This window comes from Centropristis striata, chromosome 21 (assembly GCF_030273125.1).
Source record: "Centropristis striata isolate RG_2023a ecotype Rhode Island chromosome 21, C.striata_1.0, whole genome shotgun sequence".
Taxonomy (NCBI): domain Eukaryota; kingdom Metazoa; phylum Chordata; class Actinopteri; order Perciformes; family Serranidae; genus Centropristis; species Centropristis striata.
In genome coordinates, this window is record NC_081537.1 from 4,801,678 (window position 1) to 4,945,856 (window position 144,179).

At 35.9% G+C, this 144,179-nt stretch overlaps 3 protein-coding genes across 4 annotated transcripts in view; 2 read left to right on the forward strand and 1 right to left on the reverse strand.

Annotated features, from left to right (window-relative positions):
- map2k4b (mitogen-activated protein kinase kinase 4b) overlaps positions 1–8,582 on the reverse strand; it is a 14,584-nt gene extending 6,002 nt beyond the window's left edge. The window contains exons 1-4 of one of the 2 annotated variants that reach the window (XM_059324781.1): positions 8,454–8,582; positions 5,697–5,732; positions 3,262–3,294; positions 527–629 (exon numbers count right to left, since the gene is read on the reverse strand). In XM_059324781.1, coding sequence (XP_059180764.1) covers positions 527–629; positions 3,262–3,294; positions 5,697–5,732; positions 8,454–8,565 — 284 coding nt within the window. In that variant the 5' untranslated portion in view covers positions 8,566–8,582. The remainder of the gene's footprint in view (positions 1–526; positions 630–3,261; positions 3,295–5,696; positions 5,733–8,453) is intronic. The other variant, XM_059324782.1, reaches the window with a different exon arrangement.
- Positions 8,583–24,018: 15,436 nt separating this feature from the next.
- On the forward strand, positions 24,019–47,640 carry LOC131959294 (ras-related protein Rab-37-like). Its single transcript, XM_059324447.1, has 9 exons — positions 24,019–24,259; positions 38,621–38,731; positions 41,624–41,665; positions 41,827–41,893; positions 42,967–43,019; positions 43,186–43,251; positions 45,583–45,639; positions 45,743–45,819; positions 47,148–47,640. Exons 1-9 carry the CDS (start codon positions 24,104–24,106, stop codon positions 47,251–47,253), a joined length of 735 nt encoding a protein of 244 aa, XP_059180430.1. The 5' UTR covers positions 24,019–24,103; the 3' UTR covers positions 47,254–47,640.
- Positions 47,641–55,671: 8,031 nt separating this feature from the next.
- LOC131959293 (Na(+)/H(+) exchange regulatory cofactor NHE-RF1-like) lies at positions 55,672–99,163 on the forward strand. The gene is made up of 6 exons (XM_059324446.1): positions 55,672–56,456; positions 85,042–85,212; positions 88,876–89,029; positions 89,789–89,841; positions 96,686–96,778; positions 98,359–99,163. Exons 1-6 carry the CDS (start codon positions 55,950–55,952, stop codon positions 98,500–98,502), a joined length of 1,122 nt encoding a protein of 373 aa, XP_059180429.1. The 5' UTR covers positions 55,672–55,949; the 3' UTR covers positions 98,503–99,163.
- The last annotated feature ends 45,016 nt before the right edge of the window (positions 99,164–144,179 follow it).

Genomic DNA, 144,179 nt, shown 5'->3' on the forward strand with positions numbered 1-144,179 from the left:
AAAATAGAAGATAAAGAATCGTATGATTTGGGGCTGGGCTACCTTTGATTGACAGGTCACTAACAAGGCGAGCCGTCATCAGGAGAGAAGCAGAACAATGCGTATCCACGGCAACGTGTCAATTAAGTTATATATAACATTATAAAAAAAGGACGTTTTAGCGGTTTGGTCTCATAACTTTGACCCTTTCACTGTATTTTCACTTAATGACAGTTTATTTGAACGTTTTGCTCAGTAAAACACACAAATTGTGTCAGTAGGAACTCATTGGTTGATGTTGCTACTCTTAATAGGAACAGACAAGTAACTTGGTTTAAGCATTGAGTTGCCTACATATATAAAATTCCATCAATACTATTTTTATCATGCTATTTCATTCTTTAGATTTTTCCTTTTCACACAGTTGTGCTGCTGCACTGGGACATTCTTTTGTTCATGTTTTGAGCTAGAATTGTACTTTCTGAGACAACTTGTTGAAACACAGAACAGAATGCGTCAAAGATTATCATCAGCTGTCTCTGCTCACATGTGAGGGTTCTGGAAAGAGGGAGGCGTTGGATGAAGCGGGAGCCTGGAGGCCGGTTTCACTGGAGGGTTGGCGAAATTCAGCTTCAGAGCTTTACGTTTACCTGCAGGAGAAAGAGAGACACACTGCCATATTCCCACAACATGCACAGCACACTGTGGGCGGAGCCAGCTGCTGCACAGCCCTTCCATGTGTGCAATAAGCTATATTAAAAAAAAATCATGCTACAAACACTTCATATGACCCAGGTACCAGCACAGTATTGTGCAGAATGAAACAAGTTGTGACATCCAGGTGACTTTATCTCACACATCAATGGAAGCACAAAATGCAAACTGAACACAAGCAAAGTGCCCAAGTGTACAGGGGTTCCCAATACTCAGATCCTGCACCACTTCCTGTCACTGCAAACACCAGTGGTTCCCAACCGTTTTCTTGAGGGACCCACATTTTTACCATTGTAAACTTTGGCGACCCCCCCATTGTCCATTGCCGAACTCAATGTGACTTTCATGGTACCCTCTCTTTTTCTTTTTGAGATATTCAGCATCTTGTCTCCCTGACGCTTCGCTATTTTTCCATTAGCTCTCTGTTTCTGTTGTTAGGTGAGGTCACCACTAGGTGAGGTTACCGCTAGGTGAGGTTACCGCTTGGTTAGGTTATCGCTAGGTGAGGTTGCCGCTAGGTGAGGTTACCGCTAGGTGAGGTTACCAGTAGGTAAAGTTACCGCTAGGTGAGGTTACCACTAGGTGAGGTTACAGCTAGGTGAGGTTACCGCTAGGTGAGGTTACCAGTAGGTAAAGTTACCGCTAGGTGAGGTTACCGCTAGGTGAGGTTACCACTAGGTGAGGTTACAGCTAGGTGAGGTTACCGCTAGGTGAGGTTACCGCTAGGTGAGGTTACCACTAGGTGAGGTTACAGCTAGGTGAGGTTACTGCTAGGTGAGGTTACCACTAGGTGAGGTTACCATTAGGTGAGGTTACCATTAGGTGAGGTTACCATTAGGTGAGGTTACCATTAGGTGAGGTTACCGCTAGGTGAGGTTACAGATAGGTGAGGTTACCGCTAGGTGAGGTTACCAGTAGGTAAAGTTACCGCTAGCTGAGGTTACCGCTCGGTGAGGTTACCTGTGTATACAGCGGGAGGGATGTTACACATGCCCTTATTCTCGCGATATAGCCTTTATTTCTAAACTTTTCTATAGTGATTTTTCTATTTAACCCTTTATCAGGCAAAGAACTATATTTGGTAACTTCAGGTAATATTTCGAGAAAAAAGTTGCAAATTTACTAGATTAAAGTGGCAAATCTACAAGAAAAAAAGTTGCAGATTTAAGAGATTTAAAGTGGCAAATCTGAGTGAAAAGTATGTAATATCCTCCAATATTCTCTAGGGTTGAATTTTGGAATTTGCAAGTATTTCAATGAGTGCCCTATTAAGGGTTAAATAAATGAAGCCAGATGTGGCTCTGGAGCAACAGGTTGCCGACCCCTCATTTAGCCAAAAGAGCCTCCTGCAGGATGCGGATATTGAAAATCCCCGTGCAAAACCTGAACACTTCCCTTGAGATTTCAAAGTGACCCAACACTTATGAAGCACTTGATTCCAATTAGTCCGTCACCGGAAAGGTAGGATGCATGTTCAGAATATAAACTAGCTTCTATGCAAAGTGCTGAGTTCAAGTGTTGAGTCTTCTTTGCCATGCCCTCTCCAACCAGCGCCTCAGTGCAAACAGATCCCTCAACCTTTAAGCCCCGCTGCAAATTCATCTTTCTGGGCCATTTTGTGACAGTTAAACCTCTGAAGTCCAGGAGATTTTGGCTGAAATTTGTCAACTTCCTATGCATTAATTTCTGTCTCTGTTTAGCATCTTTCAGTCTGTCCTTACATCACATGCATGGCTCCTTTTTCTCCACACAAACTTGGCTATAAGTCAGATTTTTTATTTTATTTTAAGTTTAAATCTGCCGAAAATACAAACAAAAGACACAAGTGTCTATGGAACGGAAGAAAAAATAATAAAACTACAAAATTTGTACATCTTTTTGCATGTAAATTAAAAAAAGTAGGGCCGGGACTCAATTAAAAAAAATAATCTAATTAATTAGAGGCTTTGTAATTAATTAATCGAAATTAATCGCATTTTAATCGCATATAAATATTTGACCTGAGAACAGTGAGAAATGTTCCGCGGTGCAAAAATAAGTGCGATTAAAATGCGTCAATTTTTTTAACGCATTCATTTTTGTGTAATTAATTAATCTTAATTAACGCGTTAAAGTCCCGGCCCTAAAAAATAGCAATAGTTTTCATTGTAGAAAGAAAATCCACATTTTAAAAATGGTCTAGAAACATAAATGGTACACTGTGAAAAAAGCTCCTATGATTGAACTTTCAACTGGCTTTCTCAGCTTGTCTACATATCATATATTAATAAAGTTATTTCTGTAAATAAAACGTGTATTTTCAATAAATACATGGACTCCAGAGGGTTAACAGCAGTGAACAGTGGACAGACTCCCCAGCTTCCAGAGCACCACACAGGCTGTTTCAATAGTATAAAGTGGCTTTCTTGCTCCTATTTTATCCAATTTAACACGAGCGTTATAAATAACAACACTGACCAATGACTGAATGGCTCATTGAAAGTCAGCGAGGACAGGAAACCACTTTAGACTACTGAGGTGAACCCACAAAGAGTAGAAGTCGGGGCTTTGTGCAGGTCTGTGGCTTACTTTGGGACACTCCAGACAGGCTTATCTGAAACCCTGAAGTAAAGAAAAAACACTTTACTACATGTTCTTCGGGCCTGTTGACGTGCGACTGGGTCAGTGCTTAATAGAGCCGATGCTGGAAGTGGAATAGAGGGCAGGTTGCTTTGAATCGTCTGCTTCAGTGCACTGCCATGCGACTCTACTGGAACTTGAAGTGGTTCTATTGTATCCACAGAACGAGGAACGGTTCCATTTGACCAGCTTTAGTCAATGTAGCCCAGTAGCAGAAAACATATTCACATGACTGTCATCTGATGTGTTAGCTCCTGTAGATCCACTCTACTCAACATTTAACAGTAAAGGTGAATAGCAGCTGATGGTTTTAGTGGGATGTGCTAATGCTGAGTGTTGTAGGTACCAGATTGGCTCAGGGTCCTTCATCTGCTGCTGATTACGTCACACAAAACGATATCTATAGCAACACGACTTGGACAAACTAAGCAGCATTAGACTTATAGATAAATAGATAGATGAGACAGACAGACAGATAGATATGTGTGTGTATATACACTACCGGTCAAAAGTTTTAGAACACCCCAATTGTTCCAGTTTTTTATTGAAATTCAAGCAGTTCACGTAAAATTAACAGCTTGAAAGGGTACAGAGGTAAGTGGTGAACTGCCAGAGGTAAATAAAAAAGGTAAGGTTAACCAAAACTGAAAAATAATGTACTTTTCAGAATTATACAAGTACCGGTAGGCCTTTTTCAGGGAACAAGAAATGGGTTAACAACTTAACTCTATGGAGTCTTGGGCTATTTTTGAATTCTTTTCATGTCTTTGTAAGTCATTTTGTGTCTTTCTTTGTCATTTTGTGTCTTTTTTTGGTCATTTTGTGTCTTTTTTTAGTCCTTTAGTCCAACATAAAATGTGATTTTGAATCGTTTTTTTTACTTTCAAAACACTATCATGCTCGATAAAGAATTTTAAATGTTGCAAATGTGCATTCATTTCAGAGTACACTGAGACATTAAACTGCATCATTTTCAATTAAATTCTGGAAAAGTTGGTGTGTTCTAAAACTTTTGACCAGTAGTGTATATATATATATATATATATATATATATAAAATAAAATAAAATATAAAATTATATATATATATATATATATAAGGGCCGGGATTAAAAAAAATAATCGAATTAATTAGGGGCTTTGTAATTAATTAATTAATCAAAATTAATCGCATTTTAATCGCATATAAATATTTGACCTGAGAACAGTGAGAAGTAATTTTTTTCACATGGATTTTTAGTATACCATTGAATAATGACTGATAACATAAGCTTAAGCAACAAAAATATTGTTTATTTTTGTTCAAGTCCAACAGACCAGTGCAATTTTTGCCATTAAGTGTAGCAATAGCAAGTCGGGCTAACGTCCACACTAGCCGCTAGCTGCTATATGTTTAGCATTGAGGTGATATTTGAGGCTGGATGTGCTGCTATGGTGATATGTGAATTCCTTGTTGCATAGCAACACAACCATGCTCTTATCGACGCTTCCATCCGTTGGTTTTTAGTAACTAAATGTCCCATCATCCACGGGGCCAACCAAAGGTCTCATCAGCTTCTTCCTTCATGTTCACTGTGGTTTGTTGTTGTCTCAACTCATCAACGCTAGTTGGTGCTCCAGTATAATCGGTCCGCCTGAAACTCATCCAGTGAGAAACGTTCCGCGGTGCAAATTAAAGTGTGATTAAAATGCGTAATTTTTTTTAACGCGTTCATTTTTGTGTAATAAATGAATCTTAATTAACATGTTAAAGTCCCGGCCCTAATATATGCACACATCTCTCTGTCTGTCTTATTTTATATATATATATATATATATATATATTGTTTGCTTGAACATTTTAAATTATTACCAGGCAGAACTTTGCAATTGTATTCTATTTTGTATTTTATTTTCATATTTGTGTAATGTCACTATAAACTGTTGGTTTGCAAGCAAAATATTTGTTGTTTATTATTTATAAGCACGCAAATAAAATCCATTCTGTACCGAAAATGAACCGAACCGTGATCTCAAAAACGAGGAACGTATTGATCCGTGATTTTCGTGTTCGTTACACCCCTATGACCTATCATAACCAGCTGTGACATAAGCCACTGAGGATTGGGTTTATGTCAACAGGAAGTGGTATTCTCATCCTGGGGTCTGTCTACTGTGTCTACATGGGCTCAGTCTAATACAGGGACTTCATTAAAACATGCAGATGAATGGGTACAAATACATCAATGACAGTTTGTAACAAAAAAAAAGTGATCAACAGAGAATGGAAAATGGATTGGGAACATTTCAAGAAATCACTTTTCAAGATTTGTCCTGATCAAACACAATGTGAACACATTAACCCCCACAGCAGACTAAGACCAAGTAATAATAGTAGTATAATACCTGTTTCATTTTGACATCTCCAGCAGGTGTTGGTTTCTGTAAGGTTTAGATAAAACATTTGATACTAGACATCTGCTACAGAGCAACAAATACAGCTCACACTGGATACACAACTAGCTTATTATGGCTGATTGTAGTCAGCCAATCAATTTTTTCATTACATATATTATAATGCGCTACCTAGAAGATACACATCTATTGTCGGACACCTTTTCCAGTTACATTTGGAGGTTCACCAATAACGAGAGCATGCAAACATTTACAAGTATCGTGTACCAACACTAGAGCTGCAACAATTACTCCATTAATCGAACAATAAGCGAATATTAAATTAATCGTCAACTATTTTGATAATCAAATAATTGGTTTAAATTGGTTTTAACCCTTTGATGCACAACATGTGCATCTAAAGTGACCCGACTAAGTTTTTATGTTCTATATCTTTGCACTTAATTAATTTCATCATTCAGTTTTTGCAGGTTTTCCTCAAATAACTTGTTTTTGATCATCATATATTTTTATTTTTTTTCATTTCTTACTTTTTAAATGACCCGCATTTATTTCCCATGTTATTTCATGCTGGCTGTGTGTTTGAATATCTTTTTTTTTTATTTTTTTATGACAACAGATCATTATATCCATTTTTCCTTTCATACTTTATGAAGAAACATAGTTTTTGTATAAACTATAAGTGTAAGTGATACACTGAATTAACAATGTGTGTATATGTGTAACTATGTTTGTCTTATTTTGAAGGTTTAACTTTAAAAGAGTTGTTAGAACCACCAGATTACATTTGAAAATCACATATTTTTTTACATCTGAGACTTATTAGAGCCACCAAATAATAATTTCCATTGGAAGAACACCAATTTAACAAAATAGGATAGTTAATATTTGTGTCTTCTTTGTCAGGTTTTAAATTGGTGACAACATATAAACACCTTCTAATGCACAACATGGGTCAAAAATTACATTGTGCATTAAAAGCGTAGTGATAAAAAAGGGGTTTTATTCAAAAAGTAAGAAATGAAAACAAAAAATTAGGATGTATAATGATCAAAAACAAGTTATTTGAGGAAAACCTGCAATACTGAATGATGAAATTAATTTATTGCAAAGATAAAAATATAAAAACTTAGTCGGGTCACTTTAGACCATGTTGTGCATTAAAGGGTTAACTGTAGTAACTACATTTTTAGTTAAAATTGAGTTATAACTAAAAAATGAACTCCTTGATGTCTGTTTTTTTTCTTGTGACAAAGTTTTAGACTTCAATTTTGCTTTATTTCAGAGAAATAATGACATAAAAATTGCAGAAACTACAAAATACAACTCAAAACCAAAGCACATGTTAAACAAATTTATAAGCAGCGTTAAAAACTTCATAATGTGATTTTAACTTGAACCATAATGTTTATTAATAATATTTATTAGCCACATTTAGCGGTGGCCTTCATGTTAACGGTAGCAGAGAGGCCTTGGTGCTACATGTAGCAGTTAGCCTGCTGCTAATGCTACCGCTGGGGGGACATTATTGAGGGCAGCTTTACAGTGTGACACAGGTTTTGTTTTTTGTTTTTAATATGAATCACTTAAAGAACAGACACGTCTGTAGGTTTAGCAGATATATTACTGTTTCTCTGCTAACCAGGTAGCCTGTATTTCAGGGTCCCGGAGACGCGTCAAGTTAGCTAAGAAAGCTAGCGAGTTAGCGGAAGAAGTGTGATTCAGCCTACAAAATAAAAGCTTCTAGTTTGACAACCAACAGTTTTTCTAGAGAGAGGAGTTTTATGAAGCATTTAATTGAAAAATGTCAAATGAGAGCATCAGGGACAGTTCATATTTTTAAGAGCAAATTGAAGACTTATCTTTTTAATTTGGCTATTACTTGAACCATTTTTAAAGATTTTTCTGCTTGTGCATCTTAGTGTTTCAACATCTTCTTTTATTTATTTATTTATTTATTTATATATTTGTTACTATTTATATATATATATATATATATATCATGCTCTACTTTTTAATTATTTATTTATTGTTTTTATCTTTTTTATCTGTTTTTTTAACTTGTTATTATTTACTTTATTTTTTATTTTATTTTATCTTACCTTACTTTATTTTTATTTTTTATTATATCTATCTATTTTATCTCTCTTGATTGATTGATTGATTGATTGATTGAAATACCAAACAATAATTAGTGTGGTGTGGATTTGCCATGATGCAAAGATATTTGCCATGATATTTGCTAAAAGACTAAAATCAATCAGAACAATCTGGTTTTATGCCTGGAGAAAAACACATGTAATAATATACTATTAATATTAGATAGGATTTATTCCAATGAATATGTATTGGATGATAGCTTTATTTTATTTGTTGATTTCTACAACGCATTTGACACAATAAGTCACCAAGTTATATTTAAAACTATGAAATGTTTTGGTTTTGGTTGTCATTTTATGCCCTAAACGTCCTTTCTTGTTCCTCCTTGTTACTCAATTTATGGCCGTGCATAATATTAGACATGAAGAACATTCTTTAAACACATTTCTAAAGAGTAAACTATTATGAAATAGTATGTCTTATGAACAGCAACGCGCATCTTATTTTGACAAATTTGACCGGAAGTTCTTCTGTCTCTGTTGTCAACGGTTTTTCTGCTTCTTGAAGCTACAAGCTATCTGTCCTCAGAACTCCAGGCTGTGTTAAAGTAGAGATAGAAAAATCTGAAATAAGGCCATCTCCGCCTACCTTGCATGCTGCTGCTCTGTGTCTGGTGGTGGAAATGGTGCGACGTGGATCCTACAATGTTGCAGCTGTTGCCGGAGCTTGTGGAGTTGCTGTCAGGACTGGGAGTCGCCATTGTTGTGTTGGATTCCGGCAGCAGCAGCTCAGGCTGCAATGCAGAGAGTGAAACTTCGCCCTCTCTGACGGGACACTGCGTCACCTGAACGCAGCAGTTCCACTAACGGCCACGTCTGTGCCGCTGCCGCCTTCAAGGCCCGTCGGAAATACAGAAATTACGACTAACCAAGGTAATTATAGTTAACGAAACAACGAAAACGAGAATTGAAAAAACATTGTCTTTAACTGAAATAAAAATAAAAACGATAACTAACTGAAATTGTATTGTGGATCATTTCGTCACCATGTTAAAATAATAATAAATAAATAATAACTCCTTTTTTTGTTTTTAAAGTTTTGCAGGAAACACAAAAAACTTCACCAAAAGTGAAACATGTGGCATTTATTGATCATTTCACTCAAAAAGGATGTAACAAAGGATGGCTATTGGCATAGTAATAACACTGTGTGTAAATTATGTAACTTAAGAGAAATAAATGACTTTTTTTGAACATGCCTTTGTGACTTAAGCAAGATATGGTAACACTTTATTTTGAAGGTGTCTACATAAGAGTGACACAAGCCTGTCAGAAACATGACATGACAAGTATCATAAGCATTAATGTTACTTCAGAGTGTCATTAATGTTCATGACACATCCCATGTCATGTTTATGACACGCTCATGTCACTCGAATAAAAATACTAAGATTTAATTATTGTCGAAGCATGAAGCTTCTAACTAAAGAATTTCCCTCCAGAAATCAGTCTGATTCTGATGAAGCCAGAACTCGCCCTAATAAGTTCTCAAGGTTTATTTACACCATCAATTCTAACATTTTAAAGGTTTATTTACACCATCAATTCTAACAGTTTCAAGGTTTATTTACACCATAATTTCTAACATTTTAAAGGTTTATTTACACGTTTAAAGGTTTATTTACAACATCGATTCTAACAGTTTATAGTTTTAGTACACCCCAATACTAAATAGTTGGAAGGGTGATTACACCAAAATACAATATATTAACAAATGATTAGAGGTTTGTTACCCCTATGTTTTCTTTACATTTAATCACACCCAAATATGCATTTTTGTATACATTTTTATAAATTACACATGTTGTTTGATCCAAGTATTCCAGTTCTTTATTTCTTAATATTCATCAGAGCACAAAACTTGCACTGCATTGATCAAACCTGCTTCTGTGCTTTGTTTTTTATTGTTGTTTTTATTTATGCTACCTCAGTATTTTATTCTATTGTATTTTATTGTACTTGAATACCGGACTGCTGTGACAACCGAATTTCCCTTCGGGGATGAAGAAAGTAATCTATCTATCTATCTATCTATCTATCTATCTATCTATCTATCTATCTATCTACAACATATAACAGGATATCATCAGACCACTTTTTAATGTGTTAAAATATTGTTTATTTATCACCTTGTAACGTGATTTTTTTTACTTTAACTTTGATCAATGCTCTTTAATTCACAGACATTTTACGACACAGAGAAGTAATTAGGATTTAAAACCAGGTTTACAAGTTCTATATGGAAAATAAATTGTTGGGGAGGTGCAATACCAAAACTGTCCACAAGATGTCATACAACCCCTCCTACTTTACTTCATGTGCTCTTCAGTTTGATTTTCCAGTGTTAGGGTCCACATTGACACATGTCAGAAGTTACATAAAACAAAACAAAACAAAAGACAGAAGTCATGATACAAATAAACCTGCTTGGGTAAAAGTAAACCTTTGTTGACTGCCAGTCACACTTTCAAACTGTGACCTTTGGTAACACTTTATATTAGGGTACACACATTCAACTTTAATTAGTTTCTTATTAGCATGCAAATAATTAGCATATTGGCTCTTAATTAGTCATTATTAAGTAGTTATTAATGCCTTATTCTGCATGGCCTTATTATACAACCAGTAAGACATTAACTAAGAGTTTTCCCTCAATAACCTCAGAATTATTGATTATTAGTAGTAAGTAAGGAAGTTATTGTATATGAATTATGATCTTATTATGCTTTACTTTGTATAGACTTTATAAGTCTGCATAGCGGTGAACAAAACCATCTAATGTAGCTATCTAGACTATGTAGAAGTTTTTTTTGGTGTGATTTTTGTGTGTTTTATGCCATTTTTTTTAGTTTTTACATGTTTTTTGTGTGTTTTTGTTTTGCTTTCTGTTTGTTTTCATTTGTTGTGTATTTTTTGTGTTTTTTATGTATGTTTTTTGCAATTTTTTGTGTGTTTTATGTTTTTTTGTGTGTGTGGTTTTTGTATTTCTTGTGTGTGTGTTTTTGTGTGTTTCAAAATGTTGATCCAGTAAGTCAAAATGACAAAATAATAATCAGGTGAGCTTGTGTTGAAAAAAAATGATACCAACATTTTTTAAGTGGTTTATACAGGCAGAATGAAAAATAGTCAAAACCCATCAAAATAGCCCCGAACTCCAAAGGGTTAATAAAGTGGGTTAAAGTGGAAAAAAATAATTGTCAGATCATGCTGAAGTTGTGCTAAGAAAATACCACTTACCAAACATGAGTATAATAAATATTATGTGGTATATCAGTATATCAATGAGGCGATAAACAGGACCAGTTGTGTTCCAGAGGTATGCAGGGGAGTGTGGGTAATGTTTGGTACACTTTATGGGAGTAAAACACTGTGATGAAGCAGAGCAAATGATGGATTTGAGGAGTTAACACACTTTCTATTTCTTACATGGTGGAGAGAAAATGTCTGTCTGACTAGATACTGTGCCAAAAATAAACTGCAATATTTCCATAAACCACAAGTTTAAGCAATTAACTCTGGGCTTACACCAAAAGATTTCCCCAGTCCCAGACTAAAAAGTGAAAGTCTTTAGTAAATCTGGGAGTTTTACTGGAGTCACGACGTAACACAACATGGTTTTATTCAAAATGATTTTGGTTATTATCAAGAATGTTTTCATGACTGTAGATGTAAAAAAAAAAAATTTTAAATAAACAAATTGACCAAAAATAGATGTTAAAATTACTAAAAAGTGTGTCTTTTTTTAATTAATTTTGTGTATGGGATTTTTTGGTCATTTTGTGTCTTTTTAAAAAAAATTAATTGTGTATCTTTTTAAAATAATTTTGTGTCTTTTTTTTATTAATTTTGTGTATTTTTTGGGTCATTTTGTGTCTTTTTTTCAAAAAAATTGTGGGGTTTTTTGGTCATTTTGTGTCTTTTTAAAAAATAATAATTTTGTATATTTTTAAAATAATTGTGTGTCTTTTTTATTAATTTTGTGTATTTTTTGGTTCATTTTGTGTCTTTTTAAAATAATTTTGTGTTTTTTTTTGGTCATTTTGTGTTTTTGCTTTTTTAAATTAATTTTGTATCTTTTTAAAATAATTTTGTGTCTTTTTTATTAATTTTGTGTATTTTTTGGGTCATTTTGTGTCTTTTTTAAATAATTTTGTGTCTTTTTTTGGTCATTTTGATACTGCCTCCAGCGGCCCCCAGGTAATTTGAGTTTGAGACCCCTGCTCTAAACACTTGTCTTTAGATGTGAGCAGGTGTGAGCTAATACTTTTCCAGGAGTCTTTTCCAAGTCTTTTCAGTCTTCTGACGTATATGTAGCATAATAGTCATTATTATCTGCTACTTTCTCTCTTTTTCTCTTAATAAATAACAGGGGTCATGAAGTTACTGAATAGCCGCTGGCTTATTGTTTGACATCCGCATTGTTGGTCTCTAGTCCAGGCCAGGATCAGATTTTGTGTGTTTAGTGTTTGATCTGAGTTAAAGAGTAACAGAGCTTCATACTTTACCACTCAAACTCACAGTCACTGTGATCGAATGCAGGACAAACTGTTTTTTTTGGCAGTGCTTGGTCTCTGTGAGAGCAAAACATTCAACAGTTTTTGTGTGAATCCACAAAAAAATCTAATAATTACCAAAAAAGTTACACAAAATTACAAAAAAATCACAGAATTACAAAAGACACACTAAATTACTTTAAAAAGATACAAAATGACAAAAAAGACACAAAATGACCAAAAATTCACAGAATTACCAAAAAACCCACAGAATTATTAAAAAAAGACACAAAATGACCCAAAAAAGACACAAAATGACAGAAAAATTCACAGAATTACCAAAAAAGACAAAATTATTTTAAAAAAGACACAAAACGACCCAAAAGACACAGAATTACCAAAAAAGACACAAAATTATTAAAAAAAGACACAAAATTATTAAAAAAGACGGAAAATTATTTTTAAAAAGACAGAAAATATTTTTTTTTTAAATACAAAAATTACTGAAAAAAGATACAAAATTAACAAAAACAAAGTAATTAAAGGGACCTTCCACACACAACACGATAAAGTGCCATTCATATAAAACTCACATTAAACTTTCATATCAAGGTGGGGGCCACAAAATATCATCACGAGGGCCACGAGTTTGAAACCCCTGGTCTAAATATTTTTTTAATATATTAATATATTATATATATATTTTTAATCCCATTCGTCAAACCTTTAAATAAGATGAACAACCTGCCAGTAACTGTATGGACAATGCAGAGATGTTTCACTGTCACCCTGCCAGAGTTATTAATATGAGAAACCTCCGAGCAGAATCACAGACGTCTAACAGCTTCTGACTCAAAGCTCAAACCTTCTCCTCCTGATGCTCTCCTCGTCCCTGATGGCGTCACTAGTTTGGCTCTAACACTTCCTCATGCTGCGGCTTGGCAACAAACTGTTGCACCATCAGATAGACAGAAACCCGCTGGGGTTGTGTGTGTGTTCACTGGGGCGTGATGGGTGATCCTGGTTGTTGATTGACAGATGAACGTCCACAGAGCGCAGGTTAGTGGGAGAAACGTCCAGGGACTGGCGAAGGGTTTCTTCATATGTTGGTGGAGGCTAGAAGAAAGAAATATTGTGATTTTATATTTCTAGGTAGCTCACTGGTTTTAGACAGAAAGATCAGTTTATAATCATGGGCCTATAAAACAACAATTATATAATAACTCTGAGTCTCGGGAGACAACTGACAAAATTGGACAACCTGGTCTCACAGGAATCCGTGAAATAGCCACGGATTTGCTTAACTCAAAATCCGTGGAATAGCCACAGAATCACTCAAATTTCCCTGAAACTGACACGGATTTCCCTACAATGCAAGTTAACATTTTTTCCTATTGGTTTGTTCCAAGTCACGTGACTTTCAAGGTTCCGGCGGTCAGAACAAAAAACATGGCGGACAGTTCTCTCATTTTTAATGAAAAAATCAATATTTTGACTTAGTTTCTGCATAATTTTGTGTATTTTTTGGGTCACTTTGTGTATTTTTTGGGTCATTTTGTGTCTTTTTTGGAACCTGGTCTCACAGGAATGAAATAGAAATAGCCACAGATTCGCTTAACTCAAAATCCGTGGAATAGCCACGGAATCACTCCGCAAACACACAAATTTCCGTGAAACTGACACGGATTTCGCTACAATGCAAGTTAATGACAGTCATATCCCGTGGCTATTCCATAGATATTTGTTCCTATTGGTTTGTTCCAAGTCACGTGACTTTCAAGGTTCCGGCGGTCAGAACAAAAAACATGGTGGACAGTTCTCTCATTTTTAGTGAAAAAAATCAATATTTCGACTTAGTTTCTGCATAAAAATGGATTTTGATCACATTTCTAGCAAGAAATATATGTTTTATTTTCTAAATATTCACTCAGTGAATGTACATAATCACTTTGTCGTGAAGATCTTGCCAGAAAAACACAATTCGCTGTGTTTTATTTTGAAATCTCCCTGATCCTCTGTGTATTTAACGGATCAAACCTTCGTCCATTACATGCCTTGTGTCTGAGGTTGATTTGCTGATCAACATAATATTCTGTTGCAGCGGGAGACACTCATGTTGACAAAGTGACGACTTACGATCAGATCAGAAAACTGTCCAAATATGACGCCTTAAATAAAACATAGAAGAACCCTTATTCTCCTTTACAATAATTCATTAAAATATGCAATGATTAAGATGGAATAGTGGCATTAAAATGTGCGAGAGGCACCAAATTTAGGCTTTTAGGGCAAAAATTTCGGACAAAAAAATCCTGTGGGAAACACTGGTTTGAAAAGCTTGACAGCCCAGCAGTATGTTATGTCGCTTTCAAAATAAGAGCACATGGATGTGTTAGCAGAATCCACCAGAGAATTTACAAGAAAACTGTCAAAATATGACGCCGTAAATAAAACAGAAGAACCTTTATTCTCCAAGAAATAGCCCAGCAGTATGTTCAGGGTAATAAAGGAGGAGAGATGTTTTTGGGTCCTTCATTGAGTCAGCTTCAAGTCAGTAAATTTGTTTTTCTGCACTGGGAATTTCATGTACAAACTTCTTTTGATTTATGTAAATATGTTGGTTGTTGTTTACACTACAGTTATCCCTTTATCGGGCGAAGAACCATATTTGGTATCTTCAGTGGATATAGGAGGTAATATTTTGAGAAAAAAGTTGCAAATTTACTAAACTAAAGTGGGAAATCTACAAGAAAAAAGTAGCAGATTTAAGAGATTTAAAGTGGCAAAGCTACGTGAAAAAAGTCACAGATTTACGAGAAATAAGTGGGGAAAAAAGCAACTTTTTATCGCAAATTCACCATTTTAAATCTCATAAATCTGCACAAATTGTTCTTGTAGATTTGCCACTTTAATAAACTTAAGTAAACTTTTTTCTCAAAATATTACCCCCTCTCCCTGGTCCGTATGTTTTTTTTTTTTTACACATGCTGGCTGTATGTAATAGTGCCTTATTAAGGGTTAATTTAAAAAATGTTTAAATAAAACAGATTTGGGTTAATGCATGTTCTCTTCTCACCTCACTCCTGGAAAGAAAGTGAATAAGTGTATTTTCCAAAATATTGAGCTAATTCTGTCTGGTTTTTTTGGGGGGTAATTCTGTGTGTTTTTTTGGTAATTGTGTCTTTCTTTAAAAATATTTTTTTCTTTTTAAAGTAATTTTGTGTCTTTTTTGGTAAATTTGTGTCTTTTTTTGGTCATTTTGTGTCTTTTTTTGGTCATTTTGTGTCTTTTTTTGGGTCATTTTGTGTCGTATTTTCCAAAATATTGAACTATTTGATTGCGCTGTTGTCATGACAACGTAAAGTGCTATAAAAGTGAAAAAAGGAAGCTCCAACAGGACCAAACAGAATCTGTAGCTCTGTGTGCTCACCTCATCATGGCGTCCAGTGAGGCCGAAGCGCTGTGAGATCAGACTGTGGATGTGTCTCTGCTGGTCCTTCTGACGGACGCTCTCATAGGACGGCAGCCTCGGCAGAGCACCGTTCAGGAAGTAGTCATTGGGCTTCCCTATTATAAACAGCCTGCCAGGAAGCTAGATCACATATGCACCAAGGTTATTATAGTTAACGAAAACTAACGAAATAACGAAAACTAGAATTGAAAAAAGATTTTCGTTAACTGAAAAAAAAAAAAAAAACCTAGAGTTTTTAAAAAAACGATAACTAACTGAAACTGTATTGCGTGATTACGAAACTAGCTAAAACTAACTAAAATTAAAGTGAAAATGTCCTTAGTTTTCGTTTTTTTATTCATAATCCAGTGTTTCTATTTGAACATGCAACACATGGTGAATATGTTTACTGAGACTGGGATGTCTAAACAAACAAAATTCAAAACACCCAGAACTGTAAGAGTTAATAACCTTATTGGGGCTGAGATGGATAAACCAAAGAAAATAAAGGAAACATTTATTATGACCTCTTTGAATCTGGCACCAACATATAGCCCATTACAAAAAAACTAACACTAAAACTAATAAAAACTAAACTAAAACTAAGCATTTTCAAAAAATAAAAACTAAACTAAAACTAGAAAACTCACTCTAAAAACTAACTAAAACTAACTGAATTTGAAAACAAAAATTCACAACGAAATTAAAACTAAAACTAATGAAAAATCCAAAACTATTATAACCTTGATATGCACACATGCACAAAAAAAATCTGACACAAAACTTTGGGCAGATCTGTGCAACAATCAGTTTTAATCCGTTGCAAAGTCACAATTTACCTGTGGTCCAATAGCTGCCTGGTTGACGGCAACACTGTTGTCATGGTGACCGATGCCAATCAGAGAGTGTCTGCTGTGGTAATGTGGATCAGTCTGAGAAGAGAGATCATCAAGGATTAGTTATTATTTTACAGAGCTAACCCATTTAATCCCAAATTTTTCCCAGACATGAAAATATCCAAATCATGCGTCATGAGTACTCCTTTGAAATAATAATAAAACTAATAATCAACCCTAGTAAAAAAAAATACACTGAACATGTTTTATTTACAGTAATAACTTTATTTATATATGATATGTTGACAAGCTGAGAAAGCCAGTTAAAGTTCAATCGTAGGAGCTTTCACATTGTGACATTTATGTTTCTAGACCATTTTTAAAATGTGAATTTTCCTTTCTACAATGAAAACTATTACTATTATTAATTTACATGCAAATGGACTGTTTTGTAGTTTTATTATTTATTACTTTTTCAGTTTTTGTGTGTATAAATGGTTAAAAAAATGGTACATTTCCCTAGAAACCTGTGTCTTTTGTTTGTATTTTCGGTATTTTCGGCAGCTTTATACTTTAATTAAAATAAAAATAAAATAAAATAAAAATAAAATTTTAATTAAAATAAAAAGAAAATTGTTTGTGCTGTTTTTGTGTGTATAAATAGTAAAAAAAAATAAAAATAATAATAATAATAAATTGGTACATTTCCATAGAAACCTGTGTCTTTTGTTTGTACTTGGGTTCCTGGCAGCTTTATACTTTTAAAAAAAAGAAGAAAAAGCCAAGTTTGTGATGAGAAAAAGGAGCCATGCATGTGATGTAAGGACAGACTGAAAGATGCTAAACAGAGACAGAAATTAATGCAGAGGAAGTTGACATATTTGAACCAAAATCTTCAATAGAATCTGGTACGACGAGGGAAACTCTGTACATTGTTGTTGAAGAGTTGTTGTGACTGAATCGTGAAGTCTTTGTGTGCTGAGTCCAGTAGTTATCTTTTTTTTTCCACAATATTTTTATTTTATTTTCAGTTCATAACACTTTGACATACAGCTTTTACATTCATGTATCGTCATTAAACTTCCATATTTTCAAATAGCTGCATTTAAATAGACAGAAAAATAAAAACAAACAAAACACAACACTTGGAACAGGTTTGCTCCTCCTGTTAAAGAAAATGGTAATCTATATACAATTGAGTATCGTTTGTAATTGGTGTGAATTAAAACACATATATAGAAAAGCAATATGAATCTGACAAGAGCGGAATCTGTATTGTCCACAAAGACTAGTTATCCACTTCTTCACCTGTTAAATCTAAGTCTTTAATGTAGCTGATGAAAGGGCTCCATATGTCCTCAAATACATGCTGTTTATCCTTTAATATGTCAGTTATTCTCTCTAAAGGAAGGCTTGCTTTTTAAAGGAAGGCTTGCTCCAGTAGTTCTCTTACTGTGTGGTGTTCGGTCCCGTAGGGTCTGAATCTGCAGCAGAGAGGATCTTTTCTGTACAGAACCACCACCAGCAGCAGGATCAGTAGACAGAACACAACACAGGACACTGAGGACCAGAAGAGCAGCACACTGTCAGGAGACATGTTAACTACTGTCTTCATGGTGAGGCTCATTTTAACTAGCTAACAAAGCACATAAAGGTTTATGTGCTTTAATTTATAAACATGCATTTTAAATTGATACTTTTTTTCTCATGTTAAATCTCGACCTGTAAAGTAACAAATGTAGTGGAGTAAAAAGTGCAATATTTGCCTCAAAATGTAGAAGTTAGGGTTGTCAAAAGTATCGATACTCAAAAAAGTATCAATACTAAAACAATGTATCCGGATACGATACTCATTTTCAAAAGTATCGATAGTTTATTGTTATGTGTGTAAAGCATAGCCAAGGAAGGAACACTTAAGTTAAGTTATTGTTATATTCAACCTCAAAATATTGTTCTAATTGTTATTGTTTATTGTATTTATTTATTTTTTGCACTAACTCAGACCTGAAGCTTGTTATCATAGCTGCAGTTTCTGTTTTTTTTATTATAAATATTTAACCAGTGGTTCTGTTCATTTCTACATGTTGCATTTTTCTTGTTAATAAAAATATTTCTGTTAAATTTTGGGGTCTTTGTTTTTATCCTTGTGGTATTGAAAATGGTATCGAGTATCGAATATTTTCCTGAGTATCGGTATCGAGTTGGAAATTTTAGTATCGTGACAACCCTAAAAGTATAAAGTTACATATGTGGAAATATCAGGAGCGCAAATGGGATTTTTGAATTTAATTTTTGAATTTGAATTTGCTGTCAGCAAATGATTTTAACTCAATGAGTTATTTTTCCTCTCCATGCCTTAACCAAAATATGTTTTATTGAAACATTTTTATATGAACTGTAGTGTAAACAACAACCAACATATTAACATGTATAAAAACATGAAATTTTCCAGAAAAACCATGACATTTTTATCTGGACGCATTACGGTAATGAATTTGTGAATCAAAAATATGTCAAAAAATAAAGAAAATATTATTTTAACACAAAACAATTAATTGTGTCATTATGGCTATATTGTTCATTCATATAAAAGTGAAATATATTTAGTTTAATAAAGTATGTCCTTATAATCTGGCTTCATGAGAATCACCCATAAGGACTTTACTTTATTAAACTCACTTTTATATGTATGAACAATATAGCCATAATGAGGCGCAATTCATTGTTTTGTGTTAAAATAATATTTTCTATATTTTTGAACATATTTTTGATTCACAAATTCATTACCGTGATGCGTCCAGATAAAAATAACAGGTGCTGTACTCACCTGCAGCCACAATGACAATCAGCAGCTCTGGGTCCATCGCAGGACTCACTGAAACTTGAATCTCTCTTAAATAAACATTATGGGGACTTCAGCTCTCACACACTGAGACTAACAAGTCAAAACTCCTGAACAACGATATATAGACAGTAGATGTGTGGGATTAACCGTTGGGTAAATATTAACACCACGAGGAGGAGAAATAACTCACCTCAAACTGTTCTTGCTCTGGGAAATTAAAAAGCAGAAATGTCTCTTGTGCAAACTCTAGTGGGAGTTAAAGGAGGCGCAAGTCAAAGTCAATATAGAATAATGTTTAATATTATTATGACACAACACTGTGAGATAAAGCAGGCACTACATATTACATTATATTATATTATATTATATTATTGTGATGTTAAACACACACGCACACACACACACACATTCTTGTACTTCTATCTTTGTGAGGACCCTCATTGGAACAGTGAATTCCCTTGCAAGGTTATAATAGTTTTGGATTTTTCATTAGTTTTAGTTTTCATTTTGTTGTGAATTTTTGTTTTCAAATTCAGTTAGTTTTAATGAGTTTTAAGAGTGAGTTTGGTAGTTTTAGTTCAGTATTTTTTTTTAATGCTTTAGTTTAAGTTTAGTTTGTATTAGTTTTAGTGTTAGTTTTAGTTAGTATAATATATATATATATATAAATATCTAATATTATTATGACACAACACTGTGAGATAAAACAGGCACTACATATTACATTATATTATATTATTGTGATGTTAAACACACACGCGCACACACACACACACACACACACACACACACACACATTCTCGTACTTCTATCTTTGTGAGGACCCTCATTGGAACAGTGAATTCCCTTGGAAGGTTATAATAGTTTGGGATTTTTCATTAGTTTTAGTTTTCATTTTGTTGTGAATTTTTGTTTTCAAAAAGTTTTTAGAGTGAGTTTGCTAGTTTTAGTTTATTTTTTATCTTTTGAAATGCTTTAGTTTTAGTTTAGTTTTTATTAGTTTTAGTTTTTTGTAATGGGGTATTTGTTGGGTGGGAGATTAAAAGAGGTCACAGTAAATTTTGCCTTTATTTTATTATTATTTTATGTCTGATCCATATTCATTATGTATGAAAAAAGTTGACAAAGATGAAAACGAAGGACATTTTCACTGTAATTTAACGATAAATTAGTTTTGGTTAGTTTTGTAACCACACAATACAGATACAGTTAATTATCGTCTTTTTTTAAAACTCTCATTTTTATTTTTATTTCAGTTAACAAAAATGTTTTTTCAATTACTAGTTTTCGTTATTTCGTTTCAAATTAATTAACTATAATAAACTTGTTCCCTGTAGCCCCTTAACCTAACCCTAATACATGGTTACCTTAACATAAACCTAATTGTAACCTTTAACCCTTAAAACAAAGTCTGAAATCTCAAAAAAGCCTTTAAAGAAGTAAGGACCGGCTGAAATGTCCTCACTTTGCAAAAATGTCCTCACTCTGTTGGTTAAAAACGTGTTCTGGTCCTCACTATGTAGGAAGTACAAGAACACACACACACACACACACACACACACACACAGGAGGACAATCTAAGTAACTGACAGGAGATAAGGCTGCAGTGATCTCCAGAGAGGAAATTCAGTTATTGTAGCTGCACAAGAACATAAATAAGTCAGATAAGTACTTACAGATAAATGGGGAAAGTTAAAATGAAGAGAAAGAAACATCAAATAGAATAGAAACGATACAAGAAATATTAAGGACAAAATAAGACAAATATACAGTAAACCGTATAGAGTCACCATCCACTGTAGTACCAGGTTGGACTTCTTTTGCTTTTAGAACTGCCTTAATTTGTGGCATAGATTCAACCAAGTGCTGGAAACATGTCATTATTTCTCTGAAATAAAGTAAAATTGAAATCTAAAACTTCGTCACAAGATAAAACAGACATCAAGGAGTTCATTTTTAGTTATAGAAATGTAACTGAAATATTATTTTTTATTATTATTACGATATAACTGCAAATTTTACTTATAATTTACTTAAAAAATGTGTTGTACTGACTGATTTACACTTATTATTACAAATATTTAAACCATGTAATCTGAGTCAAATATTAATTTATTTTGAAGAAGTAAACTTCATTTATACATGGATATTTTACACAAAGATTCCTGTTGGAGTTATTCTAATGAATTTTAATGAATTTTGATGTAGTCAACTCAAATACTCATCATGATGATATTCAGCATTTTTATTTAGTATTCATACCTTTATATTACTGTCACATTTACAAGCTCCTTGAATCATTTCTTAGAGTGTAATAGCCTAAGATTTCAGAGGGTTAACAATTCTAAAGAAATCTTTCAAAACAATGTTATAGCTACTCAATAAAATTGAGGCAACAGATTGCACGCAATATTATTTATTAAATCTAACTACGTTACAAGTTGAGTTAATAACAACTTCACAGAAAGTGCCTGTCAATTAAAAACACTAACCTCACCTAGCGGTAACCTCAACTAGCGGTAACCTCACCTAGCGGTAACCTCACCTAGTGGTAACCTCACCTAGTGGTAACCTCACCTAGCTGTAACCTCACCTAGCGGTAACCTCACCTAGTGGTAACCTCACCTAGTGGTAACCTCACCTAGCAGTAACCTCACCTAGCGGTAACCTCACCTAGCGGTAACCTCACCTAGCTGTAACCTCACCAAGTGGTAACCTCACCTAGCGGTAACCTCAACTAGCGGTAACCTCACCTAAGGGTAACCTCACCTAGCGGTAACCTCACCTAGCGGTAACCTCACCTAGTGGTAACCTCACCTAGTGGTAACCTCACCTAGCTGTAACCTCACCTAGCGGTAACCTCACCTAGCGGTAACCTCACCTAGCTGTAACCTCACCAAGTGGTAACCTCACCTAGTGGTAACCTCACCTAGTGGTAACCTCACCTAGCGGTAACCTCACCTAGCGATAACCTAACCTAGTGGTAACCTCAACTAGCAGAAACCTCACCTAGTGGTAGCCTCTCCAAGTGGTAACCTTACCTAGTGGTAACCTCACCTAGAGGTAACCTCACCTAGCGGTAACCCCACATATCGGTAATCTCACCTAGCGGTAACCTCACCTAGCAGTAACCTCACCTAAGGGTAACCTCACCTAGAGGTAACCTCACCTAGTGGTAACCTCAACTAGCGGTAACCTCACCTAGTGGTAACCTCACCAAGAGGTAACCTCACCTAGCGGTAACCTCACCTAGCGGTAACCTCACCTAGCGGTAACCTCACCTAGCGGTAACCTCACCTACTGGTAACCTCACCTAGAGGTAACCTCACCAAGCGGTAACGTCACCTAGCGGTAACCTCACCAAGTGGTAACCTCACCTAGCGGTAACCTCACCTAGCGGTAACTTCACCTACTGGTAACCTCACCTAGCGGTAACCTCACCTAGCGGTAACCTCACCTAGTGGTAACTTCACCTAGCGGTAACCTCACCTAGCGGTAACCTCACCTAGCGTTAACCTCACCTAGTGGTAACCTCACCTAGAGGAAACCTCACCTAGCGGTAACTTCACCTAGCGGTAACCTCACCTAGCGGTAACCTCACCTAGGGGCAACCTCACCTAGTGGTAACCTCACCTAGCGGTAACCTCACCTAGGGGTAACCTCACCTGGCGGTAACCTCACCTAGCGGTAACCTCACCTAGCGGTAACCTCACCTAGCGTTAACCTCACCTAGCGGTAACCTCACCTAGTGGTAACCTCACCTAGCGGTAACCTCACCTAGTGGTAACCTCACCTAGAGGTAACCTCACCTAGTGGTAACCTCAACTAGCGGTAACCTCACCTAGAGGTAACCTCACCTAGAGGTAACCTCACCTAGCGGTAACCTCACCTAACAACAGAAACACAGAGCTAATGGAAAAATGGCGAAGCGTCAGGGAGACGAGAATGCTGGATATCTCAAAAAGAAAAAGAGAGGGTACCATGAAAGTCACATTGAGTTCGGCTTCAATGGACAATGGGGGGGTCGCCAAAGTTTACAATGGTAAAAATGTGGGTCCCTCAAGAAAGAAGTGTAATAGCCCAAGAGTTCAGAGGGTTAATAATTCTACAGAAATCTTTCAAAACAATGTTTCCCCATCTCATACCATCCACACTCTACAAGTCCCAATCTACAAACTTCACATCGTATTCATCCTCTCTCTCTCTCTCTCTCTCTCTCTCTCTCTCTCTCTCTCTCTCTCTCTCCATCCATCCATCCATCCCCCCCTCCAGCTCCCATCATCCTCCCCTCCCCCTCCCATTGTGTCCTATACGGCTGTGGATGTGGGTGCGCATCACGACATGCCTTTTAAATGTTAAGTGATGTAGGCAGAAGCCCGCAGACCGTGATTCACTCCACGGGAGGAGCTTAGAAAGGAGCGTGGAGCGCCCAGAAGGCTGCGTGGGGAGGAGAGAGAGAGAGAGAGAGAGAGAGAGAGAGAGAGCGAGAGAGAGAGAGAGAGAGAGCGAGAGAGAGAGAGAGAGAGAGAGAGAGTTGCGCGCGGTTTGTCAGTTTTATTCTCTCCATCAGACTCCAGGCTTGTAGAAGCAAAGCGCGCGTCGGACACCGAGAGGATGGAGCGGATGGAGTCGATGGAGCCGATCTCAGCGCACTACACCACGGCTTACCCGGAGATCCAGCCCGACAGCGGGTACGAGTCCAGGGAGACCACCGACAGCCAGGCGAAGTCTCCACCAGCACCGGCATATGACGAGGAATTAGTGCACAAGGTATGTTTCATAGGTTATAATAGGTTTATAGGTTATTATTTTATTTATCATATTGTTACTATTTTTTATTACATATTATATTATATAGTATATACTGTACTACTACTACTACTATTGTTATTATTATTATTATTATTTTGTATCATATTATTTTATTTATTATATTATATTATTTTATTTATAATTATTTTATTTATTTTTATTTTATCATATTGTTACTATTTATTATTACATATTATATATTATATACTGTACTATTGTTATTATTATTATAATTATTATTATTTTGTCTCATATTTTATTTATAATTATTTATAATTATTTTATTTATTTTTATTTTATCATATTGTTACTATTTATTATTACATATTATATTATAAAGTATATACTGTACTATTATTATTCTTATTATTATTTTGTATCATATTATTTTATTTATTATATTATTTTATATTATTTATAATTATTTATCATTATTTTATTGTTCTATTCTGTGTTTTTTTCTATTGTTTTTTTTATTTATCTACCTTAGTATTTTATTCTATTGTATTTTTTATGTACTTGAATACCGGACTACTGTAACAACTGAATTTCCCTCCGGGGATGAATAGTGTAATCTATCTATCTATCTATCTATCTATCTATCTATTTATCTATCTATCTATCTATCTATCTATCTATCTATCTATCTATCTATCTATCTATCTATCTATCTATCTATCTATCTATAAGACAAAACAATGGCTTTTAAATGTGCCACAGATTGACAATTTAAACGTTGGTTTACTTTCTATTAATGCTTTTTTCCCCCTGTTACTTATCCATTTAATTACTGTAATCTCTGAAATGTTCCTCATCCTTAAAGTAGTCTATAAACCTAAAAAATGCCCCAGCCGGAAGGCCTCGTGGTGGGCTGCAGGTTTTGAGCTCTCCATGGTGCTGATCTTCACTTGGCTGTCGCTTCACTTGGTCCGTTTCCATGCTTGTTGCGTGTCAAATCTGCTCAAACCACATAATTCCCTCAGTAATGAACAGTCAGTGCTGATCTTCTCTCAGCTTCCGGCTTCTTGCTGGTTCAGATTTGATGAAAGAGGACAGTTTTTCTTTGTATTTTTAACCAAAATGTTGTTGTGAGCAAGACATTGAATTAAACCCTCACCTGCCCTCATCACTTCAAGCTGAACTTGCAATGTTTTGTTTTATTTTAATGTAAATACACTGTAAAAAATGTCTGTAGAGGGTAAAAAACTGCTAAACCATGACCGTAAAAGACCGTAAAATGATAAATGGGTTAATTCAGTTTCAGTAACAATGAAACATCGTAAATGTATATATCAGCCAAAACAATATTTAGTATTAAATTTTTTTTTAAATACAGTACTCCACTGTAAAATACACTGGCACCATGTTTGTCGTGCAAAAATATACTGTAATATATATACAAGCTGTAATTTTTGCATTGATTTTTTGTAAAAAATACTTTTTTTCACTGTTAAATGTACTAAACACCATATCTCCAACAGAAATATACTGTAATATTTAATGGTAAAATCTGGCATTTATAAAGTATTTCTTGTCAATTATATGGCAGAGCAGTGTTTCTTTTGATGGAAAAACTTTTTATTTTTACGCTAAAATATGGACTAAAATGGCATCTTAAACGGGAAATCATCAGTGGTAATACGATTTTACCGTAATATTACAAAACGTTGCACTGTATTTATTACGGTAAAGTTCTGGCAACCACAGCTGCCGGTTTTTTACCGTAAAAACAACAGGGTTTTTTTTTACAGTGTATTCTCTGTATACTAGGAGATTGTGTCTCCTTGTTATTATTTACTTCTATTCTTATATGAGCAATTATGGAGAAATAATGGTCTTCATTAGAGCTCCAGTATGGCAGGTTCAGGGTTCAGTAGGGTCACTGTGTAAGGGCTAATGTAGCATTACTCTCCACAGAGCCAACCATCTTTATTAATAATAATACACTGTAAAAAAAAATCTGTTTAATTTAGGGTAAAATACCGGCAGCTGTGGTTGCCAGAACTTAACTGTAAAAAATGCAGCGAATTGGTTTTTCTACCGTTAATTTAAATGTGAATATCAGCAAAAACTGTAATTTAGATGAATAAAATCCCTTTATTTTTAAAATAATAATAATAATAATAGTAATTTTACATGAAACCAGTGTGTTCTAAAGTTTAAAAATGTTGTACTATTCCTTGATTTACGGTAATTATAAGCATCTACTGCGGTGATATTACATTTTTTATTTTAATTTAATTTTAAATTACATTTTACTGTAATTTCTACAAACATTTTTTTACAGTGTATCACTAACATTTGGAACAAATAAAGCCTTACCTTTCTGATCTATGTTGCCTTTTGGAAAATTAAAGGGTTAAAGGTTGAATGATGTAGATGTTGATGTTGCTTAGCGTAATGCTATCTCACCATTAGCATGCTAAGCGGAGATTTAGCTTCATTCACTTCTTATGTTGCATTACTATGTAATTCAGGGATGACATTCATGTTGCTTAGCGTAATGCCCATAATCATTTGATATGAGATACTTACATGCAATATAGTATATCAGCTAATTGGGTTCATGTTAATGTACTTTTAGTGCAGCATACTGCATAATGTGCTATCTCACCATTAGCATGCTAAGCTAAGCTAAGATTTAAGCCCTTTCTTCTGCATCAGTTTGATCCATTGAAAACAGTAAAAACAAAACTTTATTAACAGACAGCTAATAATACGGACGGAAAGATAGTGTTTCTGTGTTATTTAAGGTTACACTAGCAAGAGACATTAGCATCCCACTTTAACACACAACCTCATTTGGCCATAATTGAAAAATCTACTTAATCTCACAATTCCAATACGGATACATACTTCCTACAGGCACTGCACTAGTATACAGTAATACAAGTTATTGTGAATTTCTGTGATGGAGATTCACACACATTGAGGAAAAACTCATTTTCAGTTTTGTTGAGGTACAGACAGTAAATGCTGCATACCTACAGGCTGTGTAGTGACTAAGGCTGGAACAAAATACTGATACAGGAATATATCATGTACACTGTTGATACACTGGCACCAAATATCAATATTTTGATCAAAACATGCAGGCGCTCTAGTCAGATTTAGTCAGGAATCAGGAATTTGACTTACCATAGTCTCCACTTCATGACTCTTCATGGTGGAGCTGTCACAATGAATGTGAGTAAATTTGAGGTGAGGAGGAAGAAACTCAAATGGCAGAAATGGAGGAAGATGGCAGACAGAGGAGGAAGCAAATTTCAAGAGGCGGCGTTTTTTTCTTTCTGTAAACGTGATTTACAGACATTTTAGTGAGCGATTGTTGAATCTTCCTTCAAGCATTTTTTAACGTCAGAACTGTTTCTGGATATTTTACAGTGGAGAGACACTAAGACTCTTTGCACTTGGTTGTGTATTGTTTTGTCTCAGCTTTCACCTTATGTTAAAGTGACACTACTTTGCATTGAATAAATCAGTCGCTGTAAGTGTTGGGAATTAAGGATGCCTCTTTTATGAATAAATTATACCTTGCACAGGGTGTCAAATATGTAAATTAAAGGGCGGATGAACCTGAGTGACACTTGTGTGGATCTCACGGTTCAAAAGTGTGGTTAGATGTCAGAATTATTAATAATTATCATAAATAATTATTAATTATAAGAAATGATATGACTTGATTTGCTCTAAGTCATAGCTCGTTGGGACACCATCTGTAAAACAGAGAAAAATATAGCCAATTCACCTAAATCAGTCTCATAAAGTTACTAAACTATCAATTTGGAACACTGATTAGTAATAAAGAATATAATTATTGTATTTAAGTCGACTTACCGTATACATATAATTACTTAATTTTAAAAAACATCAAATTATTATTTTTTTAGTATTTCTACATTTAAACATTTCATCAATATTGAGCAGAACATATTCTAAATACAACCATTTTTTTCAATTTTTTTTGACAAATTGTGTAAAAATGTGTTATATACCATAGTGTTGCAATGTAAATGTGGATTGTATTTTTTTCTCATTTTAGCTCACATTTATTTCCCTGTATATGATCTTATTTTTATGGGGAAAAAATTACTGGTTACACCAACTTACACTGCATTATATCAATCAATAACAAGTAAAGCAAATAAAAGCACACATCTATAAAATATAGAGTCTAATCTAGTGTAGGCTTATATATTTGGTATCCTTATGGGAGGGATAGCATTTATGATAACGCAAAAATGTATGACTTATTTTCATATTTGACAACCTGTGCAAGGTATCATTTATTCATAAAAGAGGCATCCTTAATTCCCAACATAAGAAATTAGTCCTCTAACACAGTAGCTCTCAACCTTTTTAAGTTGCGACCCCCAATTTAACATGCATGTTGTCCAGAATCTCACACGAACAGTTCAGATCATATAAACTCAGGTGATACGACGAATTTTGGACAAATAATGAAGCAGACAACAACTAAAACATCTCTCTGTCTGTGCATTTATATATATTTTTTATATTTTACGTTACTTTTGATCTGAGTCCTTTGCTATCAGTTTAAAGGTCCATTCTGACCTCCTGAGTGTGTAACAGTCAGCTTCAAGCCAGAGACTCCTTGGAAAGTAACAACTTGATACTTTGGGATTTGTCAGAAAAGACACAAAATGAACCGAAAAAGAATCAAATTGACCACAAAATGACAAAAAATGACCACAAAAAGACACAAATTGACCAAAAAAGACACAAAATGACCTAAAAAAGGAAACAAAAAGTCCCAAGAAGACACAAATTGACCACAAAATGATCTAAAAAAGACACAAAATTACCCAAAAAGACACAAAATTACCAAAAAAGACACAAAATTACCAAAAAAAGGAAACAAAATTACCAAAAAAGACACAAAATGACCACAAAATGACCAGAAAGGACATAAAATGACCCAAAAAAGACACAAAATAACCAAAAAAAGACATAAAATTAACAAAAAAGACACAAAATGAAAAAAAAAAAAACACAAAATGACAACAGAAAAAAATACATTAACTGACCAAAAAGACTAAAACACATGAACACTTTAACACAGTGGAGACAGAGCTGACTTCCAAAATGATTTGGTGACCCCCAGAAATCATCTCACGACCCCAATTGGGGTCGGGACCCCAAGGTTGAGAATAGCTGCTCTAACAGTCTGATACATTTCTTTCCAAAAGTAAGCATGATATTTACATCATAGTTAGGAGATTTCTCATCTGTTTGACTCATACGTTCACTGCTGTTGTAGCCTATACACACATCACAATGTGCCATCATGTCATTGCACTTAAAGTCATTATATAAAGAATGATTTTCTGCTGCTTAGTGACTTTCTGTGTGTCATTAGTGTGAGTTTACTGAGGACGGAGTTTCCCCGAAGGCTAATGGTCCAATGAGACACAAACTGGTTGTCCTAATGTAACCATTATGCACTCTGGCCAGCTGTCTTTAATTGCCTTCAAAGTGTGTGTGTGTGTGTGTGTGTGTGTGTGTGTGTGTGTGTTGTGAGGGGAGCAGGTGCTTTGCAAAGGGGCAGATTTGAACAATACAAGCAGTACTTTGTAAAATCCAAACAGAAACATTTGTTTCAGGTGAACCTTCTTCTCCTTTTGGTCCCTCTGAAGCACTTTTCTGTCTCCTTGCTGTGGGGGAGAGCAGATTTTTTTTTCTCCACTCTGTCTTTCCTCTGTTTCCCCTCAGAGATCATGTGTCCACAACAAAAAAGTAGCATCTTTGAGTGCTTTTTGGTTTGGTAGTGATTAGACAGAAATGACTCTGTCTCACCACGGTTAAACGCTATACAACATTTGTAATAATTAAATTAAGATTAAATATCTTCTGAGATTTGGTATATATATATATTTTATTGTTGTTTGCACTTAAAAAAACATACAATCATAAAGAAAGAACAGTACAAGAAAATGTGCAGGAAAGATCAAAGCCCAAAGGGCTTATACACTGTAAAAAATAATAATAATAAAAAAAAAAATCAGTTTAATTTAGGGTAAAATACTGGCAGCTGTGGTTGCCAGAACTTCACTGTAAAAAATACAGTGAATGGGTTTTCTACTGTAAATCTAAATGTAAATATCAGTAAAAACTGTAATTTAGACTGAAAAGTCCCTTTATTTTTTTTAGGGTAATTGTGTCCATGTGACAATATGGTATTTCTCCTTTAATTGTACATGCAACCAGTGTTTTCTAAAGTTTAAATTTTTTGTACTATTCCTTGATTTACGGTAATTATAAGCATGTACTGCGGTGATATTACATTTTTAATTTAACGCCCTATTTCTGGTGCAATTTGACAGCATTTTACTGTAATTTTCACAATGTAAGCAACCCTCCCTCTCAAACCTATAAATAACTATACTTATACAAAGCTAGATGTAAATGTTTTTGACACAGTGTGGCTATCTCTGACTGTTCTCGCAAGATTTTGGGTCGAGTTAAACCTTTCTGTCCCATAAAGGTTAGCCGCTGAGATAGAAACAGGTCTCAAACAAAGTTCATTATTTCCTGATTTGAAAAAAATGCATCTAAAACATGGCTGCAGTTTTTGGCTTGTGAAAATGGGTAAAAATCATATTTCCTTTGGTAACTCTGGGCCATAATCTGTGCTCACTTCATTTCTCCATTGGAATCAACAGACTCAGATCTGCTGCTAACACCATGTGACACAATAACTGACTTGTTGCCTTGTTGATAAACTCTGTTAATCTCTGGTTAACTTCCCCAGAAAACTTCATTACTGGACACTTGTTTCATTACTGCATGGGTCTCAAACTCGCGGCCCGCGGGCCAATTGCGGCACTCGTGATGATATTTTGTGGCCCCCACCTTGATATGAAAGTTTAATGTGAGTTTTATATGAATGGCACTTTACCGTGTCGTGTGTGAAACGTCCCTTTAATTACTCTTTTTGGTAACTCTGGGTCTTTTTTTTGGTAATTCTGTGTCTTTTTTGGGTAATTTTGTGTGTTTTTAAAATAATTTTGTGTGTTTTTAAAATAATTTTGTGTCTTTTTCAGAATTTTGTGTCTTTTTTTCAGAATTTTATGTCTTTTTTAGTAATTTAGGTTGTTTTTTCCTGCCATTTTGTGTGGGTTTTTTTTAGTAATTCTGTGTCTTTTTGGTCATTTTGTGTCTTTTTTTTTTTAGTAATTTTGTGTCTTTTTTTCAGAATTTTGTCTCTTTTTTTGGTCATTTTGATACTGCCTCCAGTGGCCCCCAGGTAATTTGAGTTTAAGACCCCTGCATTACTGGCTTTGCACAAGATCAATGGACAGAATTCACCCACCCTGGATATCACTAACTAACATGGTGTCACCATTACTAGTAATGTGTCCTGATAACTGCTTTTCTCACAGGGGCAGAGGTTCATTTCCAGTCAAAAAAGTGCGAACTAAAACTGCTTAACTTACAGCCTGCATAGCCTCTAATGACCCCATAGTTAAATGTAACAAAAGAGGAGTTATCACTGCCTAAGATACCCTGCATACCCTGTAGTTATCCTGTAGATTAATATAACAAGGGGGAACTAACACCTGTAATAATAGAATAGGGACCCAATAGTTAAAATAAGTACAATCAGGTGACTTATATGTCACATCACAGATCTTTGACATTTAGAGGTAGTATTTTTTTTTTTTAAAACATCATAAATGTGTTCCATGTGGTCCACTTGGTCTGTGGTATATCCCCTATAATGTTCCTTTAAGGATAAACAGGTCTGGGTTCTTATGGGTTAAAACGTAACTTCTTAACATGTTGTTGTTTGCAATGAAAACTGCAGTAACTAGCAAAGAGTAAAACTGAGAAAAACTGCTTTAAAGTTTTTTAACATTTTTTAACTGGCCAGCAAAATGGGTTATAGGTAGATCAGTGATATGACACTTATTTCTACATGTATTGATGATGTAATTTTTATGCTCAAAAATCATGATGATTTATTTGACCGTTTACCCCAGTAACTACGTTTACTGCACTCTGATTTTGCTGTAAAAGGTTCTAATAGTAATGATAAATGGAGTGCAGTAACTACAATGCTATTGTTTAATTTCAGCTTTTATATTTTGTTTTCAGTGAATAAACATTTTCAAATTAATTTTGTTAGAAGTGTATTTAAAAGTGTTTAACAACTCTATTCAAAGACAAGAATTTTAGACTTAATATTATAATGTAATGTTATATTTTAGTCTTAATATCATTTTATCTCGCTTTTTTACTTCATCACTATCTAGATAATAATTTCCCTATCAAATAAACGTATACTTTCTGTTATTTTTGTCTTCACTATTCAACACAATGAAGAAATACAAGGCTACATTGTATCACAGTTGAACTTACTGTTTGCTTTGGTTTTGAGTTGGATTTTGTAGTTACTGCAACTTTTAATATCATTATTTGTCCGAAATAAAGCAAAAATTTAAATCTAAAACTTTGTCACAAGATAAAACAGACATCAAGGAGTTCATTATTAGTTAAAACTCAATTTTGACCAAAAATGTAGTTGGGTCAATGACGTGATCTAACCCAGTGTCAGTTGGTGTAACCAGTCATTTTTTCCCCATAAAAATCAGATTATATACAGGAAAATAAATGTGAACTAAAATGAGGGGAAAAAAAACAATCCGCATTTACATTGCAACACTATGCTATGTTACAAATTTTACAAAATTTGTCAAAACTTTAGAAAAAAATGGCTGTTTTAAGAATATGTTCTGCTCAATATTGATGAAATGTGTAAATGTAGAAATACTCAAAAAACATTTTTTTTCCCGGATGAAGTAGTTTTATGTATAAGTCCACTTAAATACAATGTAGGTGGATGAAGTATTTATCAATTCTTTTAAATAATTTTTTTGTGGTTACACCATTTGACATCTTGCCAACCCTTATTTGTCACTGACCCAGTTCCTGCAGTTAGACTTTGTAGGGCGGTATATATTGCCACTAAAGTAAATCCGTCACACTTTTAATATTGGAAGTTACAGCATCGCCGTCTGTTCTGGGGATTCAAATCCCAGCTGTGTACCAAGATAAATTATATTCTAGTCTGTGAGACTTATCACTCTCCAGGAAGATAAAATTACTTCCCCATTCCTCAGGCAGCGGAGATCAGCCCAACCTCATGAATATAATCTTTATTATTATTTTTTCCTCTCAACACCACAGATATGAACAATATATATATCATCCACGTTATCCATGTCTAATTCCCAAACATCTGCGGCGTATCACCTAATTGCCTCCAGTCTCCAGGGGGTTTTATTACAAGGCCCACTTCCCTGTTAACCTCTGTTACCACGGAAACAGCATCATACCCCTCTCCCACCACAAACACACTCATCATCATTACAAATGCATGTGTACTTCTACACACATGGGTGTTTTTCTCCACTGGTTTTGTCCTCACAAACACACATTCAGGCATCGTGTTTCATGCTTTCAGTGATAAACAGGAAACAGATCCATTAAGTCGCAGGAGGATCAGATGATAATAATGTTGCTGCTGGCTCATAACACTCTACATGTGTTTAGCTTTCTGATAATTGTGTGTAAAACACCTTATGACAGATGATTTAGCACATTAGGCTGCAGTAAGAGTGATATTTGGCATTTAATGAGGACTCGTGCAGTGCCCGTAGGAAGTACACTCAAAAAAAAAAAAGCAATCTTCTCCTTAGTCTAACACGTAGCTTCTACTAAATACATTTTTTTGTGGTTGAACAGTTTTAAAACATGTAGTTTTAGGATAAAATGCAACACTTTAAAATTTACTAGAATATTTTATGTTAAAACAACCTAATTAAATTGCTGAATATAATACTCTGTTTAAAAATGATTTAATTATTTATTTTTATTTATTTTTTGGTAATTTTGTGTCTTTTTTTGGTCATTTTGTGTCTTTTTTTAGATCATTTTGTGGTCAATTTGTGTCTTTTGGGGACTTTTTGTTTCCTTTTTTTTGGTCATTTTGTGTCTTTTGTTGGGTCATTTTGTGTCTTTTTTGGTCAATTTGTGTCTTTTTGTGGCCATTTGTTGTCAATTTATGGTCAATTTGAGTCCTTTTTTGCTTAATTTTATGTACTTCACTATTTTAATAAAGTAGTTGTAACTAACCTATTAAATAAAGTAACTCTTCATAATGTCATAGAAGTTTAAATGGCCAAAGAAAATGACGTTAGTATGTTACCCTTACAAATCTAGTTGGACTGACCTGGTAATTAAGTAACAGTAACGCAAATTCATCATGTTGACCCAACATATTTACATTTTGTTCACTCAAGAAAACAGTTTCTCGCTAAATTAAAGCATTTTATTTAGGTGGAAATTATTTCCATAATTGTATTTTGTTCTGGGAACAAGTTATTTTTTTGAGTGTATGTATTCGTGCGATTTGCGGTGCAAATTGCCATTTGGCCAAACAAATCCACGCATCGATAGTGTTGGCTAATGCCTCCTGCTAGTTTAACCTTAAATAACACAGAAACGCTATCTTTCAGTCTGTATTATGCTTAGCTGTCAGTTAATAATAAAGTTTAGTTTTTACTGTTTTCAATGGATCAAACTGATGCAGAAAAAAGGGCTTAAATCTTAGCTTAGCTTAGCATGCTAATGGTAAGATAGCACATTACGCAGTATGCTGCACTAAAAGTACATTAACATGAACCCAATTAGCTGATATGTTATATTACATGTAAGTATCTCATATCAAATGATGATGGGCATTACGCTAAGCAACATGAATGTCATCCTTGAATTACATAGTAATGCAACATAAGAAGTGAATAAAGCTAAATCTCCGCTTAGCATGCTAATCGCTAATAACTGAATTTGCACATTACATGCAGACCGCTACAACGTCTGCAACTCCATAAAACACTTACTTTTCATAAGGTACCACACCATCCAGCACATACACATTGAACATTGATATTCGCTGGAAACTATTAGAATATTATTGGAAAATTGAACCTTGTAGCCACTTTAAAACTCTTAAAGATAGGTAGGCTAAATAGACTTACAGATGAGATGAGTCAGGGTGGAAATCCAGAGTAACTAAAAGAAAAACTATCCATAATCAAAGACTAATTTTATTTCAGATGGACAATTGAATAGAATCATAGAATCCTGACCACATGACCAATAAATTGCATAATGTAAATTTGCAAAATCAACATTTGGGCCCTTATTCTCATACTTGATATCCTGGTCCATGCATTGTGTTTTAAAAAAGAGAAACGTACGACTTTTGTATAATGTATCATGTAAATGAAAGGTTTTTTATTGAAAAAACAGGTCACTTTTCTCCATCCGTGTTTTGATTTCCAAACGGATATGGATTCAACGGAATAAATACAGATTTATTTAACACTCCAACATTTTGATTTGGAGAGTCAGTAGCCATGAATCCCCTCATATTTTTCACACAGGCTGATGCTTATTTTCTCTCAAATGAGAAAAGAACTACCTGAAGTTTCTGTTGATGTCTGAATGAAGTAGAAGTAAAAAAACAAACCCAGAGGATGCATGATTATTGGTGCAGTATCCTTATTTTATCCACAGCAGAGATGTGACACATTTCTGAGACTTTCTAAAATCCCTCTAAATGCTGAGATCAAACGGAGGCTGTAAAACCTGTAACTGCTGAGAAAAGCTGCTCCAGCTTCTCAACTCTAATCCTCTCAGCCGTTATCATCCTAACACCTGGAGACAAAACAGAGTTACAGCTCAACTACAGCCGAGTTTCACTTTTAAACTTCTGACTTTTTTTTACTTTGTCTTGCTTGTGCAGCAACAATAGACTGTATATAAATAATGGACGCTAATTCATGTTAGCATTAACTGCAGCATTAACTAGGATGTTAATTTTGCCAAAAAACAAAAACTAAATGTACGTTAATTACCTCAGAAAACTGAACAGCGACTCCTTGGAGTGTCTGTTAGTCCAACCAAACCTTTTTTATATCTATATAACGTTATATATAACTTTATTGACACGTTGCCGTGGATACGCATTGTTCTGCTTCTCTCCTGATGACGGCTCGACTTGTAAGTGACCTGTCAATCAAAGGTAGCCCCGCCCCAAATCATACGATTCTTTATCTTCTATTTTCTTCTAAATGGGGCCATTATTTACACTATTAACATCAGATTGTCTTGAAGAAGATTTTTTACTAGTGATTGAGACCATAGTGTTGTCCTGAAAAACATTTCTGAGGTAATAAATCAAGTGAGAAGTTTTCTCATTTTGCATTGAAATGAATGGACAAAAATGCTTTTGCAGTCAAACTTAGCGCCCCCTGCTGGAATTTTCTGTAGAATGCAGCTTAAGGCACTTCCTGGTTTGCCTCCCTGCTCAGACCAGGAGGTTGCCGCCTGGGACCAACACTCACCATCGCATAGACATACACATCAGTTTTATAGTTAGTGAGTTATTATGTGGACAGCCGTCCCAACCAGGACCACTTCAGACTTCCTGTAGATGTTCAAAACAGGGTCACCATTTCTAAACGTCAGAGTCTAAACCGAGTGGTTGGACCCCTTCTGAGTAAGAATGATTCATCACAACATAACGGACTATCAGGCTGCATTTTTAGCATCAAAACAAATAATTCTTCGGAAAAACAGAGAACAGCCTGACTATTTCTCATTCACTATATCTGTCACAGCTGGAGGGCACTGTGTGTGTGTGTGTGTGTGTGTGTGTGTGTGTGTGTGTGTGTGTTCTTGTACTTCCTACATAGTGAGGACCGGGACATGTTTTTAACCAACAGAGTGAGGACAATTTTTGCAAAGTGAGGACATTTCGGCCGGTCCTCTCTTCTTTAAAGGCTTTTTTGAGATTTCAGACAAAAAACTAAAACTAATAAAAACTAAACTAAAACTAAAGCATTTAAAAAAAAAAAAACGAAACTAAAACTAGCAAACTCACTCTAAAAACTAATTAAAACTAACTGAATTTGAAAACAAAAAATCACAACAAAATTAAAACTAAAACTAATGAAAAATTATTAAAAAACTATTATAACTTTGCAAGGGAATTCACTGTTACAATGAGGGTCCTCACAAAGATAGAAGTACAAGAATGTATGTGTGTGTGTGTGTGTGTGTGTGTGTGTGTGTGTTCTTGTACTTCCTTCATAGTGAGGACCGGAACACGTTTTTAACCAACAGAGTGAGGACATTTTTGCAAAAAACTAAAACTAATTAAAACTGAACTAAAACTAAAGCATTTCAAAAAAATAAAAACAAAACTAAAACTAGTAAACTCACTCTAAAAAACAATTAAAACTAACTGAATTTGAAAACAAAAATTCACAACAAAATTAAAACTAAAACTAATGAAAAATTCAAAACTATTATAACCTTAGCAGGGAATTCACTGTTCCAATGAGGGTCCTCACAAAGATAGAAGTACAAGAATGTGTGTGTCACAGAGTGAGGAAAAATTTTGCAAAGTGAGGACATTTCGGCTGGTCCTCACTTCTTTAAAGAGTTTTTTTTAGATTTCAATGAGGGTCCTCACAAAGATAGAAGTACAAGAATGTGTGTGTGTGTGTGTGTGTGTGTTCTTGTACTTCCTACATAGTGAGGACCGGAACATGTTTTTAACCAACAGAGTGAGGACAATTTTTGCAAAATGAGGACATTTCACTGGTCCTCACTTCTTTAAAGAGTTTTTTGAGATTTCAATGAGGGTCCTCACAAAGATAGAAGTACAAGAATGTGTGTGTGTGTGTGTGTGTGTGTGTGTGTGTTCTTGTACTTCCTACATAGTGAGGACCGGAACATGTTTTTAACCAACAGAGTGAGGAAAATTTTTGCAAAGTGAGGACATTTCGGCTGGTCCTCACTTCTTTAAAGAGTTTTTTGAGATTTCAATGAGGGTCCTCACAAAGATAGAAGTACAAGAACGTGTGTGTGTGTGTGTGTGTGTGTGTGTGTGTGTGTGTGTGGGTACCTCAGCATGACTCTTCTAAGTGGGCCACAAATGAAAAGACGGGCCTATAGGAGCTGAAGTATCGACTGCTGGCCCTGGTGACTAGCTTGGATGCTTGTGAATGCTTCCTTTCATTCACTTCATTGTCTTGAAGGTTATCTCCTCCAGCTTGTGACTCATTCTGTAATATTATTTGTGCTGCTTGGAAGCAGAAATGTCCACAGTGACGCAGATGCTGACTCACAACTCAAAAAAAAAAAAAAAAAAAAGAGGGTTCTGCCAGACAGTGGTGTTTGAGGCCCGTTCTGACACCATTTTTATTGACTGTTTTCCTGCAGACGATCCTGGTCGGGGACAGTGGAGTCGGGAAGACGTCTCTGTTGGTGCAGTTCGATCAGGGGAAGTTCATCCCTGGATCCTTCTCTGCTACAGTGGGCATCGGATTCACGGTGTGTGTGTGTGTGTGTGTGTGTGCATGCATGTATAATTATGTGTGTAGATCTCTTAAATATAGGATATTCAGGTTAAAAGGAAGTCAAACAACCCACATGTTGAAGTGTCATCTCACCAAAATCACACACACACATGCACGCACGCACACACACACACACACACACACACACACACACACATTCTTGTTCTTCTATCTTTGTGAGGGCCCTCATTGGAATAGTGGATTCCCTTGAAAGGTTATAATAGTTTTTTGTTTTCAAATTCGGTTAGTTTTAATTTAAAAGTTTTTAGAGTTTTTATTTTTTTTATTTTTTTAATGCTTTAGTTTTAGTTTAGTTTTTATTAGTTTTACATTTTTGTAATGGGGTTTTTGTTGGGCGGGAGATTAAAAGAGGTCACAGTAAAATTTTGCCTTTATTTCCTTTGCCTTATCCATCTTCATTATGTATGAAAAACAAGAAAAAAGTTGCAGATTTAAGAGATTTAAAGTGGCAAATCTGTGCGAAAAAGTCACAGATTTACAAGAAACAGGTGGGAAAAAAAGCAACTTTTTTCTCGCGGATTCACCACTTTAAATCTCATAAATCTGCGAATTTTTTTTCTCCTGGATTTGCCACTTTAATCTTTTTTTTTTTTTTTACACATTCCACAGTCCACATTAACTGTGGCTGTATGTAATATCCTCCAATATTCTCTAGGGTTGAAATTTGGAATTTGCAAGTATTTCAATGAGTGTCCTATTAAGGGTTAAAGAAAAATGGATTATACTTTGGTACCTGGTCCACTGTCACATCAACGACCAATGGAGATAAACTGCTTTGTTGTGCAGCATCACAGTGACTCTAGAGCATGGGTCTCAAACTCGCGGCCCGCGGGCCAATCGTGGCCCTCGTGATGATATTTTGTGGCCCCCACCTTGATATGAAAGTTTAATGTGAGTTTTATATGAATGGCACTTTACCGTGTTGTGTGATGAAGGTCCCTTTAATTACTTTTTTTGGTCATTTTGTGTCTTTTTTTGGTAAACGGTCATTTTTTGTAATTTTGTGTCTTTTTCTTAGTAATTTGTGTCTTTTTAAAATAATTTTGTGTCTTTTTTAAAAATATTTTTGTCTTTTTTTGGTCATTTTGTGTCTTTTTTGGGTCATTTTGTGTCTTTTTTTGCCATTTTGTGTCTTTTTTGAGTAATTTAGTGTTTTTTCAGTAATTTTGTGTCTTTTTTTGGTAATTTTGTGTCTTTTTGTGGTCATTTTGTGTCTTTTTCTTAGTAATGTTGTGTCTTTTTTAAATAATTTGTCTTTTTTGGTAATTCTGTGTCTTTTTTTTTGGTCATTGTGTTTCTTCTTCAAGTGATTTAGGGTTTTTTTGGTAATTTTGTGTATTTTTTTGGTCTTTTTGGGCCATTTTGTATCTTTTTTGCCATTTTGTGTCTTTTTAAAGTAATTTAGTGTTTTTTCAGTCATTTTGTGTCTTTTTTTTGTAATTTTGTGTCTTTTTTGGTCATTTTGTGTTTTTTTTTGTAATTTTGTGTCTTTTTTTTTGGTCATTTTGATACTGCCTCCAGCGGCCCCCAGGTAATTTGAGTTTGAGACCCCTGCTCTAGAGGGATCCTGCCACTTTAAGTCTGACTGTGTGACCACAGAATGAGCCCCCTGTTGTAATTCTGACTGGAGGATGTCCCCCTTTGGCCCCAGTGACTGTGTTCTTTCTCCCAGTTCAACAGTGGGAACAGGTTTGATAAACCAAAGCCTGTGGACTCTGTAACACAATGTCCTCCAACAAACCAGGTGGTGACAGCAGCTGACTCACTCTCCTCTTCATGGAGCCAGTTTAGTGTTAGTGTTGGTGGCAAAGTTCCATTTTTCTCTACAGAAAACAACAACAAATCATGACTAATAAGTAAATAAATTACTCAGTAGCACCCTTATGTACGTCAGAGTCACTTCCTGCTTTAAAGCTGCTACACCAGAAAGTAAAGTTCATCCATGTGTCCTTGTTAAATAGCTGATGTTAGAAACAAGAGCTGGAGAGCCAACTGCTAGTGTTGGGACAACGAAGCTTCATGAAGCATTTGCTTTATTTTTTGACCCCACTAGATGGAGGTCTTGGCTGAAAAAATAGGCTTTATCAATGGTGATTGAGTGTGTTTTCAGCCCTTTGTTGAACAAAGAGCGCCATCTCTTGGGCTCCGTAAATAAAGATAGATAGATGATAGTGGCCCCCACCTTGATATGAAAGTTTAATGTGAGTTTTATATGAATGGCACTTTACCGTGTTGTGTGTGGAAGGTCCCTTTAATTACTTTTTTGGTAATTTTGTGTCTTTTATTTAACAATTGTGTGTCTTTTTTAAAAATTTTGTCTTTTTTGGTAATTTTGTGTCTTTTTCAATAATTTTATGTCTTCTTTTGGTCATTTTGTGTCTTTTTTGGTTAATTTTTTGTTTTTTTCAATAATTTTGTGTCTTTTTTGTGTCTTTTTTGGGGGGAATTTGTGTCTTTTTGAATAATTTTGTGTCTTTTTTGTCATATTTGTCTTTTTTTGGGTAATTTTGTTTCTTTTTTTAAGTAATTTAGTTTTCTTTCCTGTCATTTTGTGTCTCTTTTGGTAATTTTGTGTCTTTTTTTTGGTAATTTTCTTGTTTTAATTGTCTTTTTTTGGGGGTCATTTTGTGTCGTTTTTTAACTCATTTAGTTTTTTTCTGTTATTTTGTGTCTTTTTTAAGTAATTTGTTTTTTTCTGTCATTTTGTTTCTTTTTTTTTTTAAAGTAATTTTGTGTCTTTTTTTGGTCATTTGATACTGCCTCCAGCGGCCCCCAGTTAATCTGAGTTTGAGACCCCTGATCTATGTCATTAACATGCATTAAAACCTTTTTCTGCTTCTCTCAGAATAAAGTGGTGACTGTTGATGGTGTAAAGGTCAAACTACAGGTCAGTAAGTAAATCAGTTCCAGTGAAAACTTGATGTGCTTTCACAATAGCAAACTATTTTAGAGCACAGGCTGGTTTCCTCTCTGGGACCAGTTTTGTAACAGAAAATTAAAGTTAGCCAAGTGGAACCAGGCTGAGCTTTGTGGTTTTTTCTGTTCCAGATTTGGGACACAGCGGGACAGGAACGCTTCAGAAGTGTGACACATGCGTATTACAGAGACGCACATGGTGAGAAATATCATCTGACTAATGTTACCGTTATAGAGATGTATTACCATAAACACTCCACTGCAAACACTGGAACATAGACTTCACATCACATGTGATATGTGTTAATATTAACCGTATTGATATTATATATCATATTTATACAATATTCTTGTCCTTTTGCACATTCTACTTATTTACATATCCGTATTCTCTTAGTATATTATCTATTGTATGTATATCTTGTATAATCAAGTATTTAAAATATATCATATTATATCATATCTTGTATATATATATATATATATAGGTGTGTGTGTGTGTGTGTTGCGTGTGTATATATATATATATATATATATACATATATATGATATAATATTATACCGGCATTATATATGCATATAGTCATTTAGACTGAATAATCCCGTTAATTGTGTCATTCATTCACACATGGTATTTCTCCATTAACTGAGATTATTACTAATATTAATTTCATGTGGATGTTATATTTTTACAGCAAAACTGTGTGTTTATGACAGTTTATGACAGTAAAAGTTTAAGTACTACTACTACTACTACTACTACTACTATTATTATATACATATACTGTTGCTGCCATTAATATTATTACTATATACTGTGATATACTACTATAATTGTACTGGCTTTATTATTATTATTATTATTATTATATGCATATACTGTTGCTGCCATTACTATTATTACTATATACTGTTATATACTACTATTATTTTACTGGCCTTATATATATATATATATATATATATATATATATATATATATATATATATATATATATATATATATAGTACTATTATTATATAGTGTCTAGTCACAATAACATTACGTCCATCATATCAGTATATAACCATCATCTTACCACTGTAACTTACTTACCAACTTATATTCTTTATAGTCTTTGTTCTATTCTGTGTTTTTTTTCTATTGTTATTTTTATTTCTTCTCCCTCAGTATTTTATTCTATTGTATTTTATTGTTCTTAAACAACCGAATTTCCCTTCAGGGATGAATAAAGTAATCTATCTATCTATTTATTCATCTTTTCTCTCAAGCTTTGCTCCTCCTGTATGACATCACCAGCAAAACTTCCTTTGACAACATCAGGGTAAGTCTACGGTTTGTCTACTGCTATGAAACATAATGAGAATGAGTGAGTCAGGAAGAGAAACAGCCTCAAATAGAAAATATAAAGCCCCAGAGCCTATAACTTCAGTGAATCAACTAACAATGTGTTTCTCGACTATCCGTGTCTATCTTTTTCTTGTTCTCAGGCCTGGTTAACAGAGATCCACGAGTATGCACAGACTGATGTCGTCATCATGTTGCTGGGCAACAAGGTGAGAGAGAATTGTTTGAGAAGCTCAGCAAGTGAAGGAAAAAAGTCTTGAGAAAACAGTAATTGATGTGATATTTAGTGACTGGAGAACTGTGTGTCCACAACCCAACAACAGCCCTGCAAGCAGCTTATTACATATATAGATTTATAGTCGCCATAGAGATACTTACTGACATAGTATAAAGATCAACAAAGTCCACAGAGAGAGGAGGTTGGGTGTTTGTGTTCTGTTCGCATAATATAAAAAAATAAAATCAAAAGTGTAAAATCAAATTTACTACTCTCCCGTAACCCTTGTGGCCAAAAAACTGCTAAAAAACTAAAACTGCTATTAAATCACCATACATCAATATTTTTTCTGATTTTTTCCCCCATAAATCTCTTAAATAACTTCAGACTTGTTCAAAACTACCAAACATTTTACACACTATCACATTTTAACCCTTTATATGCCAGTTTATATATTTGAATTTTACCATAATTTCTTCCAAAAAACAACAAGACAAAAATGAATTATTTTCCATATAATAAATAGTAGGGAGCTGGGGTTTTGGTGGAGATTAGAGTCTTGGATATGTCAAAGATTAGCAACAAAACTGATTTGATTGCATTAGTATTTTTTATGTAGTGCCAGATACTCCCTCTGGTGACCCAAAAAAGGCCATGCACACTAAAACTGCTATTAAATCACCATACATCAATATTTTTTTAAGATTTGTTTTTCATAGATCTCTGAAACAACTTCAGACTTGTTCAAAACTACCAAACATTAAATCATTTTCTGAATTTTAACCCTTTATATGACAGTTTATATATTTGAAATTTTCCATAATTTCTTCAACAACAAAAAAAAAACACAAAAAAATAATTATTTTCCATATAATAAATAGTAGGGAGCTGGGGTTTTGGTGGAGATTAGAGTCTTGGATATGTCAAAGATGAGCAACAAAATTGATTTGATTGCATTAGTATTTTTTATGTAGAGCCAGATACTCTCTCTGGTGACCCAAAAAAGGCCAAGCACACTAAAACTGCTATTAAATCACCATACATCAATATTTTTTAAAGATTTTTTTTCTATAAATCTCTTAAATAACTTCAGACTTGTTCAAAACTACCAAACATTAAATAATTTTCAGAATTTTAACCCTTTATATGCCAGTTTATATATTTGAAGTTTTCCATAATTTCTTCCAAAAGAACACAAAAATTGTATTATTTTCCCTATAATAAATAGTAGGGAGCTGGGGTTTTGGTGGAGATTAGAGTCTTGGATATGTCAAAGATTAGCAACAAAATTGATTTGATTGCATTAGTATTTTTTATGTAGAGCCAGATACTCCCTCTGGTGACCCAAAAAAGGCCATGCACACTAAAACTGCTATTAAATCACCATACATCAATATTTTTTTCAGATTTTTTTTCTATAAATCTCTTAAATAACTTCAGACTTGTTCAAAACTACCAAACATTAAATAATTTTCAGAATTTTAACCCTTTATATGCCAGTTTGTATATTTGAAGTTTTCCATAATTTCTTTATTTCATGGCTTGTTTACAATTTTTAAACATTGCAAAATTCCAGAAATGAAATGTCAGCATGCCGCAAAGTATACTGTTGCCACAATTTTCCAAGTCTCTTGACTACACTGTGAAGTAAAATAAAAATGGCTTGTGTATATAAACAACTTGGTATATGTAAAGTTTTATTGTGTCAGGCCGGGCTCAAGGCAGGACTCAGACGCAGAGCAGGTGTACTTAAAGTCACTTTATTCAGGATGCAGTGAGAGTAATCCTCAAACAGAGTGAAAAAATAAAAAGTGCTACAAAATCTCCTGGTGCTGTGCTGTGACATCTAACAGAGAAAATGTACTGTAGGATCTGGGATTTGTCAGACATTAGATGCAATGGAAGCAGAAATATAAACAATATAAGTTGTATCCTTTTGAGGTGAAAAGTAGACCTAGCAGTGTGCGCGTTCGCGAATACTTGCCCCATACGTTGAAGATGTGGGTTGTTACAATTATGGTTTACAGAATTGCTTAAAAACACCCTGACACAGACAGAAAAGTCAGAGAGATCTAAGGACTCCATTGGACTCGGGGACACCTTTTTTTCAGCAGCCTTAAAATTGACAAAGTTCTCCTCCGCTGTACCTAGGCAGTGTATTCTGATGATTGATAATAAAGAAAACTAAAAGGAACTTTGAAGTGATATTTGATTGAATTTCTCACTCAAGAGCGGGAGTAATTTCCACTATAACCTCACCGCGGTGTGTCATGTTGAATGCGATGCCCTTTTCTAAATATACTACACTGCATCTCTGTTTCAGGCCGACATGAACAGTGACAGGGCGATCAGGAGAGACGAAGGAGAGAGGCTGGCCAGAGTGAGTCTTTCTACATTTATTTCACTGTTATATCTGTTATAACCAGAACTGATGCTGTTTGCTGATCCTGTTCCCTGCTGTTTGCTCCTTTTCTTGTCTTCAGGAGTACTCAGTTCCTTTCATGGAGACAAGTGCCAAGACAGGAGTCAATGTAGACCTGGCCTTCAACGCTGTCTCCAGGTATGACAATAATGTACACTCCATCCACTGTGTCTTCAGTCTGTTGTGCACTGAGCTGGAACCTAATCTTTCCACTTAAAAGACTATTTTTTTTAATACTGATGATGAAACAGTACAATTGGCAATAAATATAATAACTGCAAACTGTATTAAGTGAATTTACATTCACATTTTATGTCTCAACCCATTTAGCAAACCATTTAAGTAAATAATGCAGTATTAAAATAAAAGTATTTCCAAAATGTTCAGCACTTCCTTGACCCAAAAACACTCCCCTGATATTTTACCCAATCATTAATGTCCCAAATAAGAGTAATGTAAGTTAAGTAATTATATGGGACGCGACAGATTAAACAGGGGAGACGCAACTGTGGCTGCCGTCGCTTACTGTGCACAATGTCAGCAGCTTATCATAAACAAAGCAGCATGGTTTATTATGTACAGCGTATCTGATCATAAACATTGTGATCGTGAATTAACCAGCATCGCTAACTGTGCACAGAGTGTCTGGTGCTTGTTGGTGCAAACAGAGATCGCTAAGTGAACACCTCCTGCAGCAGCAGCACATACATACTGTAATGCTACAGAGCTAACTGTTAGCAATTTGCAGACTGGACGCTAAGGGGTTAACATCCCCTCTGGCTCTGTGACTGCAACTGGAAGAGACTGCTGCAGGAGGACTGTGCTGCTTCGACTCGTTCTTACTAAAAACAAGTGAGAACAAGTCTCCAAAAGTCTCCAAGTCACTTTGTAGCTATATTTAGCGACTTTTCAGACCCCCCTAGCGACTATTTTTCAAAAAGCGACTGGCCGCGGGGGCTGGCATCTCATTGAGAAGAGTAAGAAAGAGTCTCCAAAAGTCTTCAATAACACCAGAAAAAGTCGCTGGATTTGTCGCCAGTCGCTTTTTAGAAAAATAGTCGCTAAGGGGGTCTGAAAAGTCTAAATATAGCAACAAAGTCGCTAAGTTGGCAACACTGCTTCGCTGACTTTTACAAATGGTGTTGTGGCGTTGAGTACTACGTCACATCCTGCTTAGCGTTCTATCCAATCAGCAAACAGGCTTTTTTCAGGGGAGAAAAACGGCCCCGCTCTTTGATAGGGACGAAAAAAGTAGACAAAAGTTCATATTCAAATAAGGGGCGTTTCGGCAAGTGAGACCTGCCTCATTCCGGGTATTGGGCTGTAGTGGAAACACCCTTCATACAACGATACTATCGTTTATCGTTGTAGTTTCTGGGAAAATATGTCATCCTAAAAATGTGTTATGGTGACAGGCCTACGTGGGTTCATTACTAAACTGTGTGATGTCTGGTTCTGTCCTTCAGGGAACTGAAGCACCGGGCCGCCGAACATCCCAATGAACCCAAGTTCCAGATCCATGAATACATCGAAGCACAGAAGGAGAAGTCAGGCTGCTGCAGCTACTTTTAGATGTCCTCTCCTCAGTCGTCCTCCCACCACGCTGCTACTGAGTGGGAGGAAGCCCTGATTGCTGCTCCCAAAATACGATGCTGCCATTCATTCAAGATCCAAAGCCAAAGGGATAAACCGAGCTGTAGAGCCACAAGTTCACAGTTTTCTTCTGCTGAGAACAGCTTATTCAACTATGTAAACTGACATTTATCATTACAAACAACTGAATATTTGTAGTAGAAATTGGATTTTTATGAGAAAATATCCTTATGCTATTTGCTTTTTTTTTCAGAGTTAGATGAACAGATTATAACTTCTCTTGCGTGTTAGTACTAGTGGCGGGAGGAAAAAGCTAGCCTGGTTCTGTTTGAAGTTTAACCCTCTGGGTCCATTTTAATTTACTACCCTTTGAGACCCTTCACGCTGAAAATGGCCACTTCCCAAAAAACATGATAAAAACTTTACAGATTAATATTTTTTTCTACTTTTTTCTGCATAAACCTCTTAAATAACTTCCGCCCTGCTCAAAACTACCAAACATTCAAAGATTTTGAGGATTTTAACCCTTTAAATGCCAGTTTGATTGCACAATGTCACTGATGTTTTTTATGAAAAAAAAAACAACACAAAATTGTAGTTATTTTCCACATAATAAATCATTTTTGGCTGGGGCATTGGTTTTTATCACAGCCTTGGATATGTCAAAGATGAGCAACAAAATTGATTGATTGAAATTATTTATTACATGGAAAATAAAAAAAAATATTTTTTTTCTTTGAAAAACAATGACATCGTGCAGTCAAACTGGCACTTAAAGGGTTGAAATCCTCATAATTTTTGAATGTTTGGTAGTTTTGAGCAGGGCGGAAGTTGTTTAAGAGGTTTATGCAGAAAAAAGTCTAAAAAAAATATTAATCTGTAAAGGTTTTATAGCATTTTTTTGGAGGTGGGCATTTCAGCCCGAAGGGTCTGAAAGGGTAGTAAATGTGTACACAGTGAATTATTATAGACCCGTTAGAAAAATTGAAATTTGAATTTCAAAATATATCAAGAAAAAAAAACCCTCTTACAAACACAGCTTAAATTATTGCCAAAACAAAAGTGAAAAATTACAAATATGGCTGAAAATGTCCCGAGTGGTCCCAGAGGGTTAAAAATACACCATTAGCTCTTAAATGCACACTGATCATCCTAGTGTGTATATTATGCAGATTAAGCCATGTACTAATATCACATTGCTTTTAAACTTTTCTGAGCAATAACACACAAAATATCTATTTTTGCCAATAATAGATTACCATAATTTATAGATGTAATTAAAAAAAAAAAAAAAGTTATTATATTTCAGGGCAGCCTTTTATATTTCATATTTATGTTGTACATGGGCTACTAAAACTAGATCTAGATATAGACTGACACCTAGCAAACCAAGATTATTCAGTAATATAAAGACGCATCTGCACTTTCTGAATCGCAAGTCGGTCTTCAGAAGCCTTTATTGTCATTGCACAGAGTAACAAGTACTAGTACAACGAAATTTTCCATCAACCCGTCCAAAACGTATAAAAACACACTTACAATATGACAGAGGTGAACAGGACAGGAAGACAGAGATGAAGAAAAAGAAATACAGCACAACTTGAGGAGAGGAAAGGAGGAAAAAACAATGAAAAATATTCGTTAACCACAAGGGAACATCCCCGTTTAATAGCATCAAATAACTTAAAAAAGATGAAGAGGATGAGCACTTGGTCATAAAGCAGTTTAATAAGAACTACCTATGATGGCAGAAGCTACTTTCGGATAAATTTATTTGATGCTGACTTCAAGTTCAGTTTGGTTCAGGTCACAACAGCTGACATCACAGGGGGCGGGGTTTATGACCTGTACTGCAGCCAAACAGTAGGGGGCGACCAAGATGTTTTGGCTTCAGCTTTGGGGAGCTTTCTATAATCAGCAGGGATGTGCACACAAACAGGCTCATAGGAATGCCATCTTCTGCAAGTATTGGTCATAAACCAAAGTACTCACAAGTTCAAATTCTGATGCTGGATGGAAAGTTAAGGGATCACAGAAGTGACTCCAGTTCACGCTAACGAAAAAATTCATCTCTCAAAGTTGTTGAGATATTTAAACCAGAAAGGTAAACCTCATGGTGACCCCGGAGTGGAAATTAGTGATTCACCAAAAGTTGTACCCCTTTTCGACCAAGGCAGTTCCAGGGCCGGTTCGGAGCCGATGCTGAGTCTTGAATCAGTTCTTCGCTTTTTCCGACAGCCAGAAATAAGGTTCCAAAGCGGCACCAACTCTTTGCAGGTCTCGAGCCGTGAACCAGTTACATCAGCAACTGAGGGTGGGATTATAGTGATCCACAAGACCAACGTTAACGTTAACAGGCTAGCTTTAACGAGCTAGCGTCAACGGGCTAGCATTAATGGGCCTTTGGTTGACAGGCTAGCATTAACAGGCTAGCATTAACGGCCCGCTAGTGTAAATGGGCTAGCGTTAACAGGCTAGCATTAACGGGCCGCTAGCGTTAACAGGCTAGCGTTAACGGGCCGCTAGCGTTAACAGGCTAGCGTTAACGGGCTGCTAGCGTTAATAAGCTAGCGTTAACGGGCTAGCATTAACAGGCTGCTAGCGTTAACGGGCCGTTCGCGTTAACAGGCTAGCATTAACGGGCTAGCGTCAATGGGCTAGCGTTAACAGGCTAGCATTAAAATTTAATCCTATGGTGACAGAGAGCATGTGGATAAAATTTGGTGCTTTTGTCCTGCATGTCCCCTTTATTAAACTAAGCCGCCTGACTAAATTTATGGCGTTAGGGGACATTGTTACATTCTCAGCTAGTCTAACCATATCACAACTGAAGCTCAGTGCTTGACGCCCATGTATGAGATTGTTATCAATCTTCTCATCTAACTTATTACATAATTCTTCTTTGAACAGTGTGTGGAAGAAACTAAAAACTACATGCACCCACACACCACCGGCAAAAAGCCAGAAGAGCACACACACACAGTCTCAAGGCAGACTTAGTTCGGATCCGCTTTGAAATATCAACGTTGCTACAACCTTATGTACCATGCAATCTGCAGAGAGATCCAGACAAAGGCCACACACTGTGTACTGGATGCACTTCAAAGTCAAGTACATGGACAAAAGCCCTGCAGTAGTCAGACTTCTTGACAAACTGTTCTTGAGGAGTGACAGCAAGAAAAGCTCAGGGACACAGCTGGAGGAGAAGCTAAATGTCCTCTGAGCACAAGAAGACGAGGAACACGGGAACATAACTCTGTTGTGAACATGCAGAGGAACCCAAACAACGGAGGATTGCTGCATAAGATTGAGCTACTTGACAATGATCTGTGGATGGATTTCCAGTTTGGTCCTTCATGTAGGAAACCTCTATGTACATATTATATTTGTGAGTGAGTGGGCAGATTTTTTAACCCTTTGATGCACAACATGGGTCAAAAACGACCCACATTCATTTCCCATGTTATTTCATGCTGGCTGTGTTTTTGAATATCTTTTTTTTATTGCAACAGATCATGATATCCACTTTTCTTTTCATACTTTATGAAGAAAAATCGTTTTTTGTATTACTACATCAAGTTTACACACATGGGTCAAAAATGACCTTGTGCATTAGAAGCACAGTGATACAAAAAGTATAGATGTGTAACTATGTTTGTCTTATTTTGAAGGTTTAACTTTAAAAAAGTTGTTAGAACCACCAGGTTACATTGGAAAATCACATATTTTAACATTTGAGACTTATTAGAGCCACCAAATAATAATTTCCATTGGAGAAAACACCTCTTTAACAAAATAGGATATTTAATATTTGTGTCTTCTTTTGTCAGGTTTTAAATTGGTGACAACATATAAACACCTTCTAATGCACAACATGGGTCAAAAATGACCTCGTGCATTAGAAGCGTAGTGATAAAAAAAGGGTTTTTATTCAAAAAGTAAGAAATGAAAACAAAAAATGAGCATGTATGATGATCAAAAACAAGTTATTTGAGGAAAACCTGGAATACTGAATGATGAAATTAATTTATTGCAAAGATGTAAAATATAAAAACAAAAAAATGGGTCACTTTAGACCCATGTTGTGCATCAAAGGGTTAAATGTTGCATTATTTCCCTCTCGATACAGTAACTTTGCTTTTATGGCTCGATTATGGACTTGAAAGTTCAGTTGCATGTTTGCTGGATTGCATGAACCAAATCTGTGCGCAGTGCCTCCAGAACATTTGAAACTCTGTTTATATTTCTATTAAGAGGAGCATAAAATATAGACAAATAATTCCCTTTTTTTTCAATTTTAACTCAACACTCAGGGTTAAAGTACGTTTTGAAATACATGCTAGTATATAGTATACACATTAACCCTTTGGAGTCTTGGGCTGTTTTGTCCATTTTTTAACTACTTTTCATTCAGTAATTAAAAAATGTTAACCATGCCATACTGATACCTTTTTTTTAATTATTTGAATTTAAAATCAACTTATACAGAGTGTTATACAGTACACAATTTTCTTTGGTTAAATCAGAAAAAAGAAAATAATCTAAAGAACAAGCATACTTATATACAATGTGTCATAATTTTAAGCAAAACCTCACCTATATGACCTGATAATTATTATTTCACTCACTGGATCAACATTTTTAAACCCAACAGAAAAAAACTGAAAAATAAGTAAAATATTTTTTTTTGTTTTTACTTTCAAAACAAACTTGCTCAATCAGTAATTTTAAATGTTACACATCGTCACTAAAATAATCACCAAACTAATTTTTTCAAGTTTTGCAGGAAACACAAAAAACTCCACCAAAAGTGTAACATATGACATTTATTGATCATTTCACTCAAAAAGGATGTAACAAAGGATGGATATTGGCATAGTAATAACACTGTGTGTAAATTATGTCACTTAAGATAAATAAATGACTTAGGCAATTTTTTGAACATGCCTTTGTGACTTAAGCAAGATATGGTAACACTTTATTTTGAAGGTGTCTACATAAGAGTCACACAAGCCTGTCATAAACATGACATGACAAGTATCATGAGCATTAATGTTACTTCAAAGTGTCATTAATGTTCATGACATATCCCATGTCATGTTTATGACACGCTCATGTCACTCTTATGTAGACACCTTCAAAATAAAGTGTTACTATATCTTGCTTAAGTCACAAAGGCATGTTCAAAAAATTGCCTACTTGACATAGGCCATTATCTTAAAGGGGTAAAATCACATGATCTGATCAACTGAGGATGTAGGAGATTTTCCCATTGGTGGCAATGAGGAGATGATTTAGGCAAAAAACAATTTTGACAAAAAATGACAGGTTGATGATATTTGAAGACAGGTTGCAAATATAACACGTAAACAGCAAAATGAGAATATAATCTAGTTATATATTTTTTATACTAAATATATTTGGCCATATCTCTGGCCTATCATCATCAAACAAAAGTTGTCATGGAGCTTCAAGCCAGAACTTTAGATGGAAGTTGACGGCAGAAAATTGACGTCGCTTTGTTTTTACATTGTAACATCATGAAGAAGTACATTTGTGGACTCCAGAGGGTTAAAGCTGCATTAATGCATTAAATTGCCTATTTACACACCTGGCATACTCAGATATGTGACACTTATTAGGTAGCCAGAAACTCATATCTAAAAAAAAAAAAGAAGCTTAATGCCTCTTTTGTCTGTTTGGCTCATTGCGCCAGTTCCTGAGAAGAAAAAAAACAGGCTTTTTAACTTTGAAATGCTCAACGATCACTGTCTGTCAGACATTTCTTGTGTCTCAGGCCAGAAAACAACAATGTCAGAAGAACAGCTCCATGTTCAGGTTTTTACTGCAACACAAGCAAGTTTATGATCTTCTGTTTGCAGTATGCAATGCTCTTCTGCAAATATTTTCATGTTGGTCTGTAATTGTAAGGATGCTCAGGTCTGACACAGTTTCTAATCTGAAATGATTCAAATGATTGCCTTGCACACACTGAACAGTGGTTTGATGTCAGACTATGCTGCCAAAAGTTGTCTTTGATGTGTTGTATGCTGCATAACAAATAAATAGTTTTTAACTGAGCATACTTTATATTAACATTAGTCTCCTGCCTGCAGTCACCCACCATGGTGTGTGTGTGTGTGTGTGTGTGCACTGCAAAAAAAGGGTGTCTAAAAACAAGATAAAACATTAAATCTGAGGGAAATGATCTTGCTGCATGGACAGATCATTTCACTTGACAAGATTTCTTAAATTAAGATTATTAAATCTAGAAATAAAAAGTTAGATTTAGAAGTGTTAGATAATTTATCTTGTTTTCAGAGTTAATTTCTTATTTTAAGATCTAGATTTAACATATTAATTTAAGAAATCTTGTCAAGTGAAATTATTTGTCCATGCAGCAAGATCATTTCCCTCAGATTTAGTGTTTTTATCTTGTTTTAAGACACCTTTTTTGTTGTGTGTGTGTGTGTGTGTGTGTGTGTGTGTGTGTGTATGCGCGCACGTGCATGTGCGCTGAAAAAAAGAAAAACAAATACTTGTGAATTATCTTTGCCTGGTTTTCCCTATGAGCTATATGGTTATAAAACTTACAGCAATGAATAGATACAAAACTTCCTATTTGCAGGTGTAGCTTTCAAAATAAAAGCCCAGTAGTTGCTGCTCTTAAGCTAACTTCAATTTTGTTCTCACTGTTGTGCACAGTTGTTTCTCAGAACTTTTATGGAGCACTTGCCTCACTTATTGGAGGTCATGTTAAATGTACAGTATCCCTTTTATTACCCCGGCCTACTATTTGATCTCTGCAATATGAAAGCTCTTAAAAACAAGAAAAAGAGTAGAAAAATTTGGTGTATTTTGCTTAAAAATAGCAAAATTATCTGCCAATGGAACAAGAAAATTTGGCTTGTTAAGATTTTCCAAAATAAGTAAAAATATCTAATCTTAATGAACCCAAAAATACCTCAGAATTAGTGTATTCTAACTAACAACACATGCATTTTTCTTGTTTCTAATGAAATACACGTGACCTATTTTCTCAATATGTTGAAAAGTATTCTTGAATTAATAATCAGTAAATGCTAGAGACATCATCTTGACATAATGATATGCATAGGCATTATATTTCTAGAAACCAGCAGTCATACTAAAAATGACTGTATTTTTCTTGATACAGCTACAAAGATTTTTATCTGTATGTAGAATATTTTTTTTTAATTCTTGAAATTAGGCAAAAGCTGTGAAATCTTTACATCAAACAAATGAAACAGTCTAAAATAAAAAATGCTTACTAAGAAGAACTATCTTATCAGACAAAAAATAAGCATCTAAGATATTTCATCTTACTTAGATGTCATCTTTTGCAGTGTAGCTGAAAGTAATTGAAAAGAGTGAAGATTGGTAACAGAGCTTTGCACTACGGGGGTTTAGAAAACGCGAGCCCGTAGAGGTTTAATTATTGTTTTCCTTAAAAATAGCATTGTTCAACAGATGCCATATATGCTTGGCAGACTGTCACACTGACACTAATCATACTGAAGACTTTGCCAGACTTTAAAACATGAAGAGTTTGGGGAACACACTCAGGAGATAAATGCCTACTTATGCTACCAAACTCATTAAAATCATTAATAACATCTCTCTTTTTGCTGTTATCACTGAGAGCTATTATTCACTTCCCATTATCCTATTTTGTGACCTGTCCAAATGTAGAGTAGCTTATATATATAGTCTTATTGGGAAAATAATGTAAGATTAGATCCCAAACATTACACAATTTTATTTAAAATTATATTAGTAACCCAAAATATTATATATGTATATATATATATATATATATATATATATATATATATATATATTCATGCTCTACTTAATTATGTATTATTTATTTATTGTTTTTATCTAGGTTTTTTTTACTTTACTTTTTTTAAGTCTGGATTTTTGTAAAACAATAATAAAAAAACAATAAATAAATAATTAAGAAGTAGAGCATGAATGTGTGTGTGTGTGTGTGTGTGTGTGTATATATATATATATATATATATATATATATCTCAATAAATAATAGCAAATAAATAAAAGATGTTGTAACACTAAGATGCAAGAGCAGAAAAAAATCTCTAAAAATGGTTAAAGTAAAAGCCAAATAAAAAAGAGAAGTCTTAAATTTGCTCTTAAAAATATAATACATAACAATGTTATCTTATGAAATCTGTATCTATCCTTTAAAACACATTACTTCTTTGTAATGTTCTCTGACCAAAAAAAAAAAAATGCAGGAAGTTGTGATGCAGTCTGACCAGAGGTAGCTTTTATTTTGAAAAGCTGTTAGTGACACGTGTTAATCTGACTCTGTGTGTGTGTGTGTGTGTGTGTGTGTGTGTGTGTGTTGACACTGGCACCTCCGGGACGGTGTCGGGTCGGAGGAGAAGAAGAAGAAGAAGAAGAAGAGGAGGATTGCATCACAGCAGCAGCAGATCAAAGGGGAGGATCTGTTGAGAGAAAGCTCCGCAGCAGTTCAGCGGAAAGTTTATGTGAGTCAGTTCAGCGGAAGTGGAGCTCAGAGTGCGCAACAGGTGTCAGGTCTGTATGCTTGTTGTGCGACTCGCTGTTTTTAAACTCTCTGAAGTGGTTCGGAGTTAAAAGTTTTCGTCGGTTAGAAGAACAACAACATGTCGAACCTCCGACCCAGACAGTGTGTTCTGGAGAAAGGCTCCGGCGGCTACGGGTTCCACCTGCACGGGGAGAAGGGCAAGACCGGGCAGTTTATCCGGCTCGTGGAGTCCGACACTCCCGCCTCGCACGCGGGGCTGCTCGCCGGAGACCGCCTGGTGTTCGTGAACGGGGAGCGCGTGGAGGGCGAGAGCCATCAGCAGGTGGTCGCTAGGATACGGGCCACCGTCGGGGCTCTCGAGCTCGTCGTGGTGGACTCCGAGACGACGGAGCTGCTGAAGAAACACAACCTGCAGTGCCGGAAAGAATACGTCACGGAGGGGATTCCCCTGCCTCAGCCGGCCGGGGACAGCGACTCTGACCGCGGGGACGCGCAGAGCAACGGCGGCACCCCGAGGGGCTCCACCCCGAGGAGGGGCTCCACCCCGGCCCCGCGGGAGAACGGGGATGCTTCCTCGGAGAGGTCGGACCGGTCGGGGAGGCTGAGTGTCAGCTCCAGCACCAAGGTACAAAACAACTGGAAAAAAAGATAAACAATAGCTTGAGGCAACAGATTGCACGCAATATTATGAATGAAATCTAACTACATTACAAGTTCAGTTAATAACAACTTAACAGGAAGTGCCTGTCAGTTAAAAATTCTATTGTGTTTGATTAATTCAAAATTCTCTTGATTTAGAATTCCATACACATAAATAGATGTAGATTCTATCTCAACCTTTTTTATATTAAAGTTACTCATAAAACTGCCTCAAAATCAAGGACGCATTTATATTTAATACATTTTATCAACTATGTTAAGTAAAATGAAATGACTACAGAATAATTTATTACAGTGTAAAGCACAGCAACTCACTCTCATAAAAGTTACTGCACATGTACTACACTCATCATTATGTTATAGTGTACTAAACTATATACTTTATTAACAACCAAACATACATTACAGGCCAAAAGTTTGGAAGCAACTTACATTTTCTGTTAGGGCTGGGCGACATGGACCAAAAGTCATATCCTGATATATATTTAGGCTGAATATCCATATCGTCACACTGTCAAAATTGTTTTTTTTGCCTAAATCATCTCCTCATTGCCACCTATGGTAAAATCTCCAACATCCTCAGTTGATCAGATCATGTGATTTTACCCCTTTAAGATAATGGCCTATGTCAAGTGTGTGACTTAAGCGGATTTATTATCTCAAAATAAAATGTGACTTAGGCAATTTTTTGAACATACCTTTGTGACTTAAGCAAGATATGGTAACACTTTATTTTGAAGGTGTCTACATAAGAAGCACACAAGCCTGTCAGAAACATGACATGACAAGTATCATGAGTATTAATGTTACTTCAAAGTGTCATTAATGTTCATGACACATCCCATGTCATGTTTATGACAGGCTTGTGTGACTCTTATGTAGACATCTTCAAAATAAAGTGTTACCATATCTTGCTTAAGTCACAAAGGCATGTTCAAAAAAGTCATTTATTTCTCTTAAGTTACATAATTTACACATATGATATAAACAATACATGTCATATGTTACACTTTTGGTGAAGTTTTTCGTGTTTCCTGCAAAACTTGAAAAAAATGACTTAGGTGATTATTTTAACAGGGTGACGACCTTTACCTTTATTGAATTGAACCATTTTCCTCAACTTTTTACCTTTAGGTAAACATTGATGTTAGCAGACCATTGCTGAATAAATGTTACCAGAAGAAAAGAAAGGCTTAGTTTTAGGGTTGAGAAGATTTGGAAGAGTCAAAAGTAAAAGTAAAAAACAAATCAGAGTTTGCATTATTCACTTTAGCTCTTTGGCTTTTGAGAGTTTGGATACAAAAATCCCAATAAATCTCAACTGTGTTCATATCTCTGACAAACTACCACAGAACTGGCTCAAACTGAAGCAGCTGAGTAAAGAAACAAGAGTTCAGATTTATACATTAAGGAAAGAAGGAAACACAAAGTTTAAGCCATAAAAACCCAAAGACCTGATCATTAGAGTAAAAATGTGTTCTAATAAGTGATTCTTTATATAATAATCATGTTTATTTTGCTGCAAAGTATAGCAATTAAACTATGATCTTTTTTGTACAAATTTGATCTTGCTTCCAAACTTTTGGCCTGTAGTGTACTTTATTAACGTCCAAACATATAAAGCAAACATTATGGGGCAAACGACTCAGAATGCTGACTAAATGGGGGTCATGCTTAATGCATTAATAGTGTATATTAATAGTGAGTTGGAGTGTTATGGATCAAAAGTTTTTATCATGTTGTCTTATATCAGCATATCACCAGTGTCATATTGTAATAACATTTCTGAAAATCAGTTGAGAAACTTTTCCATGGAAATGTATTGTTGACCTTTGGATCAGTGAATATTACAAAACACCATTAACTCAATGTGCACTTTATTTCATTATGGTATTTGATCCGCAAACAAAATCAATCAAATCAAAATGACTTTATTTATCCCCGAGGGGGAATTCAGTTAGTCTGTTAGCTCTTGAAGAATTACAATCAGTTTCATTGTATCCAAGTATCCAGACAGAAATGTCTTTTTAAAAAAAATATAATGATCAGGTCTTTTATTGCTTAGACTTTGTGTATCCTTCTTTCCTTAATGTATAAATCTGAACTCTGGTTTCTTTACTCAGCTGCTTCAGTTTGATCCATTTCTGTGGTAGTTTGTCAGAGATATGAACACAGTTGAGATTTATTGGGATTTTTGTATCCAAACTCTCAAAAGCCAAAGAGCTAAAGTGAATAATGCAAACTGTGATTTTTTAAAAACTTTATACGCTGAAGTTGTGACTCTTCCAAATCTTCTCAACCCTTAAACTAAGCCCTGCTTTTCTTTCGGTAACATTTATTCAGCAATGGTCTGCTAACATCAATATGTAACTAAAGGTAAATAGAGGAACATTTTTCAATTCAATAAAGGTAAAGTCTGATCCAAAGAATCCATACTGGTTTTTAAGAGAGCGTTGTGAACAGAAAATAGGGCTGGGTGATATATCGATATAAAAGATATATCGATATATTTTTAAATGTGGTTTTTGACCAAATTTGACCATATCGTATATATTGATATAGTTACAAAAAACCTATCTTTATGTATAAATGCTGCCTTTACTAGGGTTTGTCATATTTAGTTCTTTTGTAATGTTCGTTATTCTTTTCTCATATAAATATATTTACTTCAGAAAAAGATTGGCCCATTTTATTTCATAGGATATTTTCAATTTATTAATTTTTTTATTTAAATGTGCACTTTATTGAACTTTGATCTAAAAAAAAAAACTGGTACTCCTGTTGTTATACAGTATTTATGTTCACTTAAATAAACGGTTTTATTAAAACTACTTGTGACATGTTATATTTGGCTTTGACTTTGACTGAACATTTGCTCTCTCTTTGCAACAAAAATAGCGTGATATATATCGATATTCAGCCTAAATATATCGGGATATGACTTTTGGTCCATATTGCCCAGCCCTAACAGAAAATTTAAGTTGCTTCCAAACTATTGGCCTGTGGTGTATGTTTGGTCATTAATAAAGTACATTTGGGTATATTGCCCAGCTCTACCTGTCCGTGTATGCATAAGCACACACAGCAGTGATAGGTCTACAGGGTGATTGTTAACAAAATGAATTCCATATTATTGCATTGGCAGTAGCAGTGGCTTTCTATCTTCCTATCTGATCTGAGGCCCTGACACTGAGCTGCTGAGGTTTTATGGAATTAGATCCCCTATTAAGTAGCATTTGGAGTTCCAGAGAGGCTATAAGCCGAGACAAAGACGTGACACAGCACAGGCCTCTTACTCATTCCTCTTCAACAGACTCTTTGTCATATGAATGCCTGTCAGTCTGTCTGCTTCATGTCTTGAATTCCCCGTCAGGTTTGACTTGTCAGACCAGAGGCTTTGTCACTTTGATGCATGTCCCTGAGACAGAGCATCATATACTTTATCGCTTCTTGAGAGATGTGATTTGACATGATGGGATAAAAATAGTGCCCCTATTACACACACCCAAAGCGTTTAGAACATGGGTTTCAAACTCGCAGCCCGCGGGCCAATTACGGCCTCGTGACGATATTTTGTGGCCCTCACCTTGATATGAAAGTTTAATGTGAGTTTTATATGAATGGCACTTTACCGTGTTGTGTGTGGAAGGTCCCTTTAATTACCTTTTTTGGTAATTCTGTCTTTGGTAATTTTGTGTCTTTTTTAACAATTTTGTGTCTTTTTTTGGTAATTCAGTGATTTTTTAAAATATTTTTGTTTCTTTTTTGGTCATTTTGTGTCTTTTGGGTCATTTTGTGTCTTTTTTTTGGTCATTTTGTGTCTTTTTTCTGGTAATTATGTGTCTTTTTTAAATATATATTTTAAGTAATTTAGTTTTTTTCTGTCATTTTGTTTCTTTTTTGGTCATTTTGTGTCCATTTTTGGTCATTTTGATACTGCCTCCAGCGATTTGCAATTTGAGTTTGAGACCCCTGGTTTAGACTTGAGCGTTCAATGAAGTTGGACCACACTTTCAGATTTTATAAAAGCTTTATTGTTGGTTCACACAAAAAACAAAAATAGCAACAACACTAATGGTCTGAGGCCCTGTGTGGGGACCCTTGGGAGACCTTCAATTACATCAACATTTTAATTAATCCTACTTTGACATGTATTTCTCTCTTTGGCTTACCGTAATCCCAGCCTTTTTGAAAGACCAGGCTTTTGTTATCTGTTACGAAACCATTTAGTAAGGTTATTCTTTGAAGTGGTCATAAACAAGGCAAGATTTTGTAGACTATGGAACCGTTTTTAGCCAGTGCAAAGTCTGAGCCCTGATTTAAGCGTTGTGTAACAACAATGAAAAATAGCCTAACTGTTAAGACTTCTGTGTGATTCCCTGAGAGTGGGAGCTGATTTTCATTTGGGGCTGACAAAAATAATAGGATACTTGGTTATTTTTAGATGCAGCCCTGTCACTAAGTAGCAATTGACGTGCAGGTACAATTCAAATTCAGTTTAAAACACTTCTATCACTGAGGCCATTTGAAGAGGTGCGTAAAGTAGTACAGTGACACACTATGTGGACAATTACAAAAAGGGTGAGCAGAGGGACAGGGACCATTTGGGAGTTAAGGAGCTGAACAGCCTCGGAGAACTGTGTCATTGTTGTAATTGACCAAATTAGTTTGAATTAGCTTGTGTGCAGGCAATGTAGAGGATGAAGAGCAGGCGTGAGAGCACAAAGTTTTGTGGGAAGCTGGCTGAAGTGTGCAGGTCAGAGAAGGTTTTGTTGACTAGCAGTCTCTGTGAGAATCCATTCACCAGATCGGTCGGTCATCTTGGTGGAAGCAGCTGGGGAGTTTCTCAGGCCTCCAGGGTGGTGAATGAAATGTGCAAACACGAGTGTGACTGTGTTTTGTGTTTGGGGGTTTCCAAATGTTTGTGCATGGTGTCTATAATAAATGCTTTCATGCATTGCATTGCATTGCGTATGGCCTATATATTATGTTGCAATATTGTGATACATGATTTAAATGGTTAATGGTAAATGGACTGCACTTATATAGCGCTTATCTAATCGCTGTTGGACCACTCAAAGCGTTTTACACTGCAGACTGTGCTCATTCACCCGTTCACACACACATTCATACTGGTGGCAGAGGCTACCCTAAACGGTGCCATCTGCCACCATTGTGAATTCATTCACACACCGATGAAGGCAGCATCGGGAGCAATTTGGGTTTCAGTATCTTGCTCAAGGATACTTCAACATGTAGGCTGCCATGGTCAGGGATCGAACCACCAACGTTCAGTTCAATTACTTCATAAATAGCCTGGGTTTACCCATGCTGCCTTGCACGCTCGATTTCGTTTCAAACTGCAAGGCGGCATGGTGTCCATGGCCAATTCTTATCCTGCTTTTGGTATCCAATCACAGAACGGGGAGGGACGGCAAGACGATGACGCGTACTATTGGACAGACGGAAGTTTGTAGTTTGCTTACGGATCCAACATGGCTGCAGCAGACGCCAAGCTCTCTTTGGATCTAGCTGTAGACAGTGTTCTAGATAGTTTAGAGCCAAAGTTTATTTTAAAAGAAGAACAACGTTTGGCTTTACACTCCTTTATCACCACCAAAAAGGATGTTTTAGCTTTGCTGAGAAACAGGATTTGGCAAAAGCCTAATCTACCAACTAGCCCCGTTAGTGGCTAAGCTAATGGGGTTTAGTGAGACTTTTAGTTAGTTTTACTTAGTTTTGTAACCACACAATACAGTTTCAGTTAGTTATTGTTTTTTTAAAAACTCTCATTTTTATTTTCATTTCAGTTAACGAAAATGTTTATTCAATTCTAGTTTTCGTTATTTAATTCGTTAACTATATTAACCTTGGTTCAGACTTGTGCAGTTGGCTTGTACAGTGTTATGGTCATGAATGCAGACTTTTATTAAAATGTGCAGAAGATAAAATGTACATTACACAGACTATTACTGCTACGCAAATGGGAAAATTAAGGTTTGAAAGATATTTGTAATTTTCCATGTCTTTCCTGTTTCAAACGATCCTTCCAAGAGGAAGTTGGATCAACCATTAAGTGTGCACTTTGGCTGGTTACACCCCTCTGTGTGTTGATCAGTAATCATGTTAACATGTTATTTGGCAGAAGCATAACTCTAAACGTCCAGTCACAGCAGCATATAATACAGTGACATTCCTGTGTTGAATCAGTTGGTTTCAGTGGAGTCACTGGGGTCAGTAGGTCTGTGTGTATGGCAGAGGTAAATGAGAGCCAGTCTCTTTGTGGACTTCTGCCTTGGTGAAATTAAAAATAAATTCACTCACAGCCTTTTAGCGGAGTTGCACCATCCACCTTTATATAACCCTGCTCTGCTGGATTATAAACTGTGCCACAAAACATGAATGATTTACAGTTATGAGAGGATATGATGAAACAAATATGTTTCTTAAATTCACCATGTTCACTTTTTGCCAAGCTGTTATCGAGCTCTCAAGTTTTGCCAATTGTGACTCACTCCCTCCTTCTATCCTGATAGCTGGTAAATCAGAGCATTAGTCCGGTGGCTAATGGTGCGTTCAAGGTCTACACCAATGTCAGAATTTTTGACGTTGTTCTGAGCTCCAAGTTCAGACTTTCAGTGTAAAATAAACACACCATAAGGTGTTACGGTAAGAACGTGTTAGACCCGCCTTCAAAATACAAGCAAACACATGTAGCTTTCAAAATAAGAGCACATGGATGTGTTAGCAGAATCCACCACAGAATTTGCAAGACCACTGTCAAAATATGACGCCTTAAATAAAACATAGAAGAACCCTTATTCTCCTTTACAATAATTCATAAAAATATGCAATAATGAAGATGGAATAGTGGCATTAGAATGTGTGAGAGGCACCAAATTTAGGCTTTTAGGGCAAAAATGTTCTCCGGGGGAGCATGCCCCCAGACACCTGGACTTTGTTTGGGTCCCCCATCATAGAAAATCCTGACGGACAAGAAAATGCCCAACAGTATGTTCAGGGTAATGAGAGGCAGTCAGTAAATTTGTTTGGCTGCACTGGGAATTTCATGTACACACTTCCATTTATTTATGTTAGCATGTTGGTTGTCATTTACACTACAGTTTATTTAAAAATGCTTAAATAAAACATATTTGGGTTAAGGCATGGAGTGGAAAAATAACTCATTGAGTTGAAATCATTTGCTGACAGCTTCGTCCCCCCAGTTCAAACATCCAATCTGCGACCCTGGTCGTATCATAGCAACCAAACCTTGAATTAAAAAGGCATTTGCCTGTCTGTTTGTTTGTTTTTTAAATTCAGCCCTCTGATGCAGCACATTATACCCTTTAAAAAGCGATCAGCCATATACTAGGTCTGTCAATGGCATAAACTGTAACTGTGGGCACATTGAGAAACATGGCAGTAATCTTGATTGATAGCGGTCACTCCTGTCAAATCAATGAAGTGCTGGATTAATTGTTCTTTCCAAGACTTGTATGAGCTGGCAGATAAGAGATGTTGTGAAATAATGAAGAAGAAATGATCCTTTGGAAAGATGAGAGCTGCTCAAGGCCTTCTTTCAAAGTTCAAAGTCTTAAGATATTCTACAACAGGGAGTGGAAGCAAGAAGCACACAGGGTGGAAAAAGTTTCTGTGTGTGTGTGTGTGTGTGTGTGTTATAACAGGGCAAACATAATGAGTTGGTATCCTCTCCAAATGACTAGCCAGCCAATTGTTTTTATTTTGCTTGAGAGCCTCATTATATTAACTCTCTGGAGTCTCCAAAAGCGCCAAAGCATGGCTTCTTCATCACATCCAGACGTAAAAACAAAGCTGACCAAAAAGACACAAAATGATTAAAAAAACCCACAATGACCAAAAAAGATACACAATGACCAAAAAAGACACAAAATGAGAAGACAGGATAACCTAAAATCCCCCACAGAAGACACAAAATGACAAAAAAAGACACGAAATGACAAAAAAAGACACAAAATGACAAAAAAAGACACAAAATGACCAAAGAAAAGACACAAAATGACCAAAAAAGACACAAAATGACAAAAAAAAAGACACAAAATAACAAAAAAAGACACAAAATAACAAAAAAAGACACAAAATGACAAAAAAAGACACAAAATAACTAAAAAAAAGACACAACAGACACAAAATGACCAAAAAAGACACAAAATGACCAAAAAGACACAGAATGAGAAGACAGAATAACTTAAAAAAACCCCACAGAAGACACAAAATGACAAAAAAAGACACAAAATGACCAAAAAAAAGACACAAAATAACTAAAAAAAGACACAACAGACACAAAATGACAAAAAAAGACACAAAATAACTAAAAAAAAAGACACAAAATGACCAAAAAAGACACAAAATGACCAAAAAGACACAGAATGAGAAGACAGAATAACCAAAAAACCCCCACAGAAGACACAAAATGACAAAAAAAGACACAAAATGACCAAAGAAAAAGACACAACAGACACAAAATGACCAAAAAAGACACAAAATGACCAAAAAGACACAGAATGAGAAGACAGAATAACCAAAAAACCTCCTTCAAAAACCTCTCAGACCCCAGAGGGTTAACACCCATTCATTGAGGATCCCATTATGTAATCATTTGTTTGACATTTTCACATCCAACAAGTAGAAAAACAAATGGCTGTGGCCAGCACCCCCTGGCACACACACACACACACACACACACACACACACACACACACACACACACACACATACACACACACACTCCAGCCCTCCTGACAGTGTGTTAAGTGAGGGTGTAGGTATTTCAGGGTCAGCATGGCCTCCTTGTTGAGGCGTGAGAGTCCTCTCTCCTTCCCTCCCTGGCCCACAGGCCTCTTCTCCCCATGCAAACAGTGTGGACAAAGCCTCTTTCTGCTGCTGGGGATCTCTATGGTGACCAGTAGAAGGCCCTCGGTGGTGTGGTGGTGGAGCACCGAGTCACTGGAGGCCAGGATGTCACCATAATATGATGACATGCTCATTCAGTCCACCCTTTTATCTGCCAGGGGAAAACTAATCTCTCAAGCATTAAATTCAAATCTTTACAGGGATGTTTTGTTTAATTTAGTATAAAAAAAAAAGTCTGGTGACTGAGACCTGGACTGCAATACTAAGTCCGACCAAAGACAATCACGTGAAAGGAACTATTGTTCAAAGCGTAACCGTGATTGTAGCAGCAGGGCGAGTTTCACGTCATCATTGGCCGGTTCACTCGAGTGTATCAGAGGCCACTTTAAGACCATCAGGGAGGTTCTGCCAAGTTTCCCATCAGGGAGGAATTTAGCTGGATGTCTGCAGCATCTTAGCCAACCAGCCTGGGCTTTTCACTTACTGGAGTATTAGTTACAGGGCATGAGGCATCCCGTATAGCATGGGTCTCAAACTCGCGGCCCGCGGGCCAATTGTGGCCCTCGTGATGATATTTTGTGGCCCCCACCTTGATATGAAAGTTTAATGTGAGTTTTATATGAATGGCACTTTACCGTGTTGTGTGTGGAAGGTCTCTATAATTGCTTTTTTTGGTGATTTTGTGTCTTTTTGGTAATTTTGTCTTATTTTTAGTAATTTTGTTTCTTTTTTTGGTAATTTTGTGTCTTTTTTTTTTTAATAATTTGGTTTCTTTTTTAATAATTTTGTGTCTTTTTTGGTCATTTTCGGTCTTTTTTGAAGTAATTTATTTTTTCAGTCATTTTGTGTCTTTTTTGGTCCTTTGTAGTCTTTTTAAAATAATGTTGTGTCTTTTTTAAATACTTTTGTGTCTTTTTTTTGGTAATTCTGTGTATTTTTTGGTCATTTTGTGTCTTTTTTAAATAATTTTGTGTCTTTTTTGGTAATTCTGTGTATTTTTTGGTCATTTTGTGTCTTTTTTAAGTATTTTATTGTTTTTTCAGTCATTTTGTGTCATTTTTTGGTCATTTTGATACTGCCTCCAGCGGCCCCCCAGGTAATTTGAGTTTGAGACCCCTGCCGTATATTAACAGCAGAACTAGGGCAACAGGAATGGCATTGAAATAAGTTTAGGCAGCGATGTGGATTTGAGTCAGAAAAGCAACAACTTTGTTCTCATTTGAGGCTGCACACAGGAGAAGGTTGAGGCTAGCATTAATTAGCTCTTAGCCCATGGTTACCTCGGAGCCAGGGGTGGGTAGTCATACAAAATGTGTGTCTCCCCCAATTCCCCATATAGTCCATGGGCCAAAGGTCAAAATTTGACTTTTTGGTACCACTCAAGGTGGCAAAATCTAGTAATGTTTTTTGAAAAGGTGCATGTCCATAGATGATATTTTGGTATGATAGCCCATCCAAAGTGGTAGCTTTATGACAGTTATCAGCACATAAAGTTATACACCCCCTGCAATAAATAGGCCTCTAAACGACGGGGGCATATCCTGGTTTGTGCTCATTTTAAGATCTTTACTCATATGTTATGAGGGCATGTTTGGTATCATTTTAAAGTGTACAATGCTAGCTTTCATTTAGACCTAGTTTTGGGCCTATCTAAAAAAATATAAAGGTCACAGGTCAAAGGTCAAACTGTCTTAACAACTATTTTAAAACTATTTTCGCCTAAACTGTTGTCTTTTTTATAGCACTGTGAAATGTAGTAACAGCACTGACACAAATAACAATAACTAAAATACTCACAGGACTGTAACAATTCAGGAAATGTATAATCTTCCCTTAATATCCTACTATGAGGGATGAATATCTGTCTCAAAGTGGAACATGGGCCCAGGCGAGAACTGTCAATAACTACTAATTCTTTGGTATTTCTCAAAGAGCTTTTATTTAGTTTTGTCCTAATCATCATCATCATCATCATAGTCCAGGGTGAAGGAAACTTCTTCATCCTCCTCCACCCTCTGATTTGTGCATTTTTGAAGTTTGCACATTTCTGTGCACTTCAAGTTGTTGGCGAGGCAGGAGCAGCCTGGAAGCCTACAGGTCTTTAGACACTTGCATGCCAAGAGCTCTAAGACAGCGACTGGAGCTGGGGGCCCTTTCATCCAGTCCAACACCAGGATACCTACAGTAAAAGAACAAGTGTAAGATTGAAGCCACACACATCAGTATCCTTTCTATTTCTCATCTACTTCACTGAGGAGCTGAAATATGCAGAAACTACCTGTACTGTTGCAGTAAATTTACTAAAAGCATACCTTTGTCGTCTGTTTTCCATCCATAACCTTTTGGATCTGGTATTCTTGGTACTCCTTCTAGGCAGTGCCTCCATACTGCTGCCTGGTAATTTGCGCGCTGTGTATGGAGCTGTAAGCAGTCCCTGGAAGGTGGAAGAAGGCTTGACTCAACTTCACCCCTTTTGCTGCAGAACAGCAGATACCGAAGGTCGTTCACATCACATATTTCAGATGAGGGGGCATACATCCGGCACACGAATGATTCCATGGCTCTGTGTAGGTGCTCTGATACATCCCACGATGTCCCCAGGGATTTGAAGCCCTCTTGAAATGTCCGGTTTCCTTTAACAAGTTTGAAAGGTCCGAGTTTCCCTCTTCCTGCAAAAGCACTCACACTATCGCAACCTGTAAAGGCATGAAGACCTACAAGAGCATCACAGAGATCATTGCCATGGAGTTCAGCAAGCATGCTAATGTTGATGTATCTAGTTCTGTTCTGACTCCCACATTTCAGGTAGATGGTGGAGTTCATCTTTTTACAGTGTCCTAAGCAAAGGATCATGACATCTGTGTCTTCACTCACAATCACTGTAGTTTTATAGCCATTCTGGCTGGCGTGAGTAGCATGTAGGAGCATGCGGGTGTCTGCCTCCTCATGGGAACACTTCAACTCCATCACAACTTTCACATCTTTGTTCATAAGACGATAGCATGTATTTCCACATGTTACAAAAAGCTGCTTTTCTTGAAGCTTCACCTGGTTTTCTGGCAGCTTCCACTGGTCCACAATGAACTTGATCAAGGCAGTTTTGCTCTCTGGATTACTTAAGAGTTTTCTCCACTGCACAACATTGTGTCCTGGGGCAATGTTCTTCCATTGAGTGCTACTTGTTGCACCTCGATTGTCTCTCTCAGCATTCTTGATAGATGTTTTCCTGTACACATCAAACACTACATCTATTCGTGTACTCTTTCCTCCTTCATGCAAAGCAAAGTTCAGCACAGAACCAGCAATCTCTCCAAAAGTCTTGCCATCACCTTTCAACTTTTGAACAAGGCTCATTCCATCAATGATGCACGCAGAGAGATTTCCAATATCCTCCACTGCTGATGCTGATTTCTCTAACTCTCTAGCAAGACTGGCCTTATTGGTCTTTCGCAGTGAACCATCTGGATTTGAAAGTGACCAAGGCAGTGGACCAAGGGGATGAGCCAGGACATCTTTAATGTGAAGATTTCTACTTTGTGAAACAAGTATCATATGCCCAAAGAGATTTCTGTCCGCTTTCAAGACCAACTCCTTGTTATGTTTTTGATTTCCTCTATCTCTTTTTGTGAAGTTTGAGAATGTCTTTAGATTCTGTTTTTTCATTCTGTCATGGAATTTGGTGTCTGGTGACTCTTTTTCCAAACGCTCACTTCTGAACTTCTGATATGCTTCCTCTCCAGTCTGGTGAGCTTGCAGCAGATCATTGGCTATGTCTGGTGACACAGCAATTCCTGTGGAAAGACTGGTGATGTCAGACTGATCTGGACTGAGAGGGTTTATCCAGCTATTTTTCATAAGCTCTACAAAGGCATTCACATCAGCCCTGTCCTTCTCTATTCTGGTCTTCTGTAGATCGTGATGACTGAAACACCCTGTAGTTTTGGTGTCTGTCATGTTCCTGAGTTGCCTCAGATACTGACTTCTGTTTTCTGAAGTGAGATAGTATCTGGTGACTGCTCCTGCTTTTAGACTGAAACCCTTGGTTCCTCCAGCAGTCTGGGTGTCCTTGTTTATGGTCTCCTCAATTGTCTGGTCAACTGGAATCTTTCCAAAGGGATTGTTCCCACTGAGCTGGACAGACAAACCACCTTCTGCAATGTGTGCATGAACAGCAGGATAATCGGTCTCTAGGCGAGACATTTGTGCATAGTAGTACGTCAGATATCTGGCATAGTTGAGCTTGTCATATGCAAAGCACCATGGAATGATGGCTCTTATAGCTGCAAGATGCATCATCCAATTTCCCTCTCGTGATGCTCGAATAAGACAAAGCAGAATCTCCACCATGTCCACATAGGACATCCAGAATGCAGACAGGGGACCATTGTCATTTCTGAGGAAGCTGAGGTACCCATTGAATTGTGTCAGAATACGCTGACATGAATCTTGCTTGAGAGTTTCCTCAAATCTTGTCTGTGATATTTCTTCACACAGGTCGTTGGCAGTTTGCAGAGTTGCTTCCAGGTGAATAATATCTTCCTGGTGATTCTCTTCTATCCAAGGTTGAAAACCTTCCCATGCTAGTCTCAAGAAAGCCTCATAGAGCAGTTTGTGGAGCCTTACTGCACGATTATATTTGTGCCCATCAATAACTCCTGAGACTGAGCCATCAGCTATTACCCCTGCTTCTATGCAAAGGTCTCTTAGACCAGCATCTGCAAACCGTTGGCCAATTGTTGCCATGAAGGCACAGGTGGTATGGAAGACTCCCATTCTCAGGATGATGTCCTTGAATAGCTCCTGGTTTTTCCAAGCAATTTCAACAGCTTTGGCATACAATGCCTGGTCAAAAACAACAACGATGTTGTTAAGCTGCAGAGATTTCATGATGTTTAGTGACTGGAGAAGTACCTCATTTACTGTTGATAGCTGTGTAGCAGGAGCATTGATTGTAGGCAAATAGCCTATATTATCTTCTTGTACACTTGTTTCACTGTGGGTGAGGATGTTGAACCCAGTCCAGCTACATATATCTTTGTTGGAAAGACGAGCCATCAGCCACATGTGGTTTTTGTCTGCTGCATCCTTTAGACAAATAGTGTGATCAGTATCAATTGTTTGTACAAGAGGAGGGTTGGCACGCTCTCCTGCATTGTAAATAGGAAGCATCGTCTCAACTGCTCCAATGCTTCTCTTCTTGGTTTTTGGGATACAAGGCAAAGATCTGGTCTCAGCAGAATGATCAGTGATAGGCTTTGCTTGCACAGCAATTCCATTCACTCTGTGTGATGTCCCCTTGCCACTGATTGTTTCCTCCAGTCTGTCTATATTGTCCCATGCCAATGTTGTGAACAGACCAGGCTTGATGTTTTGTGGTAATGGGATGGCATCTTTGCTTGCTGCTTGCTTCTGAAGACAGAGAGCTGTGTCTATTTCTTCTACCTGAGAATATGATACACTATGGCCAAGTCTGTTTAGCATCTGTATTAGTTCCACATTTCCAGTAAGAGATTTGACAGCAAAGGGCAACACAACATGTTTTGTAGGCTTAACTTTGCCAGAGGTAACAGCATAAACTAAATCTTGACCGAAGGATGCAGTGAGCCTTTGCACCCTCTCCGATGGGTTATCACTTCCTGTGGTTTTACCTGTTAGGAGTGTCTGAAGAAACTCTACTAGACACATAGGAATGCTGTTCATCTCTTCCAGATCTGACACATGTGGTGGCCATGCTTGAATAATATCCTGTTTCTGAATATCATTCCTGATTTTCAGTGCCACTTGTGATATCACATCTCTGCCAGTGTTTGATTTGAACAACTCGTGTTCATCTTTAAGTTCCTGGAAAGCTTTTACAAGTTCATCCATTTTCAAATTGTCAGGGTATACTAACAGCTTTCCAGTGTCATTTGGTATCATATGTAAAGATGGACCAAATTCAGCTTCAACCCTGCGGCGTAAGTGTTTCTTTATGGAGGGTATCACCTGTGTTACACCACACTTAGCCATTTCTGTAACAAGCATAGTGGTCAGGTCTGTAAATGCGACGACTGTATGGTGTTCAATCAGTTCTTCTCTAATATATGCAAACACTTTGGAGAGCGCAATTTTTTCTGCTGCTTCATATTGGGACTCTGTTCCGTCCATGTTACTTTCATCAGTGTCTTTTTCTTTTTCTACATCCTTTGTGTATGCTCTGTAGCAGGTTCTGTGGTAATGAGCTTCAGCTGCCACTAGCTCACGACTGACAGTGGCTAACAAAGTTGTATCCTTTTTCCTGATGGCTGCTCTCCTGATGGTGTCATCTGCTCTTAACTCTGCACATTTTGTCAGACTTTCTTTAGTTCTTTGACCTTTCAAATACTTGCTGACTTTGTCACAAAATATACACTTTGCTTCATAAACCCTTGATGGTTGTGGTTCTCGTCTAGCAAGTTCTCTTGAGTCCTTCGGCAAACTATTTTCTGAAGAGCTTTCTTTTGCCACAATGCAGTCAAGCTGTTTCTTCATTGTAAAAATGCTTCGACATTTCCTGTGATAGAATAATGATGGTATGCTATCTTCAGGGAGGTCTTTGGCAAGATCGAGGATGGGACTGTAGCCTCTGATTTTAGCTGCTCTCAGTAACGTGTTCCATGACTCTATATTTGCAGGTGCCACAAGCTTTGAATTATCATCAGAACAGTGTATGACACATTCTGTCTTGGGACACTTTGGCTGTGTCTCACTTGGTTCTGCCATACTTTTTTATTCTGTGATGTGCATCCCCTGCAAACACAATAAATAAATCTAATGAGTTCAACACTGCTGTGATGTACAGATTTCATGCATTTGTGTCTGTGTTCCCTTTTAATGATATAGCCCTAATGTGTGTGTGTGTGTGTGTGTGTGTGTGTGTGTGTGTGTGTGTGTGTGTGTGTGTGTGTGTGTGTGTGCGTGTGTGCGTGCCTTGTGATAGTCTGGTGACCTGTCCAGGGTGTACCCTGTAAACACCTTACGTCCACTAAAAGCTGTTCTTGAGGCTTCAATCACTCTGACTGCATTCCCCATTAGTAAACAGTGTTTTTAAGAAATGTTTATTTTGCTTGAAATACTTTGAAATTATGTGTGTGTGTGCGTATGTGAGTGTGTTTTATCTGTGACCTGACATCAAAAAGCAGCACAGAATCTCAGTGTCTGTGTCTGCGTGTGTGTGTGCATGTGTGTGCTTAGCTGACACTGCATCCTGCACTGAAGCTTAAATACTGTACATACAAACATTGGGGCTACATAATTAGGAGGGAACTTTTAAGAGGTAGACGACATATTCAGAAGTTCATATATTAATGATTTTAATAAGAGGAAACATCAAAAGTAAACTGTAAGTGGCTCATTTTAGGATTCAATTTACCACATATTGAGCCACCTAGAAAGAACAAACATTTAGCTAAGCAAAGAAATTGCATTATATCTGGTGGAGGCAATCCCAATATGTATTGAAAACAGATAAACATTGACAAAAGGCTATTTATAACTAAAATATCAACTTTTTTCAAGAAAAAATTGTCTGTTAGGCCACTCACCTCACAATTCTCCTCACAGGCCAGATGTGATGCACCCCCAACAGCAACTGTCCACTCATCAAATCAACTGTTTTTTTTTAAAAAGTACAGTTGCAACATTTTAACAACAATTTAAAATAACTGTCAGCCATTGGCTGTTCAAATTTAAAGAGCTAGGATGCTCAAACCTACAGAGCTTGGACATGATGATTTTTAGGGTAAAGATGTAGAGAAAACTAAATAAAACCTCTTATAGCCTACAAGTATGTAAAGACCTGTAGGTTTCCAGACTTCTCCTGCCTTACCAACAATGTTGAGTGCACCACAATGTGCAAACTGAAAACATGCACAAATCAGAGGGTGGAGGAGGATGAAGAAGTTGCCTTAACTCTGAACTATGATGGTGATGATGATGATGATGATGATGATGATTATAATGATGATGATTATAATGATTATAATGATGATGATGATGATGATGATGATTGGGGCAAAGATATATAGAAAACTAAATAAGGACTCTGAGAAATACCAAAGAATTAGTAGTTATTGACAGTTCTCGCCTGGGCCCATGTTCCACTTTGAGACAGATATTCATCCCTCATAGTAGGATATTATGGGAAGATTATACATTTCCTGAATTGTTACAGTCCTGTGAGTATTTTAGTTATTGTTATTTGTGTCAGTGCTGTTACTACATTTCACAGTGCTATAAAAAAGACAACAGTTTAGGCGAAAATAGTTTTAAAATAGTTGTTAAGACAGTTTGACCTTTGACCTGTGACCTTTATATTTTTTTAGATAGGCCCAAAACTAGGTCTAAATGAAAGCTAGCATTGTACACTTTAAAATGATACCAAACATGCCCTCATAACATATGAGTAAAGATCTTAAAATGAGCACAAACCAGGATATGCCCCCTGCGTTTAGAGGCCTATTTATTGCAGGGGTGTATAACTTTATGTGCTGATAACTGTCATAAAGCTACCACTTTGGATGGGCTATCATACCAAAATATCATCTATGGACATGTACCTTTTCAAAAAACATTACTAGATTTTGCCACCTTGAGTGGTACCAAAATCTGGTCTGGCCCATGGACTAATAGAAGGCAGCAGAATGGGGTTAAAGTAATGACACATTTTGCACTAATGACTGGACCCCCAACTGTCCACTGAACAAAAAACATTCACAAGACGTCACCCATTGGTTTGTGGATAGCTGCTTTGAGTTTGGCAATCTTGCCATCTCCCTCCTGTTTTTTTTTTGCAACAGGTACATGTGCAGAATGGATCAAGAGCCGGAATGATGCTATGTCATCAGCTAACGTTAGCTGGCTAACTTGGTTAATAATTCCATATCACATTTAAATATGTATCGATATTTTTTTTTATATCGATATATCGCCCAGCCCTAATGACGCCTCCTCAGAGTGTCTTTTAGTCCAACTGAACACTGACAAAAACAAGATGTTTTCCAGTGAAAACACTGTAAAAGGGTCAAAGTTCAAAGGTGAAAACACACAGTGCACTGTGGTGGTGACCTGTCAATCATACGATATTTCACTTAAATGAGACCATAAGTTACTTAATGAACATCATGCTGTATTGATGAAGATTAATGATGAGAACACAAAGTGAAACTAATGATGAGACCACAAACTGAAACTAATGATGAGACCACAAACTCATTATGAGAATGTTTATTGAGGTAATAAATCTAGTGAGAAGTATGCTCAGATATCTGTTGGCTGACATACATACAAACAGATTTTTTTTTTTTTTGCAGCTGATGATGTGACCACGGAGTAGAGAGCAGGTTAAAGGCACTTGTTCTTGGTTTCACTTGTCAGCCCCAGGTGCTGCTGCTTGACTGCAGCTGATAAACTTCCCTACTTAAACCATTTATTATTTTACGTCATTAATTGTGTGTTTGAATACATAGCATTGGCAGCATTACTTGTTTTGGGTGTCCTCTTTTAATCAGATGTTGTCAGAAGCGTTTAATATTAACTCTATGGAGTCTTGGACTATTTTGTCCATTTTTGAATCCTTTTCATATATTTTCGTGTCTTTTTTGTGTCTTTTTGGTCATTTTGTGTCTTTTTTGGGTCATTTTGTGTCTTTTTTGGTCATTTTGTGTCTGTTGTTGTGTCTTTTTTGTCATTTTGTCTCTTTTTTTGTCATTTTGTGTCTTCTGTGTCTTTTATGGTCATTTTGTGTCTTTTTTCTAGTCAATTTGTGTCTTTTTGTGTTGTTTTTGGTCTTTTTTGTGTCTTTTTTTGACGTCATGAAGAAGTCGTGATCCGGCACTTTTGTGGACTCCAGAGGGTTAAAACCCTCAAATGCTCACAGCAAAAAAAATGCATTGAATACATATTTTCTTTGACCCTTTATAACATATACAATCTAAAGGCACTGTTTAATATGAATTTATAATCTATTTGAAAAATTTTAATGTATTTTCTGACATTTTTAGAGACACTGTGAGCAACAAAATTCATTACCGAAACACATTTTTAAATAGAAATTTAAAAAAAAGAAGGTTTATTTTTATTTTTATTTTTTCTTTGGCAAGCACTTAAATATTCTCAAGGGTAGCTGGTAGCACCAAAATGTATTTTATTAAAATAAACACATTTTAATTCAAATCATTACTGAAACATTTAACCTTTTTTCTCATCAATTTTCATTCAGATTGTGTTCTTTATACATTGTTAAAAACCAGTATATTTGATTATATTCTGTTAAATTATACATTTTTAAACAAATGGGTATTTATTTTTATAAAGTTTATTAAATATTGATTGTGTAATAGTGTGGAGAAACCATGACGTTTTTATCTGGACGCATTACAGTAATGAATTTGTGAATCAAAAATATGTTCAAAAATATAGAAAATATTATTTTAGCACTAAACAATGAATTCATGGCCTCACTATGGCTGTGTTGTTCATTCATATAAAAGTGAAATATATTTAGTTTAATAAAGTATGTCCTTATAATCTTCAGACATAACTTAGACTGGCTTCATGAGAATCACCCGCATGCTCATGTTTAAGAATTAGTCTTCAACAGTTTAGTTTCTTATGAACAAAAGTGAGAAAAACAATCAGTTGTGACTGAGGCCAAATCTTGATGGCATTGCCTGCAGGGGCAAGTGTTCATGGTTCTTTATATGGGCCGCTGTCCAAAACAAACTCCATAAAAGAGCTGTTGGCGTCATCTGACTGAGATCCTAACTGGCCCACTGTTGTCTTAGTGACGTAGTCTAAATAAACACATACACACAGATACAAAATAGCCTTTTGCTTGCTTACAGTCATTTATTCTTCACAATAGAGCAGTAGTTCTCAACCTTTTTGAGTCGCGACCCCCAATTTAATATGCATGTTGTCTGCAACCCCCGCTCACTGAACACAATCTCACACGCACAGTTCAGATCACCCAAAAAAGAAACAAAATGACCAAAAAAAGACACAAAATGACTAAAAAAAGACACAAAATGACCAAAAAAGACACAAATTGACCACAAAATCTTCAAAAAGAGACACAAAATGATCAAAAAGACACAAAACAACCACAAAAAGACACAAAATGACCAAAAAAGACACAAAATGACACAAAATGACCCAAAAACAGAAACAAAATGACCAAAAAAAGACACAAAATTACTAAAATAAGACACAAAATGACAAAAAAGGAAACAAAATGACCAAAAAAGACACAAAATGATCAAAAAAAGACACAAAATGGCCTAAAAAGACACAAAATGACCAAAAAGACACAAAATGACCAAAAAAAAGACAAATAATGAACCAAAAAAGGAACAAAATGACCAAAAAAAGCCACCAAATGACCAAAAAAGACTCAAACACATTAACACATAAACACTTTAACACACTGGAGACAGAGCTGACTTCCAAAATGATTTGGCGACCCCCAGAAATCATCTTGCGACCCCAAGTGGGGTCGGGACCCCCAGGTTGAGAACAGCTGCAATAGAGAACATGTAGCCATTCATTCATTTTTCAGCGTTTTCCACTTGAGGTTATTCAAGGACTTGCTCCTGACACTAAGATGACAGGAGACTTTAAGCCTTCACTGCTATGATCATGTTGTGGAGCGTGAAGTTAAGCTGTCCAATGAAAGCCTGCAAATCCAACAAGATTTAATCTGAGTCCCTGGCATCACACGGATTATAATTACATTTGGCGCAAGCAATTAGAAAAGTGTCTTTGAAGTCTGTCCTCCTCTCAAACTCTGAAGACATGCATCCTCTCTGACATGTAGCTCAAACCAACTCCAACCAGTTAGCAGTCGCTAAATTGTGAGTGGAGCATAACCAAGATGACTTTATGCAAAGAGATGAGGGAGAGGTGTCTGCAAATAAAAACACAATCTGTTTTTGTTTTTAACAGTTAATATAGACTAGTTCAGTGCCCATAGGAAGTATGTATTGGTATAGTCCGAGATTGTATTTTGTAGCTAATGCTAATGCCTCTTGCTAGTGTAACCTTAAATAACACAGAAACGCTATCTTTCCGTCCGTATTATGCTTTTCAATGGATCATACTGATGCAGAAAAAAGGGCTTAAATCTTAGTTTAGCTTATTGCATGTAAGTATCTCATATGAAATGATTATGTGCATTACGCTAAGCAACATGAATGTCATCCCTGAATTACATAGTAACGCTACAACGTTACAAAACAGAGGATTAATCTCCATTAGTGAGACTAATTTACACTGCAGCACATAGAGAGTCTGGCGTTTGTGTGGTACCTAATGGTGCGTTCAAGGTCTACACAAATGTCACAATGTTCAACGTTGTTCCGAGCTCCAAGTTCCGACTTTTAGTGTAAATTGAACACACCATAAGGCAGTATTTAATGTTAGACCGGCCTTCAAAATAAAAGCAAACACATGTAGCTTTCAAAATAAGAGCACATGGATGTGTTAGCAGAATCCACCACTGTAACTGTAACATGACATCCAATTTTAAAAAACTTTTTCCTCTAAAAAAAATTATATGACTAGTGATTCAAGGTACGTAAAAGGTAGCATGCTACACTAAGAATCTCATGGTTCTTCGTCCTCACTCTCAGGCTTCATACACCCCCAATGAATGAAAATTACTTGGGCAAGTTGCTTATGAAAAGCTAACGCTATTTTCAGCATTTCATTGAAGTAACAGGGTCTAATTTAGCTTAGCTTGACATTAGCAAGATGCCAATGCTTTACTAACTTAACTAGCCTTCATTACATAAAATAAAAAACACTGAACATGTACAAATGTTCACCATCTCCAAATACAGTTTTAAATGGAATATATGTCATAAACTTTATGACATGTATTGCGTTGAAAACTGTGTCATAAACTTTATGACATATATTCCATTGAAAACTGTATTGTTTATGGCATAAAGGATTAGACAAGTTAACAATTAAGTTTTAGACAATGTCCCAACTTTTTTGGAATCTGGGTTATAATACATCCTGACACCTGAGATGCTCAGTGGTTTATGAATCTATAACTCATTTTTCAGTAGCGAATTTCAATGGTAGAGACCACATCTGTAACCACACACACACACACACACACACACACACACACATTCTTGTACTTCTATCTTTGTGAGGTCCCTCATTGTAATCGTGAATTCCCTTGCAAGGTTATAATAGTTTTGGTTTTAATTTTAATGAGTTTTTAGAGTGAGTTTGCTAGTTTTAGTTAAGTGTTTATTGTTTTGAAAAGCTTTAGTTTAAGTTTAGTTTTTATTAGTTTTAGTTTTTTGTAACGGGGTATTTGTTTGGTGGGAGATTAAAAGAGGTCACAGTAAATTTTGCCTTTATTTCCTTTGTCTTATCCACCTTCATTATGTATGAAAAAAGTAGACAAAGACGAAAATGAAGGACACTTTTACTATAGTTTTAGTTAGTTTTGTAACCACACAATACAGTTTCAATGAATTATCATTATCATGTAACCTTTAACCCTTAAAACAGAGTCTGAGATCTCAAAAAAGCATAAAAGAAGTGAGTGACGAAATGTCCTCATTTTGCAAAAATGCCCTCACTCTGGTGTTTAAAAATGTGTTCTGGGCCTCACTATGTAGGAAGTACAAGAACACACACACACACACACACACACACACACACACACACACACACACAGACACACACAGAGCAGGTTCCTCTGTCAGCAGACAGGCTGATAGCTGTCTGGGTTAAGGCGATGAGAAAACCACTTCCTGTGATAATAGCGAGTTGCTATAGCTCTAAAGCTGTATTGTTTGTTTTTGCCCCAGCCAGTTAATAACCATAACGCTACATGTAGCAGCAGTTATGTGTATGTGTTATGTGATTATGTGAGCTGACAACTCCCTCCAGCATTAACTACAAAGCTAAAATGTTACCACATTTATGAGGCGAGCACACAGTCGGTCAGTAAATAACTCAACAGTTTGACGGACTGGTCGTCACGCACCAAAATACAACTGATTGCTTTCCTTAAACGTTATTTATTAACTGCAACACGTTCTAGCTGGAACCTGAGAGGAAACTCTAACCACCTAATGCTCTCATGGGTGAATGACGTCATCCAACCCAGTGTCAGTTGGTGTAACCAACATTTTTTTCCCATAGAAATCTGATTATATACAGGAAAATAAATGTGAACTAGTGATCTTATCTACTTCTTCAAAGGTCTGAGAGTGCATCTGCACGTACGCGTACTTCTGCATGACTGTGTTGTATGTATGTTGTACTATAACAAAACCAAAAACTCAGCACACTTTATTTATGGTTGCAGTTCTTTTGTTAGTTTGTCCTGTAAATTGTTGCTATTTATTTTAAGTTCAATATTTTATTAACTACCTCAGACAGTGATTGATTGATTGATTGATTGATTGATTGATTGATTGATTGATTGATTGAGTGGGAATTTATTTGAACACAAAATAAAAAGATGAACAATTAAAAACAAAACGAACAACAATAAATACAAGACAACAACACAAAATGAAACAACAACAAGACAACACTTATTTGTGTTCAAAAGCAGCCAAAGCTTATTAAATCCCTTCTCCCTATGTTAATTTACTACATTCAGTTATATAACAACAATAATATTTATATATATGTATGTATAACACATAGTAATGTAGTATATAAACTTGTTATTACCATTATTAACATACATAACTTGTTATTAACTTACAAACATAAGTACACATACACAATGAGTCACAATGAGACAACAATGAACAAACAAACAAAACAACAACAACACACTGCCTTTATTTGTTAAAGAAAATACTGCTGTGTTATTGTTTTTCAATAAAATAAGATTCAAACATTGAAGGCGGTAGCTGTGAGTTGTAAAAAAATCGGTATCAACAGGTCAGGCTTTTTAAAAATCAGTGATCGGCCAGAGAATTGCAATCGGTGCACCCCTAGTGTTTTCCCGTAATTTGTGAAAAATAACTACATGTTTGACATGTGAAATTTTTCCCTGTGGAATTAATAATTAGTAATAAAGGTGTGACATAACACCTTTCACCCTCAGTTCAAGGTCCTCCCAACCAGTCAGCTCTCATTATGTGACACCAGGATCTGATGTTTAACTACAGCAAGCTGTAAAACCATTAACCTCTGATATTCAACCAGCTTAGGGAATGTTTACAATGGCTGCCTTCTGCCTCTAGTACCACAACACTTCAACTAGGCTAATCCTGCAATCTCATTGTAGCTGTTTGTGGCAGATTGCAAACTAGATGCTATTTCTATGTTGGTAAGAAGGGTCTTCAACAGCCTGCAGCCAGATCTCTGACACTCAAAGTGCATCTTCTGGTTCCTTTGTGCTGAATCCCCAGCAGGCTGCAGGTGCTTCTCTGTGGTTGACAGTAAGCTCTCTGCTCTCCCAGTAAGGCTTGAAAAAAGGAACATTTTAAGGGATTGCTTCAATGAAATATGGCAAGACTTTTCTGACAAGCAGTCATTATCTCCTTTTAAAGGACAAGTGTGTTCAAAACAAACCAGTTCATACCGTACATGTCTGAAGAATATTGAAGACTAAAGTGTTTACACCAGGGGTCTCAAACTCAAATTACCTGGGGGCCGCTGGAGGCACTATCAAAATGACCAAAAAAGACACAAAATTACTAAAAAAAGACACAAAATTACAAAATGGGCAACAGGAAGTCACTTGAAGTGGCCCTCAGTACAACTACATGCATTTGAGCATGAAATCTTAAAAGTGCAATGTGTAAAAATGCACAAAATTACTTTTGCAATTAATGTTGGTCTGCTGTTCTTGCACTAAAAAAAATAGAAATCACAGAAAGTGGTTATTTTTTATTTGCTTCAAACCTTTTGTATTCCTATTTATACTGTTATACATGCATTTGAGCATGAAATATGTTAAGCTATTGCACTGTAAACATATAAAAAATACAGTTTCATCATATCTAGTTAAGTGCATGGTCCTATATGTGGCCCTGTGGTTGTGTTGGTGAAAAGTTGTGGCCCCCTGCAGCATTTAAGTTGCCCATCCCTGATATAGGTTATAAAGGGTCAAAGAAAATATGTATTCAATGCTCTTGGATTATTGCTATGAGCTGCACCATGTTCATGAGAATCACCCAACTGAACATGTAAATCTTGGCCCCTGAATGTAGTTTGTAATTTTACCCGACCCATTCATCACTAATATGGAGGAAAGGTGTCCTCAGTAAGAGTGGCCTACTACACAGCCTTGTATGTACTAAATTCTGCACTGCTACAACTATATTTGGCAAGTCACATGTCAGATGCTGTAAGTTTTTTCAGACAGGCAGTGTGTCCTGTGAAGACACTGCCTATTCTTTTTTTTTTTTTTTTAACGTTTACCTTCATGAGATTGTTGCTTTAGCAACTAACATTGTAAATTGTATCAACGCCAGCATGTTGGAGAGACTCTCTGCTGGACTTTACCCTGTGGTGTCAGAGACACACACACTTGCTGTCTCTGTACTGTTTTTGCTGCGCGTGGCTCTGCTGACGCTGTGGTTTCCTGTGCTGGCTGTGAAACAGCCAGGCACAAAAAACAAGCCTGAATGTCATTTGAAAATCATGCATTAGGACTGAGTGATGCTGCTAATGTGAGACATTAATGGAGAAGCAATGGAGACATTTGGGCCCTGCTTCTCTGCTACATGCTCCAAAGGTCTTGTAATATATATCTTATATAGATTCCCTGGTATGAGACACAAAGTATGAGTAAGAGGTAGCAGTCTATGGCTGTTCTCCTCCTGTATCACAGGCAGATTATCTCCTCTCCCTAAAGTGCAGTAAACAGATTGTATGAAGCTTTCTTGACTACAACTGGTTCAAATTCCCATCCATGCTATTTCTGAGATGACATGCTGTAAAACAATGTGTTTATCACATCGTCTGAACTCCCTTTTTTAATGTTGAATTGGTGGAAGGGCCAGCTAACTTGTTAAAAGAGCTTGAAATCAGCCTACCTTTATGGCAGGGGTCTCAAACTCAAATTACCTGGGGGCCGCTGGAGGCAGTATCAAAATGACCAAAAAAAAGACACAAAATTACTTTAAAAAAGACACAAAATGACCAAAAATGACACAAAATTTATTTAAAAAGACACAAAATGACAAAAAAAAAGACACAAAATAACAAAAAAAAATACACAGAATTACCAAAAAAAGACACAAAATTCTTAAAAAAAGACACAATCTTGTCCTCGGGCAAGATGTCCCGAGTAGGACGAGCCCTTGGAAAGAACTGGAGTAAACACAGCAGAGCTCCTTGAATATAGCCACAAACATCAGGTAAACAAAATAACATACAATATAACAATACATACAATCTACAAGAGTTTGCAAGAGCACTGAAAATGTGTGATACTTTTTGTGTGTAAAAGTATATATATATTGTGGGTTGGTGTGTGTAAAAACTGCAGTGTACAGCAGTCTAGTGGTGTACTTTGCACCTCAGCATCCTTATCATCCTTATGAACAGCTACTGGATATGTGGGCTTGATCATAAATGCATGATTCCATCCAAAGGTTCAAGCTGACTATCGTCTCACCTTAAGTCTCCCAGAGATCACTGTGACTCACTCGTAACGTTTCAGCAATCATCAACCACCCTGACTTCATATAAACTCTTGGATCAATGGGTGAGAGGGCGGGTCCGTTTGGAGTAAATGCTGAGGTTGCACTGGTTATTCTTCGATGGTCGCTAGGCGGGGAATCATTGACAGATAGCTGCTGATAGCTGAGGATGTTGGAGATAACTGTTGGTTTTATCAGATGATGGAAGTGCAGCAGGTGGGTGGGGAACATTTGTTTTATCAGAGCCTTCGATGTTGACGCCTCAATGTTACTGCCTCATGCACATGTTGGCTGTAAAAGCACAGCACAATTACTTCAGTTTTATCTGAGTTTTACATTAGGAAATTGGGTCTCAAGGTAAAGCATGCGTGAAATGTAGCAAGCTAATCAGTTTAATCCAGCTTGATGGATAGTTTTAACTGATAGATATAACTTGGTGTCGTCAGCATAATAATGAAAGTTCATTTCTAGTGATATCAAAGCACAGAACCTTGTGGAACACCGTGACTTGAGAATTCATGTTGGCATGAACAGACTGAGATCGATCAGATAAATAGGATTTAAACCAGCTTAGTGCAGTTACTTTGATGCCAATTGAAGCGCTTTAGCACTACAGGTCACCCATACATTCATACAAGCTAGCTTGCCATGTGCAACACACCAATGAAAGAGCCATTGGGAGGTGTCAGTGCCTTGCCCAAGGATACTTCTGTAGACTGCCTTGGACAGAGATCAAACCACCGACCCTTCCAACAGTGGGTAACCACTCTACCATCTGAGCCACAGCCATATTGAATTAATATTTAATAATAGGGCCAAACAGTTATGGGATTTTAGAAAGAAAAATACACAGATTCCTGATGTAACTGTTGCCAATTTATTGCAACAGATAAAGGAATTCATTTTCTGTTGGCTGGAATAAAGTGATAAGGAGATTTTTTTTTACTGGTGTAAAACCCTCTGACTTGCAAGTCTGATACTCTCTGAGAGCTTACTTCTGTGGTTCTTGTCGTCATTGTAGAGAACTTAAGCTTGACTTTTTTGTTTTCAAACTGCTCAGTGTTGACCAATTATTCCTAAACATTTAATCCAAATGGCTATAATTTAATGGTTTGATTCTGCAAACTGTCTTTTTAATTTAGAATTACACTTAAAACAAAGGTTGTGTCACTTTGAGAATCCAACAGAGCATAAACAATAACTTCTTGTGTTGGTTGCTTGAAAGCCAGACAGGAATTATTGCTGCTGTTTGGGTGTTAACTTTATCGAGGATTACTGTATTTGAAGTAGCGACTGTTGTTGTGTCTTTGTGTTTTGATGTTTGATTTTTTCCATTGAACATTTCTTGACTTGGTGGTCTTTGTTTGGCTTGCGGTTGTCTTTGTTGTTTGGCTCGATCCTCATACAAACATGTGGGATGCTGCTTGCAACACATGCCATGTTGCAGACACTTATATTGATGCAGCTCTTCGAGTAGTGACCAGACTCTAGACATCAAAAGCATAACTTTTCGGTTTGCACAAATTTGATTCTCTGCGAGACTTTGTTTTCTATGCATCTTCCTGCATCTATGCAAAGTGTCCCCATTCTTCTTACATTGATTTAACCTTTGTTTCCTTATAATCTATGTGCCGTTTTCATGTGCAGCAATGACACTCAAAATAAATCAGTTGAAAGAAACCGACTTGCGTTTGCCTGGTGCTTGGAGGGAGTTACACCTGATATGGCACCCGATTCAGACGTATATCTACAATTGAATGGTTGTTCATCAGAGTTATCTTCCCGTCAGTATGGGTAAGCTGGCCAATGTGTTGTTTAGCGGAAGTAAGGGGTATAAAGCACTAAAAGTTGCTTTTAGGGCGAGTGTGAGGAGTCAAACAAACCCAGGACTTTTACAAAGGTTTGACTTTTACCTGGGTTTGTGTCCCATGTGGAACAAAATGTCAATGATTTGAAGTTACGTGATAAGCTAATGATTGTCTCCCTGTATGTGTGCAGGAGGAGCTCGGCGGGCTCCGGCCTCGTCTCTGCCAGCTGAAGAAGGGAAGCAGCGGCTACGGCTTCAACCTGCACAGTGAGAAGTCCAAGCCAGGCCAGTACATCAGAGCTGTGGATGAAGACTCTCCAGCACAGAGAGCAGGCCTCAAACCCCAGGACAAGATCATCCAGGTACACAGCACCTACTCACTTATCCTCTAAATCAGGGATTCCCAACCTGGACAGGGGGGCACCAAAGGTCCACGGGGGGTCGCGAAGCCCTCTTGATTTTAAGGGATGAAATAAATCTAATGTGTTAAATATAGATGAGTCAGAATTAAATTAATTAGTGTGACAAAAACAACTAAATAAGGGCTACATTAAACGTTTATTCATTTATTTAAATAAAAAATCACTATAGAAAAGTTTAAAAATATAGACTATATCGCGAGAATAAGGACGTGTGTAACATCCCTCCTGCAGTATACACAGGTAACCTCACCTAGCGGTAACCTCACGTAGTGGTAACCTCACCTGGCGGTAACCTCACCTGGCGGTAACCTCACCTGGCGGTAACCTCACCTAGCGGTAACCTCACCTAGTGATAACCTCACCTAGCGGTAACCTTACCTAGCGGTAACCTCACCTAGCAGTAACCTCAACTAGCGGTAACCTCACCTAGCAGTAACCTCACCTAGCGGTAACCTCACCTAGCGGTAACCTCACCTAGCGGTAACCTCACCACTAGGTTCATAGAAGCAATGGACAAAATTAGAGCCGAATGCATCTTTTACAGTGAGAAACTGGCAAATGAAAGTTTTGAAACCCTGCAAGCTGAAGCGACACCAGACAACTAAACATCCTGACAGTGGGTAAACCCAAAGAGTTTTTCCTCAGAAAAAGGGAACTTGCTGTCACAAACAGGCCCCAAAACATTATGGACAGTTTTAATGAAGCTGGAAGCGACCAGAAGCAGTCAACGGTTTTTGAGTTTGAGTTTTTTTCGTCTTTTGAGTGAAACACTGATTGAACCTGCTTGCATAAAAATGGCTGAGATACTATGTGGACCGCAGGTGGCTAACAAATTTAAGACTGTACCACTGTCCCATAACACAGTGAGGGGGTCGCCAAAGTTTAAAATGGTAAAAATGTGGTTCCCTCAAGGAAAAGGTTGGGAACCACTGCTCTAAGTCACACACACACACACACACACACACACACTTCCATTTCTCACATTATTGTGAGTGGTAAGAGTTTTAAAGCCTGTGTTATTGTGTTTGCATGCTGTAATCCTATTACATCCGGGGGCAAATGGGGAACTGAAATCCCAAGTGTTATAAGGTTATTATGAGATGGAGTGAGTATGAAGCTGTTAGGAGCACATGAATCTGCATAATTTTGCACATGCAACTGTGTTAACTTGTAGGGTCGTGTGTGTGTGTGTGTGTGTGTGTGTGTGTGTGTGAGTGTGAGTGTGAGAGTGAGAGAGTTTTAAGGAGTGCAGGAATCCTCAATTCTCCCTCTGTGTGTGTGTGACGGCTGGGCCTTCAGGCCATGCTAACATGGCAGGGCCACAGTTAATCCACTTACTGTGTCTGTGTGCTGAATTAGAGTCTCTCACATGTGGCAGTGGGACGGTATAATACCACAACTGTACATACTGGATTCATTAGACAGAAGCTTTAACCCTTTAATGCACAACATGTGCATCTAAAGTGACCCGACTAAGTTTTTTAAATTCTATATCTTTGTAATAAATTAATTTCATCATTCAGTATTGCAGGTTTTTCCTCAAATAGCTTGTTTTTGATCATCATACATTTTAATTTTTTGTTTTCATTTCTTACTTTTGAATAAAAAAACTTTTTTTATCACTACGCTTCTAATGCACAAGGTCATTTTTGACCCATGTTGTGCATTAGAAGGTGTTTATATGTTGTCACCAATTTAAAACCTGACAAAGAAGACGCAAATATTAACTATCTTATTTTGTTAAATTGGTGTTTTTTCCAATGGAAATTATTATCTGGTGGCTCTAATAAGTCTCAAATGTTAAAATATGTGATTTTTCCAATGTAATCTGGTGGTTCTAACAACTCTTTTAAGCTAAACCTTCAAAATAAGACAAACATAGTTACACATATACTCAAATTATTAATTCAGTGTAATCACTTTTTGTATTAATACGCTTCTAATGCACAAAGTCATTTTGACCCATGTGTGTAAACTTGATGTAATAATACAAAAACTACTTTTCTTCATAAAGTATGAAAGGAAAAATGGATATAATGATCTGTTGTAATAAAAAAAATAATAAAAAAGATCAAGATTCAAACACACAGCCAGCATGAAATAACATGGGAAATGAATGTGGGTCTTTTTTTTTTTTTAACCCATGTTGTGCATTAGAAGGTGTTTATATATATATTAATATATTATATGTGCATCAAAGGATTAAACAGGAGACTGTGGAGATTTCAGCAAAGACAATGCTTGTAATTTCATTAGTTCAGTTATCTGTGGAGGTCAGGGTGTGTCTCAGCAGAGGAATGAAGGTTTCGTACCACCTGCCCAGTGTTCACAGACTCTGTGGGAGTTGGTGGGACTGAGAGATTCCTGACAGTTTTCCCATCTCACATCTTCCTCCCACTGACATTCCTCACTGACTTATCTCCCTGGCTGCTTGATTAGTTCCAACTCTGGGAGTATGCTTGGATACCACGCCCTGTAATAACACTGTTACCAAACATTTTCCATCACTGGCACCATTACTCTTCTGTCTGCTGTCATTCCACTCCATTAGTTTCACTACAGACACAGAACTGGTAACTTTTCTTACCTTACATTGAAATCATCACTCACTTCCCTTTTTGTAAATAATCAGAGGTACCATATAATTAAGTCTCATCATACAACAGCTGCATTGTGATAATAGAGTGGTGAGTGTTTGGATGGTGTGGCTTCAGTCTTTACACAGTGATGGCTAACAGATGTTTTAATGGTGCATTTGATGATATCTCAAACCATATAATACACCACAGTTGTAAAAAAAAAAAAAAAAAGTATAATATGATAACATTATCACATTAATGGTTAGTCCTTTTTCCTCACAGCAGGAGGGTTGCAGGTTAGAATCTGGCTTGCGTCTCTCCCGTGTCAGCGTGGGTTCTCTCCAGGTTCTCTGGCTTCCTCCCACAGTCCAAAAACATGCAGCTTAGGTTTAACTGGTGACTCTAAATTGTCCATAGGAGTGAATGAGAGCGTGAATGGTTGTCGGCCTCTATATGTCAGCCCTGTTCTCGTCTGGAGAATGAATGACTGAAGATATTAATGGATACATTTTTGTGAAAAGGTTGAATTCATTATTCAGCCCTAACTACTTATTATTGTTTATTGTTGTTGTTGTTGTTGTTGTTATTATGTTTCCATCCATATATGCATAGAACACTTAATTTATATTCAATTGTAGGTATTTTCTTTATAATTATTTTTTGTACGGTTCCAGCCTCGGCTAGGATTTGCTGCTTTTAGATCTGTTAGATCATTGGAACCTAAATCTTTAACTTTTGGTTTGTCGGACAAAACAAGACATTTTACTATATCACCATGTTATCATGTCAAATTCTGTATGAACTTGCTGTGTAGTTTGGGTCTCAAATGTGAACCTCTCCCAGGGTTCATACGGGTGTTTGAAATTCTTGAAAATGCTTAAATTTAAATGTTTAAAGAGGTGTGTAAGATACTGGAAAAGCTTAAAAATTTACCTTGAAAGTCCTTGAAAAATGCTTGAATTTGACCACTGCTAAAGTGTACTCTACTCTACTCTACTCTACTCTACTCTACTCTCCTCCTCAGGTTAATGGCATGTCAGTGATTGGCATGCAGCACTCGGAGGTGGTAGCAGCCATTAAAGCAGGAGGAGACGAGGCCGTTCTGCTGGTGGTGGACGCTGAGACGGAGGAGTTCTTTAAGAGATGTAACGTGCTGCCGGGGGTGGAACACGTCACCGGTACAACACGCACATGATCTTACACCTTGATTACATTTGAATTTGTAAAAGTTTCTAGAATTTGCCACATTCAGTGTTTATTATTAAAGTATTTAAATCAGGGATGGGCAACTGGAGGCCCGGGGGCCACATACGGCCCGCACCCTCACTTTAAGTGGCCCTCAGTACAACTACATACATGAAATGAGCATGAAATCTTAAAAGTGCAGTGTAAAAATGCACAAAATTACTTCTTGCAATTGACAGGGTTCATACGGATGCTTGAAATCCTTGAAAATGCTTAAATTTTAATGTTGTATTTTCAAGGTTTGAAAAGTGCTTGGATTTTGGATAAAGTGCTTGAAAATGCTTGAAATAATATGCTTGTAAAAATACACAAAATTACTTCTTGCAATTAATGTTGGTCTGCTGTTCTTGCACTGAAAAAAAAAGAAATCACAGTAAGTGGTTATTTTTTATTTGCTTCAAACCTTTTGTATTCCTATTTATACTGTTCTACATGCATTTGAGCATGAATTATGTTAAGTTACTACACTGTAAACATATTTAAAATTGCAATTTCATCATATCTGGTTAAGTGCACGGTCCTATATGTGGCCCTGTGGTAGTGAACATGAAAAACTGTGTCCACCTGCAGCATTTAAGTAGCCCTTCCCTGATTTAAATATAAAGAACAAAGTGATCAGACTTTGAGTTTTATCAGACTGTACAGGTGATATAAATGACGTAAAGCTCTTTGTGTCTTCTTCTCCTCTGCAGGACGTCTTCCTGAGCCAGCGGCAGACAGCAGAGCATCAGAGGACGAGGAGGAGGTGAGGACCACTGAGCACACACACACACACACACACACACACACACACACACACACACACACCTACACACACACCCTGATAGTGGCCTGGAAAAGCCCCACTGATCCTCTCTGCACATTCCTGGCAGCAGATTAAGACCGGAGCAGTGTTGTGTGCAGCATTCTGTCTTCTGTCTTCATGTGTTTCCTGTCCAGACGGTAAAACTCTCGAGTCATTTCCAGCACGTGGTGGTGCAAAACATGACAATATGCATTTGACACTAATTTATATATTTAAAAAAACTCAACAAAAACAGTGTTCGATCAATGAACAATTAAAGACGAGCTCATACATATGAAGGAAAACTTTCTAACGTTGACAAAAAAAGAGCAAAGATGCACATGTCTTTCATTAGACTCTGCCTGTCTAGTAAATACTGATCATTTTGATACTCAGTAGCAAGGTTATAAAAGTTTTGGACTATTCATTAATTTTGGTTTTAATTTTGTTGCCAATTTTTGTTTTCAAATTCAGTTAGTTTTAATGAATTTTAAGAGTGAGTTTGCTAGTTTTATTTTGTTTTTTTTGAAAATGCTTAGTTTTAGTTTTGTTTATATTAGTTTTAGTCTTAGTTTTAGTTTTTTTTTTTGTAATGGGCTATGTGGCTCATGCATGATTGACCAATATCAGCATTTTACAGCAAAACCAGAGTGCAGTAACTACATTTTTGGGGTCAAAGGTCAAATAAATCATCATGATTTTTGAGCATAAAAATTACATCATCAATACATGTAGAAATAAGTCTCATATCACTCATCTACTTATAACCCATTTGGCTGGCCAGTTAAAAAACGTTATACAACTTTCAAGCAGATTTTCTCAATTTAACCCTTTGCTAGTTACTGCAGTTAGACTTTGTAGGGCAGATCATCTATGACATCATCAGGGCCATTTTTTCAGACTTAACAAAACTTCCCCAAGCCACAGAAGAAATAATGCAACTGCTGCAATTTGTATAGTACCCTTCGTTATCTGAATGTGTAAAATAAGCACAATGCGCCTTAAATTAGCTGTCAGTAAAAATCAACATGTGGAACCGATTTATTTTTCCTGCTGGTGGGATTATAGATCAAACATTTAATTAATGATACACATGAACATAAATCAGTTGGACAATGCCAAACACTGTCAAATTACATCAGAAATAGGGCGTAAAATTAAAAATTGTACATCACGGTATTAGACACTTTTAATTACCGTAAATCAAAGAATAGCACAAAAGTTTTACACTGTAGAAAACACACAGTTTTGCTGTAAAAATATACAATTTTCATGTAAAATTAATGGAGAAGTAGCATGATGTCACAATGACACAATTACCCTTAAAATAACGGTATTATTTAGTCTAAATTAGAATAGTTTAGCTGATATTTACATTTAAATTTACAGTAGGAAATCCACTCGCTGTATTATTTACGGTGAAGTTCTGGCAACCACAGCTGGTATTTTACCGTTAATCAAACAGATTTTTTTACAGTACTGTATGAACCCTTCCCCCCTAACTTGTGGCTGACCCTTCACCATGGCAACAACCCAGTGAGTGTGTGTGTGTTTGCGTCCCTCTGACTCCGTCTCTCTGCTGTGTCCTGGAGGATCATGGGATTGAAGTGGCTTTAACTGTCAGGGCGAGTTGGGGATTATGCTAATGAGATGACTAACGAGCCCAGTTCTCATCCTCACAAATACTGCAACAACAATCACTCCTTCACCACCAATTACACAACACACAGAGAGTATCAGAGCGCTCATCAGCACCTCTGACCTTAACTGTGTGTGTGTGTGTGTGTGTGTGTGTGTATACTTCGTACATAGTGAGGACCAGACTAAAAAACTAAACTAAAACTAAAGCAAAAAATAAATACGGAACTAAAACTAGCAAACTCACTCTAAAAACTAACTAAAACTAATGACTTCACTATTCCAATGAGGGCCCTCACAAAGATAGAAGTACAAGAATGTGTGTGTCTGTGCTGTGTCTGTGTGTGTGTGTGTGTGTGTGTGTGTGTTCTTGTACTTCCTACAAAATGAGGACTGGAACACATTTTTAACCAACAGAGTGAGGACATTTTTGCAAAGTGAGGACATTTCGGCCGTTCCTCACTTCTTTAAAGGCTTTTTTGAGATTTCAGACTTTGTTTTAAGGGTTAAAGGTTACATGATAATGATAACTAACTGAAACTGTATTGTGAGATTACAAAACTAACTAAACTTATAGTGAAAATGTCCTTTGTTTTCTTCTTTGTCAACTTTTCTCATACATAATGAAGATTGATAAGGCAAAAATATAAATACAAATATCCCATTACAAAATACTAAAACTAATAAAAACTAAACTAAAGCATTTCAAAAAATAAAAATGAAACTAAAACCAGCAAACTCATTCTAAAAACTCATTAAAACTAACGACTTCACTGTTCCAATGAGGGTCCTCACAAAGATAGAAGTACAAGAGTGTGTGTGTGTGTGTGTGTGTGCGTGTGTGTGTGTGTGTGTGTGTGTGTGTGTGTGTGTGTGTGTTTGTGTTTGTGTTTGTGTAGCAGCTCAGGTCTGAGCAATATGGACTTTCTATAGAAATCATGCGCAATAATGTATTGTTAAATATAAACATATTTGCACAGATCTATATTTATTTCAAATTATTTTTCTTTTTTATTTACACAGTTAGAATTACATAAAATGACAAAGATCACAAATACTGTAAAGTGCAGAGAGAGGCAGAAAACCCAGATGGGCTTATTTAAAGCCTCCACCTAAAATTTCATAGTTATAAGAAAGTATTCTTATACAGCAGCAACTGTAACAAGCAATTTCCCCCTAGTCATCAATAAAGTATTTCTGATTGTGATCTACAAAAATACTGCCCCAGACAAATAGAGTGAGCATCTTAAGAGGTTTTATAGTTACATTAGTGGAAATAGAATGGTTTACTTTAATTGTTGATAAGTGCTGTATGTTTATGTGTTCCAAGCTTCTCAGAGCAGCTAGAAACCTGGTCGCTGCTCTTGTGTTTTGCAGCATATTGTAGCGTTTGTCCAAAGCCACTTAGAGAGCCGGAGTTTATTTTTAGAAGAGCAGCTGCTTACCAATTGGACGCCAATTTCATACATCCATGAAGCGAGTCACATGGAGGAAACGTGCTGTAGATGAGTCAGTGATGCAGCTGAAGATGTGTTCAGGTTCCAACCAGCCTCAGCTTTAATTAGTGAGTGATGAGAATATGATTGAGGCACGCTGCACGTCAGGATGACTGACAGCAGGGGGCGCACTGCTGCAACACTAAACAGCTCTGCTCTTCCCTCTGGACACTAGTGAGCCTTCACAGCTACACAATGAAAGGCTGATATTATTATACAGTATTGTAAACATTCAGCACCAACTATATGGATCAGGGGCAGCAGGATGATGCATTCAGGTACAGTACAGGCCAAAAGTTTGGACACACCTTCTCATTCAATGCGTTTCCTTTATTTTCATGACTATTTACATTGTAGATTCATCAAAACTATGAATGAACACATGTGGAATTATGTACTTAACAAAAAAGTGTGAAATAACTGAAAACATGTCTTATATTCTAGTAAGCAAAGGGTGGTTACTTTGAGGAATCTAAAATACAAGACATGTTTTCAGTTATTTCACACTTTTTTTGTTAAGTACACAATTCCATATGTGTTCATTCATAGTTTTGATGCCTTCAGTGAGAATCTACAATGTAAATAGTCATGAAAATAAAGAAAAACGCATTGAATGAGATGGGTGTGTCCAAACTTTTGGCCTGTACTGTACATCTCAACAAAATAGAATATCGTGCAAAAGCTCAATAATTTTTGACAATAATTTCAGAAAGTTAAAACTTATATATTATATAGATTCATTACACATAGAGTGAAATATTTCAAGCCTGTTTTTCTTGTAAATTTGATGATTCTGGCTTAGAGATAATGAAAACACAAAACTCAGTGTCTCAGAAAATTAGAATATTGTTAAGAAGTTCAATATGTGAGTCCACATTCAGTGGTGGTCTGGGAAATCTATCACATGGAACAAAAAACTTACTTCTTGAGGCTTCAAAAAGATACACTACCGGTCAAAAGTTTTAGAACACACCAATTTTTCCAGTTTTTTATTGAAATTCAAGCAGTTCAGGTCAAATGAACAGCTTGAAAGGGTACAAAGGTAAGTGGTGAACTGCCAGAGGTAAATAAAAAAGGTAAGCTTAACCAAAACTGAAAAATAATGTACATTTCAGGATTATACAAGTAGGAACAAGAAATGGGTTAGCAACTTAACTCTATGGAGTCTTGGGCTATTTTGTCCATTTTTGAATTCTTTTAATGTCTTTGTAAGTCATTTTGTGTCTTTTTGTGTCTTTTTTTTGTCATTTTGTTTCTTTTTTTAGTCATTTTGTGTCTTTTGATGTCTTTTTTTGGTCATTTTGTGTCTTTTTTTAGTCCTTTAGTCCAACATAAAATGTGATTTTGAATCTTTTTTTTACTTTCAAAACACTATCATTAGAATTTTAAATGTTGCAAATGTGCATTCATTTCAGATTACACTGAGACATTAAACTGCATCATTTTCAATTAAATTCTGGAAAAGTTCGTGTGTTCTAAAACTTTTGACCAGTAGTGTATATTTGTTAACAGATGGAGACCTGCCATGCCCATACTAATGCAATAAAAGTCATGTTATCTTTATTTAATTTTACTTTATTTCACTTTGTTTAATTTTATTTATTTACATTTACACAGTTGATTATTAAATTACTCATTGTTTGTTTGAGTTACTTTTGTTTAACCATATCATTTATACACATTTGACCTGATGCATGTTCCTTAATGCTGTATGAAGCAGATCACAAATGAGAAACAGCTGACTAAATGTCAATTTGTATATATATATGTCTGTATAAGCTGCAAAAATTAAAATAAAATTTAAGTAAAAAAAAAAAAGACACATAGGGGATCTGAGAGGAGCGTGAATCCCATAATAAAGGAGTTTGAGTCGACCTTATATTGGTCCTTATAAATGTGCTTTATTTACCAGCAGCTCTCTGAAGACACTAATAAGTTCACTGTAGCTGGGTGTGGCTATTAGTGCTGCTGTTGCAGTAAGACTCACTTGCAAAAAAAGGGGACAATTTTTCACCAAATATATGCATATTACCTCATTTAAATATGTGCAGAAATAGACCCAGAGCACTGAGCTTTTTTGCTGAGTTGGCAACACAATTAGAGGTGCAATTAACCCTTTGTGAGTGCTTTGAGAATTACACATTTCTTACTTGAATGTTTAGGAGCCACAAAAGCAGCATAATCCTTTTGTGAATTAGCCCCTCTATTATTCTGCCATACAAAGTCTTACTGCAGTCACTAGCAAAGGGTAAAACTGAGAAAAACTGCTTTAAAGTTATTTAATGTTTTTTAACTTGCCAGCCAAATTTCTACATGTATTGATGATGTAATTTTTATGCTCAAAAAATATGACGATTTATTTGATCTTTGACCTCAAAAATGTAGTTACTGCACTCTGGTTTTGCTGTAAAAGGTTCTAATTTTGATGCATAAACAGAGTACAGTAACTACAATGTTGTCTTCTTTCAGCTTTTATATTTTGTTTTCAGTGATCAAACATTTTCATATTGATTTTGTTAGAAGTGTGTCTAAAAGTGTTTAACAACTCTATTCAAAGATTTGTGTATTTTAGACTTAATATTATAAAGCAATGTTATATTTTAGTCTTAATATCATTTTTATCTCACTTTATTTACTTCATCACTATCTAGATAATAATTTCCCTTTCAAATAAACTTATAATTTCTATTATTTTTATGTTTAAATTAGTATATATATCCAAATCAGAACGTGGTAAGTGCAATTACTGCTTTGGTTTTAAGTTGGATTTTGTAGTTACTGCAATTTTTATATTATTTCTCTGAAATAAAGCAAAAATTGAAATCTAAAACTTTGTCACAAGATAAAACAGACACCAAGGAGTTCACTTTTAGTTATAACTCAGTTTCGATCAAAAATGTAGTTACTGCAGTTAGACTCTGTAGGGCAGAATATGTGAGAGAATAAAAGCCTCAGAAACAGCTTCCATGTTGCTCTGAATCATCTGCATTTGACTGCTGTGCACTTTATTTATATTTATATATCTATATTTATGCAAATACTTGTATCGCACACTTCTCTTAAACTAGATTTTATATTTCACTGTGTTGTGTTGTATTGTGTTTTACTTTGTATGTTTGGCTTGACCGGGCCTCAGTGCTTAATTTCGTGCCTCATCATGTGCATGCATGTGTTGTTGGTGTGACAATAAAGAATTCTTTAATCTTTAGTTATCTCTATGAAAAATGTTCACAGTATGGAAAATATCCTGTAACCTAACCCTTTAAACCAGGGGTCTCAAACTCAAATGACCTGGGGGCCGATGGAGGCAGTATCGAAATGACCCAAAAAAGACACAAAATGACTGAAAAAAGACACAAAATTACTAAAAAAAATACACATAATGACCAAAAGACACAAAATGACTGAAAAAAAACACACTAAATTACTTAAAAAATACACAAAATGACCAAAAAAAGACCCAAAATTACCCCAAAAATACACAAAATTACTAAAAAAGACACAAAATTATTAGAAAAATACCAAAAAAAGACACAAAATTATTTTAAAAATGTAATTAAAGGGATCTTCCATACACAACACGGTAAAGTGCCATTCATATAAAACTCACATTAAACTTTCATAAACTTCCCATGCTTTAAACTCATGCAGTATGTGTTTGTGTGTGTCAGGCAGCAGCAGAGGTGAAGACTAGCGTGTCTGTGAGTAAGACGTCCTCCATCTCCTCCCTGCCAGCAGCCAGCAGCAGCTTCACACCTGCAGAGGTACACAGCGCCCCCACATGGTCACTACATGGAAGCACAGTTGACTGTTTTGCTACAGCTTAATAAATATATACAGCAAGATTAACAAGAACATATGTTTTTAAGTGTATCCCATCACCTCATGGTTCTTCCTGCCAATAATAATAATGCAAATGCCATCAGTAATAGAGGCGACTTTATTGATACACACAGAGATAGTTCAGAGTGATTTAAATAGTCACAGAAAAGCATAAACAATAAGCGATTTAACCCTCTGGAGTCCATCTATTTATTGAAAATACACGTTTTATTTACAGTGATAACTTTATTCATATATGATATGTAGACAAGCTGAGAAAGCCAGTTAAAGTTCAATCATAGGAGCTTTCACAGTGTGACATTTATGTTTCTAGACCATTTTTAAAATGTGAATTTTCTTTCTACAATGAAAACTATTACTATTTTCAATTTACATGCAAGTAGACTGTTATGCATTTTTATTATTTATTATTTTTTCTGCTGTTTTTGTGTGTATAAATGGTTTTAAAAAATGGTACATTTCCATAGACACTTGTGTCTTTTGTTTGTATTTTGGGTTCCTGGCAGCTTGTTAATTAAAATAAAAGGAAAAATCTGACTGATAGCCAAGTTTGTGTGGAGAAACACATGGATGCTACCACATCCATGTGCTTTTATTTTGAAGGCGGGTCTAACACCTTCTTACCGTAACGCCTTATGGCCCACCTTCAAAAAAAAAAAAGCAAACACATGTAGCTTTAAAAAAAAAAATCACATGGATGTGTTAACAGAATCCACAGCAGAATTTACAAGAAGACAGTCAAAATATGATGCCTTGAAAAAAACATAGAAGAACCCTTATTATCCTTTATAATAATTCATTAAAATATGCAATGATTAAGATGGAATAGTGGCATTAGAATGCACAAGAGGCACCAAATTTAGGCTTTTCGGGAAATTTCTTGTCTGTCAGGGACCCAAACAAAGCCCGGGTGTCAGGGAGCATGCTCCCCCGGAGAACATTTTTGCCCAAAAAGCCTAAATTTGGTGCCTCTCTCACATTCTAATGCCACTATTCCATCTTAATCATTGCATATTTTAATGATTTATTGTAAAGGACAATAAGGGTTCTTATATGTTTTATTCAAGGCGTCATATTTTGACAGTCTTCTTGCAAATTCTGTGGTGGACCCTGCTAACACATCCATGTGCTTTTATTTTGAAGGCGGGTCTAACACCTTCTTACTAAATAAAAGTTAATAATAAAATTAATTAATTAATTAATTAAATAAAAGCAAAACATGTAGCTTTCAAAATGAAAGCACATGGATGTATTGGCAGAATTTTCAAGAAGACTGTCAAAATATGATGCTTTAAATAAAACATATGAGATCCGTTATTATTCTTTACAATAATTCATTAAAATATGCAATGATTAAGATGGAATAGTGGCATTAGTATGTGTGAGAGGCACCAAATTTAGGCTTTTAGGGCGAAAATGGCAAAACATTTTTTTTGAATGAGGCAGGTTGAGTTTTGTTGTTTTGTTATTACATGATTCAAGTATTTGTGTGTGTCTCCAGGTGGATCCGGCCCCAGCAGCAGACAGTCTGGGTCTGAGCCTGTCCCTGGCCCAGGCCAGAGAGAGAGCCCATCAGAAAAGATCCGCCAAGAAAGCCCCGACCATGGACTGGAGCAAGAGGAACGAACTCTTCAGCAACTTATAAAACATCCTCCTCCTCATCCTCAGTGATCCTGATCCTGATCCTGATCCTGATCCTGCCTCGCCTGTTCTGCCCTCTGGATTTGGTTTTCACCTTTGACAGACACGATGTTAAACTCTCCAGTTATATACAGTATTATTTGATGATTTTATTTGTTTTAATTTAGTTTTTGCCACTTTTATTGCATGTTTTTAATAACGGTTGACATCACACAAAGAAATGAATGTTAATATATTCAGAGGAATGTTTAAAGAGAATCATAGTTATGTTGTTAAGTTTCTCATAAGAAGAAAAAAGGACTGTAAGGAATAATAATGGGGCGTAGGGGGGAAAAAAACATTTTGGCAAGATTTTCTGAAATCTACAATTGAGACAAATGTCAGATTTTGATGTCTGCAATCAGCAACTAGCTTGAAAGAATCTCTGGTTAGTGTCTGTTAATGATCAATGCTGAATCATCTCATAACCGTTCTATGAGAACCTGTTCTACTGTTCATCTGTGTTCTTCGGCTCTAAAGATGGAGAATTTGGAGAATGATGAAAGCTCTGCTGGCCTTACTGGAAACATCCCTGCAGGGTTTCTGTCGTCATTTACGATTCAGGAAAATTACAGATTTTGTTTGACTGATGATTGTACATACATGATTAAATGATTTAAGAGGTTTTTTTCTTTTTGACTCACTTTGGTTCCTCGGTTAGTCGTGTTGATTCTGACTTGATGAGCTGTAGCTATAGACTTTATACATCTAGCTTAACATGTAGTTTAAATAGCATAATATCAGCCAGATAATTATAAAACAGTCTACCTTAACACTGCAAAAAAGGTGTCTTAAAACAAGATAAAACAGTAAATCTGAGGGAAATGATCTTGCTGCATGGACAGATAATTTACCTTGACAATATTTCTTAAATTATAGATTATTAAATCTAGAAATAAGCATGTTGAACACTTAAAATAAGAAATTAACTCTTAAAACAAGATAAATTAAAGCTGCAAGCAGCGATGAACTGGGAATTATTTGTTTCTTACCAAGATAAAAAAAAACTTTAGATTTAGAAGTGTTAGATAATTTATCTTGTTTTAAGAGTCTCAGGTTTATATATGTATGTATATATATGTGTGTGTGTATATATGTATATATATATGTGTATATATGTATATATATGCATGTATGTATGTATATATATGTATATATGTATGTATACATATGTTTATATATATATGTGTGTATTTATATTTATGTATATATATATATATATATATATGTGTGTATGTTGTGTTGATTCAGCTAAAAACTGCGGGAATTTCAAATTGCATCAGTTTTTTAATTACACAGAAGACTTTAATGTGAAAATACTGGCTTTGTCCTGAAGAATGAACCAGTGAGCGATGACAATATAACATGTGGTTCAAATGAATTTGAGCCTGGTTTGTAAGCAGTAAACCTTGGAAACAGTTATTAGACGTTAAAGTGGCACTTATCGATATTTTATATTCATTGCATGACGAATGAAGAGTAAAACTATGAAAGCAATGGGGGTCAAAAAACAAAAACCCAACTCACTTTCTACATGAATACCAGGCGGCAACCTCCTGGTCTGAACATGGAGGCAAACCAGGAAGTGCCTTAAACTGCATTCTACCAAAAATTCCAGCAGGGGGCGCTAAGTGTGGCTGCAGAAAGATTCTGTCCATTCATTTCAATGCAAAATGAGAAAACTTCTCACTTGATTTATTACTTCAGCACACTATGGTCTCAATCACTAGTAAAAAATCTTCTTTAAGACAATCTGATGTTAATAGTGTAAATAATGGCCCCATTTAGAAGAAAATAGAAGATAAAGAATCATATGATTTGGGGCGGGGCTACCTTTGATTGACAGGTCACTAACAAGGCGAGCCGTCATCAGGAGAGAAGCAGAACAATGCGTATCCACGGCAACGTGTCAATAAAGTTATATATAACGTTATATAGATATAAAAAAGGACGTTTAGCGGTTTGGTCTCATAACTTTGACCCTTTCACTGTATTTTCACTTAATGACAGTTTATTTGAACGTTTTGTTCATTAAATGTCTTGTTCAGTGTTTGGTTGGACTAACAGACACTCCAAGGAGTCGCTGCTCAGTTTTCTGAGGTAAGTAACAAACTTTTTATTATTATTATTTTTTTAAAATTACATGGTTAAGGTCAGGAAATAGAGCAAGATTTATGTAAAAGAAAATACTTTTGGGAGAGACCAGGGACAGTTATAACACTGGAATAACTAATTTGTTATACAAACTTTTGTTATAACTTTGTTATATTATAAACTTCAATCTGTCAGCTGCTCTAATGTGTTTAAGTGGTTTTTATGAAATATGTAGGCTGTAACATTGCTTTTACTACAGTCTTCCCACTGTTTACAACCGTCCCTTGTAACTAGAGTTGGGACAACAAAGCTTTGTGAAGCACTTGCTTTATTTTTTTAATCCACTAGATGGCAGTATTGGCTTTAAAAAAAAGGGTTCAGCAATAGTGATTGAGTGTGTCTTCAGTTGTAACAGACTTATGTATGTATACAATCATCAAAATAGAAAATATTATTTATCAGTCATGTTATTGTGACTATTAATGTCATGTTTTTTAGCAATGATTACCTTTTATTTCATACTACATAACAAAATAGAGGTGAAGGAGTCAAATTATAATTATATTTCATCAGAAGCCTTTTTGGCATGCTGTAATCCATGGGTCTCAAACTTGCGGCCCGCGGGCCAATTGCGGCTATATATATGCGATATTTTGTGGCCCCCACCTGATATGAAAGTTTAATGTCAGTTTATATGAATGGCACTTTACCGTGTTGTGTGTGGAAGGTCCCTTTAATTACTTTTTTGGTAATTTTGTGGTTTTTTTTGGTAATTTTGTGGGTTTTCTTGGTAATTTTGTGTCTTTTTTAAAAATAATTTGTGTCTTTTTTTTTTTCTTTTAGTAATTTTGTCTTTTTAAAATAATTTTCTGTCCTTTATTAAATAATTTTGTGTCTTTTTTGGTAATTTTGTGTCTTTTTTCTTCTTTAAGTAATGGTACTTTACCATGTTGTGTGTGGAAGATCCCTTTAATTACTTTTTGGTAATTTTGTGGGTTTTCTTGGTAATTTTGTGTCTTTTTAAAAAAGAAAATGTTGTGTCTTTTTTTTTTTTTTTAGTAATTTTGTCTTTTTAAAATAATTTCTGTCTTTATTAAATAATTTTGTGTCTTTTTTGTTCATTTTGTGTCTTTTTTTGGGTCATTTTGTGTCTTTTGTTAATAATGTTGTGTCTTTTTTGGTAATTCTGTCTATTTTTTGGTAATTTTGTGTCTTGTCATTTTGTCTTTTTTTAAAAGTAATTTAGTGTTTTTTCAGTCATTTTGTGTCTTTTTTGTGGTAATTTTGTGTCTTTTTTTAGTAATCTTGTGTCTTTTTTTTGTCATTTTTGATGCTGCCTCCAGTGTCCCCCAGGTCATTTAAGTTTGAGACCCCTGCTGTAAGCAATCACATGTTTCCACTTTCCACCATTTTATTGAAAAAAAAGACAACTACCTAAGAACAGGTAAATTATGTACAAATACAAATAAAAAAAAATAGTTGACAAAGACAAACAAAAGCCTTTGCTCCAACAACAACAATAGTAAATGTAACGTGTGGAGTGACGGAGCAGCTGGTACTGGCTGTGATCTTCCTGCTCGGTGGGGAAGAGGGAGGAGAACGTGAGTGATAACAGCTTGTCACCTCACAGCCTCATCCATCCTGCAACAACATCTTTATAATGTTGTTGTGACATTAGCTTGTACTGTCAGCACCCCCCCCCCCCCCCCCCCCCCCAACCCCCCAACCCCCCCTCCTTCCCCTTTGGCAGGTATCAATGAAGCTAATGTGTCTCAAGTCTTTTACAGTCAGCCCTCCATCACTCTGCTCCGTGGCCTAAAGAAGGGATTGGATATAAGTGTGTGTGTGTGGGTGTGTGTGTGTGTGTGTGTGTGTGTGTTCTTGTACTTCATACATAGTGAGGACCGGAGCACGTTTTTAAACCAACAGAGTGAGGACATTTTTGCAAAGTGAGGACATTTTGGCCGGTCCTCACTTCTTTAAAGGTTTTTTTTTTTTTTTTTGAGAATTAAGACTTTGTTTTAGGGTTAAGGTTACAAAAAAATATATAATTAACTGAAACTGTATTGTGTGGTTACAAAACTAACTAAAATTATAGTGAAAATGTCCTTCATTTTCGTCTTTGTCAACTTTTTTCATCCATAATGAAGATGGATAAGACAAAGAAAATAAAGGCAAAATTTACTGTGACCTCTTTTAATCTCCCACCCAACAAATACCCCATTACCATAAACTAAAACTAGCACTAAAACTAGTAAAAACTCAACTAAAACTAAAGCATTTCAAATAAATAAATACTAAACTAAAACTTGCAAACTCACTCTAAAAACTCATTAAAACTAACTGAATTTGAAAACAAAAATTCACAACGAAATTAAAACTAAAACTAATGAAAAATCCAAAACTATTATAAACCTTGCAAGGGAATTCACTGTTCCAATGAGGGTCCTCACAATGATAGAAGGACAAGAATGTGTGTGTGTGTGTGTGTGTGTGTGTGTGTGTGAGTGTGCAGCTATTTTTCTGAACATCCCCTCTGAATTATATGTGGCATGGCAGTCAAAAATCAATGCTCTGCTATTAGTGACAATTCTTCTTCCTCCCCCCAGAAGAGCTGGTGACAGGTATATCACAGCGTCTCCACAGAAGGGAATGACAATGCAAAAAGTCCCACATCTCTCAAACTGGCGGCCCGCGGGCCAATTGTGGCCCTCGTGATGATATTTTGTGGCCCCCACCTTGATATGAAAGTTTAATGTGAGTTTTATATGAATGGCACTTTACTGTGTTGTGTGTGGAAGGTCCCTTTATTTACTTTTTTGGTAATTTTGTGTCTTTTTTTAATAATTTTGTCTTTTTTTAATAATTGTGTGTCTTTTTAATAATTTTGTGTCTTTTTTGGTAATGCCGATGTTATGATGATTCCTTTCTGCAATATGTGGTGTAGTTAACTGTAAGTGATTGATTTTAAATGAACTGTAGTATAAACAACAACCAACATATTTACATAAATAAAAATAAGTTTGTACATGAAATTCCCAGTGCAGCCAAACAAATTTACTGACTTGAAGCTGACTCAATGAAGGACCCAAAAACATCTCTCCTCCTTTATTACCTTGAACATACTGCTGGGCAATTTCTTGTCTGTCCAGTCTGTCAAGCCTTTAGAACCAGTGTTTCCCACAGGATTTATTTATTTATTTATTTTTTGCCATTTTTGCTCTAAAAGCCTAAATTTGGTGCCTCTCGCACATTCTAATGCCACTATTCCATCTTAATCATTGCATATTTTAATGAATTATTGTAAAGGAGAAAAAGGGTTCTTCTATGTTTTATTTAAGGCGTCATATTTTGACAGTCTTCTTGGAAATTCTGTGTTGGACTCTGCTAACACAATCCATGTGCTTTTATTTTGAAAGCTACATATGTTTGCTTTTATTTTGAACTCACACTCTATATAACAATCTTAATTTAACAAATCTTGTAAAGTGAAATTATCTGTCCATGCAGCAAGATAATTTCCCTCAGATTTAGTGTTTTTATCTTGTTTTTAGACACCTTTTTTGCAGTGTGAGACAGGTTTTTGGTGTGGCCCATTCTCCTTTTTTTCTTGGTTTTAAGGTAGACTATTATATATTTTTTGATTGATATTATGCTAGTTAAACTATTTGTTAAGCGAGATTTATAAAGTCTATAGTTACAGCTCATCAAGTCATTGGTTGTTAAAAAAAGAGAGTTGTGAGTTCACTTATATAATCAGTGGTGTTCAGTTGTGGAGCTTGAATCACCTTCAGAAGGAAATGAAAATACGTCTGTTTTGATGAGTGAATGATTCAGTGCATAAAGCATAAAAAATATTTTCTAATAAGAAGTTTTGATGTCCTGCATGCTGTGACACGGTGCTGCTGTATCACAAATGTGTGAATAGTTGTGTGTCATGGACTCCTATTGATAAATGACTTGCTCCATCAGCTTTGTCCTTGTGATCTGAATGCACCGTTAGTACATGAACCTCTGTATACAGGACTCATAGCCTCATTGCTCTCCTACTTCTCTTTCTTTCTCACTACCAAACTGGCCCCGCCTCCCCACGCTGCAGGAGCCAAATAACATATGAAGTGGTTACAATAGGACAGGGAGCAGCTGACGTGTGGATAGGAACATATAAAAGGACATAAAATGACCAAAAAAAGACACAGAATTACAAAAAAAGACACAAAATGACCAAAAAGACACAAAATGACAAAAAACTAAATTACATAAAAGAGAAACAAAAGGAGCAAAAAAGACACAAATTATTAATAAAAAAAAAGACAAAAAAATACACAAAATTACAAAAAACCCCACTAAATTACAAAAGAAGACACAAAATGACAAAAAAGACACAAAATGACTAAAAAAAAGACACAAAATGACTAAAAAAAGACACAAAATTATCAGAAAGACAAAATTACCAAAAAAAAAGACACAAAATTACTAAAAAAATAGACACAAAATGACAAAAAAAGACACTAAATGACCAAAAAAAGACAGAATTACCAAAAAAGACACACAATTACAAAAAAACACAAAATTACCAAAAAAGACACAAAATTACAAAAAAACACAAAATTACCAAAAAAGACACAAAATTACAAAAAAACACAAAATTACCAAAAAGACACAAAATTACTAAAAAAAAACCCCCACAAAAATTACCAAAAAAGACACATTATTACTAAAAAAAAAGACAGAAAATGACCAAAAAAAGGACAAAAAATTACCAAAAAGACACAAAATTACTAAAGAAAAGGACACAAAATGACCAAAAAAGACAGAATTACCAAAACCCCACAAAATTACTAAAACAAGAGACACAAAATGACCAAAAAAGACACAAAATGACCAAAAAATACACATAATTAACTAAAAAGACAATTTTTTTTTTAAAAGACACAAAATTCTTAAAAAAAAACGACACAAAATGACCCAAAAAAAGATACAAAATGACCAAAAAAAGACACAGAATTACCAGAAAAGACACAATTATTTAAAAAAAGATGAAGCTCTGTATACAACAACTCATTGCCTCTTCCTACTTCTCTTTCTTCTCACTACCAAACTGGCCGCCTCCCCACGCTGCAGGAGCAAACACCGTGTTAAGTGGTTACAATAGGGACAGGGAGCAGCTGACGTGTGGATAGAAACATATAAAAGACATTTATGAGACAACTTAACAACCTCGTCCTACTACCTACTGTACTAAACCCTCCATGCACCTCCTGGCCTCCAGTGGAGTAGAGGGGAGCTACTAGACTGGAGATAGCTATTAGTGCCCAGCACGGAGCCCTGTGGTGTTCCCGGGGCCGGTAATGGCCCACTTTGAGGCATGGTGGGAGCTTGTCAGGGGGCCTAATGAAGACAAAGGAAGGGTTGGTGGAGTCGAGAGGCATGTGTGAGGAGTTGCTAATGCTCCGCTAATGGAAACCTCTGCTGTCCTTGGCAAATAATAAGGTTTGAGATGGCACTTGCTCAGTGGGCGTGGAGTGCTTTGATGCATATGTACACAACTGGAGCAAAGTATGCTGGAGGTGTAATATGCAGAAGGTTTTCACAGCCATGCAAGCATGCAGTTTATCTTCTGTAATAACAGGTGCCATGGCTCACAGCCAGGGGGGGGAATAGGATTTTTGAACTGGGGGGACAAAGCTCACCAGATTATTTCCACTCCATGCCTTAAACATTAAATATGTTTTATTTAAGCATTTTCAAATGGACTGTAGCATAAACAACAACCATTATATTTACATAAAAGGAAGTTTCTACATGAAATTCCCAGTGCAGCCAAACAAATTTACTGACTTGAATCTGACTAAATGAAGGACCCAACACTAACAACACTGTCAACTTTCAAGTCACATCTCAAAACACACCTGTTCAGACTAGCCTATCCCTAAAATATTCATCATTTTTAAATTACAATTTTTCTCTGTATTGTTTCAGTGTTGTTTACTGTTTATTATTACTGTCATTGTTGTCTTTATTGTTCTAATTTGTAATTGTTTCATTGTTGTTTATTATTACTGCCATTGCTGTTTTAATATTATTGTTTTGTTTTTAATTGTTTATTGTAAGGTGACCTTGAGAGTCCTGAAAGGCGCCTATAAATAAAATGCATTATTATTATTATTATTATTATTATTATAAAAACATCTCTCCTCCTTTCATCACTCTGAACATACTGCTGGGTGATTTCTTTGAGAATAAAGGTTCTTCTGTTTTATTTAAGGCGTCATATTTTGACAGTTTTCTTGTAAATTCTGTGGTGGACTCTGCTAACACATCCATGTGCTCTTATTTTGAAAGCGACATGTGTTTACCCTGAACATACTGCTGGGCTGTCAAGCTTATAGAACCAGTATTTCCCACAGGATTTTTTTGTCAGAAATGTTTGCCCTAAAAGCCTAAATTTGGTGCCTCTCACACATTCTAATGCCACTATTCCATCTTAATCATTGCATATTTTAATGAATTATTATAAAGGAGAATAAGGGTTCTTCTATGTTTTATTTAAGCCGTCATATTCCGTCAAATTCTGTGGTGGACTCTGTTAACACATCCATGTGCTTTTATTTTGAAGGCGGGTCTAACACATTCTTACCGTAACGCCTTATGGCCCACCTTCAAATTAAAAGCAAACACATGTAGCTTTCAAAATAAAAGCACGTGGATGTGTTAACAGAATCCACCACCGAATTTACAAGAAGACTGTCAGAATATGACACCTTAAATAAAACATAGAAGAACCCTTATCCTCCTTTACAATAATTCATTAAAAATATTCAATAATTTAGATGGAATAGTGGCATTAGAATGTGCAAGAGGCACCAAATTTAGGCTTTTAGGACAAAAATGGCAAAAGTTTCACTCCTAGTGCCATCTGCACGCATGTGGGTAGCTGAATTAGAAAACATCCCATTGTTTGATATATATATATATATGTTTAGCCAAAGTTACATGTTTAATCTGTTGCAATCACTTACTTGGCTTGTCACAGGGAAACTCACTTCTCATTCTCATTAGATTATCCAAAACAAGTTTGTGATTCAGTTATTTGTTTTTTCTTACATTTATGCTATATTTTATATTTGAATTAATATGTATTCAGTTATTTTATTTATTTAGTGAATAAGTCTAAATCCTACCACCTTGTGCAACCTTCTGTCCAGGCTTCTTCCAGACACTAATTTTTGTTTTTTCCTCCAAATAAACTACTTGTGTTTCTTAACTGTTGGATTTTATTGCTGCGATGTGGCTGTTGATTGTACTAGAATGTAACAATAACCATAACTAATGCTGTCAAAACTCTGAAAATAAAACCCAAGATGCAATAAACTGGAATTATATAAAGCTTAGAAAAACAGCCTGAAACTCTAAAATGTGATTCACATTTCTTCTTTGACATGATCCAATATTTCGTGAAAGAGTTTTATGAGCATAAAAAAGAGAAACTTTAACTTATCTGAAAATGTGAAAATCACAAATTTGGTAAAGCTACAAGGTTTCTTACCACACAGGGACAATATGTGAAATATAAGTCTAGGACCAGGATGTTCCCAGAATGAAAGTTTTCCTTGAGACAGTGAACAGATGAACAATATAACAGGCTTACTGCTGACAACTTATATTTTTAGACTCACTGTGTTTTTTTTATTGGCAAATATTTGACTTCTGGAGAGTCCCACACATACTTTGTCAATGTCAAATTGGAGATGAGCACCTTACCCATAATATTAACCCTGTGTAGTCTCCAAAAGCTCCAAATAATCCAGACTTGTTGACTCCATCCAGACTAGAAAACAAAGCAGCGTGGAGCCCTACTGTAAATTTACCTCTAAAGTTCTGGCTGTAAACTCCATGAGGCCAGTTTCAGTTTGATGATGATATACCAAGTAAAACTGGAGACAAGCTCAAATATATTTAGTATAAAATGATAGAACTGGATGGAACCCTCTTATATGTTAGATTTGACACCTTTGTTCACATTTGCAACATTTAAAATTCTTTATTGAGCATGATAGTGTTTTAAAAGTAAAAAAAACTGATTCAAAATTACGTTTTATGTTGGACTAAAGGACTAAAAAAGACACAAAATGACCAAAAAAAGACACAAAATGACCAAAAAGACACAAAATGACTAAAAAAAGACACAAAATCACAAAAAAAAAAGACAAAAAAGACACAAAATCACCAAAAAAAGACAAAAAAGACACAAAATCACAAAATAAGACAAAAAAGACACAAAATGACCAAAAAAGACACAAAATGACAAAAAAAAGACATAAAATGAATAAAAAAAGACACAAAATGACCAAAAAACACACAAAAAGACACAAATTGACCAAAATCCCCCCACAAAATGACCAAAAAAGACTCAAAATTACAAAAAAAACCCCCACAAAATTACCAAAAAAGACACAAAATTACCAAAAAAGACACAAAATCACAAAAAAAAGACACAAAATGACCTAAGGCACTTCCTGGTTTGCCTCCCTGCTCAGACCAGGAGGTTGCCGCCTGGTGTATTTTGTTTTTCAGCCCTTTGTTGAACAAAGAGCGCCATCTCTTGGGCTCCATAAATAAAGAAAATGCTCCACGAGGCCTCGTGGTCCCAACACTAGTTAACAGTGGCGGTGGTGTTTGGGGTCGTGCAGCAGCAGCAGTGACATGCTTTTATTGCTGGTGATGCTCCCGTAGAGCCCAATGACAGGTTGAGTAATGCTGTGCTGTCATCACTCTGTCCTGTAAAGAGAGATGTAGTGATAGACTAGAGAAACTCCACATGCATTCATTATTACTATGTGACAAAGTCATTCAGGTTCTAAGGCTAATATACACGCTCACCCATAAAGTTGGAATAATGTTGTTTTCAGACACAATCCTCTGTTAATTGTGTTTTCATTTTCATTGTGATATGTTAGGAGGAGATTAAAACGAGAAAAATTAAAGCTGCAAGCAGCAATGAACTGGCCCGAGAAGAGTGCACTGACAATTATTTGTTTTTTACCAAGATAAAAAAAAAACCTTTAGATTTAGAAGTGTTAACTGTTTCCGATCGGAAACAGTTATAATAGTTTTGGATTTTTCATTAGTTTTAGTTTTAATTTCATTGTGATATTTTGTTTCCAAATTCAGTTTGTTCTAATTAGTTTTTAGAGTGAGTTTGCTAGTTTTAGGTCAGTATTTTTTTTTTTTAGTGCTTTAGTTTTAGTTTAGTTTTTATTAGTTTTAGTTTTTTGTAATGGGGTATTTTTTGGTTGGGAGATTAAAAGAGGTCACAGAAAATTTTGCCTTTATTTCCTTTGTCTGATCCATCTTCATTATGTTTGAAAAAAGTTGACAAAGACGAAAACAAAGGACATTTTCACTATAATTGTAGTTAGTTTTAGTAACCTTACAATACAGTTTCAGTTAGTTATCATCATCATGTAACCTTTAACCCTAAAAACAAAGTCTGAAATCTCAAAATAGCCTTTAAAGAAGTGAGGACCGGCTGAAATGTGTTCACTCTGTTGGTTAAAAACATGTTCCGGTCCTCACTATGTAGGAAGTACAAGAACACACACACACACACACACACACATGCGCGCGCGCTTCTTGCTTTATAGATAGATTTATGTATTGTATTCATCCTCCAACACAACTTTGGTAGGTCTTGAAAAACTCATTTTTTTAATGATGCTACGGATTATTTAAGGAATCCATCAAATAAAATGAAAAGCCTCTTTTTCGGAAAGTCAGTGAGTGTCTGACTTCCTTCATAATGTGTGTAACTGATCTGGACATGTGCGGGCTGGTTAAAGGTCTGGTAAAGCTGTCAGAGTTATAGTTTGGGTGTAGGACGCACAGATGCGCCACCAACACGCACCAACAGCCTCATTGGCTCCCATATTAAAAACGCAGGAAGATTTCTGAAAAAGGGAGATGTAACAGTTTTTTAGATCGCTCTATCAAAGCTATTTTTTTCATTTTTCTTAAAAAAAAACATATGTAGACGTTCAGGGAGAACTCAGGACGCTCGAAGTGAAGTCAGATCAATGATAGGTATTATGGTTTTGCCAGAAATTCTTTCTGTTCGAGGCCAGAAATTCCAGTCTGTCCACCTCTGGCAGCTGTCAGTGTTCCGGAACATTCGACAGTTGGTGTCAGTTAATTCTGTTGATTGCTTTGATCTGATTGCCTTTGATCTTTGATGTGATTACAGTTACAGATACACACACACACACATGCGCGTAAGCACGCACACTCCTCACACATGCATACACATGCTTCAAACACACACACACACACACACACACAGGTCACTTTATGCGATTTTCGCTACACACACACACACACACACACACACACACATATGCGCGCGTAAGCGGGCACACTCCTCCAGATATACGTTTCACACACACACACACACACACACACACACACACACAAATTTTGAGGTTAAAGGGCAAAGTTATAAATCTCTGAAGAATCTCATCATAGTGTACACACACCGGCAGTAGCCCCCGTGGCCCTTTCAAAATTTCCCCAGAGGAAATTTTCTACTTATTATTATGACCTTTGCCTGCCGCCCGACTCTCTGCGCACCCGGCCCGCTTAGCCTGCTGCCCCCGCGACCCGGCCCCGGATAAGCGGACGAGAATGGATGGATGGATTATTACCATGAGTATTATTTTCCCCTTTTTTATGTGAAGCACTTTGTGTTACATTTCTCTTGTATAAAAACTGCCACATAAAATAAAGCCTGACTGATTGATTGACATGAATAAGTGAACAGGAAGTGGTTTATCAAGGAGAGAATACGAGAACAGAGAAATACAAGGAATGAATGCTCCTTGTTATGTGACGTGGGAGCAGCAGCCGGCTCATTAGAGTGCAGGAGATCTCTTCTACAGCAGGCAGGTGATGATACACACAACTGTATGAGTGTCTGGCACTCGGATGGCGAGGAGGGCCCAGCATGATCACACAGTAAACCAAATAAAAGCACACAGGACTAGTTAGTATTCACAGCAGTCTATGTCCTTGTAACGGCATGGAATTTTGGTTTTATCTCATCGGAGGATCTCATCCATTATTTAGAATGCAGGCGCAAACCGACCGACATCTGCAATAATTCCTAGGGAGCTGCCTCTCTCTCTCTCTTTTCTCTCTCTCTTTCTCTATTTCACACTCTCTCTCCTGCTCTTCTGTCTTTTTTATGACTGTTTTCCATTCCCCCAGCCGCCTGCTCTCTAATATTCCTCAACAAGCGTGTGTTTGGTTGACCTGGACAGGGTTTGGCAGGCGCAGCAGTGGGAATACAGTACACACATATATACTTAAAGCCTGAGAGGTGCAAGAAGAAAGCAAGTGATGGAATCAGACAGAAGTGTGAAGCTGCCTCCGATGCATATATTATGCAGAGGCTGGACTGGATCCTCATCGTTTGTTAATTTCCTGTCAGGCTGCTCTATTATTCATGCACATACTTGGGATGTGTGATGTTTGCATGCAGCTGCAGAGCACAGAGGGATTGGCGCTACACTCCAACTGACCTCCCACTGACTCACTTACATGCAGCCTCCAAATCTCCCATGTACATACATCTTGTTATTTTGACACAAAGTGTAATTTCAACACTAACATTGTTAATTCCCTTACACTGTGAGTGTTGATTTTTACATTACATTGTCATTTTGTGTCTGTTGTTGTTTCTTTTTTAGTTATTTTGTGTCTTTTTTTTGGTCATTTTGTGTCTTTTTTCGGTCATTTGTGTCTTTTTTGTGTCTTTTTTGATAATTTCGTGTCTGTTGTGTATTTTTTAGTGATTGAAAACAAAACACACCAGGCGGCAACCTCCGGGTCTGAGCAGGGAGGCAAACCAGGAAGTGCCTTAGGTCATTTTGTGTCTTTTTTTGGTAATTTGTGTCTTTTTTTGTCTTTTTTGTGCCTTTTTTGGTAATTTGTGTCTTTTTTTGTGTCTTTTTTTGGTCATTTTGTGTCTGTTGTTGTTTCTTTTTTAGTTATTTTGTATCTTTTTTGGTCATTTTGTGTCTGTTATTGTGTCTTTTGTAGTTATTTTATGCCTTTTTTTGGTCATTTTGTGTCTGTTGTTGTGTCTTTTGTAGTTATTTTGTGTCTTTTTTGGTAATTTCGTGTCTGTTGTTGTGTCTTTTTAGTTATTTTGTGTCTTTTTTTGGTCATTTGTGTCTTTTTTGTGTCTTTTTAGGTCATTTTGTGTCTGTTGTTGTGTCTTTATTGTCTTTTTTGTGTCTTTTTAGGTCATTTTGTGTCTGTTGTTGTGTCTTTATTGTCTTTTTTGTGTCTTTTTAGGTCATTTTGTGTCTGTTGTTGTGTCTTTTTTGTCTTTTTTGTGTCTATTTTTCGTCATGTTGTGTCTGTTGTTGTTTGGGATGTGTGATGTTTGCATGCAGCTGCAGAGCACAGAGGGATTGGCGCTACACTCCTACTGACCTCCCACTGACTCACTTACATGCAGCAGCCTCCAGATCTCCCATGTGGCTGCTGCACATTGAGATTCTGTCGACTTGCAGAGCTGGCGTCTTTCATGGTGACACCCTGATGAAGATTATCCGTGATCAAAATGTTAATCAGTGGATTTATCAGGAAGAAGATTGTCATTATAAAATGTGCAACATGGCCATCCTTTACACTGTGTGACTAAAGGTATTACAGTGTTGCATTATTTACATTCAATGCATGCCAATCCTGAATCCTGTGGGCTACTAGCATGAGTTGGACAACAGGTGGCAGTGTTGGTTTGGATAGAGACAGAAGTCTTTCATTGATTCACCTGATGGATCGGCTGAAGACACTGCTAGAAATAAACATATGATTAACACTGACGGGCTGTTTGATTATGTCAATCAAGTACTTTCTGAATGTCTACAGGGATTCAATTTGGAGGCAAAACTTGAAAAAAGTATTCCTCCTTGGAGTCCGATAGATAGATGGATAGATAGATAGATAGATAGATAGATAGATAGATAGATAGATAGATAGATAGATAGATAGATAGATAGATAGATAGATAGATAATTTCCCTTGGTCAATTTGTCATTTGTGTCTTTTGTGTCTTTTTTGGTCATTTTGCGTCTGTTGTTGTTTCTTTTTTAGTTATTTTGTGTCTTTTTTTGTCTTTTTGTGTCATTTTAGTTATTTTGTGTCTTTTTGTGTCTTTTTTGGTCATTTGTGTCTGTTGTTGTGTCTTTTTTGAGTTATTTTGTGTCTTTTTTTTTGTTTTTGTGTCTTTTTTGGTCATTTTGTGTCTGTTGTGTCTTTTTAGTTATGGACGGATGGATGGATGGATGGATGGATGGATGGATGGATGGATGGATAGATAGATGGATAGATAGATAGATAGATAGATAGATAGATAGATAGATAGATAGATAGATAAATAGATAGATAGATAGATAGATAGATAGATAGATAGACAGACAGACAGACAGACAGACAGACAGACTTTATTTATCCCAAGCTGGGAAATTACAGTTTAGCAGCATCATTACACACAGAAACAATAACAACACGATTAAATAAAAACAAAACCTAGGCATATTCAAGCAATAAAATGCAATAAAAATAAAAATGTCTAAAGAAGGAGTATTGATTGTAGTAAAGAATAAAATATAAATATACAGTATGAAAATTATAGGTGCCATCAAACAAATAAGGTGCAGTGAACAGTACACTCAAAAAAATAATCCTGCATCTTACTTAATTCAATCATTGCAACATTACACTTAAAAAATATTGAGTTGATTTGAAAGCTCTCAAATCAGTTAAACAAAACATGAGTAATGAGTAAATTTAAATAATATTTTCAAGTACATCTTGAATGACTTGACTTGGCTCAATTACCACATAAATTGAGTAAATGTAACTGAAATATTATTATTAAATAAATATTATTATATTAACCATATGGAAAATATTTAAGTCAAATATTATTTTATTTTGAAGAAGTAAACTTAATTTATATATGGGTATTTTACACAAAGATTCCTGTTGGAGTTCTACTAATGAATTTTGATGTAGTCAACTCAAACACTCATCATGATGATATTCAGCATTTTTATTTAGTATGCATACCTTTATATTACTGTCACATTTACAGGCTCCTTGAATCATTTCTTACAGTGTGTGCATGAAAAAAAAAACACATAAAGTGCATAGCGACTGAATGTTCTGACCAGATTTTTAGCTGTTATTGTACAGTGTGATGGCATGTGGCAGGAAATATTTTCTATATCTGTTTCTACTCTAGGGTGCTGATTATTGTCCATGATGGACAGCAGTGTATTCAGTGGTCTCATCAGATGTAGAGAAGTGGAGCAGGAACCTGAAGCGGACGGTTCTCATCTGACACGCTCTGTTTATTATTCTTATAGCTTATTGATCTGAGCCTCTTTACACTGAGAACAATTAGTGTGACAGCCAACATGGAGACATGCAGCTTCATACAACCAGATGCAAACGGCGCATAGCCTTTTTCATCCTTCACAGCAAAATCAGGAGTGTTAATTCAACTCAAACAGTGTTAAATTTAACACTTTTCCTGAGTTTATACAGTTCTCATGAGTTAAAATTACACTTTGAAAAGTGTTAATATTTTAACTCTTCAATAGTGTTAAATATTTGACACCCTTGGTGTTGTTTTATGACACCACATAAGTGCACTTTTAACTCCAAATTGTGTTATTCCTTTTCACTTTGAGTGTTAATTTTTAACATACATTGTGTGACTTTGACACATTAAAGTGTATTTTTCACCCTGAAATCGTGTTATTTCCTTTCACTAATGTGATAATTAACATTCATTGTTTTGTTTTACCATACATTAAAAGTGTATTCTGTCTTTAACTCTGTGGAGTCTTATAGAGCTTTTTTGTCCATTTTTAAATATTTTGGTCATTTTGTCTTTTTTGGTCTTTTTTGGTAATTTTGTGTCTGTTGTTGTGTCTTTTTTTGTTATTTTGTGTCTTTTTTGTCATTTGTGTCTTTTTTGTTCATTTTGTGTCTGTTGTTGTTTCTTTTTTAGTTATTTTGTGTCTTTTTTGGTATTTTTGTGTCTGTTGTTGTGTCTTTTTTGTCTTTGTTATGTCTTTTTTGGTCATTTGGGTCTTTTTTGTGTCTGTTGTTTCTTTTTTAGTTATTTTGTGTCTTTTTTTGGTCATTTTTTACTTTTTTGTGTCTTTTTTGTTCATTTTGTGTCGGTTGTGTCTTTTTTTTAGTTATTTTGTGTCTTTTTTTGGTCATTTTGTGTCTTTTTTAGTCATTTTGTGTCTTTTTTTTTTGGTCTGCTTTGTTTTTACATCTGCATGTGATGAAGAAGCCATGCTTTGGCGCTGTTGGAGACTCCAGAGGGTTAACTGAACATACAAGTCACAAAATCTGAAAATCAACTCCAACTGAAGTGAATCTGAAAAAACAACACTCCAGATTTAGCTGTGTTGGGAATGTGGAATGTGTCAGAGGTAAAGGAAACGGTGGAGAGTGTTTAGAGTTTGGAGTTGTGTTTCTCTGTTTGTTTGCCCTTGAATGAGCTCAGGTTCGCTTTGACATTTTATTGTGATGCAAAGAAGAGGAAGGTCATATAAAAAATAATAAAGTCTTTCTTTTCACACTGATTTACAGCCTCTCTTTTCTTTCCATGTTAATGCATCTCAGCCCGAGTTCAGCTTTCATTTCCATGCCGGCCCTGTCTTCTGTGTGATGAGTACACAGAGGCTGATGTGATGTGACATTTCCACACAATCAATAATTTAGTGTGCAGTAGGCTTTGTGTGTCTGACTTAAAGCTTTGTTAAAGGCACACTCTCTGCAGACTGTAAATATACTAAGAGATGTTTTATTTTTCATTTCGAAACATGGCACAACAGAATAAAAGCAGAACTATGAATGTAACTATGTCTGCCAGAACAGCTGGCTGTTGGTCCTATCACTTTATTAAACTTACACAATCTTTAGAATTCAGCAACATCACAAAAATTAGTCCAAAAGGGAAACAATCGCAATTAGCAACCACTTTATTGAAGGTGAGTGCTTTGCTAATTTAATTAATAATAATCAACTAATTCTACTGTCACTTTTGCACTGTGCACCTGTACAAAACTCCACTCCTATTGTTATTATATATCATATTTATACAATAGTCTTGTCCTTATGCACATTCTACTTATTTATATATTCTTATACTCTTATAGTATATATAGTATATATAGTATCTTATAGTATATTATCTATTGTATGTACATCTTGTATAGTCAAGTTGCCGGTACAATATATACATATATACATTTATATATATATATATATATATATATATATATATATATATATATATGCACACCCTGCACAGGCTAAATATATGACACATTGCCATTATTTTATATATATAATATATTATTCTTATAGTCTTAGTTTATTATCTATTGTGTCTACATCTTGTATAGTCAAGTTGCCGGTACAATATATAATATTATATCTTATCTTGTGTGTTTATATATATATATGTATATATATATATATATATATATATATATATATATATATACATACATACATATTGTATGTAAATCTTGTATAGTCATGTATCTAAATACATTCGTTCTGGATTTGGATTTGATTTTGTTGGACAACATAAGATGAAAGAAATTACTATTGCACCTTATAAAGCTGTTATGGCATAATTAAAAATCTCAAAATTCATTAGGAACTCCAATTATTCCAGTTATTTAGCACCTGCCTTTTTCTCTTGTCTCTTTTTATGAAATAGTTAAAAGTCCAAATTTCACTCAAGTGAAATTTTCAAGACTGGTCTCCTCCAAAACGTAAATATAAAGTGTTTGTACTTTCGTGTATTTACGCTTTAGACTGTCCTCTGACGCCATCTTGTGGACGTAAAAGTAATGATGATAATTTGATATGATCATTTTTTTATCGTAACTTCAACCTCATAACTACTTCACTTCGGGCATTTACAGACATTTATTTAGTGTTAAAACTCTTCTTTTATAGCGCCTTACCAGGACGTTTTTTGCCCTAAACATAGATCAGTGGCAACTTTTTTACAACCACGAACTCTACGTGTATGTATAATGAATGTATAGTGTGTTATGTTTAAAATGCGCCTGGTAGTGTGAGTTTGATGCTTATTTGACACCTTTGTCTCAAAGGATCAAATGCAGCAGAGTGTCACAGCAGCTTCCTTCCCTCTGGTTCATTCATTCACATTCTGGAGACACAAACTATCGTGACTCAGAGAGCACTGAACCCAAAAGCACGAATCAGAGTGGCCAAAACTAAGTTTATTTAACCCTCTGGAGTCCATCTATTTAATGAAAATACACCTGTTTTATTTACAGTAATAACTTTATTTATATATGATATGTAGACAAGCTGAGAAAGCCAGTTAAAGTTCAATCATAGGAGCTTTCACAGTGTGACATTTATGTTTCTAGACCATTTTTAAATTGTGAATTTTCTTTCTACAATGAAAACTATTACTATTTTTTAATTTACATGCAAATAGACTGTTTTGTAGTTTTACTATTTATTTTTTTCTGCTGTTTTTGTGTGTATAAATGGTTTAAAAAATGGTACATTTCCATAGACACGTGTCTTTTGTTTGTATTTTCGATATTTTTGGCAGCTTTATACTTTAATTAAAATAAAATGAAAAATCTGACTGATAGTCAAGTTTGTGTGGAGAAAAAGGAGCCATGCATGTGATGTAAGGACAGACTGGAAGATGCTAAACAGAGACAGAAATTAATGCAGAGGAAGATGACAAATTTGAACCAAAATCTCCTGGACTTCAGAGGTTTAAAGCAGCAAAACAACTTAGGCAGCAAACAAAAAAAAAGCTAACTAAACTGAGGGAGAGAGGCAAAAAAAAAAATCCTCTAGCGGAAGTCACAGGCAAGACGAGAGCAGGACATGTGGCATGACCAGGCGGCAACCTCCTGGTCTGAGCAGGGAGGCAAACCAGGAAGTGCCTTAAGCTGCATTCTACTGAAATTTCCAGCAGGGGGCGCTAAGTTTGGCTGCAAAAGCATTTTTGTCCATTCATTTCAGTGCAAAATGAGAAAACTTCTCACTTGATTTATTCCCTCAGAATGTTTTTCAGGACAACACTATGGTCTCAATCACTAGTAAAAAATCTTCTTCAAGACAATCTGATGTTAATAGTGTAAATAATGGCCCCATTTAGAAGAAAATAGAAGATAAAGAATCATATGATTTGGGGCGGGGCTACCTTTGATTGACAGGTCACTAACAAGGTCAGCCGTCATCAGGAGAGAAGCAGAACAATGCGTATCCACTGCAACGTGTCAATAAAGTTATATATAACGTTATATAGATATAAAAAAGGACATTTAGCGGTTTGGTCTCATAACTTTGACCCTTTCACTGTATTTTCACTTAATGACAGTTTGTTTGAACGTTTTGTTCATTAAATGTCTTGTTCATCGTTTCATCAACATTAAAAACGCGGCGACGTCGAGTCCAGGTTTTGTTTAATGATGATAACCCAAGTAAAACAGACATAAAGTCAAATATATTTAGTATAAAAATATATAACTTATATGTTATATTTGCAACTTCTAAACACATTTGCAACATTTAACAAGTTAAGTTTAAGTTATTGTTTCAAAAGGGGAAAAAAACATAATTTTTTAAAAATCAGATTTTAATGTTTGTTGTTTTTTGGTTTCTTTTGGGTTCAAAATGTTAATCCAGTAAGTAAAGGTGAAAAAAATTATTATCAGGTTACATAAATGAGATTGTGCAAAAGATTAACCCTTTATCAGGCAAAGAACTATATTTGGTAACTTCAGGTAATATTTCGAGAAAAAAGTTGCAAATTTACTAGATTAAAGTGGCAAATCTACAAGAAATAAGTTGCAGATTTAAGAGATTTAAAGTGGCAAATTTGCATGAAAAAATTTGCAGCTTTACAAGAAAAAAAGTGGATCCCTATGTTTTTTTTTTTTTTTACACATTCTGGCTGTATGTAATATCCTCCAATATTCTCTAGGTTTAAAATTTGGAATTTGCAAGTATTTCAATGAGTGTCCTATTAAGGGTTAAAAATGGACAAAATAGCCCAGGACTCTGAATGGTTAAATAACAGTGCGAAAATGGCGCTATATCCATCTGGAATCTAGAAAATAGCAGACTGACACAAGAGAGAAGGTGAGTGCAGTCTGAGTTTTAGGTTCATATCTCGTCCCTTTTGTTCTGTTTCTTTCAACTATCTTTTTTTTTTTATTATGAAAGGTCAGTGGTTCAGTCCAGTTTGTTCCTGTACAGATTTCTTCCCTCCTGGTAGCAGCCACGTCCATCTTATTATTATCCCACTCTTCTAGATTTCAAAGCATCTACACATTTTAAAACTGCTCCACATTACTGTGCCTCTCATTTACACTGTAAAACAATCCAAATAATCCCTGATGAGAAAATCCATCTTCATCTTCAAACACTATAAGTTCACTGTGAGAGCCAGAACTGACACTTTTGCTCCAGTAGCCACTTTAAAATGATTGCTCTAATGCACACTGACACTTGTGTAAATAGATTTCACAACAATCCCTGTTGGTTTTCTGACTGGCTTTCAAGCACTGCTGTTGTTGTTGTTGTTGTTGTTGTTGTAAAATAACCATAGTGGTCATAAATTGCTTAGGAAGCAGGAGAGAGGTTAAACTATTATAATTCTTATCAGATGTGGGACTAAAGTGAGTTCCCTGGGGAACAAAACAGAGTCAAACAAGGAGCACGTGCCGAGTTTATCACTAAGTATAAAAGCTGATTCAAGCTGTTTTTTTTTAATTGGCTAAACAACAAAGTCACTGACCCGTTTTTAAACACAACAAGCATTTGAATAACTTAAGTACAAAAGTGATCTGAGGAATCCTGAGTATTTCTACTACTTCTGGTTTCAATTACAGAGACTTTACAGTAGCAGTATGTTTTGCACACACATGTTTTAATGATTTTTTTGTACTTCATAACCACAATTGCTCTCATTGTCATGCAGCGTGTTATACAGATGCATGACAATGACAATTTAGTGTTTTTTCAGTCATTTTGTGTCTTTTTTGGTAATTTTGTGTCTTTTTTTTGGTAATTTTGTGTCTTTTTCTAATAATTGTGTGTCTTTTTTGTAATTTTGTGTATTTTACTGTCATTTTGTGTCTTTTTTTTAAGTAATTTTGTGTCTTTTTTTGGTCAATTTGTGTCTTTTTGAAGTAATTTAGTTTTTTTTCTGTCATTTTGTGTCTTTTTTTAGTAGTGTCTTTTTTTGGTAACTATGTGTCTTTTTCTAATAATTGTGTGTCTTTTTTGTAATTTTGTGTATTTTTGTAATTTTGTGTCTTTAGTAGTGGGTTTTTTTTTGGTAATTTTGTGTCTTTTTCTAATAATTGTGTGTCGTTTTTGTAATTTTGTGTATTTTACTGTCATTTTGTGTCTTTTTTTAAAGTAATTTTGTGTCTTTTTTTAGTAGTGTTTTTTGGTAACTTTGTGTCTTTTTCTAATAATTTTGGTAGTTAAGTGCAGTAGTAGTTTTTATGCCCAACCCTGTTCATTTACCCTAACCTTAGTCCAGTGGGTTGTTTTTTTTTTGCCAAAAGTGACCTTTTCCTGTGATCAAAAAAGTTTATTTTGAAAAGCCACCATTCATGTAACTAGTGGAAAGTTACAGAACGATACACCGGGCCCCTCTTTTCTTCTCTCTCTGATGTCCCAATAATACATGACACATGCTTATTTCTAGTAATTCAATAAATCTTGTCAAGGTAAATTATCTGTCCATGCAGCAAGATCATTTCCCTCAGATTTACTGTTTTTATCTGGTTTTTGCAGTGCTGTTTTGAACATGTTGTGTTTTTGGTGCTGGTCTGCCAAAGCCTAAAGGTACTAATAAAAGTCTTCATTTTTATAGAAATACATTATTATTTTATACATTTACAGATACATTTTTCATACTTGCCTATCTCAGAGTGACAAATTGTTATAATATCAAGAAAGTCGCCAGTCAAAAAAAGAAATAGTCCCGTGAGAAAACAGTATTGTTTGCCAGCTGGTTTTCTTCGTGATCACAGTGTTCTTATTGGCATCTCATTCTTTTTGCAAGCAACATGCATGTTGTGCATAATTTATCATGTTTTGATATGTTTATCATGAGTTAATTTCTTATTTTAAGCGTTCAACATGCTTATTTCCAGATTTAACAACCTTCATTTAAGAAATCTTGTCAAGGTAAATTATCTGTCCATGCAGCAAGATCATTTCCCTCAGATTTAGTGTTTCTATCTGGTTTTTAGACACTCCTTTTTGCAGTGCTCACCTTCATCATTGCTGCTGTCCTGCTCCTCTCTGTCTCCCTCTCCCCCTTCATCCTCTATCTACTCTATTCTACTCTGTTGATCTGTACAACAACATCTATTGTACGTCTGTCTGTCCTGGGAGATGGATCCCTCCTGTGTCTCTCCCTGAGGTTTCTTCTTCTTTTTCCCCTGTTAAAAAGGTTTTTTGAGGAGTTTTTCCCTGGCCGCTGTGAGGCTCTAAGGACAGACGATGTCGTACCATGTACAGTCTGTGAAGCACTTGATTTTGGGCTATATAAATAAAATTGACTTGACTTGACTTTTTAAGTGACACACCATCCCTGACACGTCCAAAAACAAAGCAAAGGGTCTGTATTGTGCGTCTGTATCACATGCCGATGGCCATGACAGTCAGTATGTGATGAGCTGACAGGAACCGTAGTCAGTTCTTTAGTTTTCTGTCTCCAGAGCAGCTTTAAGTTCAACAACTTTGAGAACCAAAACCCAAGTGTGCTTTGCCCTCGTTATCTGTGTGTGTATAGTATTCATTAATTCATTATCCTTAACCGCTTATCTGCACTCAGGTCGCGGGGGGCTCTCATTCACTCCTACGGGCAATTTAGAGTCACCAATTAAACCTAAGTGCATGTTTTTGGACTGTGGGAGGAAGCCGGAGTACCTGATGAGAACCCACGCTGACAAATGGAGAACATGCAAACTGCAGAGAGCTGCAGACGGGAGTCGAACCGGCGACCCTCTAGCTGTGAGTGTATGTGCTATATAATAAGCCAACCCAGTCGCTAGAATAAATGTTGGCATTTTTCATTTCTGCAAACCAAATTTGATCATTCCTGACAAATGACGGCTGCTGCTTTTAACACTTTGCCAACGTGACGACGGTGATAAACAGGACAGTCACTGATTTAAGATATTAAATTATGGCTCTTTTAAAAATGCCTTTGTTAAGATTAGCCCGTAAAAAATACTTGGTTTAGTTTGGGTAAAAAGAACAGGTTTTGGCTTAAAAAAAATACAGACAATACATCCAACACTCTGTATGTTTACATGACACTTGGAAAAAAATGAATTACTGCCTTAATCTGACTATAACTGGACAGTGAATACACTGAAGTGCATGTAAACGTGTTAGTCTGACTGATGTTGAGTTCTCCAACTCCGATTAGGACGCCCAGATAATGCTATTGAAATGTGTGCTGGCGTATGACCCCGGAACAAAAACATCCAAGAGAGTCGGTCGCATTAGCCGGTTGCACATTAGCCAGTTGCACATTAGCCGGTTGCATTAGCCAGTTGTACATTAGCCGGTTGCACATTAGCCAGTTGCACATTAGCCGGTCGCATTAGCTGGTTGCACATTAGCCAGTCGCATTAGCCGGTCGCATTAGCCGGTTGCACATTACCCGGTTGCATTAGCCAGTTGTACATTAGCCGGTTGCACATTAGCCAGTTGCACATTAGCCGGTCGCATTAGCTGGTCGCACATTAGCCGGTCGCATTAGCTGGTTGCACATTAGCTGGTCGCATTAGCCGGTCGCTGTTCAGTAGCGACGGCACAAAGTGTCGAACTGAGGTCAACTGGAAAGGGCGCCAAATTAACCCGCTGAAACGACGCATATCGCCACCCAGTGTTGAGGAGGAGGACACGTTCCCGTCAGTTTTCCGATTTTCTCAGTTGCATGTAAACTGGGATAAGGACAGAAATCCTATTAGACGCCAATATCGATTTTTAAGCATAGCTCGATTAAACTATGCATGTAAACCCACTGAATGAGATGAAAAAAGAGATCTGTGTTGGTGCCATCCACGGACCATCCTGCCCACCTGATGGCTGAATAAGCAGCAGTCACCTGTTGAACCAGTCTGTGTATGTTTATAGTGTCTGTGTGACTGTGAGGGTGTGAATCAGGTTGTGTAGCTGTAGAGCCAGCCACTGTGTTTAGAGGCTGTCATGAATAAGTGATGACATGGTAATACAGGGAACTGCTCTCTGGGACTTGGTGGTATTGCATTGCAATAAAAGAAAATCAGGTCAGGCCCCTGTTGCCTCTGTTATGTTACACTGCAGGTCAGAGATACAGATAGAAGAGAGGAAGAGTGAGGAGGAAGGTGGAGGATGACTCCAACACAAACAAAGCATCCTGACCAAAGCTCTCTCTGTTTCTAGGAGACAGCTGACAGTGACAGCTTTGACGGCTTTGAGTTGAACATGTTACTACTTTACACTCTGTCGGAAACAAAAATGCCAAAAAACCTGAAGCACTTATTTCATCTCATCAGTTTCAAGGTTTTTTTTAACGATGTGTTGAATAAAACGATGTATCGATGATGTGTTGATGCACGCACAAAAACCTTGTGTTTGCCTTTCCCCACAAAATGGTGTTCATAAAGACAGAATGGCCCTCATTTATTAAACGGAGTGTACGACAGAAAATGAGCGTAAAGTGGGCGTACGATCATTTCTACACAAGGCTTGACATATGGAAAATAACTACATTTTTGTGTTGTTCTTGTTTTTTTCTCTCCATAAAAAACATCAGTGACACCATGCAATTAAACTGGCATTTAAAGGGTTAAAATGCCAAAATTTTTTGGTAGTTTTGAGCAGGGCGGAAGTTGTTTAAGAGGTTTATGCAGAAAAAAGTAGAAGAAATTTTTATTGCGTTTTTTTTGCAAAGTGGACATTTTCAGCTTTTTTCAAGGGTCTGAAAGGGTAAATTAGAGTTAAATAAGATTTAACTTTAAATTAGAGGGTTAAGTGTCACTATAATGGGAGGATCATGGACATGTGTGCAATTTTGCAATGACTTGATTTATAAAAGGGGGAGGACAGCTTTTTAAATCTTGGAGAATGCGTATGCATATTTCTGCCATTGCATACACACAGTTTATGTGTAATAAAGTTTTATCTTGCCCCTAGATTAGTTTCCTTTGAGCAGCAGAATGGCCTTTGAATTAAGAGGGTTAGTTGAAGTCAAATTCATATGCCATATCTTCCAGAGAACAAGACTAACTGCTGCCCTATCTGCTGCAGGAATAAGTCCAAACCAAAGAATATCTCCCCAAATGAATGAATATAAGATTTGGAATTAACATTTTTCCTTTTCAAAGCAATCTCTCATGTTCTGCAATTCTAAATCAACATTCATTTTGACATGATACTCAAAAGACATCGTAAATTAAGTCCTTTTGGGTGTAAAAAACGCTGTAATGGAGAGAGATGCCATGCAGAAAAGTGCAACTAGAGAGAAAAGAAGCTTTAGATAGATTTAGCTATATATAGCCTGGAGATGAGCACAATAAGCAAAACACTGTATGCGAGCCAATTAGATTAGGAAGAGAAAGTTTGGATTCATGGATAATGGTTGAGACGAAAGGAGGTTGATGTTGGGGCTGGGGTCTTTGATGCAGTATAGTATACAGCAGGGGTCTCAAACTGGCGGCCCGCGGGCCAATTGTGGCCCTCGTGATGATATTTTGTGGCCCCCAACTTGATATGAGTTTAATGTGAGTTTTATAGGAATGGCACTTTACCGCGTTGTGTTTAATTACTTTTTTAATAAGTTTGTGTCTTTTGTGGTAATTCTGTGTCTTTTTTTGGTCCTTTTGTGTCTTCTTTTGCCATTTTGTGTCTTTTTTAAAGTAATTTGGGGTTTTTGGTCATTTTGGGTCTTTTTTTTAATAAGTATGTGTCTTTTTTGGTAATTCTGTGTCTTTTTTGTCATTTTGTGTCTTTTTTTGTAATGTGTCTTTTTTTGGTGAATTTGTTTCTTTTTTAAGTAATTTTGGGTTTTTTTCTGTCATTTTGTGTATTTTTTAAGTAATTAAGTAATTTCGTTTTAGATCAGATCATTTTAAATATTTAAATAAAACATTTTGGTTAAGGCATGGAGTGGAAAAATAACTCATTGAGTTGAAATAATTTGCTGACAGCTTCGTCCCCCCAGTTCAAAAATCCCATCTGCGCCCCTGGTTGTGATAGTTTTCTGTGGTTTCTTTTGGTCTGTTGGTCAACAGAGTTGAATAAATGTTGAGAACAAGATGTACGTGTGTCCTGATTATTTAAGAGCCTATTGATGTGCAGGAAGAAGCTGTAGAAGCAGAATCATTAATTAAAATGACACGTTTAATGTGCAGATAAGCATGGATGGTTCTGTGGTTATTTTACAACAGGAAGCTTATTGCACAGAATGTAAATGCATTTCTGCCGTGTGTAATTGTGGCTTGACAGCACGCAACTGCAGATGGAAGCTGCTGAATGTAAATGACTGTAAAGTGAGGCAATTAAAATACAAGCTACAATCATCAGTTTTTCTTTATTAGTAAATCCAATTGCAAAGTGAAATTTTGTGGGCAGAAGGGGGCTACTTAGTGAAGCTGGAAGGTATTAACCTGAAAAAAAGGAGCTGAGAATGCCACCCTGCAAATTTCATCATAGGAAATAATGTTTACCTCAAAGCATTACTAGCACTAAGGAGGCATTCAGATTCTTTATTATAGGAGGCAGAAGTTGTGGTTCCATTTATTAACCCTCTGGGGTCTGAGACGTTTTTGGCCATTTTTGAATACCGTATTTCCTCAATTTAAAGCCGGGCCCCTATTAATGACCGGCCTCATTTAGTAACCAGGTGTAAAAACAATTTTTAGTAAATAAAAGCCGGCCTCTTTTATAAGCCGGGTGTCTTACCGGTGTTGTGTCAAAGTCTGTTCCCCCGTCGATATGTGTCCCCCTTACCTTAACCTGCACCAACCTGACCCCAACCAGTCCTCCTTTAAGTTGTTAACTTGAGCCCAAGTTTACCTGAACCCCAAACAGTTCTCTCTACAAGGCCTAACCTTAAACTTAAATCCTAACTCCAACCGCGGAGGTGATAATACAGAGAACACCATTCAGGAAACATCATTTGACGGGTAACAAATTTCAACACAACACCTTTATTTTGAAGTTTGGCCACACGAGTTAGTACTGTAGGTAAATATGGTTGTTTCTAGTCATTCTCTGTAAAGTCGAGCCGTTTACGCACGTTCTTCTGGGCTTTTTAGTAGTTTAGACATTTTAAATCCTGCTTAAAATAAACATTCAGCGTGCTGTTCATTGTTTGTTTACATCCGAGTCCTTCCAATATGGCCGACATCCGGCTAACTGGCCACAATGCGCTGTGTAAAACACTCTAAAAAGTGCTTTTTTAATAAAAGCCTCCTTCAAATAATAGCCTGCCCCTATTATTAGCCGGGTCCCAAACTGATTTTTTATTAATAGAAGCCCCGGCTACTATTTGAGGAAATACGGTACTTTTGATTTTGCCCTTCATGTACCACATGAAAAATATTTACTATACCCATATTTGGTGTCCATTTTTTCTACACCTATATGATCGGACAATTATTTTTTCGATTTAACCAACTTTATCAACATGTTGAGCCCAAAAATACACAAAAATCATGAAATCTGAGTTGAACATTTTTACTATTTACTACAATAAAAAACAGAAATATGCACAATGAACTGTTTTGGGACTTGAAAATGTAAACATAGGATACATATATGAACATATAAAAAGGTAAACATTTAAATATAATAAAACTATATACAAAAAGAGTCCCATAAAACATGTATATTTATAGGTGTTTTTTTTCTTGTTAGCTGCAACTCTTCAAAAACAAACTATATGCCAAATTAAATATTATCATTATTATCTTATCTTATCTTATCTTATTATCGTTTTTTAATACTTTTGATTTTGTCCTTCATGTACCACATAAAAAAATGTTTACCATATCCATATTTGGTGTCCATTTTTTCTTCACCTATATGATTGGACAATTATTTTTTCAATTTAACCTACTTTATCAACATATTGAGGGCAAAAATCATGAAATCCGAGTTGAAAAATTATACACTTTACTACAATAAAAACCACAGATATGCTCAATGAACTGTTTTGGGACTTGAAATTGTAAACATAGGATGCATATATGAACATATAAAAAGGTAAAAATTTAAATATAATAAAACTTTATACAAAAAAGTCCCATAAAACATGTATATTTTAGTCGTTTTTTTTCGTTAGCTGCAACTCTTCAAAAACAAACTATGTGCCAAATTACATATTATCATTATTATCTTATCTTATCTTATTATCATATATTTGGTTTTACATGACCTGGGAATGTCAATGTTGAATGTTTTTTTGTTAAACTTCACATGATCTGATCAGGGTGCCACGATCACAGACCCCAGAGGGTTAAAACAAGTTATTTTTTATTATCTCTTATAATGGATAAAATAAAATTAATCTTCCACTCAAAACTGTATCAATCCATGCGGACTGGTTCCTGGACCACATGGTTACTGTGAGCTGTCTTTATCAAACTGAAGAGCATTTGAAGATAAGTGAGAAAGACACTGGCTGGACCTCACATGGATCTGTGTGAAAAATAAAAAAGATGGTTAGGGGGAGAGAAGAAATGGAGGACAAATCAGAGGGAGAAAGTGAGAGCATATCACTGTCTAAGGTTTTTTTTTTAATGAAGAGAGAGAGAGCGCTGTAATTGCTCTCAATGACCCACCGTAAAGCTTCAGTGTGTCTCTAGTTAGTGATCTTTTATTAGACAGCATATCACAGGAACATTTGTCAGAGGAAGAGTTCTAGACCAGCCTTCCTCCTTTTCTCCCTCCATCTTTCATCGCTTCATCAATACTTCTTTCTAGTGTTGGGACAACGAAGCCTCATGAAGCATTTGCTTTATTTTTTGACCCCACTAGATGGAGGTCTTGGCTTTAAAAAAAGGCTTCATCAATGGTGATTGAGTGTGTTTTCAGCCTTTTGTTGAACAAAAGCCGTGTTTCCTTTAGGGGTAAGAGTGGCCACCGGGAAAGTCTCAGGCCACGCCCTCTCAAAAGTCCTCTCACTCTGCGTGTCTCCATTACAAAAAGGCCCCCAGAGGGATTTAGAGACTCTGGATGGTTTTCGATTGTTGTGTAATCGCTTAGCGACCGTTTTGACCGTGATCAGATACACGACGGATTAAACACGGGAGACGCAACTGTGGCCGCCGTTGCTAACTGTGCACAACGTCAGCAGCTGATCATAAACAAACCAGCATGGCTAATTAAGCACAGCGTCTGCACTGATCATAAACATCGTGATCGTGAATTAACCGGCATCGCTAACTGTGCACAGAGTGTCTGGTGCTTGTTGTAACAACAAACAGAGATCGCTAAGTGAACACCTCCTGCAGCAGCAGCACATACACACTGTACTGCTACAGAGCTAACTGTTAGCCTGTTAGCACATACACACTGTACTGCTACAGAGCTAATTGTTAGCCTGTTAGCACATACACACTGTACTGCTACAGAGCTAACTGTTAGCCCGTTAGCACATACACACTGTACTGCTACAGAGCTAACTGTTAGTCTATTAGCAATTTGCAGACTGGACTCTAAGGGGTTAACATCCCCTCCGGCTCTGTGACTGCAGCTGGGAGAGACTGCTGCAGGAGGAATGTGCCGCTTCGACTCGTTCTTACTCTTCTTAATGAGCCGCCGCCCCGCAGCTCGTTAAGAAGAGCCGAAAAGTTGCTAATTATAGCAACAAAGTCGCTAAGTGGCTTTTACAAATGGTTCATGTTGGTGTGGCGTCCAGTACTATGTCACATCCTGCTTAGCGTTCTATCCAATCAGTAACCAGGCTTTTTTCAGGGGAGAAAAACGGCCCTGCTCTTCCACAGAGATGGAAAAAGACCCCACAAAAGTCAGCTCAGGACGGCTCATATTCAAATTAAGGGCGTTTCGACAAGTGAGACCCGCCTCATTCTAAGTATTGGACTGTAGTGGAAGCAGCCCTAATGAGCGCCATCTCTTGCTTCGTAAATAAAGCAAATGCTTCACGAGGCTTCGTTGTCCCAACACTACTTCTCCTCCTCTGTGCTCTGGTACATTTCATACTACAATGGCCCGTCATGCAATTAGTTGAGGATTTGACCAATTAAGAAGCATAATAATGGGGTTAAAATAAGAGATTTTTGTTCCAGTTTTGGCTGAAATGCCAGTTTTTAGCGCTCTAACTTTTGTCTCTGGATGACAGAAGTAACATTGGCATGAATCTGGCTCCAAGCATCAAACATCTCCACACGTCTCCCTCCTCTGTGTCAGACAGGTTGTTTTTCCTGAAGTTCGCAAAGCAAGTAGGGCAGATCTAATCATCAGATGGCAATGATGGATCCCAGGGGGAAGAAATATGATGCGACACGTGGATCCCCAGTGACCCTCCTTCCATGCTGATCAGCTTCCACCTGTCACCATTGTCCCTCTTTCTTTCTTTTTTTTAAACTTCTCTTTAGAAGAAGAAGAAGAAGATGATTATTTGTTTTTTTTCTTTTGTCCACATAAAAAAATAAAGAAGGTACATGTTCATTTTTGCTTGAAATCAACACGAAAGAGCAGAATGATAGTAGAAAAATAAAAGCAATAAAAGACAACAAAAAAACATCGGGGGAGTCAAATCAAATATCAAAACAAAAAAAAGGTTTACAAATAAAAGAAAGAGATTTAAATATTAATAATGCAACTTGGAGGATGTCACGTTTTCTAAAATTTACATTTGTTAATTTTTTTGTCCCTCTTTGTTGGTGTCCATTGTGGATCTTGGTTGTATTTACTTTGATAATGGTTTCACCAGCAGGCTTCCCAGTTCTATCAGCCCAGTTCAGCTCTATTTTCAAGTGATCCAGATGTAATTTTTCACCAAATAGTTTTCTTACTTTTCTTCAGATTCAGACATCTTTTCTTTTTCTTTCAGAGACTCTTTGATGCCATCCACGTCTTGTCCGTCCCTCAAGATATTCAGTCGTCTGAGACTGAAATCAAACTTTAACAAACTTTGTCCAAATCTGTCCTGGTTTCATTACATTTCTTGTACAAAGTGCCACAAGAGATTTTAAAATCCGATCACCAATTTTTTAAAAGCCTGACCTCCCGATTCCGATTTTGGCAGATATAAATATACCTATCTATCTATCTATCTATCTATCTATCTATCTATCTATCTATCTATATATATATATATATATATATATATATATATATATATATACAGGCAGAATCAAATGACCAAAAAAAGACGGCAAAAATTACTTAAAAAAAAGAAACAAAATGACAGAAAAAAACTAAATCACTTTTTAAAAAAAGACACAAAATATATAATAAAGTAGTTCTACTGTAAATAATAATTACAGTAAGTTACTTGTTAATTGCTGCCAATAAGTTACTGTAAAAATCACAGTCAATTATTTACAGTGCAGATGCAGAAAATGCCTTTTATGTGTCCCTTGTTTAAGAAAAACACAAAGATCAGGCAAGTCTCAAATATAAAAATAATGTTAAACAACGACATAAAGCTCTCAGTTATTCTGTATTGCTTTTAATATTTATGTTGCCCTGCTGAGGGAATACACATGTAGGCACGATTTACTCTTCAATGATAAATTCATTCTTTTTTATTTATTGGTAAACTTTAATAGCTCATATGTCTTTCAGCGAGATTGTTCTCTTGGAGAATAAATTCTCATGCATTACATTATTGCTCTGCTGATATGGAAGTGTCTGATTCAGACTGTCTGGGTGAATCCCAATGTCGACCCTAAGGCCTTAAGCCCTGAACCATTAAGTCACGTATGTGAGAGGCTATAAGGCCTCAAAAGAGTGTTAAATATGAGCATTGTATACATGCTACATATACTGTTTGGCATTGTGTGCAAGTTGAGAATAATTAATATGCTGCATGACGCTAGATTTGCTCATATTTCACAGTCTTTGCAAATGTTGCATGTCACATACAATTGTAGGTTTGGGACTTTTTATTTTATTATTTTACTTTCTTCATGAAGAAATGAAGGGGTCAGTCCCCGGTGAGAACGTTTTGAAGACTCCTGCATTACTGAGAAGAGGAGAATTAATTGTCAAATAATTAATATCCTCATCTTTGTCAAAAGAGCATCATAAAACAAAATTTATGATAAGGGCCAATTGAAAATGGGCTCTACGGGTTCCCATAAGTCTCCTCTTTACATACATGTAATGGCTACATGGCTACTTAATGCTGATAACATGCAGGTTAAGGCCTTGTACTTCCTACATAGTGAGGACCGGAACACGTTTTTAACCAACAGAGTGAGGACATTTTTGCAAAGTGAGGACATTTTGGCCGGTCCTCACTTCTTTAAAGGCTTTTTTTTTTTTTTGAGAATTAAGACTTTGTTTTAGGGTTAAGGTTACAAAAAATGATAATTAACTGAAACTGTATTATGTGGTTACAAAACTAACCAAAACTAACTAAAATTATAGCGAAAATGTCTTTCGTTTTTTCAACTTTTTTCATACATAATGAAGATGGATCAGACAAAGGAAATAAAGGCAAAATTTACTGTGACCTCTTTTAATCTCCCACCCAACAAATACCCCATTACAAAAAACTAAAAGTAATAAAAACTAAACTAAAACTAAAGCATTTCAAAAAAATAAATACTAAACTAAAACTAGTTAACTCACCAGGTATAGGCCTGTCACACAATGGGGTGGAGCTCCCCTAAAAGGCGTCCGATCAGAAACCATTACTAAAAAAAAGACACAAAATGATGGAAAAAAACCTAAATGACTTAAAAAAGACACAAAATGACCAAAAAAAGAAACAAAATTACCAAAAAAAACCACACAAAATGACTGAAAAAACACTACATTACTTAAAAAAGACACAAAGTTACCAAAAAAGACACAAAATTACCAAAAAAGACACAGAATTACCAAAAAGACACTAAATTATTATTTTAAGGCAAAGGAAATAAAGGCAAAATTTACTGTGACCTCTTTTAATCTCCCACCCAACAAATACCCCATTACAAAAAACTAAAACTAATAAAAACTAAACTAAAACTAAGCATTTTCAAAAACTAAAAACTAAACTAAAACTAGAAAGCTCACTCTAAAAACCAACTAAAGCTAACTGAAATTGAAAACAAAAATTCACAACGAAATTAAAACTAAAACTAATGAAAAATCAAAAACTATTATAACCTTGTTTCCCGGCGGCCACTCTTCCCCCTGAAGGAAACGTGGCTTATCTTGTCAGCGCTCTGCTCTCCTTCACACTAATATGCAACAGTTGTGTTTGAGCAGGGAGGCAGTTATTCCTCCTGCACACACACTGAGACAGACAACAGCATTAGGCTGCCCAGGTCCTCGTGGGCTTCTCTGGAGTGGTTACACCAAAGTGTGTTAGCTTTAGAGGCATGACTCAACCAGACAGATAGACTGATGCAGGCAGATGTGGTGGGCAGCTCTGCAAAGAAAATGATGAAAATCTGAGTGGGTTACAGCAGACACTCTACAAAAAAAGACACTGGCTCAACTTTAAAAAAATTGTTGTAACAATTTGCATTTATCTTTTCAAGTGATTCCAACTAAGACATTATTGAGTATTTCCCATGAGACTTTTATAGCTGAACTAACTCAAATAGTCTAGTACAACCAACATGATTTGTTTTGTCCTCTGCAAGCTTCATTATGTTGAACCAACTCAATTTTTATATCAACGTTTTAGTGTTAAAAAGGGGTCAAATTACTCCCCAAAAAAAAGACACAAAATTACAAAAATGACAGAGAAAAACTAAATTACTTACCAACGCACAAAATTACCAAAAAAATACACAAAATGACAAAAAAGACACAAAATGACCAAAAAAAGACACAAATTGACCAAAAAAGACACAAATTGACCAAAAAAGACACAAAATGACCAAAAAAGAAACAAAATAACCCAAAAAAGACACACAATGACCAAAAAAGGAAACAAAATGACAAAGCAAAGACACAAAATGACCAAAAAAAAGACACAAATTGACCAAAAAAGACACAAAATGACCAAAAAAAGAAACAAAATAACCCAAAAAAAGGAAAAAAATGACCAAAAAAGGAAACAAAATGACCAAAAATGACACAAATTGACCATCAAAAGACACAAATTGACCAAAAAAGACACAAAATGACCAAAAAAGACACAAATTGACCAAAAAAGACACAAAATGACCAAAAAATACACAAATTGACCAAAAAAGACACAAAATTACCAAAAAAAGAAACAAAATAACCCAAAAAAGAAAAACAATGACCAAAAAAGACACAAAATGACCACAAAATGACCAAAAAAAGGACACAAAATGACCAGAAAAGACACAAAATGACTTAAAAAAGATACAAAATGACAAAAAAAAGACACAAAATTACAAAAATGACAGAGAAAAACTAAATGACTTAACAACGCACAAAATTACCAAAAAAATACACAAAATGACAAAAAAGACACAAAATGACCAAAAAAAGACACAAATTGACCAAAAAAGACACAAATTGACCAAAAAAGACACAAAATGACCAAAAAAGAAACAAAATAACCCAAAAAAGACACACAATGACCAAAAAAGGAAACAAAATGACAAAGCAAAGACACAAAATGACCAAAAAAAAGACACAAATTGACCAAAAAAGACACAAAATGACCAAAAAAAGAAACAAAATAACCCAAAAAAGGAAAAAAATGACCAAAAAAGGAAACAAAATGACCAAAAATGACACAAATTGACCATCAAAAGACACAAATTGACCAAAAAAGACACAAAATGACCAAAAAAGACACAAATTGACCAAAAAAGACACAAAATTACCAAAAAATACACAAATTGACCAAAAAAGACACAAAATTACCAAAAAAGAAACAAAATAACCCAAAAAAGAAAAACAATGACCAAAAAAGACACAAAATGACCACAAAATGACCAAAAAAAGGACACATAATGACCAGAAAAGACACAAAATGACTTAAAAAAGATACAAAATGACAAAAAAAAGACACAAAATTACAAAAATGACAGAGAAAAACTAAATTACTTAACAACGCACAAAATTACCAAAAAAATACACAAAATGACAAAAAAGACACAAAATGACCAAAAAAAGACACAAATTGACCAAAAAAGACACAAATTGACCAAAAAAGACACAAAATGACCAAAAAAGAAACAAAATAACCCAAAAAAGACACACAATGACCAAAAAAGGAAACAAAATGACAAAGCAAAGACACAAAATGACCAAAAAAAAGACACAAATTGACCAAAAAAGACACAAAATGACCAAAAAAAGAAACAAAATAACCCAAAAAAAGGAAAAAAATGACCAAAAAAGGAAACAAAATGACCAAAAATGACACAAATTGACCATCAAAAGACACAAATTGACCAAAAAAGACACAAAATGACCAAAAAAGACACAAATTGACCAAAAAAGACACAAAATTACCAAAAAATACACAAATTGACCAAAAAAGACACAAAATTACCAAAAAAAGAAACAAAATAACCCAAAAAAGAAAAACAATGACCAAAAAAGACACAAAATGACCACAAAATGACCAAAAAAAGGACACAAAATGACCAGAAAAGACACAAAATGACTTAAAAAAGATACAAAATGACAAAAAAAAGACACAAAATTACAAAAATGACAGAGAAAAACTAAATTACTTAACAACGCACAAAATTACCAAAAAAATACACAAAATGACAAAAAAGACACAAAATGACCAAAAAAAGACACAAATTGACCAAAAAAGACACAAATTGACCAAAAAAGACACAAAATGACCAAAAAAGAAACAAAATAACCCAAAAAAGACACACAATGACCAAAAAAGGAAACAAAATGACAAAGCAAAGACACAAAATGACCAAAAAAAAGACACAAATTGACCAAAAAAGACACAAAATGACCAAAAAAAGAAACAAAATAACCCAAAAAAAGGAAAAAAATGACCAAAAAAGGAAACAAAATGACCAAAAATGACACAAATTGACCATCAAAAGACACAAATTGACCAAAAAAGACACAAAATGACCAAAAAAGACACAAATTGACCAAAAAAGACACAAAATTACCAAAAAATACACAAATTGACCAAAAAAGACACAAAATTACCAAAAAAAGAAACAAAATAACCCAAAAAAGAAAAACAATGACCAAAAAAGACACAAAATGACCACAAAATGACCAAAAAAAGGACACAAAATGACCAGAAAAGACACAAAATGACTTAAAAAAGATACAAAATGACAAAAAAAAGACACAAAATTACAAAAATGACAGAGAAAAACTAAATTACTTAACAACGCACAAAATTACCAAAAAAATACACAAAATGACAAAAAAGACACAAAATGACCAAAAAAAGACACAAATTGACCAAAAAAGACACAAATTGACCAAAAAAGACACAAAATGACCAAAAAAGAAACAAAATAACCCAAAAAAGACACACAATGACCAAAAAAGGAAACAAAATGACAAAGCAAAGACACAAAATGACCAAAAAAAAGACACAAATTGACCAAAAAAGACACAAAATGACCAAAAAAAGAAACAAAATAACCCAAAAAAAGGAAAAAAATGACCAAAAAAGGAAACAAAATGACCAAAAATGACACAAATTGACCATCAAAAGACACAAATTGACCAAAAAAGACACAAAATGACCAAAACAGACACAAATTGACCAAAAAAGACACAAAATTACCAAAAAATACACAAATTGACCAAAAAAGACACAAAATTACCAAAAAAAGAAACAAAATAACCCAAAAAAGAAAAACAATGACCAAAAAAGACACAAAATGACCACAAAATGACCAAAAAAAGGACACAAAATGACCAGAAAAGACACAAAATGACTTAAAAAAGATACAAAATGACAAAAAAAAGACACAAAATTACAAAAATGACAGAGAAAAACTAAATGACTTAACAACGCACAAAATTACCAAAAAAATACACAAAATGACAAAAAAGACACAAAATGACCAAAAAAAGACACAAATTGACCAAAAAAGACACAAATTGACCAAAAAAGACACAAAATGACCAAAAAAGAAACAAAATAACCCAAAAAAGACACACAATGACCAAAAAAGGAAACAAAATGACAAAGCAAAGACACAAAATGACCAAAAAAAAGACACAAATTGACCAAAAAAGACACAAAATGACCAAAAAAAGAAACAAAATAACCCAAAAAAAGGAAAAAAATGACCAAAAAAGGAAACAAAATGACCAAAAATGACACAAATTGACCATCAAAAGACACAAATTGACCAAAAAAGACACAAAATGACCAAAAAAGACACAAATTGACCAAAAAAGACACAAAATTACCAAAAAATACACAAATTGACCAAAAAAGACACAAATTGACCAAAAAAGACACAAAATGACCACAAAAAGGCACAAATTGACCACAAAATGACCAAAAAAACCCCACAAAATGACCAAGAAAAGATATTAAGTGACCAAAAAGACTAAAACACATTAACACATGAACACTTTAACACAGTGGAGACAGAGCTGACTTCCAAAATGATTTGGCGACCCCCAGAAATCATCTCGCGACCCCAATTGGGGTCCCGACCCCAAGGTTGAGAACAGCTGTTCTAATGTATGTGTGATTACTTTTCTCCTGCAGCATTGCAACACTTGGAGCAACAGTGCTGTCCTCATACATAATAAATACTATAGACCAAGGTGTGTGCAGCAACTGCATAAATAGTTGATATGCATATTGCAGCTTGTAGAGACTCCAGTTCGCTCTGAGCCATGTTAATCTACGTGTTGTGTAAGCCGCGCTGATATTGTTTATTTATATAATTCTACAGGAGTGCAGTGGAACTGTGGGCTATTTAGGAGCATGGAAATGTAGAATAAATCATCATCACCTTTTAGAGATGTACAGTGTGTAGTATAAGTTTACATAACATTTTCCTTGATCTAACAAGGAGATGAAGACAAATCACTTCCAGCAAGCAGCAGGAAGGCAGAAAAACATTCAGATGAACAACAAAGGAAGGAGTTGATGAATGCAAAGCAGATGCATTTTACTCTTACTCACTTGGCACTGCAACCACATTCGAGTTATCTGCAGACGTGTGGGGCAAAGTCCGGGAGACATATTGACACTTTAGCGAGCAAACATATTCAAATGACTGCAGGTTAAACGGACTCTTTCCAGATCTTATATCATGGACTCCATCTGTCAGCTGAGTTTGATATAGTAATTTCAGTGCATCTGATACTGACACACAAGACTTCATTTAGTGTCTGAATTAGACACACCACACTGCAAAAAAAGCCAACTTGTATTTTTTGGCCTAAAACAGTGATTTAAGTTGGTAAAACTTGGAAAATTATTGACATTTAGGGCAATAATGTAAGTTAGCACAACAAAGGAAGCCAGTTGTCTGCTCAAAAACAAGTTGGTGAGTTGTTGTTACTTATATCTTTATGTTGGGGTTCACAACAAGGGACAATAGTTCTGATAACTCTTATTTCTTTGTTGTGAAATGCGGGAAAGCGGTGAAATTTGGTCATTAGCGAAAGCTAGCGGCTAACTGACGCTAGCGGCTAACTGACGCTAGCGGCTAACTGATGCTAGCGGCGCTGCTTGTTACAGCTACAAGAGTAGCCATTAGCGTATCAATGCTAACTCAAAATTGTGGTCGCATTAGCTGACATTTCAAAGCGGCGTTACAATCGTGCCAATTCAGCACATTGCTGAATTGAAGTAAGGATTAAAAGTTATTACAATGTAAAATTATAAGTTAGTACAACTTAAAGTTCAGTTGAAAAAGATCTGAATTCAGAGTTGAGCAAACTCAAAAACAAAACTTAAAATATTTAGTTTTTAATTGTCCAACTTAAAATTTTATGGAAGTTTGTTGCCTTAAAATTTTGAGTTCACCCAACTTTTTGCAGTGCAGGCTTTCCATTAACTCCAATGTAAATAAGGGTTATGGCAATATTAGAAGAAGAGAGTAAATTACATCATACAAACTGGTGCAATGCCCGTAGGAAGTATATAGTGGGAGATTAATTGCTTTTTTTTTTCATTTATGGCCAAATGAGGTTGTGTGTGAAAATGGGATGTACAATGAGGTGTAATACTCTTGCGTAGTGTTAATATACAAAGTGTATATTGGGTAATACATGGATGTACAGTATATTGAGATATAAAGAGACACAGAAATAGTTATTTTAAGAAAACATGGTTAGACATACAGACACAGATATAGGAGGGAATTAGTTTACATGCAGCACAAACAGATGGATGTAAATAACAGAATTTGCACATGCAGATGCAGACCACTACAACGTCTGCAACTCCATAAAACTCTTACTTTTCATAAGGTACCACACCATCCAGCACATACACATTGAACATTGATATTCGCTGGAAACTATTTGAATATTATTGGAAAATTGAACCTTCTAGCGCACTTTAAAAGTATGTATTTTAAAGGTGTGAGAGTTATGTCCCAGTATAAAACCCTAGTATCTGAACTTCTACTTGAGTAATGAATGTTAATACTTTTGACACCTCTAAGTGTTGCTAAACCACAACATGCTGCTTATTAATGTGACCAGTGAAGAGTTTGATTTTCCAATAATATTCAAATAGTTTCCAGAGAATATCAATGTTCAATGTGTATGTGCTGGATGGTGTGGTACCTTATGAAAAATAAGAGTTTTATGGAGTTGCAGACGTTGTAGTGGTCTGCATGTAATGTGCAAATTCTGTTATTAGCGATTAGCATGCTAAGCGGAGATTTAGCTTTATCCACTTCTTATGTTGCATTACTATGTAATTCAGGGTTGACATTCATGTTGCTTAGCGTAATGCCCATAATCATTTGATATGAGATACTTATATGAAATCTAGTATAACAGCTTACTGGGTTCATGTTAATGTACTTTTAGTGCAGCATACTGCGTAATGTGCTATCTCACCATTAGCATGCTAAGCTAAGCTAAGATTTAAGCCCTTTCTTCTGCATCAGTTTGATCCATTGAAAACAGAAAAAACAAAACACAAGAGTATTACACCTCATTGTACATCCCACTTTCATACACAACCTCATTTGGCCATAATTGAAAAATGTAGTTAATTTCCCACTATATGAATACATACGTCCTACGGGCATTGCACTAGTTAAAATAATTAATCATAAATCTTCACTGTCAGTAACTATTTATATGAAACGTGTAATAAATTGTTTCATGTTTTTTAGTTAACCTAGTTTTTCCTGATTAAATGAACACGCTTTTACTAAATACGTTTCCTCTCTGACTGACTGGGACTATAGAAAAGGTAATTGATTGTTTAACAGGTGAAAAGATGGCCTACTGATAGCTGACACCTTAATGGAAAGGCTTCAGATAGAAAGAAAAGAGGGAAAATCATAATATCTCAGTAGAAATTCAAAGCGAAAGCTCTTTTCTCGATGCATTATTGAAACGGTGTTGATTCCTGACGGGACTGAGTAAAAATCTTCAGGTTCATGAGCTGATTCTTGCAGCAGCATCACACTTTCTGATGGGAATTTCTAATGAGATGCAGGTATTTACAATACATCAGCCCCAGAATGCAGAGCAATCACTCATTAGAATGGGCCCGGTAATGGAAAAAACAACAACAACGATTTTTACACTGCTAACATTAAATCATGGGAATCAGCCCCCAAACAACTTTATAATAGCACCCCCCTTTTTTTCTATGAATATTAATTATTCACAGCTATCTATGCATAGCTGAGTGTGAATATTTCTTTTTCATCAACATCTGAGGTGCTTTCAAGGAGTTCATTTTAAATGACTCCTTTATTTATTTATTTTTCAAGCATTTGCATTGGTTTGTCACACATTTGCATTTTGGTGTTTCTCAGTCAAATCTCTAAAGCTGTCCTGCCTCTCTCTATTCGAGTATTTGCACATTTATTACCCTTTTATACAACAAATCTGCATATTTAATTATATGTACGAGTGCAGTGCCTGTAGGAAGTATGTATTCATATAGTGGGAGATTAAGTAGATTTTTCCAATTATGGCCAAATGAGGTTATGTGTGAAAGTGGAATGTACAATGAGGTGTAATACTCTTGTGTATTGTTAATATACAAAGTGTATATTGGTGTTATACATGAATGTACATTGAGATATAAATAGACACAGAAATAATTATTTTTAGAAAAAGAAACGTAGTCATTCAACATGGTTAGACATATATACAGACACAGATATAGGAGGGAAGAAGTTTACATGCAACACAAACAGATGGATGTTTTGCACATTACATGCAGACCACTACAACGTCTGCAACTCCATAAAACACTTACTTTTCATAAGGTATTGGAAAATGGAACCTTGTAGCCACTTTAAACTCCTAAAGATAGGTAGGCTAAATAGACTTCCAGATGAGATGAGTCAGGGTGGAAATCCAGAGTGAATTGTGTTACTGACCAGGTGTAGGCCTATCACACAATGGGGCGGAGCTCCCCTAAAAGGCGTCCGATCGGAAACAGTGCAATGCTGCAACACGTCCTACGTAAATAATGATATTTTTTAAAATTGAATGCAAAAATCTTCTAAATCGAGGATGCACACCTTCGTGCCATGAACAAGACACATACGAGATCTGAGGTCAGTCTGACTAACGGTCAGAGAGATTTGCCCTGGAACAGGGGTCTCTAACTCAAATTATTAAAAATAAGACACAAAATGACAGAAAAAAACTAAATTACTTTACAAAGGCACAAAATGACCAATAAAAGACACATAACAAAAAAGACACAAAATGACCAAAAACACACAACACACAAAATTACCAAATAAAGACACAAAATCACCACAAAAAACACACAAAATGACATTACATAACATTTCCACTTCTTCCGGTAACAACAACACGGCAGAAAATAAACGGTCCGGTAGCAGCTGCCTTTCTTTTTGTTAACGTCGTCATAGAAATGTCAGGCCGGGCTCGAAGCAGGACTCAGACGCAGAGATATATCAGAGAATGTCAAAAGCACTTTATTTAGGTACTTAGTCAGCAAGAGGAACTCCCCGAACAGAGGAAACAAAAGGCTATAAACATTAATAGTCTAAAAGACCTAACAATATTAATCCCTACAAAGAGGGAAAAACACAAAACTCCTGACTATCCTGAAACTCAGGGCAAACTATCCTATGGGGTAATGAACAAACAACTAGACTAGGGAAAAGGGGGAAAAAAGGGACAACTAAAATACTAATAAACAAAAGGCGCTCCAAAAGGGAGGAAACCTAAACAGGGAAAAAGGACTAAACTAAAAATCACAAGGGCAAAAACTAGATAACACAAAATCACTCTAAAGGAGGAAAAACAAAAGGCAATCTAAACAACTAACAAACTAAGGGAGCAGCTAAGCTGTGAAAATTTACAAAAAGAAAATCACTCTTACGAGGAGAACACACTTGAAAACGAAGCAAGGCAGATGACTGTGGCGATGACAAGAACTGTGGAAATGCTGGCGAGACGAAAAACGACACACTGGCACAGGACAAGGGAGACACAGACTATTTAACACATGAGGGAGGGAGCACCAGGTGAACACAATCGGTAATTAGGGGAGACACTCAGGCAGGTGACACACACAGGGAGGGGCAGGTGATCTGAAACGAGAGGAGAGTTACTTTTCAAAATAAAAGCAGTGACAAGACCAAACATAAAAAACCCAAGACCTCACCACGGTGTGACAAGAAACAAGTGAAACAAAGCTCCAACTGGAGCAATAAAGGGACCTTCCAACTTTCATGTCAAGGTGAGGGCCACAAAATATCGTCACGAGGGCTGCAATTGACCCGCGGGCCGCGAGTTCGAGACCCATACCCTAGACAAACATACACACACACACACACACACACACACTGTATGTATCAACCTAAAAAAACTTCTTACATTTTCAAATGCAGCTGGACTGGATGTGCACTTGAAATAAGACTATCAAGAGGCGGTTTGGTGCTTTTGGTTTCACTGTCTGACTAACCAAGACAGCAAATAGCACACTGTGAGAAATATAACTCAGCTTACTTTTCACCTCATAGACTCCTGTTCAATCACCAGCTCCATCAAATCCCATCAAATATCCCGCTGACAGATGTTCTTGTCAATCTACAGCAATAATCCATCACTGCACAGTCTGGGGTGTTATTTTTCTTAAGAGAAATCGCTTCCTTGTTTCTTTCTGGAAAAACTCAGCAGTGGCTGCATATTTTTTTTTATAATAATTTGCATAGCTGTTAACTTTCATATTCTCTTTCTTTTTCTGTTGAAAAATAAGGGCAACATCACAGTTTGCTTTATCTCTCCTGCAAAAGTTTCAAGGCCCCTGTTATCAAACACACACACACACACACACAGACACACACACACACACACACACATACTGGTTTTCATAAATCATGGGTCATAAATCAGTTTTAATCATCACTTGTGGGGGACCACCTTTTCTAGAGGTTGTACAGAGCTGAATAAAAAGAGTAAACTTACCTTACACACACACACACACGCACACACACACACACACACACACACACACAAACACACACATACTGGTTTTCATAAATCATGGGGACTCCAGTTTTAATCATCACTTGTGGGGACCACCTTTTCTAGAGGTTGTACAGAGCTGAATAAAAAGAGTAAACTTACCTTACACACACCAACACACACACACACACACACACACGCACACACACACACACACACACACACACACACACACACACACACACACACAAACACACACATACTGGTTTTCATAAATCATGGGGACTCCAGTTTTAATCATCACTTGTGGGGACCACCTTTTCTAGAGGTTGTACAGAGCTGAATAAAAAGAGTAAACTTACCTTACACACACACACACACACACACACATACTGGTTTTCATAAATCATGGGGACTCCAGTTTTAATCATCACTTGTGGGGACCACCTTTTCTAGAGGTTGTACAGAGCTGAAAAAAAATAGTAAACTTGCCATAGCTCAGTTAGCCTAAACACGCCTTCAAACCTCTGAAATGATGAAGTGATGTTTTAATCAGGCTTTATGGGGATATCTGGAAAAAACAATAAACATGCTTTCAGGGTACATCATTTACATGAATTAGCATATTTCACACAGATTATTTGGTGACTAATGGGGACCTACTTTTACATAAAACAATGAAAATTAGATACT

What these genes read in the sequence shown, in the direction of transcription:
- LOC131959294 (XM_059324447.1), top strand. Translation starts at nt 24,104, where the DNA reads ATGGAGCGGATGGAGTCGATGGAGCCGATCTCAGCGCACTACACCACG. An exon ending in CTTCCTTTGACAACATCAGG is followed by an intron (nt 43,020 to 43,185) that starts GTAAGTCTACGG and finishes TCTTGTTCTCAG; the next exon opens with GCCTGGTTAACAGAGATCCA. An exon ending in TCATGTTGCTGGGCAACAAG is followed by an intron (nt 43,252 to 45,582) that starts GTGAGAGAGAAT and finishes TCTCTGTTTCAG; the next exon opens with GCCGACATGAACAGTGACAG.
- LOC131959293 (XM_059324446.1), top strand. Translation starts at nt 55,950, where the DNA reads ATGTCGAACCTCCGACCCAGACAGTGTGTTCTGGAGAAAGGCTCCGGC. An exon ending in GGGGGTGGAACACGTCACCG is followed by an intron (nt 89,030 to 89,788) that starts GTACAACACGCA and finishes TCTCCTCTGCAG; the next exon opens with GACGTCTTCCTGAGCCAGCG. An exon ending in CATCAGAGGACGAGGAGGAG is followed by an intron (nt 89,842 to 96,685) that starts GTGAGGACCACT and finishes TGTGTGTGTCAG; the next exon opens with GCAGCAGCAGAGGTGAAGAC.